We start from the raw sequence: 108,083 nt of genomic DNA, 5'->3' as shown, positions 1-108,083 counted from the left end.
TTTGTACACAGTAATAGCAATTCCACGTTTGAGAGTGGTTTACAGCTTTGCCACACTTGTGAACAACTGAGGCTAGATCAGCAGCCCTGCAGAGAAGTTGAGGCCGTGATAGTATTATTAATCCAAGCTCCCATATTATTACTCCTATTTTATTATCTCGCAGAGTTAAGCTCCCTCTATTACGGAAGACATATGTGGAGCGCTTTTTCTAGGGCATGTGCCGTGCCGAATGCTTTACAGGTGCAATCTCATTTAGTCCTTCCTGCATTCTTTCAAAAGAGGTGCTGCAACGTCCACAGTGTTACAGAGGAGAGAACGAAGTCCTTGAAAAAAGTAATTTGTCCAAGGCCCACCAGCTGAAGTGGCAGAGCTCGAGTTTGAACCTGGGTCTGTTTGCACCCCTATCGCTCAAGGCCTTTCCCAGAATGGGGGGCCATGGCAGAGCAGCCTGGGCCCCCTTCTCCCACTCTGGTCTCGGGAGCCACGGTGCTGGCCCCGGGAAAGGGGATGCGAGATGACGTCTTCCTCTAAGATTGCTGCCTTTTGTCCAAATGTGCTGGCCGGGAGCCAAGCTGGAAAGTCTCTGCTCATGGAAAGAAAGAGAACAGAAGCCAGCAAAAGAGGGTGGGAAAGGGTTTGAGGGGGAGGAAAGGAAGAGGAGGGCAGGGATTAGAGAGGGAGAGAGGAGGCGGGCAAGTGAGTTTGGGGCAGCCCAGCTGGAGCCAGAGACTGGCGACAGGAAGCAAACCAAACAGGGCCTTCAGGTGCCTCCCTTCAAGTGGCGCTTCCTGGTGTGAACATCCGGCCCTGGGAGGCACAGGCCCTGGGGCTCTCCAGGTGCTTAGGGCCCTGGACAGATCCCCCAGGGTGAGGGTAGGGGGCTACCTCCCCTCCTCCGTATTACTGTTAGGTGAGGTCAGGTTAATGGAACATCAGGGAAGCTTGAGGGCTGTCTCTGGAAGTGGAAGGGACGGCCAGGCAGTACCTTGGAGCCAGGGTGTTCCAGGTGGGCAGGGAAGGGATGGAGGGGAGGTAGGAGAGGGGATGGGTGCCGGGTACTCGGAATAAAATCCAGTCATAACAATGTACTGAGTAGCTACTCTGTACCCAGGAGGGGAAGGCCTGTACCCTGCCCCCAAGGCATTTATTTGGGTGCTAGGCACTGGACTCTCGAATCTGACAACCTGGACTCATCCAGCATCCATGTGGCCTTGGGAAAAGTTATTCCCTCCAGACTTCCGTTTCCACATCTGTAAAGGGGAGGCAGTGTTCAGGGTGGTGTGAAGATTCAATGCAAGAATCCATGTAGAATCTCACCTAGAGCATAGTAAATACTCAATAAATGTTAGCTTTTATTTATTATATAATTTATTATATATAGTTATTTAGTTATAAATAAATAATGAACAAATTCATTATTGCAGTTTGAAGCAGCAAACAAAGATGTAGAACCTTGAGTAAAACATATTTTTATTTTGATTTTTTTAAGGGTTTTATTTATTTATTTTCAAAGAGAGAGAGAGATAGGGCAAGCCCGAGGGGGTGGGGCTGGATCTCACAGCCCCGAGATCACCACCTGAGCCCAAATCAAGAGTCCGACGCTTAGCTTACTGAGTCACCCGGACACCCGGAGTAAGACGTATTTCAGCAACAGTTGAACCCAGCCATAGAAGAGAGAAGACAAGGTTATGCACATTTACTTAGATTATCAAATGTAAACAAGTTAATAATTGCTCTAGAAATTCAGAAGATTGAGGAACTTTAGTTTGGGGGGGTCAGAGTAGGTTTTATGGAAAAGTTAGGATTTAAACCAGATTTTGAGGGGTAGGTGGGAATATAATAGCAAGGAAAAGGGAGGGAACAACTGAGGGAAAGAATAGGAACAGAAGTGCAGGGCTGAAAAAATTCTAATTCCAAGTATTTGCCAATAGGGCATTCTAGCTATTCTCTTGCCCACAGTAGACACTTGGGCGAGGTATTTCCTTTACATACATTTCAGTTGCAAATGATGGCCAGGATGCTGCATCCAGATGGAAAGGCATCTGGATGTGACCTCACATAGCCCCCCTCTGGGTCTGTGTCTTGGTGGTTTTTTGGTAGGTCTCTCCTCTCTCTGCTTCACTGCCATTCTTTCCCTGTTTCTTTGGTTTCCTTCTGATTCTTTTTCTTTTTTTTTTTTTTTAAGATTTTTTATTTATTTATTTGTGAGGGACAGAGGGAGAGAGAGCGAGCGAGCACAGGCAGACAGAGAGGCAGGCAGAGGCAGAGGGAGAAGCAGGCTCCCCGCCGAGCAAGGAGCCCGATGCGGGACTCGATCCCAGGACCCCAGGATCATGACCTGAGCCGAAGGCAGCCGCCCAACCAACTGAGCCACCCAGGTGTCCCTCTGTCTCTACTTTTCTCTGTCTTAACCTCAATCTCCAGTTCATTTCCCTTAACCTGCTAACACAAAGTCTCTTTTCCTCCCTGGTATACGGCAGGGAAGCTCTGAACACTATATATTTTTGTTAATTTTTTTTTTTAAAAAGAAGAAAAATCATTCCCTGGGAGCCAGCAGCTAATATTACCTGGCATTTGTGGGGCAAATGTTTTTTTCTTTTGTGGCTTTTTAAAAGTCCCTCAGTGTCCTAATAACAAAGGACATTTCTCATTTCTAAAACAAAAACAAAAGCCAACCAAAACCCCAGCTGACCAAAAAGCAGACCAAGAAGAGAAGTGAACCACCTTCATCAAGAACACATAGACCCAGGTTCCCCTGGGACAGCTTTCTGTTGAAATGTGAGTGATCTGGGGAAAGGAAAAGAGTATGGAGCTGGTGAATGAGCCCTAGATGGGGCCATAGGAGCCCTTGGTCCTGCTCCTGCCTCTGCCACCACCCAGCCAGGAGACCAAAGCTAGGTGGCCACGATGCTCTCAGGCCACAGTGTCACTGTTTTTAGCCCCAACTTACTCCTGATCCATCCCCTTTCTGTGTTCAAATTTAGGAGCTTCTCCATGCCACGGGCTTTCTGGCATCATTATGTGTCTCTCCCACCCTTCCTTTTCTCTTTGAATTTCCTCACTAGGCTGGGGCCTCGAAAAGTACTGTCATTTACAGGCTGGGTTCCCAGTACTGACTGGGTCACGAGGGGAGAATTGCTGAGGCCAGGAGGAGGATGTGGAAGGCTGGGTCAGCCAGTGCAGGCGTCATTCCCAACAGGGTCCTGGGAGAAGGGGCTCAGCATTTCCTGAAGGGAAATGACTCCCATAAATAGACAAGAGAGATGGGAAAAGGATTCGTCCATTCCTTCCCTCCTGTCAACTCAGCTCTTCCTTTTGGTTACCAGACTATGTAAAACTGTTAGAAATATTTTTCCTTCAAACGTGTGCCTGCCAGTGTGTCCCTGCCAGATGTGATATCTGCTTTCTTGTATATATATTGTAGATCTAAAATAAGACCTGAAGAAGGCATCCATGCCTTTTATTTGTTCATTTACCCACAGTAACTTCTCATTAGTCCATTCCAGTATAAAGCTAGAATTTTTTCAGTGAGTTTTTTATTGGGAAGAAAGGAAGGAGAGTGTTCAGTTTCTGAGACCCTGTCTTATTTAAGGGTTCATCCAAGGGTTCAGCCCCTGTCCTCTAGTAATGCTTATAATATGCTCTTCGAGTCCTTGGAAGGGGTAGGTCTCCTGATTGCTTTCCTAAGAAGTTTCCAGCACCTCCAGTGTCATGAAGAGACTCAGGAAGGGAAAGGACTTCTTGAGAGCTGCTCTTCTGCTCCTGACCGGGAATGATCGCATCCCACCCGACCTACTGTGCCAAGCTGGAGGCCGGCCCAAGGAGGCTTTAGCTTCCTCAGTAGCTAAAGCTTGTTCTCAGCTTCAGTGATCTGGGTGCGGATTCATGTTTAAAACTCACACCCACAGGGGCGCCTGGGTGGCTCAGTCAGTTAAGCCTCTGCCTTCGGCTCAGGTGGTGATCTCCCCGGTCCTGGGATGGACCCCAGGGTCACGCTCCGTACTCAGCTAGGCGTCTGCTTTTCACTCTCCCTCTGTGCTCTCTCAATCTCAAAAATAAGTAAATAAAATCTTAAAAGAAAAAAGAAAAAACCTCACACATACAGTAGCTTTACGTTTTCGCTTTGGGAAGGTAGTTGAACAGAGACGAACACAGATTTCACACGGCACCATGCGTCGGGGGGATTCTTCTGGTTGCTTAAACCAAGGTATGAAGATGTCTCGTGGAACCTGCGGGCAGGATGGCAGCCTAGCCTCAAGAGAGGGGACTGATCCGGGCGCCTGGGTGTCTCAGTGGTTAAGCCTCTGCCTTCTGCTCAGGTCTTGATCTCAGGGTGCTGGGATCGGAGCCCTGCATCGGGCTCTCTGCTCAGCAGGGAGCCTGCCTCCCTCTCTCTCTCTCTGCCTGCTTCTCCGTCTACTTGTGATCTCTCTCTCCTTGTCAGATAGATAAATAAAATCTTAAAAAAAAGGGGGGGGACTGATCCAGGGGGTGCCAAGCCACCTCCGCCCGCCATCATTGCCTCTGACAGCACAGGTGTCTCGGCTCCCTACACCCGGAGCTGGCAAGTGGCGCTCCCTCGCAGCCTCGCGTTCCCGCCGTCCAGCCACGCAGGTCGGCGCCACGCCCTCAGACTGGAATCTGATTGGCGCAACTTGAGTCAGGCCGCCTCTAGAGCCAATCAGCGGTGGCTGGGGGGTGGGCTCATCAGTCAGACATGGCTGCCAGACGCCCTGGGACACTTTGGATGAGGGATGGGACAGTTTGTGGAAAAAGGGACCTGCCTGTGAGGTAGGCAAGCTCCACATAGCGCCAGCCATATCTACTACCCGTGTTATGTTTCTGTGACCGTTTTATGTTCCTTCGTTTTACCATTGTGCTCCTGAGTACCCTGGTTTCTTGGATTTGTTCTCTTAAGTACTCTGTCAGAAATACTGCTTGTGAAGGAAGTAATGACATTCTGGAGTAAGGGCTTTGGGGCCAGACGGATCTCTCTTAAAATCTCAGTGATGCTGTTATGACTTCCTATTCCGTACTCGGTGCATGGTACTGGATGCTTGGATTGAGCCTTCTTCCTCTGCCCACCCCCCTTCTTTTTGGGGGTGGGGTGGGTAATAGCTTTATTGAGGTACAATTCACGTACATCAAAATTCATCCATTTAAAGCATACAGTTTAATGGTTATTAGTATATTCACAGAATTGTACAACCACCACCACAGTGGTTTAGAACATTTTCCTCATGAAAGAAGAAACCCATACATATCCCTTAGTTATCATCCCCAACTCCCTCTCCTTTCCCCTCAGCCCTAAGCAACCACTCACCTACTGTCTGTCTCTGTAGCTTTCCCTGTTCTAGACATTTCAGATAAACGGACTCCTACAGTGGACGGGCTTTTGTGACTGGCTTCCATTCACTTAGCGTAATGTTTTCACGGTTCACGTTGTAACATGTATCAGGGCTTCGTGGCTTTTATGGCTGAAGAATATTCCATGGTGTGGGTATACCACATTTTGGTTGTCTGTTCATCAGTTGATGGCATTTGGATTATTTCCACTTTGTGGCCATTATGAATAATCCTGCTGTGAATATCAGTGTAGAATAACATATGTGGACATGTGTTTTCATTTGTCTTGGGCCATGCATTATTTCTAGAATTATGATTGTAAAGTGCTTAAATCAATGGCTGACAGATCACAGGATGTAACAGTGCTAATTTCTTTACCCTGACCTTCCCAAAGGTTATGAATGAAAGCTATTTCCTGCTTGCTGCCCTAAGACAAAAGTCGGGCTCCCCTAAAGAGCCTGACCCCTGTGGGTCAGACTCTGGGGTTACTGTCCCCTGGGTCTTGGCATCACCAAGAGGCATCACCTCTTGCGTCAGGTTGTGAGAGGTGGCAATACAGGCTGGTTCTGATGTAAGGTACTGAGAGAGCAGATAAGGAGGTTTGGGGGCCGAAATACAGAATTTGAAGTAGAGACTTACAAATTCCCTGTTCTGTCTCTCGCTCTTATTTTTTTTTTTAAAGATTTTATTTATTTATTTCCGAGAGAGCAAGAAAGAGCGAGCATGGTGGGAGGGGCAGAGGGAGAAGAGAATCTTCAACAGACTGCACACTGAGCAAGGAGCCTGACAAGGTGCTCAGTGCAGGGCTCGATCCCAGGACCCTGAGGCCATGACCTGAGCTGAAACCAAGAGTTGACACTTAACCGACTGTGCCACCTAGGGTTCCCCTGTTCTGTCTCTTAAACAATTGGGCAAGTCTCTGAGCCTTGATCTCACCTTCAAAATAAGGATAACAATAACACACCTGGAAATTAGTGGGAAGGAGGGGGGTCATATGTGTTTGAATGTGTGTATGGATATATGTATGTATGTGTATATATATCACACACATATAATGTGTTATAATGTGTGTATGGATATCAGGTGCTGCACAAATGTATTGTAAGCTCCAGGACTGTCCTAGGAAAAGAATCAGACTTATTTTTTTAAAAGATTTTATTTATTTTTCAGAGCATGCACATGCACACAAGCAGGGGGGAGTGGCAGGCAGAGGGAGAAGCAGGCTCCCCAAGGAGCGGGGAGCATGATGCATGACTCAGTCCCAGGCCTGAGATCATGACCTGAGCTGAAGGCAGACACTTAACCAACTGAGCCACCCAGGCATCCCAAGAATCAGACTTTTAAAGATTTTATTTATTTATTTGAGAGAGAGAGCATGAGAAGGGGAAGGGTCAAAGGGAGAAGCAGACTCCCTGCGAGCGGGGAGCCTAATGTGGGACTCGATCCTGGGACTCCAGGATCGTGACCTGAGCCGAAGGCAGTTGCTTAACCAACTGAGCCACGTAGGCGTCCCAAGAATCAGACTTTTAAAAACTTCACTGAAATCACAGCAGGTTCTGAGGGCAATTGGAACCCTTTGGGAGTTAGGGCAGGCAGTGGTCAGATCCTTCAGGGTCTCCTGTTAACCCCTCAAGGCTCCGCTCCCCTTGTGAAACCAGTTCTTGCCAGCAGCTGGTTTTCTGCCTCTGAAAAAGATGCAGGTCATCCTTAGTTCGCCAGAACTGCAGGCACATCACTTTTCTTTTCTTTCTTTCTTTCTTTTTTAAATAGGCTCCATGCCCAATGTGGGGCTTGAACTCACTATCCTGAGACCAAGAGTCATATGCTCTACAGACTGAGCCAGCCAGGCACCACAGGCACGTTAGAGTTGCAGAGTGATCTTACTTGAACAGCTTTGGGCTATTTGGTTATTCCAGCATCATTTACTAAAAAGTCCACTTTTGCCCTAGGGATTTAAGATGCCACATTTATCATATGCAAAGTCGCCCGTGCAAGAGAAGGCGCATGCGCACAAGCAGGTGGAGGGACAGAGGGAAAGGGAGAAGCAGATTCACTGCTGAGCAGGGAGCCCGATGCCGGGCTCGATCCTGGGACCCTGGGATCATGATCTGAGCCGAAGACAGATGCTTAACTGATGGAACCACTCAGGTGCCCCTGTCACATATAATTAAGTCCTGTGTGTAGTTGGGTCTAGGCCCTCTCTTTGTTCCACCAGTCTATTTATCTATTCTTGTGGCAGTACCACACTGTTTTATTTATTTATTTTTTAAAGATTTTATTTATTTATTTGTCAGAGAGAGTGAGGGAGAGAGAGTGAGCACAGGCAGACAGAATGGCAGGCAGAGGCAGAGGGAGAAGCAGGTTCCCTGACGAGCAAGGAGCCCGATGCGGGACTCGATCCCAGGACGCTGGGATCATGACCTGAGCCGAAGGCAGCTGCTTAACCAACTGAGCCACCCAGGCGTCCCCACACTGTTTTAATTATAGAGGCTTTATAGTATATTTTAAATATATAGTGGTGGCCCTCCCACCCCCGCTCCCCCACTCTTTTGTATTTTTCAGTGTTTTCCTAGCTCTTCTTCCATGTCTGGTATTCTGGTTTTAAAGTTTTCAGTGTCCTTCTGGGAGGTCGTGGTGGAGGATTGGGTTGGGTTGGGGGCTGAGTTGTCTTTTGGACCTGGCTGTGCTTACTTACTTCAGTAAACTGGTTTTGTAAGATTCTGTTTTCTTAAGACTCCTAGTGCCGGCATAGAACTTATTTTCCCTAAGCCTTCAAACCAGCATTTTAAAGCAGTCTTCCACTGAGAGAATGTTAAAACTTGGTAAATTTGTATAAAGAGTTTAGAAGGGTTTTCTGTAATATTCTGGCAACTGTACTGCAAACCTGCAATCATTTCCAAATAAAAAAAGCTGTAAGGTTGTTATGTTTACGGTAATATCTTGGTAAAGCTTTCAGAAAATCTACAGAGATTGTGTTCACAAAGTCGGCCTTGGCTCCCATGTTGCTTGAGCCCTGAAAGGAATCCAGCCACGCAGTTCAGTGTAAGCTCCTTACAGGATTGGCGCTGCTTTTCTTTCAGTGGTTTTGTACTTCTTTGAGTGTTTAGTTGTCCTGAGATTATGCAAACATCTATGCCTTTCACCCGTATACCCCAAAGGAAATTCAGCCCATCCTTCAAGCCCAGATCCACAACAGGATCTTGCTTTCATTGTTTTCTTTATCGTATTGTGTTTTGCATTGGGGGCACTCCTGTGCACCTTCCCCTCCCAGCTTTACTGAGATATAATTGACATATAACATTGTATAAGTTTAAAGTATAGAACACGATGATATGAAATACATATACATTGTGAAGGTTAGTTAACACATCTGTCACCTCACAAGGTCGACTTGTGTGTGTATGTAGTGAGAACATTTAAGAGCTACTCCCTTAGCAACTTTCAAGTGCATAACACAGTATTGTCTTGTGCATCTTCTTTCCTGTACAAGAATGAAAAGTCTCAGAGGGCAAATCAATGTCTTTATTTTATATTTCTCCCAGGCTTCACTCAGTTCCCTTTGCAAAGTAGACACAACTGTTAGTTGGAAGAATGAATTATATGATTATTTTCCTGTTAGCTGGAGGTTTCCGTATAATCACTCTTTAGACCCAGTGAAACATCTGTACTGGGAAGTGGGAGGCCAGAATTCAGATCCTGGTGGGCAACTAAGGGAAAGGAGATGATGAGAACAGAGTCACTTACCCTTCCCTTTCAGGAGATTCCGCTGCCACAGCGAAGCAGGTTGGGGACTGAGGGATTTAGGTGAGCCAACACACTGCAGGCACGGCTGTGGCTGCAAGGCAACCAAGGGCCTGCTGGGGGTGCCACAGGGCAGACCCAGACGCCCATAGAAACAGCTCGGTTTACATTTTCCCCACTCTTTGTAATGTTGATAGTAGTGCATGCTTAATATAGAAATTTTTGAAATGTGGGGAGTTTTGTTGTTGAAATATAGTTAAGTAGAGAGAATGGAAAAAAATCCTCCCAAGTTTCTTACCCACTGACAACTGCTGTTCATCGTTTGTTGTATTTACTTCCAGTCATTTTCTTACACAATTTTGAGTAGGAATAGATTCCTCCTTTTCTTTTTTTTTAACATTGTTTTATTCATATTTGATACAAGTTTTTGTATCCTGATTCCAGCATTTTTTCCATTTAATAATAGTCTTTTTTTCCCAGCTTGACTTTTTCATTTCTTTTCTTTTTTTTTTTAAAGATTTTATTTATTTATTTGACAGACAAAGATCACAAGTAGGCAGAGAGGCAGGCAGAGAGAGAGAGAGGGAAGCAGGCTCTCTGCCACCAAGCAGAGAGCCAGATGCAGGGCTTGATCCCAGGACCCTGAGATCATGACCTGAGCCGAAGGCGGAGGCTTTAACCCACTGAGCCACCCAGGCGCCACTCATTTATTTTCTTAAATAAGAGTTATTGAGATTTATTTCACATACAGTACAGTTCACTCATATAAAGGGTACGGTTTAATGGGTTTTAGTGTGTTTACAGACTTTTGCAATTGTCACCACGATCAATTTTAGGACTTTTTTTTTTTTTTAAGATTTTACTTATTTATTTGACAGAGAGACACAGCAAGAAAGGGAACACAATCAGGGGTAGTGGGAGAGGGAGAAGCAGGCTTCCTGCTGAGCAGGGAGCCCAATGCAGGGCTTCATATGGGGCTGGTATCTTGACCCAAGCCCAAGGCAGACACTTAATGACTAGCCACCCAGGCGCCCCAATTTTAGGACATTTTCACCATCTCAGAAAGAAACCCCATACCCATTAGCAATCACTCCCATTTTTCTTGCCCTGCCCACTGTCAGCCTAGGCAACCACTGGTCTCCTTTCTGTCCTTACAGAACTGTAGTCTCTTCAAGCACCATTTTATTTTTTTTTTAAGATTTATTTTTATTGGGGTGCCTGAGTGGCTCAGTGGGTTAAAGTATCTGCCCTTGGCTCGGGTCGTGATCTCAGGGTCCTGGGATCGAGCCCCACATCGGGCTCTCTGCTCGGTGGAGAGCCTGCTTCCCCCTCTCTCTCTCTGCCTGCCTCTCTGCTTACCTGTGATCTCTGTCAAATAAATGAATAAAATCTCAAAAAAAAAAAAGATTTATTTTTATTTATTTGAGAGAGTGCACATGCACATGCACCGGGAGCCCCTTTTTAAACATAATTTAACGTGCTCTATAATATTCCATCAAATAACTATCATAGTTTATGTTACCATTATATTGTTTGACATTTAAGTTATTTTTAAGTTTGCAATATTGTAAGTAATACCTGTAAACATTATGCATATATTTTTTTCATATTTAGAATTCCTTTTTTTCCCTTAAAACTAGATTTATTTACTTATTTGAGAGAGAGAGTGATAGCAAGAGAGATCACAGAGGGAGAGGGAGAAGCAGACTCCAGACTTCCATAGAAGTTAGAAATAAGAGGGGCGCCTGGGTGGCTCAGTGGGTTAAAAGTCTCTGCCTTCGGCTGGGGTCATGATCCCGGGGTCCTGCATCGGGCTCTCTACTCGGCAGGGAGCCTGCTTCCTTCTCTCTCTCTCTGCCTACTTATGCTCTCTGTCTGTCAAATAAATAAATAAAATCTTAAAAAAAAAAAAAAAAAGAAGTTAGAAATAAGAAATAGTTTCTGGCTGGCCCAGAGCGGAGAAAAGAAGAGCAAGTTTACATATTTGGGGTTGAAAGTAGTTAGAACCTGAGTCCTAGTTTGGTGATCTAAAATTAAAAAAAAAAAGAAAAAAAGTATACTTTTTTTTTTAATGAAGATAATACCACTGTAATGCATGTTTATTTATTTATTTTTTAATTAGGCCCTACGCCCAATGTGGGGCTTGAACTCACAAACCCCAGATCAAGAGTCACATGCTCCACCAACTGAGCCAGCCGGAGCCCCTGTATTTTTTTTACTTAAAAGAAAATATATTTACCAGAATTCGGATTCTTAAGCCATATTTTGGCAGTGTGAACATATTTCATAACTTTCATAACTCATACTTTGATGATTTGTGGCAAACTCATAGTAACTTTTTTCCAAAGAGGTGACAGCAGTAGTTATAAGCATTCACTCGGGAGGGCTGACAGAGCTAAAACCTTATACACATGTAGCTTCGTGCTTATAGGCAAGATGGCCACCTAATTGCACTTTTTCTCTTTTTTACCCTCTACAAAATGGACAACCTAGAGGCAACATATGGGAGTATTTCTGCATTGCAAGTGGGTGAAGGAAAAAGCCTGGTTTGCGAATACTGTTAAGCGAAAATGTGTTTCCATTTTATTAAGGTGGCCAGATACATCCCTGTACATAAGAATGTTCTGCAGGTGTGAAACCCGTGTTTAAGAAAGTGAGAAGAATAAAAATCTTCAACTGCCTCTGGCCTCAGGAGCACCACAGAGTGTGGGTCCAGCCCGCAGGGTCAGGCTGCTCTCGCCAGATTCCCAGTGGCTTCATTCGTCAGACAAACTGACAGGTGTAGGTCAGGAAAATACCGACCAAATTGTTAAAATATTATTGTCCGGTAACTGAGTTTTCATACCCAGAGAAAGTCTTAAAATTACTCAGATTATACTTCTGGTCCTAGGCCTCCTTTAGAATGAAAACAAACCTTGGTATTGAAGTCTGTGTAGGGACACAGCAGTTGAAGCATTTATCCTGGCTTGAGGGACAGGAGCAGCTCACTGTGTGCTGATAAGTCCTCGGTCAGATTTTAGAGGTTCTGGGAAATAGGAGCAGACAGACACCCTGGCCTTCCAAAGCAGAGGGCAGAGAAGAGTGTTTCTGTTCCCGACTGAGTACACAAAGGGCAGGAAAATAAATATGGTTTATGGGTTCTTAGACTGTAGCAGAAATTCCCTGGGGAGCGTAGAAATGCATATTCCTAGGCCCTCTGGCAGTCTGATTCACCGGGTCCAGGATGGGGCCAGGACTCCTTCCATTCAGCACTCCCTCCTGCTTTTTCTTTTTTTTTTTTAAATGACAGCTTTATTGAGATACAGTTCACATACCGTAAAATTCACCCTTTTTATTTATTCATTTATTTTTAAAAATATTTATTTATTTGAGAGAGAGAGACACAGCGAGAGAAGGAACACAAGCAGGGGCAGTGGGAGAGGAGGAAGCAGGCTTCCTGCTGAGCAGAGAGCCCTATGCAAGGCTGAGCCCAGGACTCTGGGATCATGACCTGAGCCCAGGGCAGACGCTTAACGACTGAGCCACCCAGGCACCCCAAAATTCACCCTTTTAAAGTGTACAGACATGTGGTCTTTAACATATTCACCAGTCCAGTTATCAGCACTACCTAATTTAGAACATTTTCATTACTATCCCCCCCAAAAACCCATACCTATTAACAGTCACTCCCCACACTACCTTCCCCAGCCCTGGCAAACCACTTATCTGCTTTTCTTTTTCTTTTCTTTTTTTTTTAATTAACATATAGTATATTATTAGTTTCAAAGGTAGAGTTCAGTGATTTCATCAGTTGCATTTAACACCCAGTGCTCATCACATCACATGCCCTCCTTAATGCCCATCACCCAGTTACCCCATCCCTCAACCCAACTAATCTGCTTTCTGTCTTTATTGTATTGCCTGTCCTAGACATTTCTTTTTTTTTTTTCTTTTTTTTAGATTTTTATTTGTTTATTTGACAGACAGAAATCACAAGTAGGCAGAGAGGCAGGCAGAGAGAGAGAGGGAGAAGCAGGCTTCCCGCTGAGCAGAGGCCCTGATGTGGGGTTCGATCCCAGGACCCTGGGATCATGACCTGAGCCAAAGGCAGAGGCTTTAATCCAGTGAGCCACCCAGGCGCCCCTGTCCTGGACATTTTGTATAAATGGCATCATATAACATGGGTGGTCTTTTGTCACTGTTCTTTTTTCACTTTGTATGGTGTTTTCAAGGTTCATCCATGCCATAGCATGTATGAGTCCTTCATTCCTTTTTATGGCCGAATAATATTCCATTATAAGGCTAAACCACGTGTTTATCCAGTCATCTGTTGATGGATATAGTAAATATAAGAAAATGATTCATGTTCATTCCTTCATTAGACCCTTCTTGAACGTTCATATTTGATGGGGGAAGCTTCTGGGCTCAGAAGTAGAACTTCTAGAAATAGGAAGAGTCTGATGATTGTTAGCAGAAAAATCATTTCCTTGGCGCTGCCATGGTCTTTGCCTGGTATGGAGCACTGGGGACCTGGTTTCTTGTCGTGGTGTGTGGTATTTTTGTGCAGGCATGGTTTAAGCATTTGGTTTGAGAGTGCAGGCTGCGATTCTGCCAAAATGGCCTCCTCGGCGTTGTTCTGAGGCGACGCGTAGCCTTTGGCTTCTCTTGTTCCTCACCCACTTCAGTCTTCTGTCTTTTTCCAAATGTGAAGAAATTGGTTTGCTTTTGGAAAATACTCCAAAATCAAAAAGTTAAAGCTATTTAGTTTGTTTTTAATTTTTTGAAGATTTTATTTATTCATTTGACACAGAGAGAGAGACAGCACAAGCAGTGGGGGAGGCAGAGGGAGAGGGAGAAGCAGGCTCCCAGCTGAGCAGGGAGACCAACATGGGGCTCCATCCCAGGACCCCGGCATCATGACCTGAGCCAAAGGCAGACACTTAACCATCTGAGCCACCCAGGTGCCCCTAGTGTTTTTTAAAAACTGTTTGCTTGAAGAAGATGAGAATGAAACCTCTAGAGGCTCAGAGTGAGCTTCCCTGAGCAGCTAGACACAGCCAGAGCTGCATGGCTGTGACGGTGTCGTTTTAATTCCTTCTCAACATAGTTTCTGAAAACAAACTTTCCATATATGCTTGCTGTGAAGAAGAATGCTCAGTTGAGAAAAATAACTATTTTTGTTCTACAGTAATTGTTGTGGTTCCTTCTCAATTTTGTGTTTGCTATTTATAAAATGATAAAAATAAGTTACTAGAATCATAAAAGCCAAACGACTTATAGCTTTATTTGCAACACAAGGAAAAACCATTTAAAATTGAATTGTAGGGGCGCCTGGGTGGCTCAGTCAGTTAAGCATCTGCCTTTAGCTCAGGTCATGAAGGATCGAGCCCCACATCGGGCTCCTTGCTCAGCAGAGAGCCTGCTTCTCACTCTCCCTCTGCCTGCTACTCCCCCAGCTTGTGCCCTCTCTCATTCTCTCTCTCTCAAATGAGCAAATCTTTAAGAAAAATTTTTAAAAACCATTTAAAAAAATAAATAATATTGAATTAATGCGCAGTCATTTGTGATGTAAATTGTATTTTTTCATTCAGTATATCAAGTATGACCATTTTATGTACAAATCAAGTGCATATAATGTATATTTACCTATATTCCAGAATTAGCATACTAACCTTAGAACAGTAAAGGGCACTGGAAAATTATAGTTGTGTGTGTTTTATTCCTTACTCCACCCCTCCTTCCCCTGCCCAAATTTTTTATTTTTGTTTTTACTGAAGATGTGTATAATGTATTTTTAATTGAGATATAACGCACATAAAATTTACCACTAAAAAGTGTACAATTTAGGGCACCTGGGTGGCTCAGTGGGTTAACGCCTCTGCCTTCAGCTCAGGTCATGATCCCAAGGTGTCAGGATCGAGCCCCACATCGGGCTCTGTGCTCAGTGGTGAGCCTGCTTCCCCTCTCTCACTCTGCCTGCCTCTCTGCCTACTTGTGATCTCTCTGTGTCAAATAAATAAGTAAAATCTTTAAAAAAAAAAAAAAGTGTACAATTTAGTGACTTGTAGTTATTTACTATATAGTGATAGTTGTACAGCTGTCTTTACTATCGAATTCCAGAACATTTCCATCATCTCCCAAAGAAACCTTTACTTATTGACAATCAATCCAGTTCCCCTTCCCTCTATGGACTTGCCCACCCTGGACATTTCCTATAAATAGATTCATGCAATATGTGGCTTTTTGTGTCCAGCTTTTTCACTTACTGTATTTTTTTTTTTAAGATTTTTATTTATTTATTTGACAGAGATCACAAGTAGGCAGAAAGGCAGGCAGAGAGAGAGGAGGAAGCAGGCTCCCTGCTGAGCAGAGAGCCCGATGCGGGGCTCGATCCCAGGACCCTGAGATCATGACCCGAGCCGAAGGCAGCGGCTTAACCCACTGAGCCACCCAGGCGCCCCACACTTACTGTATTTTCAAGGTTCATCCATATTGCGGCATGTAACAGTCCTTCACTTCTTTTTATGGCTAAGTAACATTCCCTTGTTTGTATATATCACATTTTGTTCACTTATCAGTGGATTGGCATTTCCAGATTTCACTTTTTATTTAAATCACTGTTTTTGTTTTAAGATTTGGGGAAACCAGTCTCTTCACCCACCAACCCCCATGGCTTATGCATGTCCAGATTGTTTTTCTCGCAGTGTCTAAAACAGTAATATCTGAACTTCTTTTTGTAGGTGACTTCGATAGCAACATTTCTGTAGCTCATGTATCACCTCCCTGTTGTACCATTAAAAACCCCACCAGAGGGGCGCCTGGGTGGCTCAGTGGATTAAGCCGCTGCCTTCGGCTCAGGTCATGATCTCAGGGTCCTGGGATCGAGTCCCGCATCGGGCTCTCTGCTCAGCAGGGTGCCTGCTTCCCTCTCTCTCTCTCTCTCTGCCTGCCTCTCCGTCTACTTGTGATCTCTCTCTGTCAAATAAATAAATAATATCTTAAAAAAAAAAAGAAAAAACCCACCAGAGGGACGCCTGGGTGGCTCAGTTGGTTAAGCCGCTGCCTTCGGCTCGTGTCGTGATCCCAGCGTCCTGGGATCGAGTCCCACATCGGGCTCCTTGCTCGGCAGGGAGCCTGCTTCTCCATCTGCCTCTGCTGCCACTCTGTCTGCCTGTTCTCTCTCTCTCTCTCCCCGGCAAATAAATAAATAAAATCTTTAAAAAACAAACAAACAAACAAAAAAACCCCACCAGAGTTAACAGGAAGAATGTTATAAATGTTGGTGAGAGCTCAGTGGCCCCCTATATAATTTATAATTTGATAAATGGATAATTCATCAATGCTCAGAATAAATAAAACATGAACAATGCTCTATTATAAGTAGCAATGCTCTGAGAGCCCCGGCCTAGGAATGCCAGTGGCTGTCTCACTGGGCTCCTGGTGGTGGACACCACACTGGCTTCCCCAGGCTGCTTCCCCAGATGGCAGCGGAGGAAGCAGAGCAGGCAGGCAGGCCTGGGCAGGATTCTGAAGGACCTGCTCCCCCCTCCTTTCTCTGGTGGCTCCTCTCTCCGCACTGCGGCACTGCGGGCTGCACCCTGTCGCTCCTTCAGGTCCCTCAGGCATTCCTGTAAGAACTATGCTCAGGAGAAGATCTGATATGTCATTTCCCCCTTCCTACCACCGGGAAAACACTTAATATCTGTTTTAAAATCTTGACACTCTCATGGGCAAAAACAAGACACTTGTTTTTCAATTAGTGACTTCACCTTTTAGTACTCCAAGTCCCTTAAAAAAAGAAAAAACGGTGTTTTCAGAGATCAGGCTGGAACTTTAAGCCTTTGTGGGTAAACGTAAAGGAATTATAAAATAACACAGGTTTTTAATCTGGTAATGTCAGGTTGGAACAGTTAAATTTTCTGTGGTCCTTTGAGACAGACCGGAAGCGCTTCGTCTCTCTAAAACCTGTATTCACGTACCTATCATCTAGCGTCAGAATTTTGTATGACATTTTAAATTTAATTAAAATTATTAATACTAATTAAGCCCATCTGGTGAATGAGAAGTTCTGTTTTTATGGAAAGCAGTGGAGTGGGAAAATGTGTTTTTATTAGTCATGCATTCATTATACCTCCTGGAAACCAGTCTGGATCACAAGGCCAAATTGCTCAGGAAGAAATAAAGAATGTCGGGTTGTGTAAAAATCGCCTGAGGCCTTTGATTGACTGTATTTAAATGCAGCTTCAGGCCAGTGCCCAGACAGTGGGTTTTGGTAGTTGGAGCGGTGCCCTGAAGTCTACCTGCTCCCCCGAGACCCCCCAGCAGACTTGAACAGATTCCCAGTGGAGCACACTTGGGGATATAGCTCCACCTTGCAATCCCAAATCTACAAAGTGATGTCAAAGTTACGGTGACATAAGTGCCAGAGTACTTCCAGTCAGCAGGTTAAGCTGGGCTTGTCACCTAACTAATGGCTTTGAAACATCACAGGTGAAAAGGGAAGGGTCGTAGTTTTGTGGGGGCAACATGTTCTGTCCGTCTGTGAGTTTAGAAATGCTGGGAGGCTGATCGCCAAGTGGCGGGCCCTTCTTTACTCTCTCAGTTCCAGCCCCTGAAGCCCACTTGAACTTGCTTCTCAGAATATGGCACCAGCTATTTCTCTAGAGACCGTGGTTTTAGTCCTCGAGGTCATTAGTACCCGATGGGAATCGAGTTCACTCCAGTACCATATTATTTAAGTGCTTCTTGTGACCCTCAACCTCAGACTCCATACACGGTTCTCTGTGCATGAGACACAACGGCTTTTGTCCCTTTTGGGAAAGCTCTGGTTTTCTGGGAAGTATAGGCAAATTGTTCTCTTTGGGGGAAAGCCAGATGCCAGGACCGAGTGACCCAAGCACAGTCCTGGGTGTTCTCCCTGAGGGCAGACACCATGTCTTACTCATCCTTGAGGCCGCCCTGCATCCTGCACAGTACCTGGCACGTGCTTGTGGTGCCCAGGAGAGGGGGACGCCTGCTAGAAAGAAGGGGGGTGGTTGGAGATAGTTGCTGCTTACGTGGGTTGAGACTTCATCCCTGCGGTTGTGCGTGTGGGTACAGAGTGCAGGCATGAGGGGGGCGGAGAGGGAGCAGCTACTGTCCTTGATATCCAACGGGCCGTCTGCCAGATGCATGACAAAAGGGCCGTGTCTTTCAGTCCAGCCAAATGGAGAGGCTCCAGAAGCTTTTTTTTTTTTTTTTTTTTTTTTTTTTTTTTTAATTGAAGTATAGTTGACCAGAAGCTTTGTGGAGCATTATGAGAGAGGCAATGAGTTCCTTCCTGTTCTGAAAGGCCCTTCAGCGCTCTCTTCCCTAACGGGAGGGGAGAGCTCTGGGCCTGACTTCTTTAAAGAGCTGGATTGCTTTCAGCACAGCCATACCCCAAAAGGTAGGATGCCACATGACTGGGTAAGGGGCAGCTGAGCTCTGGGAGCGGGCCTAAGCGCTGCCCCCCTCCCCAAACTCACACCTGCTTGAACCAGCCTGTTCCCTTCCTGGCTTTTCAGCTCCCCAGTCTCAACCCTCTTCCTTTTAATTTGTTACCCAGAGCTCGCTACCTTTTCTTTTTCTCTTCCTGCTCCTGGCCTCCCTCTCCTTGTTCCCGGGAGTTACACGCATGTCTTGAAGTCCAGCCCTTTGATTTCTTGCAGGAAGGGGATGCCCAGGCCAGGAATTTGGGCAGCTACCCTGTCACCTGGCAGGCAAACTCTCCTGGGAGAGGGGATGGGAATCTTGGAACTTGAGAGGGACTCAGGGGGGGAATTCCCTGGAGGGTCAGTGGAAAAGAGATGTGAATCTCCAGTATCTCAGTACTCCTTGAACCTCTAACCAAAGAGCCACCTTGTCCCCATCAGGAGGGACCGTCCATGCAGTGTTCATGCTCTGCAGAAGACTTGCGTTGCGCATCCTGTGGGTGTTCTCCGTTCTCGATGGGTCTCATCTTCCTAGCCATGTCCACCTGAGCAATGTCCGTTCGTCCTCATGTTGAGAGACAGAGTTCTGACGGGCCTTGCTATTGAAATCCTACCTTTTAATCAGCTACTTCACTGCATTGGAATGTCAGGCACTTGCGCGTCAGGAAACCACTACACCGGGGAGGCCGCTGCTTTAGCATCCACGTGGTCCTTATTTGTTAGGTGTGAGGTGCCCCGTGGGATTCCTGGGTTTGCCAGAGCCACCTGCTCTTCCTTAGACCAGACAGATGACCTAGTGGCTCTGTGTTTCCTTCCCTGGGCTTGCAGCGGCTGGGAGAGGGTCTTCGCACAGGGCTCCAAGGCCAAGGACGGAGGGTGTCCATGCATGCCCGAGGGCCAGCACAGGAGTACCTCTGTGGGGGGGGTTTTGGTTTAGGCAGGCGGTTCATTGTTTCAAGTAGAGTAATGACTCATGTCTTCTTTGGGGACTGTTAGTGCATCACAGGTTTAAGAGAGCCTGAAAAAGTGCCGGGTTGTGCTGGTATTTTATCTTTTGCTGTCACACACCCATGAACACACGTGGCACGTGCACGCGCACACACAGGATTGGCATGCATTCTGACTGAGAAGAGGTTGGTTGGTATGGGGTCTGCATCCAGGGGGATATCAGGATTCTGTGCCCTTGCCCTCTCTCCTGGGTCAGGGATTCTGAAGGGTGTGTTGCAGTCACACACACATACCCCACCCCTGGGTGGACTCTGTCAGGGATAAATAGTTTGGGGTGTGGGCCCTAGATTTGCTCTCGTGACTCATTGAGTATGCATCCCTGTTCCCCCAGGCGACTTGGAGCTCCTCTTGGTGCTGACATGATGACAGGGTGCAGGCCGGCCAAGGGCAGCCACAGCCAGACCGAAAACCTGAGCTACAAATTGGCTGACAAGTAAGAGCTTTTCTCCCCTGAGAGTGTAGAAGTTGGCCCAGAGTCTCTACTTCCTTCCTCTCTCTACTGCCTTTCCCTCCTCTCTAACCCCACTTCGTTGGACTAAGGACAGGCCTTTTCCGAGTCATTGCCATGTGCCTCCTGGAAATAGCCCCACATGCCGGAGAACCTGTGACCACAGTGGGCAGTGGAAGGTCTGACTAGCACCCAGTTGTTGAGAGGACGGGCCCATGGCAGCTTCACGCCCTCTCCCCATTCCAGCCCAGGATTTATTTTCCTAACGACTAGGATGCATAGGCCTTTTCATTATCCTTGAACCTTAGATCTTTACAGGTGCATCTATCCGCAAAGCCGGCTTTGCCCATCCTCTTTCAGCAGTGCTGTTTTCTCTCCACATGGAGCTCTTTCCTCTGACTCTCTGTCTCACACTCTGCGGTGGCCTTGGTCATCACAGCTCTGCACCGCAGTCCCCAGTCCCTTCTGGGGCCGTAGTGTCCTGGAAACAGGACCTCAGAAAATCCTTGGGTACAACAACCACATGGAGAGGGCCCTTTGCCTCTGGCTTCACTATCCTTGCCTCTTGCTTGAGCTTCATAATTCCATGTGGTCTTCTTCAAGCCGTCCTTCTTCCCTTTCAGTTTTCACATGGGCCTCCATGATTGTGAGGTCACCCCAGACATCTGGGATCTTAGACAATTGTAGCAACACTCCTTGCCATTTAGTACTGTCAGGAACTGGAGTGTGTGCTGTACTCCAGGGACATTAACGTATATTGACTCATCCACTCATTTGTCTTCTAAGTATTTATTGACTGTCTACTGCATACTAGATAAATTTAAAGATAAATTTGACCTCTGCACCAGTCAAGTTCCAGTCTAGAGAAGAGAGAGAGTTCTTATTTATTTATTTTGGTGGGGCGGGGTGCGGGGGAGAAAGAGGGAGGGAGGGAGAGAGAATCTTAAGCAGGCTCCATGCTCAGTGTGAAGCCTGGCACAGGGCTTGATCTCATGACCTTAGGTCATGACCTGAGCTGAAATCAAGAGTCAGACACTCAACCCACTGAGCCACCCAGGTGCCCCAAGAGTTCTTATTTTTTTTTTTTTTTAAAGATTTTTTATTTATTTATTTGACAGAGAGAGATCACAAGCAGGCAGAGAGGCAGGCAGAGAGAGAGGAGGAAGCAGGCCTCCTGCTGAGCAGAGAGCCCGATGCGGGGCTCGATCCCAGGACCCTGAGATCATGACCTGAGCCGTAGGCAGCGGCTTAACCCACTGAGCCACCCAGGCGCCCCAAGAGTTCTTATTTTTAATGAAAAAAAAATAGAGCCAAGATTCAAACCGAGGTCCCCACTGACTTGAAAGCCATGTTTATCTGTCGTCAGTATTTTTTAACAGCCCATGTGGCGCCTGGGTGGCCCAGTAGGTTAAGTGCCCGACCTTTGATTTCAGCTCAGGTCATGATCTCTTGGGTCGTGGGATTGAGCCCCACGTGGAGCTCAGCACTCAGTGGAGCGTCTGCTGGAGATTCTCCCTCTTCCTTTGCCCGCCTCCCACTCATGCCACTCTCTCTCTCTCTAAAATAAATAAATCTTTTAAAAAACCAGTACATATGATTTTTATGATTATTGTTTATATCATCCATTGTCATTAGGCATGAACTAATGTGAATTGTGTATTTATGTGTCTGCCTGTCATCTTGCTTCTAGCGCTGTGAGAGCCAGGGCTTTAACTTCTGCCTTTTGAACTTTCAGTAAAATATCAACAAACTGATTCTGTTTCTGCTTCTCACTAAAATCTGAATTCATGCTAATGTCCTCAGTGGTGACAGGACAATTGAAAAATGTGTTTCTCTTTTGTAAGCACTCTGTTGTGCATGCTAATTGTTTATTTAAATAAGGAATTCTGCTTTGATAGCCGTATTTAAAATATGAAAATGTGTTTGCATATTCACAAGTTTCTAATTTATGCTGTCAACCACAAATAGCAACACAATTTACGTGTTAATATCCCAATGGAGGGAGAAGTCTTCATGTAAATAATGATTAGTCTTTGGAACAGAAAGCTGAATAGTAACAGGATGCATGAAATTGCTAATTATTTGTCCCTCACTGTGACCCGTAACTAGAGTTTCAGAATTCCTATGTAGTCAGATCTATATATTCCAAAAATGTGCACCGTGAAGTTGGTCTGTGCGTCCTTGTTAATCTTGGCATGTCCAAGGTCAGTCTGCTTAGTTACGACCTTTGCTGGTGGAAGATTATTTTGCATTCAAAAACACAGATACTCCCGTTCTCATTAGACTAGCTTAAAAATGTTTTTTTTGGTTTCCTTTCAAAAGAGCTTTTAACATCTTCGTGGTACTGACGAATCTCCTAAAATCACATTTGGAGGCTTATCTTCCGACGTGTTTGTTCTAGGCCAAAACTTCCAGCGATGACGGAAATATTCTTTTGCTCTGTCCAATGTGGATGTCACATGTGGCTAATGAGTACCACGTTCTACTACTCTGCCGTTGTTCCAGGTGCTGAGAATTCAACAGTAGCCCAAACAGGCCAAAATTCAAAGTAATCCAACCAAATCAAGCCATGTTCACATGAAGAAACCAGTCTAGTAGGCTCACTATCTAGAGAAGGTCCAGTTCAGATGCAGCCAATAATTGTGGCTTTTCCTACTCAAGTCAGGACAGCTTAGGAAGCCCAGAATGAGCAAACATTTTATGATTTATGGCATTGTTCTGATTTTTAAATAGTCATCACAAAGGCCCATCCTCAATTGATTCCAGAAACAGAGGAAATCTGAACTACGTAAGCTTTTACCTCAGAAGATGTTCCCTGTTTTCATCAGGAAAACAAGCTGACAATAATGATAATGTTATACACTTACGACATGCTAAATGCTTCATGTGGCCTTCCTCTTTCAATGTTTTCAGCCACTCTGGTAGATACGTATTATCATTATTCCCATTTCACAGATGAGGACACTTAGGCTTAGAGAAGTGAAACAGCTTGTCCAAGGTCACACAGCTGGTCAGTGGTTAAATTAGGCTTTAAACTCAAGTCTACTGCATTCCAAAAATCCAGTAGATCATTTCATTTCATTCCACAATACTGTCTTCCTAAGAAGAACAGAGTGATTTCTTAAAGTGGTGGTTTCAACGTTTACTATTTAACAGCTAGCATATAGCATTTACATCTAAGTTCTAGCTAGTCTCTATGACTAAGAATCCATTACCCAATGTTTCTGTTTCTTGTTCAGGGTCAAGGTGGAAGGTCCAAAGGCTGGGGAAGACCCTCGAAGGCTGCCATTTAGGTCCCCCATTCCTTTGCCAGAGACTGATCAGGATTCACCCCCCAGAAGAAGCTCATTGGAAAGTCTCAGTAACCTGATGCTAGAGTCAAGAGTGAACTGTCTTCAGCAGAACATGTTCAGCTCAAATATGATCATCAGCAACCCAGCTTCAGGTCTCAGTGCTAAAGAAGCCAGCAAGGCGGGCAAGAGGCAGCTCAGCGGTGTTCAGAACCCCTGCCCTCCTGCCCAGGGAGGGGCCCTGCACAAGCCCCTCAGCATAAAGGACAAGATATCCAGATGGGAAGGGAAAAAGGAGTTGCCCACCCCTGTACCCTGCAGGAGAGCAGATGGGCAAGAGGACTACCTGATGTCCTGTGTGATGGGGAGGAGGAACAGTGATGGTGTGAGAGCGTGGGTCACAGAGGTACAGGATGGAACCAGGCCCGAGACAGAGAGCAAGGAGAATGAGAGGAATAAAGGGGTCATGAAAGTTGGGGGACAAGATGCAGAGCCAAGGCAAGACCTCAGCCAGCCAGCCAGGCAGTTGGCTCCCAGCTTGGGCAGAGGCCGAGAGCCCAGGCTGGGCAAACAGCGCTTTCCAAATGACAGCCTCTCCGTGCTGAGGCAGGTCAAGAAACTGGAGCAGGCTCTGAAGGATGGGTCGGCGGGGCTGGATCCCCAGTTACCCGGGACTTGTTATTCCCCACACTGCCTGCCGGACAAGGCTGAGGAGGGGCCCACCCTCCCTGAGAACCGTGGGGCCGGGCGTAGCTTGGAATTCAGGTCCCACCACTGGGACCTGGAGGCCAGGGACCCCACCCCTGAGGCCGCAGAGGAAAGGAAAGGCTTGTGCAGGAGGCCCTGCGACCAGAGCCTGGAGGGTGTGGACAGAGGCTCAGAGGGCTCCCCTGCAAAACCCTTCATCAACCCCCTGCCCAAGCCCCGGAGAACGTTTAAACACGATGGAGAAGGGGACAAGGACGGGAACCCAGGCATCAGCTTCCGGAAGGATAAAAGGCACCTGCCTCCTCTGCCTTCTCTACCTCCCCCGCCCCTGCCCTCCTCGCCCCCACCCTCCTCTGTGAACAGAAGACTGTGGACCGGGAGGCCGAAACCCAGTGCTGACCACAGGTAGGTGGCGGCCGACTGTCCGCTCAGTGCCTTCTGCATCACAGCCGCTCTCAGGTGGCGGCTTACTGGTTTTATTAAATGGGTGGGTCTTGTAGTTGGTCCAGACTGGTCATAGCTTGAGACAGTGTATTGATGAAACCTGCAGATGTGATAAGTGATGCCAGTGTTTTGTGTTCTCCATCCTCAAAATGAGTATTAGCTTGGGAAAATTACCCTTTGGATGTGACGAGTCCTTCTATTTCTGTCACTAACCAAGAGTTCAATGAAAACTCGTGGTAACTCTGGCAGTGGGCTAATTGGTGCTGACTCTCATCTGCCACTCCCATCCCCCACTCATACATGGTGTTTCCAGTCTCCGCTGGCTCCTTTCTTCATGCTTTTTCTTGGTGTGAGCTCTAGAAACACAGCCCAGGTTGGCCTCGGCCCTGTTGCCGTCTCTCTGTGTGACCTCGAACACCTTGTCTGACCTCCTGAAGCCTCCGTTTCCTCATTTATACATAAAGATGCACACCCTAAATCTTTTATAATGTCAGAATAGTACATGAAATAATAAAGTATGTGCATGCTTGAAGATCAGATCCGCGCATTGGAAACTGTTACTTTTCTGCTTTGAGAACTACTTTCTAGCCTATTTCTGGGATGTGCTAATTGGTTTGATACCCACTAAACTGGAAACCAGCCATAGAGGAAAACTCAGAGCCGTTGTCTCTGCTCTGGTCACCCATTCTGCACTTTCTGTTTTCCCCTTAACTCACTGCAGTTACTTCTGCCACTTACCCTGAAACTGCTCTTGACCCAAGGCCACCTGTGACCCCCATCTCACCAAATCCAGTTGCCTGTTCTCTGTTCTTTTCTTACAGGACATGTCTTGGCATTGGAGGAACAACTTCACCCCATTCACTGGGCTTCTAGATCCCCTGCTTTCCTGGGGGTCCTGCTTCACATGCTACTCCTTCTCAGTTCCATTTACCTCTCCCTGAGTGTCAGAATACAACGCCCAACACACCATCCTGGGTGAGAGCAGGCACTTCTCTCCTCTGTCTGCCTCATTCCCTAAATGAGCTCATTCATCGCATGGCGTTAAATGTCAGTTACATGCTTATAACCCCCACATGTATCCCCACAGCCCTGACTCCCTCTTCCAGCGAAGGTTTGCAGAGTCATCTCCGGCATGGCTGTCCCATTTGGCTGTATTCATAGTTTGGATTGAACGTGTCCAAACCTAAATTCCCAGTCCAGGCTACTCTAAGCATCTCCTCCCCAAATAACAGCCATCTTATTAAATGTCATTACCCTTCGTTACACTTTGGCCAAATCCTAGGAGTTGTTTGTGATTCCTCTCCTTTTCACAGAGCCCTGATCTAATTTACAGCAAGCTGTTGGAGACATGCCCTTGTACGTGACTACATCTGCTTCACTGCTACCCCCTTAGTTCTCTCGTGTCCACTTCCCACCCCAGTGTATTCCTCCATAGCAGCCAGAGCAGTCTTCTAGAATTACATTCAGTCATGTCACTGGCCTACTTTACATGATCTGTCAGGTAAGATTGTTTTGGCTGAAAAAAACAGAATTTCTTGGGGCGCCTGGGTGGCTCAGTGGGTTAAAGCCTCTGCCTTCGGCTCAGGTCATGATCCCAGGTTCCTGGGATCGAGCCCCGCATCAGGCACTCTGCTCAGCAGGGAGCCTGCTTCCTCCTCTCTCTCTCTCTCTGCCTGCCTCTCTGCCTACTTGTAATCTCTGCCTGTCAAATAAATAAATAAATAAATAATCTTAAAAAAAAAAAAAAAAGAATTTCTTAAGTTCTCTTCCAAGGGAAAAAGTTTGCATGTTCCAGATAGGTACGTAGGTAGGTAGGTAGGTAGATAGATAAATAGATGAAAGAAAGGAAGAAAGGAAAAGAAATTATGTCCTTTAAAAAAAAAGAAATCATGCCATATATATATATATATATATATATATATATATATACACACACACACACACACACTGTTTTTTACTTAGGATGTCATAGAGATCTTTCAACATTACCACTTTTTTTTTCACCTTCCTTTTTTATTTTATTTTATTATTTTTTAAAGTATTTTATTTATTTATTTGACACAGAGGGCACAAGCAGAGGGAGAAGCAGGCAGGGGGAGAGGGATTAGCAGGCTCCTCACTGAGCAAGGGAACCCGATGAGGGGCTCAATCCCAGGACCCCGGGATCGTGATGTGAGCTGAAGGCAGCCACTTAACTGACTGAGCATTCCAGGAGCCCCTTATTAATTAAAAAAAAATTTTTTTTTTTGCTTTTTAGAAAGAGGGAGAGTGAGCACAGGAGTGGGTAGGAGGGAGGGGGAGGGGCAGAGGGAGAGGGAGAATCCGAAGCAGGCTCCATGCCCAGCAAGATCTTACAACCCTGAGATAAGCTGAAACCAAGAGTGGGATGCTCAATTGACTATGCCACCCAGACATCCCTATGCTTCTTTTACTTAGGGTTTTTTTTATTTATTTATTTTTAAGATTTTATTTATTTGTTTGACAGACAAGAGATCACAAGCAGGCAGAGAGGCAGGCAGAGAGAGAGGGGGAGGCAGGCTTCCTGCAAGCAGGGAGCCCGATGCGGGGCTCCATCCCAGGACCCTGGGATCATGACCTGAGCTGAAGGCAGAGGCTTTAACCCACTGAGCCACCCAGGTGCCCCTTACTTAGGATTTTAGAAATTAGGATTGAATGTTAGATTTTTGTCAGGTTACTTTTCAATAGCTTTATATGGTCATACGTTTCCTGTCCTTTGACCTGTGAATAATGACTTTATATCCTAATATTAACCCATTCTTACATTTTGGGAATGCACTCTCATTTGGTCCTGGTTTGTTACTCTCTTAATATACTGTGGAATTCTGTTTCTAATACTTTATTTAAGATTTTGGTGTTAGTATTCCATAAATGTGACTGGTCTTTACATGGCTTTCATTGTACTGTCTTTACCAGGCTAGGGTATCAGTGGTACGTAAGATCTTTTGAAGAACTTAGAGGCTTCCTTGTTTATGTTCTGAGAAAGCTGTATCCGCCTCCAGTTCTTAATCCTTTCCCAAACTGGTGCCAAAACCCAAGTGCCTAAGTACTGGGGTGACCTTTCTGCTCATGACCCCAGTGTGTCATGACAGCAGCTCTTCTCTGCCCTTTCTGGACTGTTCCTCCAGGAAGGCCCCCTTTTTCAGGGACAGGTTGCTTCTGGGAAATCAGAATCTTACCTCTGTGTCATCTCTGGGCAGATAGATCAACCTAGTGAACAGTTATTCCCATTATCTTTTCTCTTGTAGCTACCATCTGCTCTTTGTGGTCTTCCAGCATTCTCTTTAAAACCAGCTAAAGTTACTTAGTTTCAGTCCAAAAATGAAATTTTTCTTGGCCAGTTTGAATATGGTTACATCAGCTGTGTTTTAAGAATTTTGGCTTTGGATTTTTTCCTTTTGTTTAAAATAGTACAGTGGAGGTGATTAGGGCATGATGTTCATTTTCTACTTAGAAAAATAAAGTGTACTTTTTATTGTGGTCCTATCTCTTAACAAAAAGAAGAGGCTCAACTCAAATTTGGCAGACTTACTGCCCTCTCTAAAACAGGAGAGCCAAGCCAGAGCTGAAGAAAGGAATGATTAAGGATTTTGAGGTTGGGAGGGTTTAGAATTACATGGCCAGGCTGCGCACTTCAGAGAATGCATTGGGCTCATTTTCATAGGCCGATGAGTACGCTTCTGCGGGAGCCAAACCAGTGGACTCAGATGCTCAGTTTCAGAAAATGTCTTCTTTCTTTTCCTTCTCTTCCCTTTTCTTCTCTGTTCTGTGTTCTCTCCCCTCCTCCTTTTGTCCCTTTCTTCTTTCTTCATTTCTCTAAAGCCCCAGGAAATTAAAAGCAAGGACTTGTGCCTCCCATCCTAAAATGGGAAATGAGAAACCCTTAAATGTCAAGAAATTCCAAAGATAAGGTCCCTACAGCAGCAGTCACTTGCTTGTGTATGTCCTGTGGCATGCGTTGAGTAACTGGCAGGAATGCCTTAAAGCCAACATTTAACAAGTTACTATTTTGTAATTATAAGCAGGATCCTGAATTCACATGTATCTGTATGCCCCAGATGTTTGAACTGGAATGCAGACTTTTAATTTCAATTTAATTTGATCCTATGACAGAGTTTTTAGATCTTTATGAAACCAAATAATGATGTTGACCAAAATTTCAGCTTTTCAACTAATTATTTTGGCATTGTATAGCTTCAGCCTTTTCTCGGAGCTTTAGCATATGACTTGCAGAACTTTTGGAGGACGTGAAACCTTGGTCATTATATGGCTGCCAAGTCACATGCCTGATGTTATTGATTCAATAATTTGCGTCTTCTGTAGGACTGACTGGGACCCCCAGAGTCGTCTGGCTGGACAGCAACCCTCAGCTATTACCCAGTTAGTGGCTAAGTTAACTTACCAGCCATACTGCAGTCTGTCCCTGATATTAGGAGTCTGGCCCAGTCAACATGACATCCATGAGGCAATTCTGACTGCCATGTCTAAAAACTGAGTGTTGGGGTGCTGGGGTGGCTCAGTTGCTTAAGTGCCTTTGCTCAGGTCATGATCCCAGGGTCCTGGGATTGAACTCCACATCGGGTTCCCTGCTCAGCTGGGAGTCTGCTGCTCCCTGTCCCTCTGCTGCCGCCCCTGCTTGGCTCGCTCTCTCTCTCTCTGTCTGCCAAATAAATAAATAAAATAAAGTAAACCAACACTGAGCATAATAGGGCACCTGGATGGCTCAGTCTGTGAAGTGTCCTACTCTTGGTTTCAGCTCAAGTCATGATCTCAGGGTTGGGCTCTGTGCTCAGCAGGGAGTCTGCTTGAGATTCTCTCTCCCTCTCCCTCTGCCCCTCCCACGTGCACTTGCACATGCACGCTCATGAATGCAGGGCTTTCTCTCTCTCCTAAATAAGTAAATAAATCTTAAAAAGAAAAGAAAACCCGAGTATTTAAAATCTTCAGAAGGGCAAATTGTTTGATTAAGACCTAGAGCAGAAGTTACCTGAAAGCACTGGAGAAGCTTGATTTTGCAAATTCATTTTTTTTTAAAATTTTTAAAGATTTTATTTATTTGACAGAGAGAGAGATATCACAAGTAGGCAGAGAGGCAGGCAGAACGAGAGGAGGAAGCAGGCTCCCTGCTGAGCAGAGAGTCCCTTTCGGGGCTCAATCCCAGGACCCTTCTGAGATCATGACCCGAGCCCAAGGCAGAGGCTTAACCCACTGAGCCACCCGGGTGCCCTAAATTCATTTATTTTAATGGTGGTTGCATTAGAAAACAAAGACACGAGAATAGAGAGGATGGTTGTTATTCTACATTAGAGCAGTGACTGTCATGTCTTATTTCGCACTAGAAGTGGAAATGGTTGGATGTTAGGCATAATGGGGGATAGAGATGTTTTTTTCTTCTGACGTTTCTGTTTTGGATTCAGGATAGAGATAAGCAGAAACCCAATGTGAGTAGCAGTTGCACTTGTTGGAGGGGGTCACCAATAAGAGTGTGGGCTGAGCTACCATAAGTCTTCTCCCACTTAGCCCCTCACTCTGATCACCTGGTGACATGAATGCTCCTCCCAATGGCCTGGTAGGACAGGGAAAGAGCTGCGTGTGGTTGCTGGGGACCGAGGTAAGAAGAGAGTGTGGCAGCGCAGGTGGCTGAGGCAATCAAAGCATGGTTTTTACAGTTCCCAGCCCAACCGAATGGTGTTTGAAGTGGTGCCTAGGTCCCAGGCTCTCCAAGCTCATTTAAGTCATAGCTGAGAATAATCCTGGGGAAGATGTGTTCCAAACAATTGACTAAAAATTAGCTCCAAGAATACAGCTGCCTTATTTTCTTTACCCCAATGGAGGGATAAACTATAAGCAGTAAGTTTGGCCATTAAAACCAGCTTTTAAAATAGTCACTCATTTATTCAACCAACAAATATTTATCATGCACCTCTGTGATATTAGCATATAGCAGTGAACAGAACAGACGGAGACCCTGGTCTCCCGGACCTCACAGACTAGTGGTCTTTAGACGTACACAGCTCTGCAGTTACGAACTATAACCGCACTCAGGGCTGCAGGAAGCTTGTGGAACTGTGGGAATGTTCAGTAGCGGTATCTCACCTGTCCTGGAAACAGGGCCGCACTGGGGTGGAAGCAGCCCTCCCCCAGAGGCCTGAGGTTCCCAGGCAAGAAGGAAGGTGGAGATGAGTGTTCAGGTGAGAAACAGATGAAGGTCCCAGAGCAAGAAAGATTTAGTGTGCCCGAGGCCCTGAAGGCAGGAGTGTGGCCAGAGGGTCAGGAAGGGTGTGAGCTGAGGCCCCCAGGTCTTCTGTAGCCGGCTCTGGAAGAGTCCCATAGACCAGGCAAGGATTTGGGTCTACCGCCTAAGACAAATGGGAAACATGTCAAAGTTTTTAAGAAGGAGAGAGTCCCAGCCTGATTTGCATTTGTGAAAAGCGGACTGGGAGGGGCACCAATGGGCCTAGTGGGTAGCAGTGGGTGGAAGGCAGAGCCTGGAGACGTTGGGGTTGGCCTGTGGTTTCACTGCAGTGGGGACTGAGGGAAGTAGGGGATACTGGGAATACCGCTGGTAACTCCAGCAAATTGGTTAAAATTGGTTAAAATCACTCCAACTAATTGGTTAGAAATGGGTGCTAATGGAGAAGGGGATTTGGACAGGACTCCCAGGTTTAAGGCATAAACATCTGGACAGATGGTGATAGCATAGCCTTTGCTGAGGAGCACTGGAGGAGGAGCTGGTCCTCACCCAGGAGGGAGAGTGGGAGGCTGAGTTCAATTTTGGATTTATTCATTTTGAGATTCCCGTGGGTCATTCAATGGGGGAGGAGCTTGTAAGACAGTATTTCATTTATAAAAAATGGAAAAGTCATGAATAACCTTCAAGATACTACTTGAAATCACAGTATTTGGCATTGGTTGTCAAAATTGGGATAATACCTAAGTTATAACTCTTGTCAGCAAACTTCAGTGAGCCCATTGGAGCATTCTAGCATTTCTAAAACTAAGAAGTACCACAATCACATGATAATTTGAGGGCCCGAGAAGCAAACTGAGGCTGAGAGGAGGTTACACCCCTTCACCAGGCTGTGGACTCCCCGAAGGCAGGGACTTCTTGCCTTTGCATCACCAGCTGTGGGCTCAGCTCAGACCCCAGAAGGTGCTTATTAAACATATGGACTGGATGTGGAACAAATATGGAAATGTTTAAAACAAGAGAGAAGCCAATTTGGATGTGGTTACTGTTAGCCTTTTGAAATTCCCTTTTGTGCAAGGTTAATATGTAAATAAAGGTATTAAAACCTTTTTGTGACTACACATTTCCTCCCATATTGACTTACATTCATACTCCGCCTAGTGCCTGCACTAAGAGCACCATCCACCACCAGACTTCCGGGTTCTGACCCTGACTCTACCACTTTTTCCCCATGTGACCTTGAGCAATTAATCTAACCTCTCTCCATCTCTTTATTCTCATGTATAAAGTATGGATAATAATAGTAATTTCTCACAAGGTTGTTGCAAAGTTCAAACGTGCTAATCTGAGTAAAGCCCTTAGTCACTACTCAGTAAATGTTGAGTGAATGATTCTGTGATCTCTTTGAACAGTTTGCATCTTCCTTACCAAATCTAGGTAGTGTGCGTGCTGGGGACTCTAGCTAACATGATCTGGTTAACTCAGCAGGGAAAACCCAGGAGTTGTGCCCCACTCCAGCCCAGTAACTTTGCTCTGCTCTGGCTCACAGACCACCACACCCCCATCCCCAAGCCACTGCCTGGCTAGTACCAGCCTGGGCGAGGCATCCCTGACTAAGGAGTGTTTGGGAGTTGGGGGCGGGGCACACTGGACGACACAGTCCCACCCTAGAGAAAACAACTCAGATCTGCTTCCCACTCACCTAGACCCCCATCTCCTGGAGCTCTGAAGCTCAGTCCTTCCTCTCCTGGCTGGACACCTCAAGGGGTGGGAGAAGGGGTGCATGGAAAGAGAGCCCTTCCTTCACAGCCTGAGCTCCTGTGAATAAGTCAGGCCCCCCAGGGCATAAGTGACAGTTTTCAGCCTCATGACCTGACTTAAAACCATAGGCACCGAGGCTGGAAGCTGGAAGCCTGGCCGTTCTTTGTGTTCCTGGGCCACGCCACAGGCTGAGCTCAGGATCAGAAGGAACAAGGGTGGAGTGGAGATAAGGGGTGATGAATTCGGATGTGGAGATACGAAGCTTAGAATCTAAAGAAAAACCTTGGGATACGCCCAAAGCCCAGAAAGAGGGAAAGGACCAGGAAGAGAGCTGCCCGTGAAGGCGCAGGAAGTTGTATGAGGGGAGAAGTAGCATGTGGGCAGCCTTGCACCCAGCTCCTCAAACCCTAGGGGCACCTGTGAGCCTGTGTTTGCAGTGCTTTGCTGAACAAAACATTTGTAAAATACAATAAAAAAGAATGACCAGAGAAGTGACATGAAAAAAGACAACACTGTGCAAGTTCCAGTTGTGTTTTAAAAATTTATTCTGTCAAATTGATTTAAAAGTGTCTCAACATGGGCATCTGGCAGTTACGGTCTGTAGAGCATGTGACTCTTGATCTTGGGGTCGTGAGTTCGAGCCTCATGTTGGTTATAGAAATTTAAAAAAAAAAATTTTTTTTTAAAAGTTTCTAAATGTTTACTCTCAATTTCTTTGCCTGTCTCATTAGAATACCAGCCCTGGCCCACAGAAAGGCTCCAGGAAGTGGGTAGGTTTTACCAGAAACTCACTAGTGAGCTTCAGGGGTCAGCTTCAGAAAAAGGATGCATACAGAGGCCAGGAAAGGAAGGAAAACCAGTGAGCTGGTTTTTAAAAGGAAGAAAAACCAGTGAGCTCCAGTAAAGGAATAGCCAGAGAGCTTCAGCTCTTCCCCTCCTCCTCCCAACCCCCAACCCATGCCAGTTTACAACTGTTGGCAAGGAAGGTGAGAAATCACAGACTATGAGGGTCATTGCTTCCAGGGAGAGTTTTTCTAGAGGAAACCTGTGTGTGTGTTTAAAGAGAGAAGGAAACTAGCCAAGAGGGAAAGATATAAAATGCAAGAATCCCAGGGGCGCCTGGATGCTCAGTCAATTGAGCGGCCAACCCTTGGTCTCAACTCAGGTATTGGTCTTAGGGTTGTGAGTTTGGGGCCCACGTTGTATGCGGAGCCTGCTTTAAAAAAAAATGAGAAAATAAAATAAAATGCAAGAAACCCCAAAGCGTGGAAGGCGGGCAAATGGCCCTTGCCTGGCTCCGCCCTCTCGTCGCCCAGCACTCACTCATGTCCTTGCGGTACAGGCTTGCCGAATGGCTGTGTGCCCCCTCCACAAATGCCCTGAGTTCCCTGCGGCCGCAGGATCCTCACAAGTGCCCTTTCCTCTTCTTGGAATACTCTTCCCCCAGCTGAGGTCTGTCTTCTGTTCTCCAGGTTTCAGCTTTAATGAGTAACTTTGTCAGCACGACCTTACCGGATGCGTCCCCAGCCTAAAATGAGGCCTCCTGACAGTCTCACTGTGCTTTTCTGTCACTGAGCTTAACACAGTTCACCATCCTGTTTCTTCGTGCATGCTCTGGCGAACTCCTGTCTTCCTCCTGTTCAGGGAAGGCGAGTGTGTTCAACGCAAATTCTTGACAGGTCTGCTGGAGATGGACTCCCGAGCCTGAGTGGGCAGTGTGGTTCTGCTCCAACTGGGGGGTGGTGGAGGGGCGGGGTGGGGGAAGGTTGTGGGTTACTTTGGAGAAGGATAGGGAGAGAGGAGAAAAAAGAGGAGATGGACTGAACCGGTGAGGCGGCCAAGGTCCTCTGTATTTCTTCTTATGGTCTACCTCATGGCCTCCCAAATGTTCAGTGAAGCTTCAGAAATCAAAGAAACTCAAGGTGAGAGGCTGAGGGGGCAGGGCGGGAGAAGGGGCTGGACTTTGCATTAGATCAGCCCCAGCAGGACAGGGACAGCTCCTGTGGATACAGGTGAGGGTGATAGCCAGAGAGTGAGCCCAGCCATGGACAGAGAAGCAGCCACACTTGCACCGATCTCTGAGGGGCAGGTGGGGAGGGGAGGTGTCTCAGCTGGCCTCTGAGTTTCATTCGGATAATAACCACTCAGTGAGAGAAGTGGGGAGGTGCCCAGACCTCTGGTCCACTCTGAACTGGCCTTCGCTGCTCCTTTCCAATCATGAGTGTGTGCTCTGTAAACATTGCAGAGTATTTAAAAAGTCCAGTAAAGTGAAAGTGAAGAGAAGCCACGAGCCATTTGTCCCTCCCGAGATAGTCGCTGTATATTTCACTTCCTTCCTTTCTTCTTCTTTTCTATGTATATGATTGCTTCCAAAGTTGGGACTGTGTGTGTGTGTGTGTGTGTGTGTGTGTGTGTGTGTACACACTTTGCTACCTTTACACAGCATAACAGCGTAAACATTCTTTCACACAAAAGCCACACTTCTTATTTAAGGATTTTCATACCTTCTTGCAAGGAACAGAGTTGATTTCAGTAAAAGAAATGTTTGCAGGAAGAAAATTGTTTGGTATATAATCTCTGGACCAGCCCAGTTTGATTCGAGTTCTTGTTTGCTTTTCTCCCATCTTGTACAAACCAGAAAGTCCTATGAGTTTGAAGACTTACTGCAGTCTTCCTCTGAGAACAGCAGGGTGGACTGGTACGCACAGACCAAGTTGGGGCTCACACGCACTTTATCTGAGGAGAACGTCTACGAAGACATTCTAGGTAAGAGGCCTACGTGCCTGTGCATGGGAATGAGTTTGTGAGAAAGGGGAGAGAGGAAATGGGGCTGAGTACTTGAAACACACACACACGTACACACGTACACAGGCACATGCACAGAGTCTTGAAGAAATACATGTACTCAGATAAATGAGCGAGCTGGAAGGGGTGAAAGAGAGGGACCCTCGAGGGACATGTGAGAGCACGGGGACTGGGAGGGGTGTGGAAAGGCTGCTCAGGAACCGCCACAGAGGTGGCAGGGTGCGGCGGGATGCGCTGGAGACATGGAGTCTCGGTGGCCATGACTGACTCTCGGCTCTGCTGTGTTAGCTGTATGCCGCTGAGCCGGGGCCTTAACTCCTCTGAACTTCAGATCTCTCATCTGTATACTAAAGATGACCACAGCTGCCTGGTCGGGTGGGGGGTGGGAGAAAATGGGAGGCAAAGTTCCTTTCCTCATGTGTCACAGATGCTCAGTGAAGTGTGGGGACTACCGAATGAAGGAAAACTCGGGCCACCACCCTCTCCCTGAATCTATAGGAGTGTGGCAGTAATAGGACATCAAAATTCAGACTAAGATTAATGTCTGTTATTAAAAATATATCTAATGTTGGCCTTAATTCTTTTTTTCTTTTTTTTTTTTAATTTTTATTTATTTGACAGATCACAAGTAGGCACAGAGGCAGGCAGAGAGAGAGAGGAGGAGGAGGCAGGCTCCCTGCTGAGCAGAGAGCCCGATGTGAGGCTCGATCCCAGAACCCTGGGATCATGACCTGAGCCAAAGGCAGAGGCTTTAACCACTGAGCCACCCAGGCGCCCCGGCCTTAATTCTTTTAAATTCTCAAGTGGAGCTCAGATTTGCAGAGTGTGTTTGCATTTGAATTAGTGAGTTAACTACTCCCCAGGGAACATCACAGTTTGACTGACGGGTGGGAGCTGGGCCCACTGTCTGCTTGTTGGGGCATGGGTAGTTGGGAAGAAAGGAGCTGGTAAGAAGGAGAAGCCTACATGTGGCCACAGGCAAGGGGCAGGTAGAGCAGATACACACACACATATGTGCATACAGTCACCAGTACCAGAAGAGAAGACTCCGTGGTGGGAGAAAACAGGAGACTAGAAGGGTGTGTGTATTTAGCCGAACTATGAATTTCCCCATGGACAATCGGAATTCTGGTGTCCAAGTTGTGGAGGTGGGTTGCTGCCAAAGCCGTAGGCTTCCCAGGTCCAAAGTGGTATGAGATCTGGTCTTCCATGTGTACCTGACAGGGCAGCTTTCAGTTACAGAGAACAGAAGACCCCGATGAAGTACCAAGGGCATTTGTTGGCTCATGTGACCCAAACTGGCCTGTTCTCCCTTGTTTCCTATCTCTCGGGTTAGCGCCATGCTCAGCAGCTTTCCCATCATCTCCATGACGGCTGCCATCAGCTGTGGAGAATCCATACCTTCCAGTTGGAAAGGAAGAACCCTTGTGCTGCACGAAAAACCTGAGGTTCACTCTGACTCTGATGAGACTGGTTTAGGTTCCTTGTTCACCTTCAGAGCCCAGGAATCTGTGCACTGATTGGCGTAAGCTTGGGATATGAGCCCTTCCCTGACCCGGACACTGAGGCAGGGACTGGCGATACTCCGATTGGCTAAAGCTCTGCAGCTCAGAATGGAGTTAACTCTGTGCACCTAAGACCTAAGACTGAGGACGTGGGAAGTTACCCCAGTGAAAATCTGGGTACAGGAGGAAGGGCGTGAGTGGGTAACAAGATATCAGACATCCCCACAAGGAGAGGCCAAGGTGTTGGGTAGATACCTGATAAGGCAAACTTACTTGATGTTCCCAGTTCCTGACTTGCTGCCTTTGACCATAGATCCGCCAATGAAGGAAAACCCTTATGAGGACGTTGAGTTACATGGTCGCTGCCTGGGAAAGAAATGTGTCTTGACCTTTCCTGGTTCTCCCACTTCCTCCATTCCTGACACATCGTCTAAGGTATGAGTCCCCAGGGGAGCAGTGCGGGGAGAGGGGTCCCCCCCCAGCACGATGGCCCTGAGCAGCCTGGAGTTCCGGATTATGCTGGAATGCCAGGCCACCCTCACTGTTAGGCTCCTGGATATGTGTATTGGCCACCTGCCTGCTCTTCTGCCTCTAGTTTTTCTGGAACCCCTCTGCTCAACCAAGCATCCTAAAATAGTATTGTAGCTTCTGGGTCAAGCTGAGTAAATATGACAGTACACCCATATTATACAACTATAAAGATTGTCCTGACCTAAAACAAAGTTTCTGGTGCAGAAACAGTACTTTTATAGCATGCTACCATTTGTGGGGTTTTAAATAGAAAAATATACATACATGTTTATGTACATAGAAGATTATCTCTATACAGAAACCTCAGAATGAGTAAGTGGGGACATCTGTGGAGCTGTCTGGGTGAATACCTGAAGGTCAAGGTAGAAACTGACATTTTTTACAGAATATCCTTTTGAGCCTTTTGGAATTTTGCACTATATACATATAGGTAATAAAATTCTATTCCGTATAACTCATTGCCTACAGGATTGAATTCATATTCCTTAGCTTGACATTAAATAATCTTTCATAATTGATCCCTGGGTACCCGTTACTACCTAATTTCCGACATACAAAAGCTCCCTTCCAGCAAGAGCCTATTAATTGCCCCTCTGACATTAGAGGCCCAGGACTGGCAAACGTTTCCCCCAAAGGACCAGAAGGTAAATATAGACTCTCTGTTGCAACTACCCAGTGCTGCCATTGTAGTGTAAAGCAGCAGTAGACAGTATCCAAACAAAAGAATGTGCCGTGTATAAAAAAAAAAACTTTATGGGGCACCTGGGTGGCTCAGTGGGTACCTTTGGCTCAGGTCATGATCTCAGGGTCCTGGGATTGAGCCCCTCATCGGGCTCTCTGCTCAGCAGGGAGCCTGCTCCCCCCCCACCCTGCCTGCCTCTCTGCCTACTTGTGATCTCTGTCAAATAAATAAATAAAATCTTTTAAAAAAATGAAAACAAAATTTTATAGACACCAAAATTTGAATTTTATGTAATTTTCACATCATGAAATCTAACTTATTTTCCAATCATTTAAAAATGTTTTAAAGATTCTATTTATTTATTTGAGAAAGAGAGAGTTGAGCTGGGGGGAGGGATAGAGGGAGAGGGACAAGCAAACTCCACACTGAGCAGGGTGCTCGACACGGGACTCGATCCCAGAACCCTGAGATCATGTCCTGAGCCAAAGGCTTAATCAACTGAGCCACCCAGGCACTCCACCAACCATTTAAAAATGTAAGAACTGGGGTACCTGGGTGGCTCAGCAGGTTGGGGCCTCTGCCTTCAGCTCAGGTCATGATTTCAGGGTCCTAGGATCGAATCCCCCCATCGGGCTCTCTGCTCGGCAGGGAGCCTGTATCCCCTTCTCTCTCTGCCTGCCTCTCTACCTACTTGTGATCTCTCTTTGTCAAATAAGTACAAATAAAATCTTAAAAAAAAAAATGTAAGAACTATTCTTAGGTCATGGCCTATATAAAAGCAGATGGAGGGCCTGATACGGCCCACGCATTGTATTTTGCCCACCTCTGTGCTAGGTCATTTCTTTTTTTTTTTTTTTTTAAAGATTTTATTTATTTATTTATTTGACAGAGAGAGAGAGAGAGATCACAAGCAGGCAGAGAGGCAGGCAGAGAGAGAGGAGGAAGCAGGCTCCCCGCCAAGCAGAGAGCCCGATGCGGGTCTCGATCCCAGGACCCTGGGATCATGACCTGAGCTGAAGGCAGAGGCTTTAACCCACTGAGCCACCCAGGCACCCTGCTAGGTCATTTCTATGTCTGCCCTTGGTTCTTGCCTTTCTCTCCCCATCCTTTAAGGCCCAGATCAATCATGCTTCCTTCAGGAAACTTCTAGGTCATTCCAGTCCCTGGAACTCCTTCCCCTCTTACTCAATGGGCTGAAGTGTTCATTTTATACCAAATTGTGTATACTGCATTAGGATATCTCTTTGATGATTTGAAATATGATTTAAGTTGTGTAATGTATCTTAAAAACATCTCCCCAGGGGTGCCTGGGTGGTTCAGTGGGTTAAGTGTCTGCCTTTGGCTTGGGTCATTATCCCGGGGTCCTGGGATCAAGGCCCGAGTCCGGGTCCCTGCTCTGTGGAGAGCCTGCTTCTCCCTCTTCCTCTGCCTGCCACTCTGCCTACTCGTGCTTTCTCTCTATCTCTCTGTCAAATAAATAAATAAAATCTTAAAAAAAAAAATCTCCCCAGCTACATTATAAATTCCTCAAGTTCCTCAGTAATATGTTTGTGTCCCCTATAAATAGTTGTTATACAATGTGTAGTTGTTCAAGAAATTAAGTAAAGGAAGGCCAAATCTAGGCTGCAAGTATCAGTTTAAATCCCATTGCAAAGATCTATTTCCAGCCCAAGAAAGGAAGCCATGTTCCTCTCTGGGCCCCAGGGGAGGACAGCATTTGCTAGCAAGTGGGGGGTCTGCACAGGAATCATGCCTTTTGTGTTCAGTGGTCACTCAGGGAGTCTGTCTGCCACTAGTCCTCCTGAAGAGAGTTGAAGGTAGAATCCATCATGAAGGGTAGATCTCACCTAACCAAACCAATTCCTGTCATTCTTGTGAAAGCTAGTTAACTGCACTTTTGCTCCTCCTACGGAAGAATGTTCTCATGGAAGAGTCCAGCCCAACAGATCATTAGAAGACAGTTCCTACTTGCCTCTGAAGTGTATTTTCATTGGCTATAGATGCCTTCAACATTCAGGAAGCCCTTCATTTCCCATAGTGGATAAGCTTGGCTTGACAGAGGAAGGGGGTCACAACTCGGTCTGCCCCTTCGTGTCCCACTTGGCTCTCCCCTGCCCTCCTCTCGTGCTGGGAAGGCACTGCTCACCTCTTGGAACAGTGAGCAACATCTGCCCACAGTAGCTGTGCAGTCTGAGCCGGGTGCTCCTCCCTAATGCCGGAGAATAAGGACCCAACAGCCCTTTTCTTCCCCTTCCTGCCAGGCTAGAGCAAACCCCGGTCCTCTGTCACCAGAACAGCTAAACACAGTAGGTAATCATGTCAGCAAGAGCTTGAGGTCCAGAAGCAGCTGTCCTGCAGAAGGACAGTCTGGGTGCCCAGGAAGCATGTCGGATTGCCACTGATACATGAAGGCTGCTTCCAGCTCTTCGCAAGTCATCAGCAGGACTCAGCGCCCATGCTCGTTCCTCTGCTCTCCCACATCTGGGTGTCCGATTGGTGCCCCCATTGTGGGGGACAGCTGCAGACTTCACCACTTCCTCCGTTTAGCTCATCAAATATTCATGGAGCATCTGCTGCATCTGGGCCGCATCTGGGACCTTAGAATTGGCAGAAGCTATCCCTCTGTGACCCCCTCCTCTATCAGCCTCTGAAGAGCCTATGACAGCTTTTAGGATTTTCATTTAATGAGATCGTGGCCAGTCCCAGTCCAGAGGTCAGGGTCAGCTGGACAGACAGGAGCAATTGTGCAGTTGGGGGCAGATGCTCATGGTTATCAATGCACAAGGCAAGCTCCTGAGATTAAGCCATTTTCTTTTCCTGCTGTGCGTTACCCACCATTCCCACATCTAGACTAGCACACTAAATGTGTTAGGAACTAATTTTTATAATAAAAGAAATCTAGGCTAGCGCCATTTTTTCTTAAGCAGGTTCCACGCCCAGTGTGGAGCCCAGCCTGGGGCTTGAACTCACAGCCCTGAGATCAAGACCTGAGCTGAGATCAAGAGTTGGACACTTAACCGACTGAGCCACCCAGGTGCCCAAGGCATTTTTTTTTCTTATGGACTGGCATGTAAGACATTAGGGAACAAAATGTACCATTAACTAGCATTCTCTGGTTGCCTGGAGAGCCTACCCACACCATCTCCCACCAAAAACTGTACATCACTTAACCATAACTATAGAGAGGCAGTATCTGGTCAAGCGTGTGAGTTCTAGAGTCTGACTGCCTGCATTCAAAACTTGCCTAGACTACTTGCTAGCTGTGTGACTTAGGGCAAATGTTCTCATCTACACGTGTCAGCTTTGTCATTGATAAAATAGGAACAATTAGGGATGCCCGGATACCTCAGTTGGTTAAGCAGTTGCCTTCGGCTCGGGTCATGATCTCAGGTTCATGGGATCCAGCCCCGCATTGGGCTCCCTGCTCAGTGGGAAGTCTGCTTCTACCTCTGCCTCTGGCCCTCCCCACCCCTGTTTGTGCTCTCTCTCTGATAGATAAGTACATAAAATCTTAAAAAAAAAAAAAAAAAAAAAAAAAAAAGAACAGTTATAGTACTCTCCTCTTAGGGGTCTTATGAAGATTAATCAAATTCATACTTGTAGAGGCACCTGAGTGGCTCAGTCGGTGAAGTATCTGCCTTCTGCTCAGGTCATGATCCTAGGTTCCTGGGATCCAGTCCCCACTTCAGGCTCCCTGCTAAGCAGGGAGCCTACTTCTCTCTCTCTTGCTCCCCCTGCTTGTGTTCCCTCTCTTACTGTGTCTCTCTCTGTCAAATAAATAAATAAAATCTTAAAAACTAATTCACACTTGTGAACCACTTAGTCTAGTGCCTGCAATATAAGTACTATTTATGTATGTTTGGTAAATAGAGAGAATTAGGCTTTTCAGTATTGTGTTCTTTTTAAAAATAACCTTATTTCATCTCATCACAACATTCTCATCACAAAAGTTTTTTAAGGGGCGCCTGAGTGGCTCAGTCATCTGTCTTCAGCTCAGGTCATAATCCTGGAGTCCCGGGATCTGGCCCCATGTCTGACTCTCTGCTCAGTCGGGAGTCTGCTTCTTCCTCTGACACCCCCTCTCTTGTGCTCACTCTCTTTGTCTAAAATAAACAAAATCTTTTTTTAAAAGTTTCTTTTAAATACTGAAAAGGATTTTCATCCAAATTTCATCCAAAATTAAGAATTTTTATTTTTTCTATAATTGTTAGTGTGCGTGTGTGTGTGTGTGTGTGTACATAAAAAAGACTTGGGATGAGGTATATATACTTTTATATTTTTGCTGGTCTTTTTTTTTTTTTTTTAATTTTATTTATTTGTCAGAGAGAGAGGGAGAGCGAGCACAGGCAGACAGAATGGCAGGCAGAGGCAGAGGGAGAAGCAGGCTCCCCGCCAAGCAAGGAGCCCGATGCGGGACTCGATCCCAAGACGCTGGGATCATGACCTGAGCCGAAGGCAGCTGCTTAACCAACTGAGCCACCCAGGCGCCCCTTGCTGGTCTTTTATATTTATCCTGAATATTTCCCCACATCATTAATTTCTTTTTTAAAATAATCTTTATTGCCTGTATGGTATCCTGTCATTTAAATGTAATGTCTTTCTTTACATTAGTATAATGTGTCAATTGTTGAAATATGTGTGTATGCCTTCCTATGTATTTCTATGTGTGTATATGGAAATATGTGTACCTGTGGGCGTATATGAACAAATGTGTATGCTTGTGAGAATGACACCGGGTACTTGGAGGAGGCCTTTAGGAAAGACAGTAGGAATGAGGTGGAGTTAGGTACGGAAGAGATGAGATATTTTGTATCTTCGTCTCTTTACATCACTGTCTCCTGAGGTCATAAGACGGGGACAGTGGAAGAAAGGAAGGAGTTAAACCACCATTCTCAGATGAGAACCCTGGCTCAAGTCCAGGTCAGCTCCCTCTAGGAAGGCACGCAGTTTCCCTCTCCTCCCCACCAGGAAGGCCCCTGGCCAGGGCCCATCACACTTGGTTCCCCAAAATAACTCATGAAGTTTCAACAGAGTTCTTGTCTGCTTTTCTTTCTTGGACACCACAGATCTTTTGCTGGGTCCATCGTGAATCCAGTGTTTATGAGATTAGGGAAACTCTGTGGGCCTCTGCAACAGAGTTAGGCCCCTTCCTAGAGGCTGTTCCAGAGAGACACAATGGAATGGGCGTATTATCACCAAGACATGTTGGTGTGAGGCTTTCTTATCAAAAGCTGGAATCTTCTCTGGGCCACAGCCTGACACAGTCATCCCTAGGGTCCTGCAGTGTCTTTCCTTTTAATACTATAGTTCGAGTTTGGCAAACTACTGCTGGGTGACTGGTTTAGTAAATCAAGTTTTCCTGGAACATGGCCACGCTCGTTCACATACATATTGTGTATGGCTGCTTTTGCACTGCAATGGCGGAGTTGGGTAGTTGAGACAAAGCCAAAAATATTTACTGTCTGGCCTTTAAGAAAAAACTTGCTGCCCCCTGCTAAGGACTAAGATTCACACCCTCGTTTTCAAAGGCCTTCCACAGACAATTCGATGTCATCATGGCTGTATCATCTCTTCCATCTGTTTCAATGCACTCGCTCTGAGTGTTGAGCACCCTCTCTGGTCTAACTTTTTTTTCTTTTAAGATTTTATTTATTTGTTTGTCAGAGAGAGAGCACAAGCCGGGGGAACAGCAGGCAGAAGGAGAAGCAGGCTCCCTCGCTGAGCAAGGAACCCGATGCAAGACTCGATCCCAGGAACCTGGGATCAGGACCCAAGCTGAAAGCAGATGCTTAACCAGCTGAGCCATCCAGGCGTCCCTCTGGGCTAATTTGCACTTCCTCACTTCTATGCCTCTTCTCAGATTGTGCTACTTGAGAATGCTCTACCCCAGAGCCCTGTAGATCCTCTGTTATCAGTTAAGTAGCAGCTGAAATTCCACCCCCTCACGAAAGCTCCCTGGACATTTGGAGGCTGATTCTGGGTGCTCTGGGGGGCACACCAGGGCCCCATTCCCTGGCAGTGTCACCACAGGGGGATACAGCCCACACAACCCCAGCCCCCAGGCAGGTCTCCGAACGCCAGGTCTCCGAACGCTCTTTACAGAGCTGTGTGCCATGTTTTGGTATCTTTCTGTTTTCTTTCTTCTCAGACCTTGTCATAGGTCAGATCTTTGAACAAATACTTACAACTTAAAAGTCTACTGAAAACAGATACCTGCTTTTTTGCTGACTAATTTTTTTTAAATTTTTTTTTTTTTTTTATTTGACAGAGAGAGATCACAAGTAGGCAGAGAGGCAGGCAGAGAGAGAGAGAGAGGGAAGCAGGCTCCCTGCCGAGCAGAGAGCCCGATGCGGGACTCGATCCCAGGACCCTGAGATCATGACCTGAGCCGAAGGCAGCGGCTTAACCCACTGAGCCACCCAGGTGCCCCATTGCTGACTAATTTGATAGGCAGTTCTAATGCAGTGAAAGAAATGGGGCCATTTGCTTGGATTTCACTACAGATGGAATTTGGTCTGTAAGAAAGCTTGTCATTCTTCCTTCTTTTTGTGCTGGTGTAATCATTAAGATGCCCACCGTGAGCAAACCATACTGGCTTTTTCTACTCAGGGCTTATGGTACTAAGCAATTGATTACACCCTGTAGACTCATGATTTAAACATTGGAGCAGGCCACTTAGGAAAGCTAGGAGTCTTTATTCCCAGAAATCTTTAGAAAAGGTTCTGGAGTTTGTGTTGTATACTATTCAGAACTATACAAGAATTGAGAAATCAATGGAACAGAATAAGACTATTCTATGAATTATTTAAGATATAATGAATGTGGCCTTGTAAACTGATAGTGAAAGACAAGAGTCCTTTATTAAATGGAATAGGGATAACTTAGCTTGGAGTAAAATCAGCTTAGACTAACATATAACAAAATAAATTACTGATGGATTAATGAATAAAATATGTTCAAAGTAGACTAAGAAAATCCAAAAGAGAATGGAATTAAGTATGTATTAAACTTCTAAAAAGATACAGATTTTCTAGAGAGGCAAGATTAAATCAATTGCGCAGAAAAGATAAACAGATTTTCATATATAAAAATTTTATATGATAAAAAAAAAACCCATGGGGAAAACACACTTGCAGTAAAACTGACAAATATTTCATATCTGTTCTAAATAAAGAGCTCATTCAAACTAATAAGAAAAACACTGGGTTCCCAAAAGATAAATAGGCAAAGAACATAAATAATATACTAAAGAGGGGTACCTGGGTGGCTCAGTCAGTTAAACGTCTGCCTTCAGGTCAGGTCATGATCCCAGGGTTCTGGGATTGAGCCCTGCATCAGGCTTCCTCTTGGGGAGCCTACTTCTCCCTCTCTCTTTGCCCCTCACCCTGCTTGTGCTTTCTCTCTCTTTCTCTCAAATAAAGAAATTAATTAAATACTTTAAAAAATAACATACTAAAGAAAAAAGCAGTTAGCATATTAAGGTTTGAAAAAATGTCCATGTTACATGAGAAAAACATATTTACTGCCTTTTGTGTATCAGGTATTTTGCTAGGTGCTTTATATACATTTTCATCACCTAGTTCATTAATTCATTTTTGAAAAAACACTTTGGGATGCCAGGGTAGCTCAGTCATTAAACGTCTGCCTTCGGCTTGGGTCATGATCCCGGGTCCTGGGATCGAGCCCTACATTGGGCTCCCTGCTCGGGGGAAAGCCTGCTTCTCCCTCTCCCACTCCCCTTGCTTGTGTTCCCTCTCTCTCTGTGTCTCTCTCTCAAATAAACAAATAAAATCTTAAAAAAGAAAAAAAAAGATACTTTGCAGTTATAATTATAGTATCATACAGTGTGTGTCCTGAAAGTACCTTTAGGAAACGGGTAGTCCAAGTAGTTTTTTGTTTTTTTTTTTAAGATTTTATTTATTTATTTGTCAGAGAGAGAGAGAGGGAGAGAGAGAGCATGAGCACAGGCAGACAGAGTGGCAGGCAGAGGCAGAAGGAGAAGCAGGCTCCCCTCGGAGCAAGGAGCCCGATGCGGGACTTGATCCCAGGACGCTGGATCATGACCTGAGCTGAAGGCAGCTGCTCAACCAACTGAGCCACTCAGGCGTCCCCCAAGTAGTTTTTAAATTTTATCTTACTGTTATTTATTTCCATGTTAACATATTCATATGGTTCAAAATTTAAGAATATGAAAAGTATATAGTGACAAATCTTCCTCTTGCCTCTGACCCTCCATTTCTCTCCCCGAGAACAACCACTGTTAGTTTCTTATGTATCCTTCAGAGCTAGTCTATGCATACAACAGCAGAATAGCTCCTTAGAACATACAAATATCAAAATGTTATACCAACAGTTCTACCCCTTGCTTTTTTTTTTTTTTAACATTTTTAAAAAATTTATTTGACAGAGAGAGAGAGACATCACAAGTAGGCAGAGAGGCAGGCAGAGGGGGAGGGGGAAGCAGGCTCCCCGCAGAGCGGAGAGCCTGATGCAGGGCTCAATCCTAGGACACTGAGATCACGACCTGAGCCGAAGGCAGAGGCTTAACCCACTGAGCCACCCAGGCGCCCCTGCTTTTCCTTTTTTAAGATTTATTTATTTATTTGACAGAGAGAGATCACAAGTAGACAGAGAGGCAGGCAGAGAGAGAGCGGGGGAAGCAGGCTCCCTGCTGGGCAGAGAGCCCGATGTGGGGCTTGATCCCAGGACCCTGAGACCATGAGCCGAGCCGAAGGCAGAGGTCTAACCCACTGAGCCACCCAGGCGCCCCATCCCTTGCTTTTTATGCTTAACAATATGCATCTGAGGGAACCTTCTCTATCAGTACATTAATTTTTTATGCCTGCATTTTACTCACTGCACCATGACTTATTTGACCAGCTTCTGCTGATGGACATTTAGGTTGTTTCCAGTATTTTGTGTTTCTAAACCATTTCACAGTAGACAGTATAGCTTGCCTCGTACAAAGTAACTTTGCACAAGTATGCATCAGTAGGGTCCATTCCTACAGGTGGAACTGCTAGGTGAAAAGGTATCTGTGTTTGTCATTTTTTGACACTGCTCCATTGCGCTCCATAGAACTGTACTAATTTCCAAGTCCACCAACGTTGTATGAAAGTGTGAAAGGGACTATTTCCCTCACTTTAATTATTCTAGTGAATTATCAAATTTATCTTTGCTGGGGCGCCTGGGTGGCTCAGTGGGTTAAGCCGCTGCCTTCAGCTCAGGTCATGATCCCAGGTCCTGGGTTCGAGCCCCACATCGGGCTCTCTGCTCAGCAGGGAGCCGGCTTCCTCCTCTCTCTCTGCCTGCCTCTCTGCTTACTTGTGATTTCTCTCTGTCAAATAAATAAATAAAATCTTAAAAAAAAAAATTTATCTTTGCTAATCTTAGAGTGAAAAATGTCTCTTTGATGGAGTTTTAATTTTCTCTTATGAGTGATGCTAAGAATCTTATATCAAAGCATCATTGTATTTCTTTCTTTTTTTTTTTTAATTTATTTGACAGACAGAGATAACAAGTAGGCAGAGAGGCAGGCAGAGAGAGAGGGGGAAGCAGGCTCCCTGCTGAGCAGAGAGCCCGATGCAGAGCTCGATCCCAAGACTCTGGGATCATGACCTGAGCCAAAGGCAGAGGCTTTAACCCACTGAGCCACCCAGGCGCCCCTATATTTCTTTTTCTATAAATTTTCCATTCCTGTTTTGTTTACCTGTTTGTCTTTTCATTACTTTGTAGTATGTTTTAGAAAAATAATTTCTATAAGTTTCAGGGTTTTGGGAAGGTTTTGTTCTTTATTTTCCTTTCCTTTTTTTTTTTTTAACCAGTTTTCTTTTTGCCTTTGACCTTAAAGTGGCTCATCTTTAGAAATGCACTTTCTCACTTCTCAGTCTCACTTCTCAATCACTAAGACACTGAGCCTTAGGGATTGAAACTTTGTACAAAAGGTACTCAGCTTATCAGCAGCAGGGTCAAAGCTGGGCTTAGGTTGTCTCCCTCCCAATACAGTGGGTCTTGGTTCTCAGAATGCCTGATTTGTACAGATAGGGGATTGAGTCAGTAAATTCCCCCTTGCCTAAAAAGAGAGACTGGATTGGGAGTGCCTGGGTGGCTCAGTTGGTTAAGTATCTGCTTTTGGTTCAACTTATGATCCCAGGGTCCTGGGATCAAGCCCCATACCACGCTCCCTGCTCAGTGGGGAGTCTGCTAGAGATCTCCCTCCCTCTGCCCCTCCGTTCATACTCATTCAAACATGCTCTCTCTCTCTCTCTCTCTCTCTCTCTCAGATAAATAAATAAATAAATAAATAAATAAATAAATAAATCTTAAAAAGAGAGCGAGAGAGACTGGATTGGATATGCATCCTTAATCAGAGACAAACTCATCATAACCCTGGGAAGAAGGACCAGCTGTCCCCGTTCCACCTCATAGTCTGTATCACCAGCACCCCCAGCTTTCTCCCACTTGGCCCTTTGCTTTACTCTTATTTTCTTTTCTTCTCTTTTCTCCTTTCCCCTTCTAGCAGTCATTGGCCAAACCGGCTTTTTTCCGGCAAAATTCAGAGAGGAGGAACTTCAAACTGCTGGACACCAGGAAGCTGAGTCGGGATGGATACGGGTCCCCTTCCAAAATCAGCCCCCCCTCCACTCCCAGCAGCCCTGATGACACTTTCTTTAACCTTGGAGACCTTCAGAATGGCAGGAAGAAGAAAAAGATACCCAAGGTAAGGCTTGCAGCAAGCTTCATGTGCAGATGCGCACTTTCCCTTCCCTGCAAGGTTGCGGAGGAGTGTGGGCACAGAACTCTGGCCCTCTTCTACCTGCTTCATCACAGACCAGGTAGACACTGTGAGCCCGCAGGGCTGGGCTATCCGGGCTATCTGCGGTCCTGTAGCCATCCCCTTAGCCATTCTTGTCCCAGCCTAACCTCTCATTATACTCGTGATCCCAGACCATGTTTCCAACACCCAGCCTCAAAAGGCCATTTCCTCCTCCTTCACGGTTTCAAAAAGTAGAGCTCCAGTCATCACACTCGAACTCACACTCTGCCCAACACTGGATGCAGAGGCCGTGCCATGTGGAGCCTGTGTTCTGAGGCAACACTTGTCAAAAGTACATCTTTCCTCGCTCTTTTCAACCTGAAAGGTAAAACGTGCCCAGGGAGATGTGGTTCCTCATGCGTCTGCTAGTGACTCTGTTCCCTTTTGCACTATTCCAGCCCTGCCGTGCTGGTCCCGGTGCAGTGGTAACTTTGGTACCAACTTCGTACGGGAACTTTTAGAACAGGGATTCTTCATTTCAGGGTATGTGGATGGATGGATTGGATTTAGGGATCACGAAACCCAGAAAACTGCATAAGACTTTGTATTGAGAGTTTTGGAGGATGGAGGGAGGCAAGAGGGAAAGATTGTAGGTTTCATCAGATTTCTCAAAGTGATGCATTGACCTGAAAATCATGGGACATTTGCAAGCTGGTTCCTCCTAACAGTTTGGTTAGTCAGTATTTTGAGCCATAATTTTACCCCTACCACAGCCGTCCCCAACTTTCTCATTCAAATGAAGTTAAGTCACCTTGCCCATCAGAGTACCTTCTGAAGAGTAAGGGCCGCGAGGGTCCTGTGGTTGAGAAAACACCTGTAACCTGCAGCCTGGTCAGAGGGGACTTGTAGTTGGAACAGGAGAGAAGCCATTTTCCTTTGTTTTGCTGATGATGGGCAGACAAAGGGACCAGGACGGGAGCCTACCCCTTCATGTTCTCCCCATTGACCTTGTCCTACCTAGGGCCCAGGGTATGGAGCAGGTTGCATATTGATTATTTGATGTTTGCTGAATGAGCTCCACTAACCCATGGACCCCAGTCCATGGATTCACTCCCATGCCTCCCCTTGGCTGCCCTCCAAGGTCACTGTCCTCTGCCATCATGGTAGCCACTCCCTTAACTCCTTCTGCTTGTTCTGGCATCATTATAGGTATCTATAAGGTCAAAATGCTACAGTTGTGGAATAATTAAAAGTGGCTATTCACATCCATACTGCCAACCTCACCATCATTTTAGCAAATTAAACAGGGATAATCAAATGAATTAGCTGTTGGGTTAAAAGAGCTTTAACACAACTCTAAGTTTGAGTACATGATTCTTTTTTTTTTTTCTTTTAAGATTCTATTTATTTTGTTGAGAGAGTGAGAGAGAGCACGTGGGGGTGGGGCACAGAGAGGGTGAATCTAAACCAGATGCCCTGCTGAGCGTGAAGCCCAACGTGGTGCTGGATCCCCCGACCCCGAGGTCATGACCTGAGCCAAAATCAAGAATCGACATGTAGGGACACCTGGGTGGCGCAGTCGGTTAGGCATCTGCCTTTAGCTCAGGTCATAATCCCAGGGTCTCGGAATCAAGTCCCACATAGGACTCCTTGCTCAGTGGGGAGCCTGCTTCTCCCTCTCACTCTGCCACTCCCCCTGCTTGTGCACAATCTGTCTCTTTTTCTCTCTCTCTGTCAAAATAAATAAAATCTTTAAAAAGAAAAAAGAAAAAAAAGAATTGGCACTTAACCTACTGAGCCATCCAGGCGCCCCCTAGTACAGAAACAACAAAACTTAACTCCTGTTAAAGTACAATTATGTGAGAGCATGTTTAAAGCTTTCCTCTCGGGGGAAAATTTTTTAAATAAAAAGGAACAAAGAGGGACGCGTGGGTAGCTCAGTCAGTTGGGCTGCACCTTCAGTTCAGGTCATGATCCCAACGTCTTGGGATGAGTCCCGCATTGGGCTCCTAGCTGGGAGGGGAGCCTGCTTCTCTCTCTGCCTCTGCCTGCTTGTACTCTCTCTCTCTCTCTCTCTGATAAGTGAATAAAATCTTTAAAAAAAAAAAAAAAGGAACAAAGATTTATTGAGTGGTGTATATATGGCTTCCACTTATTCCATGACCTGATTTAAGTGAGAGGAACGTTCTCTGTCACGTCATTTATACTACCCACATGGCACTCAGAAACTGTCTTGTACGATAGCTTCGAATGCATCCTGGTCCTTCCTGTAAGCTTGTAAACTCCCTGAGAATGGAGGCCATGTCCCATACATCTTTTTACCACCCCCCTCCAGCTTCTAGCAAAACCCCTTATACATAGGGGATGCTTAGTATTCATCCAACAAATTCACAATCAACAGATACTTGTTGAGTACCTACCACATGCTGGGCACTGTTCCAGCTCATACAGGAACTGTCATCAAGCAGCAAACAGAAGTGACCAAGATACCCACCTGTGAGGAACTCACGTTCCGGTGTTCACTGCATTTTAGTAAGTGGAAGGGTGTTACCTCCATCGTAGCGGTCTTCTTTCTGGTTCATTGGATATTGGGTGAGAGGAGGCCAAATGGGTTTAAAAATTCTCCTCCCAGAAGAACCACAATTTGACCTAGTAACTCATTTGTTTATTTATATATTTTTAAAGATTTTATTTATTTATTTGTCATAGAGAGAGAAGCGAGAGTGAGCACAGGCAGACAGAGTGGCAGGCAGAGGCAGAGGGAGAAGCAGGCTCGCTGCCAAGCAAGGAGCCCGATGTGGGACTCGATCCCAGGACGCCGGGATCATGACCTGAGCCGAAGGCAGCTGCTTAACCAACTGAGCCACCCAGGCGTCCCATGTTTATTTATATATTTTTAAATTGTGGTAAATAAATATATATAACATAAAAACTGCCATTTCAACCATTTTTAAGCATACAGTTCAGTAGCATTAGTGCTTTTACACTGTTATACAGCCCATCACCAGCATCCATCTCCAGAACTGCTCATCTCCCTAGACAGAAACTGTGCGTTCTGCCCTCCCCCCACCTCTGGCAACCACCATTCCACTTTCTGTCTCTATGAATGTGCCTGTTCCAGGTACCTCCTGTAAATGGAATCATACAGTATTTGTCCTTTTATGACTGACTTATTTTTCTTAGCAGAACATCCTCGGGTTTCATTTATGTTGGAGCATGTGTCCAAATTCCCTTCCTCTTGAAGGCTAAATGATATTCCACTGTGTGTATGTGCCACATTGCATTTACCCGTTCATCCCTTGATTGACATTGGGATGTTTTCATTTCCTGGCTGTTGTGAATAATACTATCATCTCACGTATGCATTGTCTTCTTCCATGGGGAATGGGGTTAGTGTCAATATTCCAGTGGTTAGGATGTGTGTAAAAAGAAAAAAGGGCCGGCTCAGTGGTATGAACTCCAAGGAACTGGCCAGTTCCTAAGATCAAACGTAAATAACGGCCACATCGCAGGGATTTGGTGGTGAAGGCATGTCATTCAGAATCAAGGCAAAGCCAGCACTGGGTTGGGGATGAGGAGTTCACAACGAGAACTGGCAGGGCCAGGGCTGGGCCAGCTGTCAGGACCCAGAGTACATGGGTGACCAAGGATATGGCAGGGCAGTGTCTTAGTCTGCAGAACTGGAGGGCGGGAGCCCAGGCCCACCACAAGGAGACCTGGAGGGTGAGCCACCTTCCTCCACTGGTGGTCCAGCGCTCTGGCCTGTGGCGAGGAGCTGGTGAGCTACTTCGGGCAGTGGGACAGAGAAGCAGAGGGTGGAGACAGGGATTGGCAGCAGCTAACCCACCGCACCCACCTGTGTGCCCATCGCCCAGTTCACTACAGCTCATCCTCTCTCCAGTTCTTCCATGGCCAAAAAGGATATAAACTTTTCAAGGCAGCTTTCAAACCCAGCTCCCCTTAAAATCACCTGTTGGGGGGCACCTGGCTGGCTCACTCGGAGGAGTGTATGGCTCTTGATCTCGGAGTCATGGCTACGGGCCTTCGAAGCCTCACGTTGGGTGTAGAGATTACTAAAGAAAATAAACTTTAATTAATTAATTTAATTAAAATCCCGAGTTGGTTTGTCTCGACTGGGAATGGGTAGACTTCCCTTTCTCGCAACCAGGTGGAGCCCAGGAAGCTTCCACTCTTGAAATTTGCAGGCGGTGCTGTGAAGCCTGGTGGGAAGTGCCGCAGGGCTTCCGTCGCCAGATGGGTCTGCTAGAGTCAGCCTGGAAAATGTGCTGCTGCGTGGTGGGGTCTGCTGCGCAGCCCGGGGAGATCATGAAAGGCCTCCCTGAGTGTGGATGAGCACTGCCCTGCCAGAGGGGGTGTGCTGGGTTTGCTGGGTGCAGGGCACGACCATGCAGCCCCAAGCTAGAACTCAAAATCTCCCATAATCCCTGCCCCCTTGCTGCCCAGTGCTGCTCAGACGGTCTTTGGCACTGTTCCGACAGAAGGGGCCCTGCCTGGGAGGTTTTTATTTTTGCTGTCTGGGTTTATGTTTTTTTTTTTCCCCCTGCGGGGAGCAAAGGCTGCTCCCAAACTGCAGAGACATCACGGCATCGAAGGGGGAGCGGCCATCCCACGATTAGCCAATGAAATCATCTCCTGTGTCTCAGCTGTATGTGTTAGTATATTTCGACATCACCCGTCCATACATCAGTGAGGCTGGCAGCCTCCTCCAGTGTTCTCAAAAGTCACGTTCCTGTCTGGTAGAAAAGAATAGTTGAAAGATGACAGTGGACCAGTGGGAAATGGCCCCTCCCTCCTTCTTTCCCCCGCCGTCCATGGTCCCAGAAGAGAATGAGCAGCAAAGAAACCCCAGCTGCACATGGAGAGGAAGCTGCTAACACTGGCTTTTCTTCTCCCGGTGTCCGGCAGCTGGTGTTGCGAATCAATGCCATTTATGAGGCCCGGAGAGGAAAGAAGCGTGTGAAGAGGCTGTCCCAGTCAACGGAGAGCAACTCAGGAAAAGGTAGAACCCCCGCCACCGCCCCAGCTCCCCCCACAATGTGAAAAGAGGCTCCCTGTTGTTTTGGGCTGGCTCACCAAACAGGAGACCAAGTCGGTGCGTTGTCAATACCTCCTGTTGCCCTGCAACAGCGAAGAGCTGGGAAGGAGCTCAGCCTGGTGGTGCATCCTCTGGTCCTGTTTCACTGTCTGTCCGTCAAGCCAGCCCAGCGCTGCAAGCTCTGAGCTCACCCTGGGAGCCGCCTTCTTTGCTTCGGGTACATAAAAGGAACCAGTATTAGCTGCTCTATTACTGGATATAAGTACCATCTGAACTAGAGCCACATTAATTTGGAAATTGCATTTAGTTGGACGAAGACATCCTTTATCTATTACATCTAAATCAACAGAAAGAAAATAGCCCCTCTGAAGTAGAAATCTTGGATATGGGTCATTTCATACAAAAAGTTTCCTGTATTAGAAAAACTTTCTTCCTGTTGCCATTTTTTATTTATTTGTTTTTCTGTCTAGTGACAGATGAGAACAGTGAGTCTGACAGTGACACGGAAGAGAAGCTGAAAGGTGAGAAGACCAGCTGCGGTGCAGGGCACAGGCAGGGGGCTGGGGAGCTACCGAGACGGCCCTTCCTGCTTAATGTGAGGGAGGGCACGGAGCACCCTTGCACGAGCTCGTAGGGCAAGGTGTGAATGTCTAAGGGGACAAGGGGACCTACAGGGTGCGTGGGGGCAGGTCAGTCCTGAGCAGGACCAGCATGGGCCTGTTCAGTCACTGAGCCTGTGGGTCCAGAGATGCAGGGGGGCTACAAATACAGTAGCCCTTCCCCGTGTCTTTCCGTTACAGGTGTTTTCCACACCTGGAAAGTATAGCACTGCTGGCCTGGAGTTCTAGATACCTGGGCTCTTGTCCTACTCCTGTGAAAACTGCTAAAAGAACAGGAGGAGATCACTTAAGATCTCAGGGCCTCTAGTTCCTCATCTGTCAAGTGAAGTCACTGAAGTAATTGTTCTCTGTAGATGTAAATTTGGTGACCTTGGTCTAGGCTTTAGTGAGTTTTCCACAACTTCTCAGACCACAGGGGGAAGCCCAAGGGAGCCATAGTCCAGGCCTGCTGAGTGAGGTGACGGGACCCGTCCGGTCAGCAGCCCTGCTTCACTCATGTCTCCCCCACAGCTGCTCTCTGGCCCACCTCTAGGATGAAGCAAGCCCTTTTCCATCACAGAGAACAACTGCAGGAGGGAAGGTGGCGGGAGCTCCCCAGTTAGTCATGGCTCTGCCGGGTCTGTCATGCAGATGATGACAAAATCCCCCCACTCTCAAAGCTCTGTGGTCTGGATTTTGTCACATCTCACAAACTGAAAGATGAAGGGAATGTGTGAGGGGAGACGTCAGTGTCCCCACCCCATCTGACAGAGGGCCACAAGGATGACTCAAGCTGCTGCCCCAAGTCCACCCAGCTAACCCATGGCAGAGCAGAGCCCCGCGTTCCAGGCTTCCGCACCCCCATTAGCCTGGCGGCCCCTCTGGTGTTGCTCCTCCCTGAAGTCTGGCAAGGACCCCAAACAAAGAGTTTCCTACTAATTTGTTAAATGTGGGAACACTTTTGGGGAATGGGAAGGGGTACTTTGGGCTGAGAACCACACAAGCTGTCACAGATCTGTGCAGTTCCACATTGGAAAGAGTCGCACCCAGGCGCTCACTGTCCTCTCCCCAGCTCACAGCCAGCGCCTGGTCAATGTGAAGTCCCGCCTGAAGCATGCTCCCAGATACCCCTCCCTGGACCGGGAGCTCACGGAGTACCAGCAGAGGCAGCTGTTCGAGTACTTTGTGGTCGTGTCCCTGCACAAGAAGCAGGCCGGGGCTGCGTATGTGCCAGAGCTCACCCAGCAGTTCCCGCTCAAGGTACAGGGCGGTCCACAGCCCTCATGCCATCTTGTTGGGACTCACGGTTTCCGGGAGGTGCGGGAGTCTGAGGAGCGCTCAGTGTCTACAGGCGTGGACCATGAGTCCTCAGTAGGGTATAGCAAATGAAAAAAGCTGCTGCTTGAGAATTTGGGAGGTCCCAGGAGGTGAGGAATTCAAAGACTCAAAGTACAGACAAAAACACTTACTCACTTCCTGTGGTGACTCTGCTGGCCATGCCATCCTCGTCATCCTCCCTGTCTCCTTGTCCAGCCACATCTCTTCCCGAGCTGTCCTAGAAGCCTCTTTCCCACCAGCCACACAGCTCTTCCCAGGGAGGGCTGTATTTGTGTCCATGCTGAACATCTGTACGCATACCATGTACCCCCCGGGTGTGTGCACGAGAGTCCTGTTCTGTTCTAACACGGTTCGTGGAGTGGCCCTCAGCAAAGCCTAAAATGGCATGACCAATAATGTAGAAATTATTTTTAGGCTTTGGCCTCAGGATTAAAGAGGCTCTATTCAGCCTAACCAGAATTTACCGAGACCTTATTACATTCAAGCTGTTTTCTGCTTGGCCGCATCATTACAGAAATGAGCAAAATGTGTTTGCTGTCCTCAAGAGGCTCACACTCTGACAGGAGGGCAAAAGATAAGCATACAAAGACTCATGAGGTAGAATGTGACACTGTATGTACAGTTCCTACAGTGAATGTGCTCAGAGGCAAGAAAAGGGGAGGAAGGACATGACATGGTCCCCTCAGGGGCCTCCCTTTGCTGCCCAGCCATGCATAATCCCAGTATCTACAGAGGCCTAGGTCTCCTCCTGTTCTGGGCCAGCGTCCTTCTGTCCTGCCCATGTGGTCTAGTGCAGCAATCAAGTCCCATCCTTGGAATTTAGGATGGAGGGTGTATAATTGAAGTAAGCCACGGGCATCAGCCCTCCTAACTGGCTGTATTCACTACCTTTAGCTGACCTCCAGGGGTGATCCCCTGAAAACCCTAATACTATAGGTATGCCCACATTTATTTACTTCAAAAATATGTTATTTTTAGGGGGGGGGAGAAAGAGAAGGGGGTGCAGAGGGAGAGGGAGAGAGAGAATCTCAAGCAGACTCTGCTGAAAGCAGAGCCCAAAGCAGGGCTCAATCTCGCAACCCTGAGATCATGATCTGAGCTGAAATCAAGAGTTGGACCATTAACTGACTGAGCCACCCAGGCGCCCCGCAGATACGCCCACATTTAGTTGAAGCCCACACGGAGCAAGCACCAAGGCATGAATGACTATTTTTTATCCTGTTTACTTCCCTCAGGGCCTAGCACAATGTTATACACATGGCAATATTTAATCAGTGTTTCAGAAACAAAGGCATTAATTCACGAATTAATGAATAAATCTCCATAATTATTAAATGCTTGTAGTTTCCAACCTGGAATCCCCAGGCTCTTAGACATCCACATTAAAACTTCTTTTGAGGGGCCCCTGGGTGGTTCAGTGGGTTAAAGCCTCTACCTTCGGCTCAGATCATGATCTCAGGGTCATGGGATCAAGACCCGCATCGGGCTCTCCGCTCAGTGGGGAGCCTGCTTCCCCCTCTCTCTCTGCCTGCCTCTCTGCCTACTTGTGATCTCTCTGTCAAGTAAATAAATAAAATCTTTAAAAAAAAAAAACTTCTTTTGAGCAGAAACTTGTATAGTCATTGTTGGGAAGGGGACCAATCTGGAAATGTATCAAGAAAAAGTCATCTATAATCCCACTCCTCATCGAACTTAGCATTTTATTATGTTTTCTCCCAGACTTTTCTCATAGCGTAGTTTTCTGACAAAACTGGTGTTACATATTGTCTAATTCTTGTATCACGTTTTGTAAATGTATCATTATTTAGAAACATATTTTTTATGTATTTATTTATTTGACGGACAGAGATCACAAGTAGGCAGAGAGGCAGCCAGAGAGAGGGCAGCAGGCTCCCTGCTGAGCAGAGAGCCCAATGCAGGGCTCGATCCCAGGACCCTGAGATCATGACCTAATTTGAAGGCAGAAGCCCAACCCACTGAGCCACCCAGGGGCCCGTAGAAACTTACTATTTTTTTAACAATTTTTTAAGGATTTTATTTATTTATTTGACAGAGAACACGAGTAGGCAGAGAGGTAGGCAGAAAGAGAGGGGGAAGCAGGTTCCCTGCTGAGCAGAGAGCCCGACGAGGGGCTTGATCCCAGAACCCTGGGATCATGACCTGAGCTGAAGGCAGAGGCTTTCCACTGAGCCACCCAGGCGCCCCGAAACTTATTTAATATAAATTCTAAAGCATTATTTTAAAAATTATATAAAGCTCTGTTATATGGGTATGCCCTAATCTGTTTAACCAGTCTCTTTCCGTTGGAAATGTATCTTGTTGCCAGTGTTTTTTAGATCCATATTTTGAATGTTTTGTGACCATTCTATAGATGCATTTTTGCGGGTTAGGCTATATTATATCTTCTTGCCTTTTCTCTATCAGAAGAAACTTTCCTCCCTCTTTCTCCTCCTTTCATGAGTTTTATCCCCCACTTCTGTGGTCACCTTGACCAAGACTTACTCTTCATATTTGCACACTAGAGATCATGCCTACCTTATTCCACTAAATGCTGGACACCGTGTAATTACCTTTATGAGAGTTCATGGAGACTGGGAAATTTTCTGGCTCTTTTGATTGCTTGTATTTGTGACAGACAGCTCCCTGTCTCACTTCCTGTAAATGAGTGTGTGTGCATTTGAGAGCATGTGTGTGCCCATATGGGTTGATAACTCCTATGTTGATGACAGCACATGTAGACACATGTGTGTACATATTTTTGTGTGTCGTGCATGTGATCAGAGAGGTGGGCCATGTAAAAAAGTGCTGTAACTTGCTTCCCTACAGGGCATTCTCTGCAGTTCTCTAGTGGTTTCCATTGTGGAGAAATTTCCCTGTTCTTTCCCTTTGTCTTCTTTATGGCTCTTCCCTCTGTGGTGATAAATGACCCCTTCCAACAACTACACTGGTATTTGCTCCCCTGGGAGACTGTCCAAGGGCAGTCAAAATTATTGTTTTGGCAACAGTCTGAGCTAGTGAATTATCAACTCAAAAACTGCTCCAGGACCAGTTGGAATCTTCTGGGTAATGGATGGGAGAGAGAACTCATTATATAGAAAAGAGATAGTGACTACTGATTCTGAAGGAGGGAAAACCAAAGGACAGTTACTGATTGGCTTAAAGTCTGTAAATGGTGGCTGTGTTTCATTCATTGATAGTTGTCTCAACCATCAATATTAGCAGCAGCTTTAATTATATTTGTTGTAGCCTAAGGGGAAGCATACTAGAATAGGTTTTAAAATTGAAAAAAAATTAGCCCAGTGCTTTATTCCTTTGGGCACTCTCTTTAGAGACCTCCCCTCTCTGACATTTGGTGTCCTGGAGAAGGCTTATAGATCCCCTGGGAGGCTATTCAGCAGTACTGCTGGTCTGCAGACTTCAGAAGCTGTCTGCAAAGCTGCTTTGAGGTGAAGGTCAATGGCAAGCCCTGAGAGACAAAATAAGAAATTGATGGAAAATATTACAGAAAAATTTTAGGTTAGACAGTAATTACAGTTTTCTAACCTGAGAAATTCAGGCTCCACTTACTTCAAATATTGGTACATCAAATTACTGAAGGTAACTTGAGCATAATTTGTTTTTAACTCTTTGTAAAGAAAAGTTAACAAGTATAAACCTGTCAAGAACAAACAACAGGGGCGCCTGGGTGGCTCACTGGGTTGGGGCCTCTGCCTTCGGCTCAGGTCATGGTCTCGGGGTCCTGGGATCGAGCCCCCCATTGGGCTCTCTGCTCAGCAGGGAGCCTGCTTCCCCCCGCCCCGCACCCTGCCTGCCTCTCTGCTTGCTTGTGATCTCTTTCTCTGTCAAATAAATAAATAAAATCTTAAAAAAAAAAAAAAAAAGAACAAACATCAACAGAGCCAGCAATTCTTCCCAACACATTAGAAGTACACATTTATTTTTTTTTAAGATTTTATTTATTTATTTGACAGACAGAGATCACAAGTAGGCAGAGAGAGAGAGATTGAGAGAGAAGATGAAGCAGGCTCCCTGCGGAGCAGACAGCCCGACGTGGGGCTTGATCCCAGGACCGAAGGCAGAGGCTTTAACCCACTGAGCCACTGAGGCGCCCCTACACATTTATTTTTAAAAACACTAATTACTGGGGTACCTGGGTGGTTCAGTGGGTCAAAGCCTCTGCCTTCGGCTTGGGTCATGATCCCGGGGTCCTGAGATCGAGCCCCACATCGGGCTCTCTGCTCAGCGGGGAACCTGCTTCCCCGTCTCTCTCTGCCTGCCTCTCTGCCTATTGGTGATCTCTGTCAAATAAATAAATAAGGTCTTTTTTTTTTTTAAGATTTTTATTTACTTATTTGACAGAGAGAGATCACAAGTAGGCAGAGAGGTAGGCAGAGAGAGAGAAAGGGAAGCAGGCTCCCTGCTGAGCAGAGAGCCCGATGCAGGGCTTGATCCCAGGACCCCGGGATCATGACCTGAGCCGAAGGCAGAGGCTTAACCCACTGAGCCACCCAGGCACCCCTGTTTGTTTGTTTTATTAATATATAATGTATTATTTGCTTCAGGGGTACAGGTCTGTGAATCATCAAATCATCAAAGCACTCACCATAGCACATACCCTCCCCAATGACCATAACCCAGCCACCCTATCCCTATCCCCCGCAATCCCCCAGCAACCCTCAGTTTGTTTTGTGAGATTGAGTCTTGTGGTTTGTCTCCCTCCCGATCCCATCTTGTTTCATTTTATTCCTCCCTGGGTTTGCTTTTTTTTTTAAGATTTTATTTATTTATTTGAGAGAGAGAGAGTGCAGGAGCATGAGCAGGGAGGGGGCAAAAGGAGAGGGAGAAGCAGGCTCCCTGCTGAGTAAAGGGCCCCATGCAGGGCTCAATCCTGGCACTTCAGGATTGAGTGCCCCTAGGGGGCACCTGGGTGGCTCAGTCAGTTGAACATCCGACCCTTGATTACAGCTCAGGTCCTGATCTCAGGGGTCATGGGATCAAGCCCTGCTTCAGGCTCCACAGTTAACAAAGGGTCTGTTTGTCCCTCTCCCTCTGCTCCTCCCCACTACTCTGTCTCTTTTAAAAAATTAATAAAAGTAAAAAAAAAACAAAACTTATCTCTAGCTAGATTCCACACCAGCTGTGTGACCATGGACAAATCACTTAACATGTCAGGGCTATTTCCTTATCTCTGAAATAAGAATGTGACAGTGGATGATGACTAGCTTCCTTTTGCTTCTGACAGTCAAGGACATTGAAATTAATTGTAGTTTACTGTAAAATGTAATTTAACTGGATGTATTCACTAAGAAGTGTTATAAAATGTCTTTGCCTGGATCGAGGAAGGGCAGCTTTGAGGGGCCCAGAGGTTGGAAGACCAGATTCAAGGCTCTGCCTTGCAAACTCGTAAATCTCCTGGTTGGAGGGGATTGTTTTGACACTTTTTCCTTATTGATTAAAATAGTCATAGTCCAGAGGCATCTCGATGGCTCAGTCATTAACCATCTGCCTTCAGCTCGGGTCGGGATCCCAGGGTCCTAGGATTGAGCCCTGCATGGGGCTCCTGTTCGGTGGGAGGCCTGCTTCTCCCTCTCCCACTCATCCTGCTTGTGTTCCCTCTCTCGCTGTGTCACTCTCTGCCAAATAAATAATAATAATAATTATTATTATAGCCCAGGGTCACCTGGGTGGCTCAGTTGGTTAAGGTTCCACCTTTAGCTCAAGTCATGATCCCAGAATCCTGGGATCCAGTCACACATCCCTGCTAAGCAGAGATCCTGCTTCTCCCTCTCTCTCTGCCACTCCCCCTGCTTGTGCTCTCCCACGCTCTCTCTCTCTCTGTGTCAAATAAGTAAATAAAATCTTTTAAAAAATAATGAAAAATAAAAAAGTTATAGTCCACAAAATATACAATATACAAAAAAATTACAAAATAAAATAATTACATTCCAGAATGTTAGACATCAAGAATATATTTTTACGATTCCATTTAATTATTTGACAGAGAGAAACACAGCGAGAGAGGGAACACAAGCAGGGGCAGTGGGAGAGGGAGAAACAGGCTTCCCACCCAGCAGGGATGTGGGGCTCGGAGCCAGAGGCAAACAGCCAACAACTGAGCCACCCAGGCACCCCAAGAATATTTATCTAAAACACACTATTTTGGGGACGCCTGGGTGGCTCAGTTGGTTAAGCTGCTGCCTTTGGCTCAGGTCATGATCCCAGGGTCCTGGGATCGAGTCCCGCATCAGGCTCCTTGCTCAGCGGGAAGCCTGCTTCTCTATCTGCCTCTGCCTGCCACTCAGCCTGCGTTTGCTCTCTCTCTCTCTCTCTGACAAATAAATAAAACACACGATTTTGTTTTCTCCTGACTTCTCCCAGAAGCCTAGAGTTGACAGTGTGGGAAGGCGGAACGTGTGGTTTTGCAAGCATCTGCCTCTCTCCCCCATGCTGGGCTTTATTCCCCAACCTTCTCTCACTCTTCTCCCTGCAGTTGGAAAGGTCTTTCAAGTTCATGAGAGAGGCTGAGGACCAGCTGAAGGCCATCCCTCAGTTCTGCTTCCCCGATGCCAAGGACTGGGCTCCCGTCCAGCAATTTACCAGGTAGGAGCCGGCTTCTCCTTTCCACACCCTCAAAAGCTAAGGCAAGAACCAGGGAGGGTGTCGGAGAGGACAGACGCCATAGATCAGTCTTGTTGCCACCCAGCCTGATGGGCCGCAGGCGAGAGATGGCCCCCACCTGTGTTTTAAAACATCCCTGAAGAGAAGAACTGACTTACTAGCTACGCAGATTCCCAGGCCTCTCACTCAGTGGGGGCATATGTTTGGTTCCTAAGCCTCTGTGAAGGGCAAAGTAATTCTTGGTCTAGGAGAAGCTAGAGGAGCATCGCCTAGCTCCCTTCCTTGTCCGTGCTCCGGAAACATTTAATAGCGGCCCATCCAGCTGTGAGATCCTGACGGTGTTCCTGCTTTAACCAGGTTCTTGTACCCGTATCATTTTATCAGATGTTCAGCGACTGACCAACCTCAGGGGCTGCTTATCCTGTGTTTGAGGCCCGGCAGTCTCTCAGGGCAGTCCGAGCCCCTCGGGGGGCTCAGAGGAGACAGTTCTCAGGGATGGTCACCCCAGAGGCAGTTCCAAGAGGGACACAGAACTCTCCATCTCTTTGGCTGCTCCTGCACTGAGTCACGTCCCTGGAGCAGCGGATGCCATCACACCCTTGAGCTCACAGAGGGCAGCAGTCCCAGTCGATGCTCCGTAGCGACGGGACAGCTCGGGTGCTGAACGCTAGGAGACCACATCCTCTCAGGGTGCAGGGACACTGTAGGTGTCCCTCCCCCCTCCTCTGAGGCCCAAGTCTTCAGCTTTGAAAAGAGGCTGAAGCATCCCAGGCAGACGGTGCAGTAAACTTCAGGGAGACGCTTCCCTTTGCCCCCAGGCTTTTTTGGAGCTTTTGGGGAGAGCTTCCCTCTTCCTGGCACAGATCCCCAAACTACAGATGCGCAAAGCTCCTGCACAGAGATGGACAGACAGGAGAGGGAGCAGCCCTTTCTGCCAGCCCCCTCCAGAATGTCCCCTGAGTGCTCTCTGCCAGGTGTCTTGTTTTGTTTGGCTATGTAATGCACTTTTGTTTCCCCGACCTCAGTGAAACCTTCTCATTTGTCTTAACTGGAGAAGATGGGAGCAGACGGTTCGGTTATTGCCGAAGACTACTGGTTAGTACAATACTGTTGGTCCGCCAGGGCTCTGGGCAGCGCTGGGTCTGGGGCTTCGCCGTGTGCCACAAGAGAAGAGGAAGGAAGCGTGATAGGTTCATCAGGAGAGTTAAAAGATTTGGGGGTTCATCGCAATCTTACTGGTAGGAAGGAACTAGAACTCCGTCTCCTTTAGAAAGAAAATACTTCCTCCGTTATTTTCCCTGTAGAAGAACTTTCTGTCCTTAAGCCAAATGTTCTTTCTAATAAAACGTGCTAGACAGACCCAGAGAGCTTCTAGTGCACACAATCATAATGGTTGCTAAGGACCAAAGAAGGATAGTTCTGTTGTTCATGCTATAGATCCTTCAAGAACGTCTTCTTCAGAACAGTCACCGGTAGGAGTCAGGATTGTAATCCAATGAAAGGATCATGCTAGCCCATTTTAGAGCTTGTCTTTTTGAGACCCATTCTTTTGAAAATCTTGAGTAAGAGCAAATCATTTTGCACTGAGTGTATTTGAATTTTCGAAATAAGCTGATATAATTTAGAGTCAAGATGATGCACAGCACATAGTAGGTATCCAGTAAATATTTGTTGAATGAATTAGTGAATAAAAAGCAGGGATAATAATTTAAAAAGTTAAGTGGGATAATAAGGTTTGGGGATGAAATTACTTTGACATATTGAGATTGATTTTCATTTAAATGGTTTGAAAATTACCCTAAAATGCAGTTTCCAAAAAGGATGTTCAGAAATAATTTCTAATTTGGAATTATCATTATAATAAACAACATTTGGTTTCAACATAGCTCCTTAAGAGGAACCACAGGGGTTGGGGTAAACAAGTTATGCCTCCTTTTTGGTTCCATAGGCCATATTGAGCACCTACTGTGCGCACAACACCCTTGATTTGGTCACTTCAGGAGAATATAAATGTATATACTCCATGACCAGAAGTGTTCCCCACTTATAAAATGGGGTTGGTAACTTCTTACCTAATGGGTTCTCAGAAGCGGCAGTGAGGAAACCTCTGCCCCCTGATAGGCACTTAAAAATGTTTGGGTTCTCTACTTTGAGATGGTAACACTCATGATTTCCTTGTTTCACTCCAAAAAGCCTGGTGGCAAAGGGAAGCGTCTCCCTGAAGTTTACTGCATCGTGAGCCGCCTGGGATGCTTCAGCCTCTTTTCAAAGGTGAGGACTTGGGTCTCAGAGGAGGGCGGAAGGGAAGGCAAGGCAGAGCCAGGGAGGACACAGGAAACACCTTGACTCCTGGTACTTGTGTAATCGTATCCCAGTATAGTTTCCTTCCCTCTTCCTCCCCCCTCACCTCCTGTGTTCTCCTATCATTAGTACCCGCAGTGAGAGCCGGTGAAGGTCAGGGCCCAGAGAAAGGGGGTGTGGGGAGAGTCGAAGTAATTGCAGAGGGTCTTCCCAGAATATTCCTTGTGCTTTACTTACTTCCAAGCATTGTCTTTTGTCATATTCGCTTTTTCATGACAAAAAGGCCGCTCTGATGGATGGATGTACAAGCATCTGTCTATGTGTGTGGTGTGGGGGAGATATTTGTTACTGTAGTAGGGCTCTAAATGGATCCAAAACTTACTCTCGTCCTCTTTCGGAGAAGAGAAGCCAATGTATCAAGACCTAGGATGGGCGCCTGGGTGGCTCAGTGGGTTAAGCCGCTGCCTTCGGCTCAGGTCATGATCTCAGGGTCCTGGGATCGAGTCCCGCGTCGGGCTCTCTGCTCGGCGGGGAGCCTGCTTCCCTTCCTCTCTCTCTGCCTGCCTCTCTGCCTACTTGTGATCTCTGTCTGTCAAATAAATAAATAAAATCTTTAAAAAAAAAAAAAGACCTAGGAATTGCCGGACTGTGCTGGCTCGTCCATCCCACTATTCTGTGTGGGTAGAGGGGAGCTAATTACTATTGTGTATGATGATAATCTCAAAACTAGGTACAATCCAACATTCATATCCTACATTAACCAGACACGAGTATCTAATCCATAAAATGATTTTAAATTCACCTTGTATTTTCAGTCTGAGCTTTGTTTTGGAGAATTGAAGTCCTATGTCTACTGTCCTCGGATGGCAGACGGCACTTCCTAAAAGCATTCCGAAATGTGTCTTCCTCCTGCCCACCCTCCGCTGATTCTCAGAGGAAGCCTGACCTATACTGATCTAGTGTAATCACTTGCCTTGGTAGAACTTGCACTTCTGTGCAAGTCTGTTAGAAATAAAGAATGGTATCAATGTATCTGTGTTCCTGCCTCTACTCCACTGGGGTGATAAGCCTTTTACATGGAAGTTGGTCACTTACAGGCTCTAGGACAGTTACGCATTTCTGCTCACCCCGGTCTCTCTCGGGGGGTTATTTAAACATGGAAATAAGGCTGTGTCACAGCCTTTGTTTTTGCACAAACGCTGTCGGAAGGTAGAAGTGAAACAGCTGAGTTAACCCAGCATCCAGTGGTGGCTTTGGAATTCACCTGAGCTCCATTGTTTGTCACGGACAGGGAATGACAAGCATGTGAACTTACTAACACCGTGTGATGCACAGTTCTGTGTTTTCATGGCATTTCTGTGACTAGGGATGTTGTGAGAGTGTGGTATGATGCCATGCCAAAGACCAAATAGCAAATACGCTGGCTAGAACCAGAAACAGAGCTTTGGCTAACTGATCTCTAAAACTTGAGCTATTCCCAGGTGAGGGACAAGGATGACTAAAATGACATAGTGTCCTTTGGTACAGAGAAAGGAATCAGGGTGCCTGGCTTGCTTAGTCCCTAAAGCATGTGACTCCTGATCTCAGGGTTGTGAGTTTAAGCCCCACATTGAAAAACAGAAACAAAGAACGAAGGGATGGAGAGAGGGAGGAAAGGAAGGAGGGAAGGAGGGAGGGAAGGGGAATCCTCTTCAAGAAGAACAGCTTTAGGAACGCCTGGGTGGCTCAGTTGGTTAAGCAGCTGCCTTCAGCTCAGGTCATGATCCCAGCATCCTGGGATTGAGTCCCACATCGGGCTCCTTGTTCTGTGGGGAGCCTGCTTCTCCCTCTGCCTCTGCCTGCCACTCTGCCTGTGCTCGCTCTCTCTCTCTCTTTCTGACAAATAAATAAATAAACAAATAAGAAGAACAGCTTTAGGGGCGCCTGGGTGGCTCAGTGGGTTAAAGCCTCTGCCTTCGGCTCGGGTCATGATCCCAGCGTCCTGGGATCGAGCCCCGTGTCGGGCTCTCTGCTCAGCAGGGAGCCTGCTTCCCTTCCTCTCTCTCTACCTGCCTCTCTGCCTATTTGTGATCTCTGTCTGTCAAATAAATAAATAAAATCTTTAAAAAAAAAAAGAAGAAGAAGAAGAACAGCTTTAGAATCCCTGAAGAAAAGTATCCCATTAAATATCACTACAGTCACACTGCGTAACAAACCACAGTGGCTTAAAGCACCAGTCATTTATTCTTAGAGACGCGCAGGTCATCTGGGGCTTGGCTTGGCTCTTTTCCACTGGGCTCACTCATGCCTTGTGGGTAGGCTGGGAGTTGGCTGATCCAGACTGCCCGATCTCTGCTGTCGGAGGCCACTCTAGAGTGGGGCTCGTCCACATGTCTGTCAGCCTCCTTAACAGTGAGCTGGCCCAGGCGTGCAGTTCTTGTGGCTGAGGCAGAGGCTCAGGATGGCAACCAGAAACACATGAGACAGGCCTCCTAAGGCCCAGGCTTAGAACTGGTGCAGTGTCACTTCTGCTTCAGCGTCCCTCATCCTTCTTTATTAGCCCCTAACCAGACTTTAAGACCTTTTTCCCTGAATTGCCTCCCCACCGCAATAAGACTCTTTCTAATTTTTTGTTATGTTATTTTTTATTGTGCTAAAATAAACATAGAAGTTACTATTTTAGCCATTTTTTTTAAAGATTTTATTTATTTATTTGAAAGAGAGGCAGTGAAAGAGAGCATGAGCGAGGAGAAGGTCAGAGGGAGAAGCAGACTCCCCGTGGAGCTGGGAGCCTGATGCGGGACTCGATCCCAGGACTCCGAGATCATGACCTGAGCCGAAAGCAGTTGTCCAACCAACTGAGCCACCCAGGCGTCCCTATTTTAGCCATTTTTAAAAGATTTTATTTTTAACTAATCTCTACACCCAACTTGGGGCTTGAACTCACAACCCTGAGATCAGGCGTCACATGCTGTACTGACTGAGCTGGCCAGGTGCCCCTACTGTAGCTGTTTTTAAGTGTACAGTTGATTAGCATTATGTTCATTCACATTGTGTGCAACTGTCACCGTCATCCATCTCCAGAATTGTTTGATATCCCTGAATCAAAACTCTGCACCCATTAAACACTAATTCCCCGTTCTCTTCTTTCCCTAGCCCTGGCAACCACCATTCTATGTTCTGTCTCTATGAAATCTCATTACTGCAGGATCTCATGTAAATGGAATCATATATTTATCCTTTTGTCACTGGCTCATATCACTTAGCATATGTCTTCAAGGTTCATCCGTATTGGAGCATATGTCAGAATTTCCTTCCCTTTTAAGGCTGAATAACAGTCTGTTATTTGTAGGTATCACATTTTCTATATCTATTTATCTGTAGATGGACATTTGTGTTACTTCTGCATTTTAGTTATCATGAGTCTTGCTGCTTTGAACATGGCCATTCAGATATCTGAGTCCCTGCTTTCAAATCTCTGAGCTATGTACCCATATATGTGGAATTACTGGATCACAGTAATTCTAGGTTGTTGGTTTGTTTTTTTTTATAGATTTTATTTATTTATTTGACAGACAGAGATCACAAGCAGGCAGAGAGGCAGGCAGAGAGAGAGAGGAGGAAGCAGGCTTCCCGCTGAGCAGAGAGCCCGACACAGGGCTCAATCCCAGGACCTTAGGATCACAACCCGAGCCTAAGGCAGAGGCCCCAATCCACTGAGCCACCCAGGCAACGCCTAATTCTAGGTTTTTTTGAGGAACTACCATACATAAAATCTTTTTAATTTTAATAATAAATTTCATTAAACCCATATATCCAAAATATCATTATTTCAACATATAATCAAATAGTCATTGATATTTTACATTCTTAATTTTGTATTCTGAAATCTACTGAAGATTTTACATTTATAACACACTTCAATTAAGACTAGCCGTATTTCGGGATGCCTGGGTGGCTTAGTTGGTTGGATGACTGCCTTCGGCTCAGGTCATAATCCCGGAGTCCGGGGATCGAGTCCCGCATCAGGCTCCCAGCTCCATGGGGAGTCTGCTTCTCCCTCTGACCTTCTCCTTGCTCATGCTCTCTCTCACTGTCTCTCTCTCAAATAAATAAATGAAATCTTAAAAAAAAAAAGACTAGCCGTATTTCAAGTGTTCAGTGGCTACACGTAATATTGTTATAAATGGTATTTTAATTTAAACTCTTTGATCTACAACTAGATTATGGAGGGTCTTGCATTTAGATTTTTTTTAGAAGATTTTATTTATTTATTTGACACTCAGAGATCACAAGTAGGCACAGAGGCAGGCAGAGAGAGTGGGGGGAAACAGGCTCCCTGCTGAGCAGAGATCCCGACTCTGGGCTCTATCCCAAGACCCTGAGATCATGACCTGAGCCAAAGGCAGAGGCTTAACCCACTGAGCCACATTTAGATTTTTTAAAATAATAGTTTTATTAAGATATAGTTTGCAAACCATGAAATTTGCCCATTTAAATTCTAGGATTCAAAAAAAATAAATAAGGGACGCCTGGGTGGCTTAGTCGGTTAAGCCACTGCCTTCAGCTCAGGTCATGATCCCAGAGTCCAGGGATCGAGTCCCGTATCAGGTTCCTTGTCCAGCAGGGAGCCTGCTTCTCTCTCTGCCTCTGCCTGCCACTCTGCCTGCTTGTGCTCTCTCTATGACAAATAAACAAATAAAATCTTAAAAAAAAAAAAACAAACTTTAAAAATAAATAAATAAATAAAATCTAGGATTCAGTGGCTTTTAGCATATCCACACAATTGTGTAATCATAACCCCATTTATAGGACATTTTTATTACCTCAGCAAGCAATGCCTGTTCCCATGAGAAGTCACTTCCCAACCCTCTTAACCATCCATCTGCTGTCTGTCTCTATGGATATACCTATTCTGGACATTTTATCCAAATGGAATCAAACAATAAGTGGCCTTTTGTGACTGGTGTCTTTGACTTAGCCTAATCTTTTCAGGGTTCATCCATGTTATAGCATGAATCAGTATCTCATTCCTTTTTATGGCTGATTATGGTCTACATTGGAATATCACATTTTGTTTATCCATTCATCATTTGATGGACATTTTGGTTACATCCTCCTTTTGACTATTAGGAATAATTCTGCTGTGAACATTTGCACTAGTTTTGGGTTTGGGGTTTTTTTTGTTTTGTTTTGTTTTTTCTTTTAAAGATTTTATTTATTTATTTGACAGACAGAGATCACAAGTAGGCAGAGAGGCAGGCAGAGATAGAGAGGGGGAAGCAGACTCCCCGCTGAGCAGAGAGCCAGATGCGGGACTCGATCCCAGGACCCTGGGATCATGACCTGATCCAAAGGCAGAGGCTTTAACCCACTGAGCCACCCAGGCGCCCCGAGGGTTGTTTTGTTTTGTTTTTTTTTTTTTTTTTTTAAGATTTTATTTATTTGTCAGAGAGAGAGGGAGAGAGAGCAAGCACAGGCAGACAGAATGGCAGGCAGAGGGAGAAGCAGGCTCCTGCTGAGCAAGGAGCCCGATACGGGACTCGATCCCAGGATGCCGGAATCATGACCCGAGCCGAAGGCAGCTGCCCAACCAACTGAGCCACCCAGGTGTCCCAGGTTGTTTTTTTTTTTAAGATTTTATTTATTTGTCAGAGAGAGCGAGCACAGCAGGGGGAGCAGCAGGCAAAGGGAGAAGCAGACTCTCTGCTGAGCGGGGAGCCCAGTGTGGGACTCGATCCCAAGACCCCAGGATCATGACCTGAGCTGAAGGCAGACACTTTATAGACTGAGCCACTCAGGCGTCCCATTTGGGGTTTTTTTTTTTTTAATCATTTATTTATCTGAGAGAGAGAGTGCACGTGCACATGGGGGTGGGACAGAGGGAGAGAGAGGGAGAATCTTAAGCATACTGTAGGCTGGTTGTGAGCTCGCCAACATGGGGCTCGAACTCACAACACTGAGATCCTGACCTGAGCTAAAACGAAGAGTCAGATGCTTAACTGACTGCGCCACCCAGGCGCCCCAATGTACTAGTTTTTGTGTGAACGTGTTTTCATTTCTGTTGGTTCAGAAGTGTAGTTGCTAAGTCATCTAGGAGCGTTATCTTTACCCTCTGAAGGTACTGCCAGACTGCTTAGCCAAGGGGCGTCACTAGTTCAGTCTTCCCCAGCAGTACACGAGGGTTCCAGTTTCTCCACTTTATCACCAACACTCGCTGTTGTCGATCTTTTGGTTACACACCCCCTCATGGGTGTGAAGTGGTTTCTCATTGTGGTTTGGGTTTGCTCTTCTCTAATGGGACCCTCAGAGAAATGGTAACTCCACAGATACACTGGAGATCTTTTTAGGTACTGTGGGCCTTTAAAGGGCTACAAACCATTATAATACCTAAGTTTTTTTCAGCACCCCCCCCAAGGACCAATTTTTATCCCCCTGGGGGCAATATTGCTCCCATTGATAATGCATGTATTGGCCCAGTAAGTTACCTGGCCAAATCCGAAGTCAAGGGGGTCAAGAAACTTTACCACTTCAGTGGGAAGAACTGCAAAGGTAACGGCAAAGGAGTGGGTGCACAGAGAGGAGATTTGGGGCAATAACATATAGGTTGAAAGACACTTTAAGTTTGGCCTGATGCAGACAGCAGGCCTTCCCCATAATGCGTCCGTCACGGTGGCAGGCCCATTTCACTGAGAGCAGAGGGATGCCTTGGTGCCCTGACATCAGGACAGCTAAGCTCTTTTGTGACCCTTGCAGATCTTGGATGAGGTAGAAAAACGGCGAGGCATCTCTCCTGCCCTGGTACAGCCCCTCATGAGGAGTGTCATGGAGGCCCCTTTCCCGGCACTGGGCAAAACCATCGTTGTCAAGAACTTCTTGCCAGGATCGGGAACTGAAGTAAGTCATCAGATTCCTACTGTCTGCTAGAGGAGACAAAGCTCCTCCAGCTGACCAAGGGGCCGGCTTCCAGTGGGCTGTCACATCAGTGAATGTGATTTCAGGCCTAGGAAAATCCACCCTAAGTCCTGTCCCTCCATTCCGGGATTCAGTCCTAGAGCTATGCCACGGCAGTACATGGTATTTCTTTGCCTGACCTTGGCCTTACAGGTTAGGGACCTGTATGAACATCCTTAGTTTCTCTTACTAGCCCGTTACACTCATAGGTTGTATTTGAAACTATATTTTTGGTCTCCATCACCTCCATAACTTATAATGTAAAACAGATTATCTTCTGGGAAGACGAGCTTATGTACTACTTTTTATTCACCTGTCTAGGACTTTGAGGTATGTCCCTTTTCTTGGCTGGGTTGGAATTTAATGCAGGACTTTATTTTCATCCTTCCCATTCCCTTTATATGGCTCTGTGGATATCACTAGGCAGATCCCACTCAGACTTGAGTCTGTAGTTCCAAAAGCCCTTGAAAAAGCTGGTCACCTCTGGAGACAGGGGAGGGATAAGGATAGGTCTGGAGTCTTCTGGAACAGCTCAGTTTCCCAGAACAGAGGGAAGTATTCTCCGTGTTGCTAGAAAACCCTATACTATCCCATAGCAGATGGTGGATTGGCCATAAGGATGTTAACATGAGTGAACCCCACTACGGGGACAGCACCGGGCAGATGCCATGCTCAGAGCAAAACACCAGTTTCTGCTCACTGTGAAGGAGACAGCTATTTAAAGAGAAAAACACACACATGAGTAGTGACTCGAGATGAATTCAGGAACATTTCAACAAATACAGAATGAGAAGATGTGCCCACCAAGCATACAAGCTGTAAATACATCATAAGGGATTGGCATGGGGTTGGGCTTACTGAGAAATGCCTTCCAGAGGAGGTGAGTCCTGAAGCTGCTGCTTGGCTCTGGTGGTCCTTCTGCGCGAGCCTGCGACTCCATTCCAGCAGTTAATGTTCCCTTGTGAGGCAGAGACACTTTGCCGTGGGACTCCAAGTCATAGGACATCAGCAGTCATGGATCTCCCAGGGAGGGGGATGGTAGAAACGTGTCATTGGCAGGCAAAGCCTCCAAGCATTTGGGGCCATGGGCCATCGATTCCGCCATCCTGTGTCCCCACCTTCCTCTGAACTTTCCTCACACTTGACTTTGCGACGGAATTCGTACCAAGTGTACCTGCTCCCTCAGTCTCCCAGGATCTTTCTTTTCCCGTCACTTTTGCCTTCCTCGTTTTCTTTCCCTTTTCCCCTGCGAATGGCTCAGCCCCGCAGAGGACCTCTGAGCCTGTGGCGTGACCCTGCCTCACGGCTGCTCCTGTTCCCTGGCAGGTGATTGAACTGTGCCGCCCGCTGGACTCCCGGCTCGAGCACGTGGACTTTGAGTCTCTCTTCTCCTCTCTCAGTGTCCGCCACCTGCTCTGTGTTTTTGCCTCCCTGCTTCTGGAAAGGAGGGTCATCTTCATCGCAGACAAGCTCAGGTACCAGTCTTGGTCACTTCCACTCAAGCGTCTGAAGGATAGTTGGTGGTGGACTCTTTGGGGTGTGGGGGCAGGTGACTACCCGGGACTGGGGAGGCAGCCCCTCTGAGGGAAGAGAGCAGACCAGTGGGCCTCGGGGATGGGAGGTGTATAAGGTGCACCCATCCTGTAAAACCAAGGAAGCCTGTGCTTCTGTGCGCTACTTCCCTGACCCTCGCCTACCTTGCATCGTCCCGCGGGGTGCTGGGTGCTCTGCTGTGTATAAAGGGCTGAGGACGGGAGTGCAGAGCTGTACTCAGGGTTTTCCGTCCGGGCGGGGCAGGGGACGCAGGAGTGAGCAGAGCCCCGGGGACTGTGCTGTCTAGGCTTACCAGAGCAGCGCGTCCTGGACACCGAGGAGGGCACTCATGCTTGGAGGAGGCCAGTTCTGGCTGAGTCCTGAGACTAAGAGCAAGTAGGAAGCACATTCCAGGCTAAAGGAGCTGTAGCTATCTAGACGAAGGCAAGGGGACAGGAGACCGAGCATGTCACCTTCAAAAATCTTATAAAGCAGTTCACTGCAGAGAGAGGAAGGCGAAGTGGGGGGCAAGGAGCCAAGGTTCAAGGAGGCCTGCAGGGCCGTGCGAAACACAGATGGCTCCCCAAGGCGGCCCTTCCTCTCCGTGTTAAAATAAATGACACAATCACACACACCAGCTCACTGCTTGGTAGGATGCCCTCCATGTCCTAAGGTACATGTTCAATGATTTGCAAAACCATGTCACAAATCAGAGAAAAGCCAGAGGAGAGGCAGATAGGAATTTGAGTGAATTCTGAACTTTAAAAAAAAAAAAAAAAAAAGAACTCCTGGCATTTTCATCACTCCAGAATACTGAATCAGAGCCGCCTTGGCTTTGGAACTGAGGGCACAGCAGCACAGGTGGTGACCACAACTCCAGTTAGGGCTGAGCCAACCAGGGAAAGCAGATGAGGCCAACCGAGGAGTCCATCTGGAAAGAGGAAATGCCAAAAACACAAAAATCGAAGAACTGTGGTTTGGAGAGGAAATATGACTCCCAAATCTGGAAAACAAAAGGGAGGAAGAAGAATGGAAAGAAGGTATGAATGTGGAGCTCATCAGGAACGTGGTAGGAAATGGAATCCAGTCCTCTCCTCCCACTCCAGCCCATCTGGTCATCTTGGTGACGCTCCTCTTTGGACAGCGGCCACTTGGCTACTCCCAGCCTGCTCCCACCCAGGTTTTGAGCGAGCTCTTCCCTGTTCCCGTCATGCTTCTTGCACTCTGGGTGCCCTGAGGTCCGCACAGGAAGCAGGCCGGCTCTCCGCCTGCAGCTGGTGCTGGGCGGGGGCAGCTCTCAAAGCTCGTGGGCACTGGGGAATTCAGGCGGGAGACTTCTAAGGTTGGGGCTCCGGAAGCGAGAGATGAATAATAACCCTTCCGTGACCAGGGTCGGATTTCATCGAGTAGCTGTCGGTATTCCCTGGAAGCCCCGTTCTGTCCCCCGGAAGTAGGATTCTCAGACTCCACTGTTGGGGAGGGGATGGGCTCTCAGGAAGGCCGAGGCAAGAAGGGAAGGCCAGCCAAGTGAGTGTGCTGCCTGCCCAGACTGGACGAGGGGCCACGCAGTCCCACGAGGACCTTGCTGCCGCATTGAAGATGGTAGGCTCCGGAAGGTGCCGCCGGAGAAAATGTCTGCGAAGATGGGCATGGCTGGAAGGGAGCGTGCCCTCCCCAGGCTTCCCTCGCCAACAAAGGAGAACACGAAGTATCACCTACTTTTCCTGTCAAAGTACAATGAGAGAGAAGGTGGGAACAGAACAGGTCAAAGTCAGATGCATCCCTGAAGGCCAGCAGAGGGGATGGGTCGTGCTTAGGGTACCAAGACTCCTGGAAGTGCTGTGACAAAGATGTCAGGAGGGGACTTGCCCACTTCTCACTCCTGCCTGGGCAGATTTCTGGGTTGACAGGCTGAAGGCCTTCCCCCTGAGCTGCCCTAACAAGAGCAGAAGGAGAGCGAAGGAAGGCCATCCCTGAGAATGGAGCCTGCCCCATGGCTGCCTCAGGGGTGGCTCTCCCAGCCCTTCCACCTGCTCTTCGGCAGCTTTACTTGGGGGACAAGTCCCTGATGTGGTCTGATCAGAGGAACCGTGGAGTGTCTTCTTGCCCACCTTCCACAATGCCTGGTATTCTGCCCTCGGAGACGGAGTCCCTTCGAACAGCAAACCCACATGAGAGGGCAGAGGGGTTAAAATGCCACCTGTGGCTGCTGCGCAGACAGGGTCCAGAGCCAGGCCACTGTGCAGTTAACTACCGTGTGTGTGTGTGTGTGTGTGTGTGTGTGTGTGTGTGTGTGTAAAACACCTGAATTTCCTTTGTAGACTCTTTAGGGCTTTCAGACTTGCACATCCGTCCCTCATCACACAGGGCCCAGGGCCCACGGGTGCTCCCAGGAAGATCGAGGAAGCCTCAGTGTCCTCAGCTGTGGGCCCTGGGCTTCCTCATTTATGAAATCAGGGCTTATCTGCACAGAGGCCCCTCGTCACTGCCACTTGTGCAACTCCCATGTCACATTGTCCTGAGGGGCAGTCAGCCCATGCTTTTCCTATTACAGATGGCTCAAGGTTTTCTCTCTCTTACCCAGTACATTATCTTTCCGTCTAATACCTGTTCCAGGCAGACCTGAAGAGGTGGACAAATAAATAAAGGCCCATAGAGCTGAGGCTGGAAAAGAAGGACTCAGGGCATGAGTGAGCCAGATGACAGTAGCAAGACGGCCACCGCAAGGAACACTGGAGTGTCGCCTCCGGGCCAGGCTCGCGGAAGGGGTTGACCTTCTTTCGGGCTCCTGACAACTCAGTCAGATAGCTTCTATTATTAGGAAGCTAAGAAGCGCACAGAGGTTAAGTCACTTTGCTCAAGCAAAGTTCAAGTGGTTAGTGGGAGGGCTGGGACGTAGGCAGCCTGGCTCCAGAGAAAATGAGAAGGAAGGAGGAGGAGCAGGCCTTGTGGTCTGGGGGTGGGGGTGAAGGGCGGCATCTGTGACCCCACCTACAGAAGTATATAAGGAAAGTCTTTTTTAAAACATGCCATTGAGACCCCCTGTGTGCTTGGCATCAGGCTAGAATTGTGTAGTGAAGAAGCTGAGACTTCTGTGCTTTCCTCCCCAGACCCTCCCTCTCTGTGGCCTTCAGCTGGGGCCCAGTGAGGCCAGTGGGACCGGGTGACCCCACAGTCTTTCCTTGCTCTGAAATTCTCTCACTCCACGGGCCAGAGTGCTTGGCGCCTCCTGGAACCGTGCTCCTTCGAGCCTTGCCCTCCCTCTGATCCTGGCCCAGAACCTCCTAAGGGCCCCATTCCTAACCCCACCTCCTCAGGTATCCTGTGTTTTCCAGAGTGTCCCAGGGGATGACCATGTCTTGTGCCCAGCTATGCAGTGTGGGAGAGGACTGTCTAATCCCTACAGGGCCCCTCTGGCTCAAATGCTCTGTGTGATGCTAAGAACATGCTGCTGAGGGCAAGTCAGCCCCCACACCCCACCTCTCCTCATGCTCCATAGGCTCGCTCCTCTCCGGCTTTATCTGGTTAGGTAGAAATCACTGGGCCGCCTGTCCCTGCCACTGAGGCCTCCCGTAGAGCAGTTCTGATCCCCAACACTTCAGAGCTGGTGTGACACCAGGTAGCCGCCTGTGCTCATTTAATGTTCCTCTTAACGTTTCTAGGTTAGAGTTAAATATGCACTGTGTTGTGGGTCCTCTCCAGGGTGCCCAGGCCTCTGCTCTAGACGGTGCTTAGAAGTCGGGGTGTCTCTGCCCCTCTTTTGCAGCTTACACTGTCTGCTTCTGGAGTCCTCAGTGCCGGGTCTCTCTGACCCTCCGCTGTGACCCTTTCCCTGACAGGCCACCTAAGCCAGGATAGGGAAGTCCGGCTCACCTGTGAGAAAGTGACCCAGCTGGGGCTCCTGGCTGACTCAGCGACTCTAGCATGAAACTCTTGATCTTAGGGTTGTAAGTTTGAGCTCCACCTTGGTGTAGAGATTACTTAAAAATAAAATCTTAAGAAAAAGAAAGAGAGGGAAGGAAGGAGGGAAGGAGGCATGGGGAGAGAGAGCTAATGATCAAAGTACAGAAAATCCACCAAAGAACATCCTGTCTGTGAAGTTGCTGAGTGAAAAGGCCAGAACCCATCTTCCCTCCTCCGGCCTGTTCTGCTCACCCGGTATCCCTTTAGGAGGAATCTGTCTTCACCCACTGCTGCCTGAGGTACGGGCAGAGAGAGCCGTAGGGAATTGAAGGAGTCTTTGGCCCCAAGCTAGGGCTTGGGGGACAGTGGCTGGTTGAAAGTTGTCTGACCTGGGTAAGTCTGTAAGGAGAGCCTTCCGCTTAAGCCCCCGTGGGGTCTCTCATCCTTATCACCACCGAGCACAGAACTCTACACACCACACACGATCCCATCTCCAGCCCTATTCAGCTAGAAGTGGAAGCAAGCCCCCTCATTCTTATGATTCCCCCTAATCTTTGCGAGACCGCAGAACAGCACATGAGAGCAGGACACCCCACGAGCTCAGTGAGTGTGTGGCATCCCGGGATGGATGTCAACCTGCATTTGGCCGGTCATCTTTCCGCCATCCCCTCCCCTCCCCACACACAACGTACTTACTCTTCATTGCTAGTGAGTCTGCCCACGGCAAGAGGAAGTAGCTGGGACTCGTGGCAAATACTGAATGAGTTATAAAAGAGTTTTAAGTCAAGCCAAAAATCTGTCAAATTTAGAATAACATTTTTGCTCCGTTTCATCTTCGGGGTGGACACTGTTTCTTAAGGCTCTGTCAAGCCCAAGTTTGACGGATGGAGAGGAGGGAATGTTGGTGTGATGGCTTGTTCTGTTGTCGTAGCAACCCAAATAAATACTTTCTTATTCCCCCCTTCTTCATTTCCCCAGTGATAAACATTTGTTTTTTAGTTTATTATAAATTTCAGTTCCCAACGTTTTGACTAATCTACAGACCAGGCTGGATAATAGAGCCAGAGCTGGACGTAAACAGATTTGTTCAAAAATTTGAGATGGGGCAAAGTTTTTAACAATCAAGAAATTTTCTTGTTATCTTTTTAGAGTACTGGAGACTGTAAGTCAAATGACTACTGGCTAATGACAAGCTAGGATTAGGTGGTCAAGTCTCGCTAAATAGCGGAGTTTGCACCTTGGCTTTGCCCCATGGGTAGCTGCACAGGTAAGCGGCTAGGTAGCTGTGCACCTTCATCCTTTTATGTGCTCCTTTTGGTTGTTTTTTCTTTTTGATCAGTTTCTTTAAGCCTAAATGGGGACCCCTGTCCTGTCTAGAATCGGTTATGCTCAGCAGTGTTTGCTGTCGCAGAAAAAGCTAGGGTTTGTGAGCTTGCCCGGGCCTCTGCAGCGTCAGTGGCTGCCAGTCTTAGAGATGCAGAAATTTCATTCAGCAAAAGCCTGTGAAAAATACAGCTTTAGGGGCGCCTGGGTGGCTCAGTGGGTTAAGCCTCTGCCTTCGGCTCAGGTCATGATCTCGGGGTCCCGGGATCGAGCCCCGCATCGGGCTCTCTGCTCAGCGGGGAGCCTGCTTCCCCCCCCCCTCTCTGCCTGCTTGTGATCTCTCTCTCTGTCAAATAAATAAATAAAATCTTTAAAAAAAAAAAGAAAGAAAAGAAAAATACAGCTTTAGTAACCTAGTGGCATCAGTCTGATGAAATATTAAGTATCAACTACCTATTTTTGTACGTGAACACCCAGAAGATAACATTTGGAGCGAAATTCAGTGACGAGCATGACCCCAGTTGTCTTCTACGTTGAACCCATCACTAGCGGAATCTTGGGCTGAAGACTTATTCTGGTTCTTCCATCAGTGGTCCAGATGCTCCCAGGCTCTGCTTGCCTGTGTTGTCACCCTTCTGTGGCGCTTACTGCAGGGACGCAAACCCTGTCCCCGACTTTTATCTGTTCGTCTGTCCGATGCGACGCTACCCCTGCTCTTCTGTCCCGTCTCCACTAATGAGCCCTAGGATTATTTCCCGATGACAAGCAGTGGTTCTTTTTCCTTTCCAGCTGTTTCCAGTGCCTGGTTTTCTCTCTTGCGTAGATTTGCAGTTTGTAAACATTAAAGCTGGAAGGAAGTTAGAAATTATCTAGTCCCCTTTACTTATTTTACAGATAAGGACGTTCAAGGCTTCTACCTGAGATCATACAGGGAGTAGCAAAGCCAGTTTTCTCGGGGCCCAGCCTATGTAATTTGTTTTTGTTTTAATTTGGCAACGTTACTTCCGGGTTTGAAAGTACAGTGTGGAAATGCGGCAGCCAGTGCTGGGGGTCGGCTGCCTCCCGCTGGGTTCCTAGGTACCAGCCCAGACTGAAGTGTGGCTTTCAGCTTCCTGGGAATGATCCACTGGGAGAGATACTTTGCTTGGGATACTAATGGACGCTGATGGGATCATTCTTCAAATTCCTGGGGAGTCTGTCTATCTCAGGAAACTCGTTGTTTACTTCTCTGGTAGCATTTTAGAGAAGGCTCTGTGTTCAGTTCTTACTGGTTCCTCGATGAATGGGAAGGTTGCTGAGCGTAGTAACTCCACACTCGGTGACAGGGGCTCGGTAGCAACCAGAACCAAAGTGTCTTCTCCAGGACAACTTAAGTACGCACAAGTGCATCCTGATGGCTCTAGACTAATGCTTCAGCCCTCACAGAGCACTGCTAAATAGCAAAGCATTCTGGGACCTGACCCTTCTCCCCTGTGCCCATCTTGAAGCCCTGTGGCCTGGCCAACCTCCCCCATGGGCATCACCTCCCTCCCCTGCTTTTGTACAAATCGACCACAGCTGCAGGCTGGTGTTGCTTTCCTCCACCCCCACGGTAACAAGAGCCAGCTGCGAGGGCTCTCTTCCTGGGACTTCCTCCAAAACATTGCCTCTCCTCCAACCAGCAGATGCTCAGCAAGTCTGTGCCGTGAGCTTGCTTGAAAAGTCATCCTCAACTTCACCCAAACCAAAGCCTGTTCTTTCCACAGTCCCAAGAGACCACCCATCCTAGCAGTGCCCCCCCCCGCCCCCGCCCCTGTGGAAGGCTCTTCTAGCCTTCATGAGCCTGGGACTGATTTCATTAGCACTTGCAGCTGAGACCGAGAAAAACACAAGCGACACTCAAAATAATCCCATCTTTTCTCCTCTGCCTTTTATTTTGGGGGAAGAGTTGTCACTGACTGTACTCTGCAAAATCTGACCTTTCCGTCTAGTGTTTCAAGAGAGAAAGGTTGGTTCCCCCCACCCCCGCCAGCATGCTGATGTGGGCTAGTGAGCAAGAGGAATGAGCCACTCCCCAAACCCTGCCCACCTGTTGTCAGGAGACCCCCCCCGCGCCCCCAGCTCCATCTGTGCCTGCCTGGAGGTGCTAATGACAGCCAGGTGCGGAAACATTGGGCTCCAGATGCAACAGCACATCAGACGATTTAAAAACAAACAAAAGCCACTTGTTAGGAGAGAGAGCAGCGGGCAGCACCTACCTACATAGTATCCGGCTGAGTTGTCGTCATTGGTCCCCATCAAAATTGAATGCAGCTGTCCTTCAGCTCCGTGCATTCCAGGAGCGTGAATGAATTTGATCTTGCTCTCCAGAACATTCATTCGCCCACTGTGTGTATCTGGCTAGCACTGGCATTGCTTATCATTTTTCCTGACCCATTCCAACTGCCTTCCTCGTCCAGCCGCAGCCAAACGTTGTGGGGGAGGGGGCAGCCGGCGCCGCAGGGCCCCTTAGGCTTCCCCTAGGAGCCACAGGATGCCCAAGCAGCCAGAGAACCCAGCAGTGGATTACACTTTCTCATTCCAGGGATGCGGCAGCAAGAAAGCAAAAGAGCAGAAGTTCTTTTCTTTAAGTTGGGAAAAAAAAAAAACACATTTGTTTTTCTACTGCAGTGATTGAGGAAACCACAAAGGCTTCTCACTGGGCCTCTTCGTGCCTCCGTTCCTCACTCTGTGTCTCTTCCCCTTCTCCAGGCGCTTCACTGCCCACCCTGCATGCGGAGGCCAGCCTCAGTCTAGGTCTCTTTAGCTCTTAAAATTCAGAGGAAGGGGCACCTGGCCAGTTCAGTCGGTAGAGCCTGCGACTCTTGATCTCAGCATTGTGAGTTCAAGCCCCATCTTGGGTGTAAAGATTACCCCACCCCACCCCACCCAAAAAAAAAAAAAAGAAAAGATTCAAAAGAAGACGAACTCCATCTCTGAGATGGCTCCAGGTTCTAAAATTCTGTGGTTCTGGGGCGCCTGGGTGGCTCAGTGGGTTAAAGCCGCCGCCTTCGGCTCAGGTCATGATCCCAGGGTCCTGGGATCGAGCCCCACATCGGGCTCTCTGCTCAGTGGGGAGCCTGCTTCCCTTCCTTTCTCTCTGCCTGCCTCTCTGCCTACTTGTGATCTGTCTGTCAAATAAATAAATAAAACCTTTAAAAAAAAAATAATAATAAAATAAAATTCTGTGGTTCTGTAACCTCCGTGGGGTCAAAAGTGCTTAAACCACAACTCTGAAAATGTGAAGGAACTCTTCAGTGCAAGCACCGCGGTTTTATTCTCTGCCGGCGAGCAGATGGAAGTGGAAAGCTTCAGAGCCAGCGGAGGTGGGCCCTGCGTGACCGCTGCCACGGCCACGGCCCACAGGAGCCATTCTTCCTCCAACGCACGTTCAGGGCTTGGACATGTTCAGGACAAATGGGCTGTCCAAAGAGATGGGTTCATACACAAGGCTTCTTTCAGAGGATTCTCACTGTCTCCTTTAAGGTCCATCTAGTCATTTGGGAATGAAAGCCAACATCCCAGGAAAACATGGAACGTACCAGAATTCCCGCTAGAACCATCACTATCTACCTGCCTCTAGCCTCCAGCCTCCAGTTCTCTGGTCCTGGTCGGCTGGAGACCCTTTTCACTCCAGGCCCTAACGAGCAATGCTATTCACGTTCAGACCCAACGCATACACCACACATGACACACAAATCATTATTTACGACCGGAACAGAATGCAGCCCTCTCTCTTCTAGTCTGTTCTTTTTGTTGTTTCTAAGGCTGATCACAGCCCACTAAAATTATTTCAGGACCCAATGATGGGCTGCAAACTGTAGCCTGAAAAGAAACCTGCTCTAGGCCCAGCTATCGTCATTTATATTTCAATATCCTGGTTTTCTGACTTGTGTCCTCATAACTGCAGTACGTGAGCAGATTAACTTTGCAGACTGGTCCCACGCTGACATAGGTTAGTCCTAAAATTTAAAAATTTTAGAACATGGGGCGCCTGGGTGGCTCAGCGGGTTAAGCCGCTGCCTTCGGCTCAGGTCATGATCTCAGGGTCCTGGGATCGAGCCCCGCATCGGGCTCTCTGCTCAGCAGAGAACCTGCTTCCTCCTTTCTCTCTGCCTGCCTCTCTGCTTGCTTGTGATCTCTCTCTGTCAAAAAAAATTAAATAAATAAAAATTAAAAAAAAAATTTTAGAACAAAGTAAATTCCACACGTTCAGTGATCAAGGAAGTTAAACACAAAGGGTGAGCAACTCACTAACAGTATTTTCATTCCTGAGTATCTGAGATAGAAAGGGATGCCTGAGGGAAAATGGTTCTCTGCTTTGAGAGAAGATTCTTTGAAAAGGCACCAACCTGCCCACTGAATTACTGCTGCTGTTCTCCCTGGGATAAGTCCTAACTTAAGTATTGTCTCGCTGTTACTCAGTAGGTATAAGAAAGGTATAGGTATCATAAAGAAGGTATTCGATGCCTTGTATACTTCCCTTTTGTGAGAAGATATTATGGGTATTATGATAAAATCTTGGGGGTAACATCTTTCTCATTTTGGGGGTGATCCCCTTGAAAGAAAAGACTAGGACCAAATAGTGCGACATGTGTGTGCCATGCTCCTAAGAAGCATGGCAGGACTCCACGGAGTGTTCAGAGAGTGATTATTTGCAAAGACACCAAACAGGAAGGTCAAGAGGCTCTTTCTGACAAATGAACAGATTCAGCATTGCTTTTGTTTGGTTCAGGGGGCCCCAGATGCAGGTGGATGGAAAGGGGCTAGTATATATTGTAAGGATATTCAGGGAGTGCCATATTCAGAGGACCTCCTTTAGCAGGTAAGTGATTTTTATCTTGGCTTTTTTTTTTAATTGTGATAAAATATACAGAACTTAAAGTTCACTATTACAATCATTTTTAAGTACACAATTCAGGGGCAGCATTAAGAACATTCACAGTGCTTGCAACCGTCAGCACTATCCATTTCCAGAACTTTTTCATCATCTCGAACTGAATGTCTGTCCACTCTAGGGAACAGCTCCCCGCTCTGCCTCCCCCAGCCCCTGGTCTCTCTGAATTTGCCTGTTCTAAGCCCCTCACTTGTAAGTGGAATAATCCAGTATTTGCCTTTTTCTGTCTGGCTTATTTCACTTGCTGGCCAGTATCTTTTAGTTCACTTCTTCTCTCTCTAAGGAAGCCAGAGCTAGGTGATTCTGTTAAAATGGGCTCAGGAGAGTTTTATGACAATGAGGTTGCAGGCCAACCTCAGTCTGTTCCATGTTGCAGATACTGCAGGGTTTTGGGTTTTGTTTTACAAACTGAGGGTTCGTGGCAACCCCGCGTCAGCCAAGTTCATCAGCACTGTTTTTCCACCAGCACTTGCTCCCGTCGTGGCTCGTGTCGCATTTTGGTAATGTCTCACAGTATTTTTCATTATTATATTATGGTCATCTGTGACTGGTGATTATGATTCACTGGAAGCTCAGATGATGGTTAGCATTTTTTTTAAGATTTTACTTATTTATGACAGATAGCAAGAGAGGGAACCCAGGCATGGGGAAGCTGGAGAGAGAGAAGCAAGCTCCCCGCTGAGCAGGCAGCCTGATATGGGGCTCAATCCCAGGACTCCCAGGGTGCTAGGATCGTGACCTGAGCCACCCAGGCACCCCGATGGTTAGCATTTTTTAGCAATAAACTACTTTTAAATTAAGGCACATACACTGTTTTTTTAGGTATAACACTATTGCACATTTGCTTCCAGTATAGTATAAACATAATTTTGGGGGCACCTGGGTGGCTCAGTTGGTTAAGTGTCTGCCTTCCCTCAGGTCATGATCCCAGGGTCCTGGGATTGAGCCCTGAATCGGGCTCCCTGATTGGTGGGAAGCCTGCTTCTCCCTCTCCCACTCCCCCTGCTTATGTTCCCTCTCTCGCTATGTCTCTGTCAAACAAATAAATAAAATCTTTAAGAAAACACATAATTTGGGGCGCCTGGGTGGCTCAGTGGGTTAAGCCGCTGCCTTCGGCTCGGGTCATGATCTCGGGGTCCTGGGATCGAGTCCCGCATCGGGCTCTCTGCTCCCCGGGGAGCCTGCTTCCCTCTCTCTCTCTCTGCCTGCCTCTCTGTCTACTTGTGATCTCTCTCTGTCAAATAAATAAATAAAATCTTTAAAAAAAAAAAAAAGAAAGAAAACACATAATTTTTATATGCACTGGGAAACAAAAAAACTCAGCTGATTGCCTTTATTGAGATATTTGCTTGATTGTGGTGGCCTGGCACAGAACTCCAAAGTAGGCCTGTATAGGTGCCTGATGTCAATGGGAATCCGGTAAGGGAGTGTTCACCTATCGAGAACTCGGCTTCCTTGCAACTGTGCCTAACAGAGCAAAGCTGAGAACTGGGGCAGACATTCAGAAGGTGACCTAACAGAGAAAATGCTCATTACAGGGTCTGTGCCCCAAGGAGGATGCAGTGCATTCCTGGGAAAAACCACAGGCCCTCACTTTTATTCTTACAATAGATATTTCTAACAAGCCTCTGAAGTTCAAATCCCATGGCATTTTAGAAATAGCATACTAGAATGAGAGCCGAGAGGGTCCACCCTCAGCGGACTCACCAGCCACAAGAAACTGCAGGGAAGGAAAGAAATCTGGCTCTTGCTCAATTTGGGAGGCTGCCCGGCATCCTCTCTGCGGCAGGGTGGGGCTGATGTTCCAGATGACAGTCCGGGGTAATCCCCACCCCCCATTTGTCCCCGCAGGAGGTCAGTCTCTGCGCACAGAACACTGGGGACTGTGATCAGTCAGGGCTTGCTGATAAAGGCTGTAGCATGATCATGATTCTTTAAGGGAGACTCTCAGTCCTGTGATTTTTTTTACATTCTGAATTCTGGGTAAGCGGTAACTGTACCCGAGTTTGAGGTCCACAGCAGCGCCTGGGAGCTCACTGCTGCTGCACGAATGCCGGTGGCCGGCGCTACCCTGTTTCACTCGATTGCACCTCGGTGTTCGGCTTGACTGAGCCCGTGTGTGGAAGAGAACAAAGAGAAGGCTAGTTTAGACTATAAAATCATCTTCAATAAGAGAAATTCGTGAGCATTCATGAGCATCCATGAGAAAAGAGGCTTTCACTGATTAGGAAGGGTTTGGGGAAGAGAGATGGAAGTGAATGGTTGGGTCAAGACCATAGAGAATGTAGTTCTCAGGTGAAGGCCCCCTGGGGAAAGGTAGCTGAGGCATTGAATTCATCCTCCTAGCTGTCTCAAAGCCTCAGCCAGGCCCCACGTGCCCGGTTGGTCTGTTAGGACTGTGGTACACGCTGTACCTGATATGTGCGTGCTGCCTTTTCTGACCAACCTGTCTTCGGGATGGAGGGTGTGCATTTCTCTCCAGCCTCCTCCATGGAGGCTGCCCCCACCCCATGAGCCTGAGCACGCCCAGTCCAGAGCTTTCCCTGAAGCTGCCCCTTCTCCCCTTCTCTCCGCCACAGCACACTGTCCAAGTGCTGCCACGCCATGGTGGCCGTCATCTACCCCTTCACCTGGCAGCACACCTACATCCCTGTGCTGCCGCCCGCCATGATCGACATCGTGTGCTCGCCGACCCCCTTCCTCATCGGCCTGCTCACCAGCTCGCTGCCGCTGCTCCGGGAGCTGCCACTGGAAGAGGTGAGCACTGGGGATGTCCCTGTTCCCTCCCCGTGGGGGCCAGAGGGCAGAGGGGAGGGGCTGGCTAAGGTATTGCAAGAGAGCACTGTCAGGGGGTGGGGGGGGCCCACAGTTTTATTAGCTACACCCCCCCATGTCTGCCTCAGTAGACCCTCAGGGACTGAAAACTCAGTTTTCTTTAAATGAATGCACTGGCCTGAAGGGCAGCAACCTACAACTTAGCCAGATGTTGAAACACTGGATCCAGAAGTAGCCGTCTACCCTATCCTTCCCTCCCTCCCTCTCCCCAGCACAGAGGAAGAAAGCACAGGGCAGCTAACAAGAGCTGGAGTTTATATCTGGACTAATAACAAAGCTGACAAACACTGTGCTCCTACACACAGGTCCTTTATCACATCAGTTTAAAAAGACAACCACCAAAATGTTTTTAAGGATCCACTTCTGGGTTTTCACGTTTGCCCTCAAGTAGGGAAAGTCCTCCTGGCATTCTGGTGGGTCTTTAGCCCCAGGCCCTTCCTCTAAATAATCTCTGTCTCATTTATGGATTGCTCCCCTCAGTCAGCGAGGGAACCGAGAGAACCATAGGTGCCTAAATGATGTCACTAACTTCTGAACCCCCAGGGGAACGCCTGTCGCTGAAATTCATCCCAGGCCCCCAGATGTGGCTCCTCTGGTTGCCCAGGGAGGCCTAAAGTCCCATGAGTAATCACCAGCACACACAGGTCTTTGAGCATAGGTTTCTGAACCACACAGTTTGTCTGGGTACCCTGTGATCCCTGAACAGTTCGACCCCAAACGTGCTTCAGAAGGAAGGAGAGACCCCTCTCAGCTCCTGGGTAGGGTCTCTGGGATGTATTAGAGCCTGTGTTGCCAGCTGTTGGCAAAAACGTGGTGGCCTTCCAGACCCATGCTCTCCCTCCATCATAGCCAGTGGCCCACGCTGGCTGGGGTCATGCAGGCAGAGACCCAGCATTTTCCTGACCATGTGCCCTAGGCAACGTGCGTGTCCCACCCTACACGGCCCTGGGCCTCAGCCCCGCTCTGAGGAGGGAAGGGGAGGGTGCTTATCCGAGAACCTTTGATGAAAGCCCAGTACTTGCAACCTGACTTACTCTCCTGGTGGATCCACTCCTCCGGATCTCTCTCTTCCTGTCCCATTAAGAGAAATGACAAGGCCGAATGGGTAGCCGGGAGGAGAGAGAGCCCTGGGAGTGGGGAGTGCAGACTTGATGGAATGGGAACAGCAGGGTTCCTCCAGCATCTTTCGCCCACATCAGTAACCCACACACTACAAGTCTGCCCCAGAGGCTCTACCTCAGCCCGTCTCCGAACAGGGCAGGGAATCCAGTCTGTGGCATACACATGTCCCAGCCTGTGGCTTCAGTGTTGAAAGCATGCAGTTCTGGAAAGCCCTTCCCCATCCCCTTCCCCCTCTACATCATTTGTGGCTATAGTGGCAACGTCAGGAAACCACAAATGGGCCACTCCACCCCCCCACCCCAGCTGCCTGTCTGGATGCCAAGAAGGAGGAAGGCTAAGAGTGTCACTACACCCCGGCGACAGTAATCATCCCTTTTCCTCATCTTGCAGGTCCTTGTGGTCGACCTCGTCAACAATCGGTTCCTCAGACAGGTGAGTAAGAAGGCCAGCTTCAGCCCACTGCTCTGTTGCATCTCTGCTGCTGGGCACAAGGCTTTCCAGGTCTGGAAAGGCTCTTTGGTGGGCCTGGGATTGTAAAGCAGGCCGGCGGGCTTGGGCGATCCCTGGCCAGGGCTGGACTGGAAATACACAGAGGTCAGGGCCAAAAGAGCAAGGGTTTGGCAAAGCACTGAGTCCTGTGTGTCTTATCACAGAATGGTTTTCTAACATTTAGAAGGTCTGTATAGGTTGTTAACTACAGACACTTGTTCTTTTCAAAATGTTTTCAAGCAATAACTGTTTAAGTCCATGATATAATATTAAGTGGAAGAAATCAGGACACAAGATTATATACAATATATATTGTCCCAGGGGCGCCTGGGTGGCTCAGTGGGTTAAGCCGCTGCCTTCGGCTCAGGTCATGATCTCAGGGGTCCTGGGATCGAGCCCCGCATCGGGCTCTCTGCTCGGCAGGGAGCCTGCTTCCTCCTCTCTCTCTACCTGCCTCTCTGCCTGCTTGTGATCTCTCTCTGTCAAATAAATAAATAAAATCTTTAAAAAAAAAATATATATATATATATTGTCCTGATCTCTTTTTTTTGGGGGGGGGGTTAAAGATTTTATTTATTTATTGGACAGAGAGAGCGAGAGCATAAACAGGGGGAACAGTAGAAGGAGAGGGAGAAGTAGGCTCCCCATGAAGCAGGGAGCCTAATGCAGGGCTTGATCCCAGGACCCTGGGATCATGACCTGAGCCAAAGACAGATGTTTAACCATCTGAACCACCCAAGTGCCTTTTTTTTTTTCCTTTAATGAAAAGGAGAGAAAAAGAGAAAGAAACACAGTTGGCCATTAAACAACACAGGTTAGAGGTGCCCACTCCCTGCGCAGTTAAAAATCTGTATATATGGGTGGCTCAGTTGGTTAAGTGACTGCCTTTGACTCAGGTCATGATCCTGGAGTCCTAGGATCCATTGAGTCCCGAATCCGGCTCCCTGCTCAGCAGGGAATCTGCTGTTCCCTCTGCCTCTGCTGCCACTAGAACTGCTTGTGCACTTTCTCTCTCTCGGTCAAATAAACAAAATCTTTAAAGAAAAAATTAAATTAAAATAAATGAGTTGACACTTTTTTTTTTAAGATTTTTTGTTTATTTGACAGAGAGATCACAAGTAGGCAGAGAGGCAGGCGGGTGGGGAGGGGGGAGAAGGCTCCCTGCTGAGCAGAGAGCCCGATGCGATGCCGCCGAGCCGATGCCGAGCCGATCCCAGGACCCTGAGATCATGACCTGAGCTGAAGGCAGAGGCTTAACCCATTGAGCCACCCATGCACTATCCCCTCAGATAATCAATTATCTTTTTTGTGTGTGTGCTGATAGCATTTGAGAGCTACTCTTTTAACAACTTTCAGATATACAGTAGATTATAGTTAACTATAGTCACCATGCTATGCATTAGATCCCCAGAACTATTGAGCTTATAACCTGAACTTTGTACCTTGGACCCGCTTGCCCATTTCCCCCACCCCCTGGCTCCTGGCAACCACCATTCTACTCTAATTGTGTGGCTCCAGCTTTTTTTAGATTTCACATATAAGTGCGAACATGCAGTTTTTGTCTTTCTCTGACTTATTTCACTAAGCCTGGTGCTCTCAAGGTCCATCCCTGTGGTCACAAAAGGCAGGATTTCCTTCTTTTTTATAACTAATATTCCATTATATGCGTGTATCTGTGTATATACATTCCATTGTGTACACACACACACACACGCACACACACGCACACACAATCTTATTTTCTTTATTCGTTCGCCCACGAGTGAACACTTAGGTTGTTTACATGTCTTGGCCTTTGCGAATAGTACTGCGATGTTCATGGGGTACAGATGGGATTTCAGGGGCGCCTGGGTGGCTCAGATGGTCAGGTGTCCAACTCTTTTTTTTTTTTTTTAAGATTTTATTTATTTGACAGACAGATCACAAGTAGGCAGAGAGGCAGGCAGAGAGAGAGGAGGAAGCAGGCTCCCTGCTGAGCAGAGAGCCCAATGCGGGGCTCGATCCCAGGACCCCGGGATCATGACCTGAGCCGAAAGCAGAGGCTTTAACCCACTGAGCCACCCAGGTGCCCCAGGTGTCCAACTCTTGATTTCGGCTCAGGTCCTGATCTCAGGGTCATGAGACAAAGCCCTGCGTCAGGCTCTGTGCTGGGCATGGAGCCTGCTTCAGATTCTCTCTCTCCCTCTGCCTCTGCCCCACTCACGCATACGCTCTCTTTCTCTAATTAAAAAAAAAAAAAAAAAAAAGATGGTGATTTCATTTCCTTCAGATACACACCCAGAAGTGGGAGTACTGAGTCATGGTAGTTCTATTTGTAAGTGTTTGAGGACCTTCGTGCTGTTTGCCACAGCACAGCGCTGATTCACGTTCCCACCCACAGTACGTCTAGTGCTGACCATTTCTTTCATGGGCAGAAGCTTTTTAGTGTGACGGAATCCTTGCTCATTTTTGCCCTTGTTGCTGGTAGCTTTTGGTGTCCTGTCCAAACAGCATTGCCAAGACCAGTGTCAAGGAGCTTTTTCCCTGTTTATTTCTAGTACCTTTAGTTTCGGATCTTATCTTTAATCTTTAATTTAAACCTTTAATTCATTTCCTGTTCATTTTTTTGAGTGGTGTAAGATAGGGGTCTGGGGTCATGTCTTTGCATGAATTTCCTGGAACCGTTCATTGAAAAGACCCATCATTTCCACCGTTGAATTCCTAGCTCCCTTGTCAGATATTAGCTGACCGTGTATGCATGGGTTGATTTCTGGGCTCTTGATTCTGTTCCTTTAGTCTGTGTGTCTGTTTTCATGGCACTACCAGACTGTTTTGATTGCTATAGTTTTGTTAATAAAGCTTGAAATCAGGAATTGTGAGGCCTCCAGCTTTGTTCTTTCTCAGGATTGCTTTGGCTTTTCAGTGTCTTTTGTGGTTCCATGTGAATTTTAGGATTGTTCTTTCTATTTCTATAAAAAGTGCCATTACAGGGGTATCTGGGTGGCTCAGTGGGTTGAGCTTTGGCTCAGGTCATGAGCTCAGGGTCCTGGAGCCTGCTTCTCAGTCTCCCTCTGCTGCTCCCCCTGCTTGTGCTCGCTCACTCTTTCTCTCTCTCTCTCTGACAAATAAATAAAATCTTAAAAAAAAAAATGCCATTACAGTTTTGGTGGGGATTGCACTGAATCTATAGATGGCTTTGGGTAAAATAGACATTTTAACAGTTAATTTTTCCAATCCATGAACACAGACTATCTTTCCCTTTATTTATAGCTTTTTCAAATTCTTTCATCAGTGTCTTCTGTATTCCTTTAACTTATTTTTTTTTTAAAGATTTTATTTATTTATTTGACAGAGAGAGATCACAAGTAGATGGAGAGGCAGGCAGAGAGAGAGAGAGAGAGAGGGAAGCAGGATCTCTGCCAAGCAGAGAACCCGATGCGGGACTCGATCCCAGGACCCTGAGATCATGACCCGAGCCGAAAGCAGCGGCTTAACCCACTGAGCCACCCAGGCACCCTTCTGTATCCCTTTTAATCTTCACGATGAGGTAGATATTGATTGGTACCCATTTTACAAGTGGGGAAACTGAGGCTCATATTGGTTGTAAAAAGTGGAATCAAGAAGGGCGCCTGGCTGGCTCAGTCTGAAGAGTATGCGATTCTCAATCTCGGGGTTGGGAGTTTGAGCCTCCTGTGGGGTATATATAAATAAATAGAACTTTAAAAAGAAACAAACATGGAATCACAATTCAAACCTCAGATCTCTGTCTCCAAATCATGTTTCTTCCACTAACCCCAAAACTATGCCGGGTGAGCTGCAGGCTGGGACCTGGTTCTCATCCCCAAAGGCCTTGGGACACTGGCCCACCTGCTCTCTCTGCTTTACAGATGGATGATGAGGATTCCATCCTCCCCAGGAAGCTTCAGGTGGCCCTGGAGCACATTCTGGAGCAGAGGAACGACCTGGCGAGTGACCAGGATGATGGGCCCCCGGACTGCAAGTACGGTGAGAGTTCAGCCGCCTCGTCTCCCCCTTCCATCACTAGCATCCGGCAGCCAGTGGGCCGCTGACCAGCCCTTCCACGTGGCCTTGAGTTAAGTAGGAAAACTGGCCAGAGGGGCGTGCAAGGAGAGAAACCAGGGGCGTAACCCCTTGATCTGGATCTCATGTTGACAATGAGTCGTGAGAAAAATGTTCCCATCTCCCCCATTTCAGCCCTAAAATACCGGATTAAAGGGGAGGAAAAAATGACTTTACCACCCTAGATAACATCTGTCTTGGAGAATGATGATCTGCTCTAGTCCTTACCTGTGTCCCTGGGACTGTCTCAGGCTCTGCCTCTGCCCCCACCCTCACTGGCTCCCGCCCTTCCCCACTTTTCTTAGGCCCCGAGTCCAGCCCCTTGAACGAGGTGGTGTCCGAAGCCTTTGTCCGCTTCTTCGTGGAGATCGTGGGCCACTACTCCCTGTTCCTGACTGCGGGCGAGCGCGAAGAGAGGACCCTGCAGCGAGAGGCCTTCCGCAAAGCCGTCTCCTCCAAGAGCCTCCGCCGCTTCCTGGAGGTTTTCATGGAGACCCAGACCTTTCGGGGCTTCATCCAGGAGCGGGAGCTGCGCCGGCAGGATGCCAAAGGTGAGGAGGTACCTTCCGAGTCGGGGGCCGAGCCAGCTAGAGACGCCCAGGCCGCAGAGGCAGGGAGCAGGGAGGAAGGTCATGGGGCCTGGGTCAGGTGGGAGCAGCGGCGCAGCCTGCCCGGAGGAGGCTCCGTCCCGCTGCCTCAGAGCTGGTCACCCTGCCCCAGTGTCCCGCCTGTCTTCTCTGGCCATCTCCTTCCCCGCTCCCAGCCTCTCCCGGAACCACATTCCAGGTTCTGGTGGCAGGTTCTCCTTCTGTTCCATTTTGCCAACTCGATGAAACTCTCGAGAGCGTGCTCTCCTGTCCCTCGCTGGCCCCTCCTCTCCTTTTCCTCAGGCCTCTCCTCCCTTCTGCCCTTCTCTCCTGCCCATCTCCGCGGGGTGTGGCACCAGCCAGCAGGGGCAGAGAGGATGGCCGTGCCCCCACTTGGTGTGAGCGCGCCTCTTCGCACCTCTTCGCTTTCAGCAGCACAGGAGGTAGCACAGCAAAGACTCCTCAGCCTGGGGAGCTGGCGGGTCCTCTCGCCATGAGCCTGCCCACCTGCACTCACTCTCCTCCCTTTTCCTGTCCCCTCTGGCTGGACTTCATCCCCCTTCCAGGGCTGAGGAGGGGGAGTATGTGAGGGAGGATCGAATCACCCCCCTCTGTTTCTTGGATCATCTTAAGTCCTTCTGGGAATCAGAAAGCTAGAAATGTTGGTGAAGACTGTCACTGATGGGAATCAGACCTGGGTGGGGGAGACAGCCATCAAGGAGAAGCCAGTGCAGTGAACAGCGAAGGCAGCGAGGGTCCCAGGACAGCCTCCGGCCTCAGGCCCCCCTGTCCTCGGGTGCTGTGATGGCCGAGCCTGGGTGAAGGAACCAAAGCCCCCCATTCCTGCAGCTCTTTGCAAAGACGAGACAGGGGCTGGCCACACCTGAGGTATTCTGAGGAGCGGGATCTGAAGAGACAAAAGGAAATTGATTAGAGTCTGAGTCACCCTCCTGATGACAGGCTTCCTTGAAGTAGAAGCTCTGCTTACCAGAATATCTGCTTACAGATCACTATTTGGTAGAAAGGTTGAGACACAAAAGCTTAAAAGTAGCGTGGGAGGCGTCTGGAGGTCCAGGGAAGATCCGTGAAAAAGGAAGGCAATGCCGGAGCCTCACTCCTGGGGCTAGAGGAGAAGGCGCCTGCAGGGTGCCCTGTCCTGTCTTCCTGAGCCCACAGATGGCAGACAGGTTCCCAGGAAGCTCTCCCCTCTTAGGGGAGAATATGAGGGAAAGGGAGACAACAGGAGTCCTGAAAGCCAAGGCTGTCTGGTCCATCTTTGAAACCGAGTGCCTGGCACAGTATAGACACTTGGAAGGTGTTTGTTGAATAAAATAGCATTTCATGTAGGAGCTAGCTTTAGAGCCTTCCAGAACAGTTACTGCACAAGGCTGGGCAATTATAAGGCCAATAAAACCCCTTCTACAGCTCAGGATTCAGAGCCTGTGTAGAGGAGCAGCTCATCTCAGAAGCAAGGTTTCCTTTTTATGGTGGTAAGGAAATGGCTCTGTTTAGAAGAGAGGGAGTGAGAAGGAACTAAAATGGCTGGGATTTCTCTTGCCAACAGGTTTGTTTGAAGTCCGAGCCCAAGAGTACCTGGAAACACTCCCCAGTGGAGAACACAGTGGTGTCAATAAGTTCCTGAAGGGACTCGGTAAGGCCCAGTGGTCTCTGCCCCCATCACCAGCCTCTGGTCCCCCCAGTCCTGGCAGGTTCCCTCCACAGGGGCCAGATAATGCAGAGCTCACTGCTCTGTGGCCTTGCAGGCTCCTGCTCTGAGCTGGCCCCAGGGGAACCCTCCTTGCCTCACTGACCCCTGGGCAGTCCTTCTCTCCCGCACTCTTCAGTCTTCTGGGGGATCGAGCTTAGGAAGCAGGACATGTTCCATTCGGTGCTTCCCTGTGTCACCTGTTCTGGAGCAAATGCTCCTCCACAGCTCTGACATTCTTCCTTTCAAAGCTCCCCATGTCCGGGGACGATCCCCTGCATTGGGGAGGTTGCGTGAGGAGAGGCTCCAGAGGTGGCATGGGAGGCAACAGTCGTTCCCCCCCCGCTCCCCCCGCCGCTGGGTCTGGCATGGAAAGGGCAAAGTTTCACTTTTGTCTGCCTGGTGACATATTCTCATTTTCTTTTTTTTTTTAGGCAATAAAATGAAGTTTCTCCACAAGAAATAACCTTCAGCTCAGCTTCAAGGGAAAACTTCGTCCTAGTTGCATCCACATTTTTAAAAAACAGTTCCTGGTGGCCTTTCTGAAACGCTGGGTCCTGGGTGTCACAGGTGCGGAACAAAGGCCGGGATGGCTTCTGGCTACCCCAGGGCCTCCCCAGGACCCAGGGCCCAGCAGGTGCTGCTCCTTCAGAACAGCCCTGGAAAGGAGACCTGAGACCAGGCATGGCACAACATTCAGCTGGATGGTTTGCGTTGCTGGGTTTGGGATTTTTTATATTTTTACTCTTAGGTATTAAAAGAAAGAAAAGTGTTTGGGTTTTCTTTTTATTATGCCAGGGCTAAGAAAACTCTGGTGCCTTGTGCCGTGGTGCCCTGGTTCATACTGCCTGGCAGCTGGGCTCTGAGGCCAAGAGGAGACGAGGAAGAGGAGGGCAGGAGCAGTGACCAGGGACGGGGAAGCAAGGTGCCCCTCTGGGTAGGGCCGGGGACAGACGCAGGTGTTAGAGGAGGGCAGTGGCAGCCCTACAACCCTCGTGCTCACAGGTGTTGGGGCACGAGTCCTCTTGAGGAATTGGTGCGCGTGTGGAATGGGGCCCTATCCAGCCTGAAGGAAGAGGAGAACGGCAGAGGCGGTTGGCTTCCTGGGCTGAGCTGCACTTCCAGGCCGGCCAGGGACGCCACCTGGTGGCCGAGGCCGATTGTCGTGCTACCCACTCCTCTCCAGGCCCGAACAGACCGGACACTTCCAGTTGGCCTTTTTCCTCGTCAAAGCCATAGAACCATCCACTGCCCGAGCAGTCCATGACTTTTAGAGGGACACACAAAAGAGATCTCCTCATATGATCTGTTAATAAAATATTCTTGGGGTCCTTAAAACATGTAAGCTGCGGCTTTGACCCTATTCCCGTTTATATTGTAGGGAATGTTTCCCCTCTAGTTGTAGGGACCGAGATCTGCATAAACGGAGGGGCTTCTGGTGTTGTCGTTTACAAGACGGGTGATCAGAACTTTGGGGCTAGCTTCGTCAGCCTCATGTGCCCGCTAGGCGGCTTGCCCTCTCGGGACCAGAAGCAGAGAGGTGGGAGTAGAGGCTGCACCCCAAGTCCTGTCCTGCAAGGGCACAGTGAGGATGCAGGAAGAGAGAGTGAGCAGCACTGGCAAGTTCTCCAGCAGGCCACAGGGCCACCACTGTGGCCGACCAACCCACTGCTTGTGGACCCCCTCTGGATGGCACCAGAGGTCCCGACAAAAACATACTAAAGGGATGTGCACTGACCTTGGCAATGGCCCAAGGAGTTGTGCCACTTGGCACAGGTTCTCACCTTTAGGGAGCTGGGAGCAAGGGGTCTTCTAAGGAAAAAAAAAAAAAAAGAACAAGAGGAAAACGAAGAAATGGTTGCTCTCTGTCATTCTACATTAGAGGTTCTTAGCTGGAGTCTTGGATGACCCCCTTCCACCTGGAAGTTACAGCCAAGATTTGGTGTGTCCGTTTGGTTTTTAGGAGAGAGGATCCGCAGTTTATATCAGATTATCAAAGGGGTGCAAGGTCGGAACCAGGCTATGCAGCACAGTTAGCCTGGGTAGGTATGTGTGGTTGGCATTGAGAGGGGAGACCGAAAGGGAATTGAGTGTTGGGGGCTCAGGAATTTGTACCTAATAAGCTCCTCGGATTAGTTAATTTTATGAATACCAGTTTTCTGCCCAAGATGATCACTTTTAATATTTTGGAATATACCTTCTTTTCTAACTTATTCCATATTGTTTACCACCTCCAAGTGAATAAATATGCATCTTTGTCAACATTTCTAATGACTGTGTAACACTCTATTTTATAGATGTATTAGAAGTTAGTTTACCAGTCCTTTTATGCATGCAGGCTATTTCCAGTTTTTAATAAGTTTGAGAAAAGCATCTTTGTATAAGTATCTTAGTACATTGCCTTGTTTTCATTTTCTTTTTTGCTTGAAGTACAATACACATACAGAAAAGTTCTCAGATCATGAGTGTACAGCGTAACAGACTTTTGAAAATGACCACATCCGCGTAAGCGGCACACGTGCAAGAAAAGACCATCATCCGACCCTGGAGAGCCCTCCGACCCATCTTCCCAGCATCCCTCCCATCCGGCCCTGCTTATATTTAAATTAAATCAACTGAAAAGTTGTCAACAACTTGCAAAGTGGTAAATTAGGCTGGGGAGGGTCAGAGGCAAGAGAAACAAAGCCGAGTTGTAATCTAAGCTCACAGTTTAGGGCAGATCGTGGATGGATAACACGGTTTGGGTTCGGAAACAAAGTGTGGCTGTAAGGCCTGGGTGGGCTAAACCAGATCACCGTCACCCAGCCTCTGTGTCTTTCCACTCACTTAGCATCTGTCCAAGAACCCAGTCCTCTAATGTCAATAAAAGGCATACATTTTCCACGGAGAATGTGCATGTGTTTAGAAGCACGCCATTGTCGGGTTTCAGTTCCCAGTGAACCATGAGACCCTTTTTCCCCAGGCAGAGCTGGTGCTGGAGAACCCTGCTGCCTCCTTGATTCTGGGCACTTGCCTCCCCCCTCCCTTTTTCTTATATTGGGGTGAAATTCACAGAACATACAATCAGTCATTTTAAAATAAACAATTCAGTTGCATTTAGTACACTTGCAATGTTAGCAACAACCAGAAAAACATTTTCATCACCCCAAAAGAAAATCTTGTACACATTAAGTAGTTACTCCCAGCGCCCCACCCCGCCGCCAGCCCCTGGCAACCGAGCACTCTTCTTGCGGTCTCTATGGGTTTATGGGATCACAGACACAAATCCCCTTTTGTGTCTGGTTGCTTTGACCAAGAACAATGTTTTCGGGGTACATCCACGCTGTAGCCCTGTTATAACAGTGCTTCCTGTTTATGGCTGAACGATATGCAGGGCACGGTTGGACCACGTTTTGTTTATCCATTCTTCCGTCAGTGACACTCAGTTTATGGTTTATTTCCACCTTTCGACCACTGAGAACAGCACTGCTGCAAACACGTGGATGTGGATTTATTTACGTCCCCGTTTTCTGTTTCTTTGAGTAGATGCACCTAGGAGGGGAATTGCTGGGTCATGTAGAAATGTCTACGTCTCGGGCACCAGGGTGGCTCAGTGGGTTAAGCCGCTGCCTTCGGCTCGGGTCATGATCTCAGGGTCCTGGGATCGAGGCCCGAATCGGGCTCTCTGCTCAGCAGGGAGCCTGCTTCTCTCTCTCTCTCTCTCTCTCTGCCTGCCTCTCTGTCTACTTGTGATCTCTCTCTGTCAAATAAATAAATAAAATCTTTAAAAAAAAAAAAAGAAAGAAAGAAATGTCTACGTCTCAATTTGGAAGGACCATCTGACTGATTTCCACAGCGGCCGCACCATTTTTCATTCCCATCCACGATGCATGAGGGCACCCGGCACCCCACCTCTCAGAGCTCCCTTCCTTTCTTCAGACAGTTTCCAGCTTTCTCAGTTCTGTCCATTGCCTGCCAGCCACACCTCTCAGAGAGGACCCCAATCTTCTCGGGGGTGATCGGCACCTCCTGCGTCAAGTTTGATGGGTTACTAGGTTGAAATAGGGATTCCTGGGGTTCACCCTAACCTGCCTGGGGCTAAAGCCCCTGAGCCCTTCATTGGCCAGGAGTTCCCCAAAGGTGCTCAGACATTTACAGGGCTTAGGTGACTCACTTCTTCAGGTGACTGATCTCCCTTATAAGCAAATTCTCCCTTACATTTTTCACTAACAGAGTCATGTTAGGGCCAAGTTATGGAAATAAGACTTCTTTGCGTATGTCCTGAGTTAGGCATTACCTAAGAGCCCCTGAAATGCTCTGCAAAATAAAAACAAATGAAATGGGTATAAGCTTGCACGGGGCCACCCACACTCATCTGAGAGATCAAACCTGGTGAATTTGGGTTTCTAAAAAAGTCCCATTATTCAAGTTACCTTGCAGAGGCTTGAAAGCAAACCCAAGGCAATACATGCTAGGTGCCCCCAAAATTCCGAGGGGAGTTGCTGTGGGGATGAGCTCAGAGGAGGGCAAGGGGTGGTGGTTGGGCTTCACCAGGAGTCCGTGTGAGCTGAGTTCAGAGCCCGACTCGGGTGGGCAGGAGGGGCTAAAACAGGCAGCGGAGGAGAGGGAGATCCTGGCCTGAGCAAAGGAGGAGAGGGAGATCCTGGCCTGAGCAGAGGCAGGCGAGAGGGGTCATTGGACCGCGGGCACCTGGGGAGGCCAATTAACTTCACTCCCGGCCTGTCCAGTGACCACACCTCGCCCTCACCCAGATCTTGGGTGGGGCGCAGCTGCCAACCTCTGACTTCTTTTCGGTTACAAGTCACTCAGGCCTGGTGCCAGCTTCCGGGGGCAATGGGCCAAAAAGCAAAACAGTCTCACCTTTGGCCAACCCCAGGCTCCTCAGCTGCCCTCTTCCTCTCCTCTGCCTGCAGCCATCACCCACCTCTACCGTCTTGCTAGAAGCACCCGGTCCAGTCCTGCACCTGAACCTCACCTCGGGCTGTTGCTCCTACAACAGTTAATTCCCTCACCCGCCTGTGCGGAATGTGGACTGTCCAATCCAGAGAACTCCAGATTCATGTGGACTGAGCCGTCACTCCCTCGGGCAGACGTGGAAGGGCTGATCCTGGGGAGCGGGTGTGGGAGGGCCCCGGGGGGCGTGGCAGTGGACAAGCCCCTGAGCGGACCAGAGCCCCAAGCACCTGGAGTTTAGCCCGGGTTCTGGGGGTAGAGGTTGCTCTTCCGCCCTCACTGCCTCGGTTTATCTGGCCTGGGCTTGGGGAAAGCCCTGAGCAGGACAGACACCCTGTACCGGAGCCGAGCGGGGGCCACCCGCCGGGGCGACTCCCGGTGAGGTGGCGCAGGGCCCTTCCCAGCAGTGTGGGGTCCACTGGCCCCAGGTTCTTGGCTCCGGCCAGCCAGGGGTCCCCTCCCTCCAGCCTAGCCAAGCCCCTCTGAGTCAGGTGCTAAGGAGGCTGAGTGAAGCTGAGAGCCTCTGGAGATGGGACATCTGCCTTCTGGGGGAACAACAGGGGCTCGGGCTACACCCAGCGGGACTGTCAGCATCCTGCACTTATAGACGCGACAAAATATGGTGCTTAAAAAAAACAAAATCCAGGGGCTCTGCCTTCAGCTCAGGTCATGATCCCAGGGTCCTGGGATCGAGCCGCACATCGGGCTCTCTGCTTAGCAGGGAGCCTGCCTCCTCCTCTCTCTCTGCCTGCCTCTCTGCCTACTTGTGATCTCTGACTGTCAAATAAATAAATAAAATCTTTAAAAAATAAAAATTAAAAAAAAAAATCCAGGGGCACCTAGGTGGCTCAGGCAGTTAAGCGTCTGCCTGAGGTCATGATCCTGGGGTCCTGAGATGGAGCCTCGCCTTGGGCTCCCGCTGCTCCCTCTCCCACTGCCCCTCCCCTCCCTCACCCCCTCCCACCCTTTGCTTGTGCTCCCTCTCCTCTTTCAAATAAATAATTTTTTTTAAGATTTTATTTATTTATTTGACAGAGAGAAATCACAAGTAAGCAGAGAGGCAGGCAGAGAGAGAGGAGGAAGCAGGCTCCCCACTGAGCAGAAAGCCCGATGTGGGGCTCGAACCCAGGACCTGGGATCATGACCTGAGCCGAAGGCAGCGGCTTAACCCACTGAGCCACCCAGGCGCCCCCAAATAAATAATTTTTTAAAAAGATTTTATTTGACAGACACAGCGAGAGAGGAAACACAAGCAGGGGGAGAGAGAGAGGGAGAAACAGGCTTCCTGACCTGAGCGGAAGGTAGACGCTTTAACCTGAGCCAACCAGGCGCCCCTAAATAAAATCTTTAAAAAATATATCTAGGTAACAAACAAAAACCAAAGCCAGGGGACGGCTGTACAGTGTGCATACACTTCATGCCGCTAAGCTGTGTAATGGTTAAAATGCTACATTTTACGCTGTGTCCCTGTTAAACCCTGCAGGACACACACGCTGCAAGAATGTTACAGTGCATTTCTATTCGGCTTCGGTTACTTAACTCTGGCCACACACCCGCCACCTTAACATTAACTTCCGCTACGCAACTGCTTCCAAAGGAAGCCGGAGAGCGCGGTTCTCCCGGCACCGAGTCGAAGAAGGAATCTGGACAAAGAAGAATGAGTCAAGGGACAGAAGTTTATTGAGTGAAGATACGGAAACAACTCCCCACAGCGAGAGGGGTCCCGACCGGGTCGCCAACAAGGACCTTTAGGGCTGGTCTTTCACAGAAAACTAACCAGGGAACTTAAATCCTTTTAACATTTCTATTGATATCCCCACTGAGCGGGGACTAGTGATAACACCTTCAATGGCTTACTTCCTTTTTAGGGTCTGGTTAATCTTTGTTGGTCGCAGGTGATTATCATAAAAAAGACACACCCACACCCTTGCCCCCCAGGTAGTGTTGGGGGCACGGTGCTGCAGTCCTGAATGTTCTCCCTGACTTGCCATCCCCTCCCTGGTTGGACCTGCCTACTCCCCACCCAGGTTCCCTACCACCCAAACCCTCGGAGGCAACAGAGCGTGCCCTGGGCCCCCCACTCCTACACGCATGTGTGCACGCACACACACGTGTGCACACGCACGGGAGACCTTCAGGGGAACATCGAAACCTCTCCACTTTCAACAGCGTGTGGATAAAGAACAGAGTGTCCCCAAACTGCTGCTCTTCCCCCGGTGGCCTCGCTGGTCAAAAGAGGTGAGATCTCTGTGACCGTGGACTTGGGGCCTGTCCATGGACCGTGGACGGTCACAGCAACCCCAGGGACTAACCACCACCACGAATGGGCACCGCACTGCCCTCACAGTTGTTCAACACCAGGCTTGTTAGAGCAGCCTGCATCCCGGAGGCCGAGAGCACCCTCCCAAGCGGCCCTCCACTCCCCACCCGTGAGGCTACTGCGTGCTCTGGACACACAGGCGTCTCCCTCATTCATCCTCTTCCCAGGGACACATCCAGGGGCTGCATCAGACACCTCCCGGAATCTTGGCATTGCTTACGGCCCCTGAACCCTGGAACAGCTCGAACGTTCTGTCCTGGGCTGTACCCTCCACTCCTTTGCAGGCTCCCCACGTCCCCAGCCCCTCCCCGTCCCCACACTGGGCCGTGACTGCCAGTGTCACACCAGTGGGCCGTGGACAATGCCCTCCACAGAGGAGACCGGGATGGCCCATCAGCCGCATTCTTCTGAAAGAGGCACGAGAAGGACATTTTGGGTGTTTGCACCATTTTGAAAAGGCAAGACCAGGACCCAGGGCAGGAGAGAGGCTCCCTACCATGTTTGAAGATCTGCAGACCCGAGGGTAGGAAGGACAAGGGACTTAAGGAAGGAGCACAGACTCGGCCTTTCTTCCTTTTTTAGTTTTTTGAAAGCTGAAATAACAGGGATTTGCTCTGCAAAGTATCCCCGAATGATGGCGCACGTGGGTGGCTCAGTCGGTTGAGGATCCGACGCTTGGTTTCAGCTCCCATCATGATCTCAGGGTCCTGGGATCGAGTCCCGTGTGGGGGCTGCTTGTCCCTCTCCCTCTGCCCTTCCCCCTGCTCCCTAGCTCTGAGATAAACTCTTAAAAAAAAAAAAAGTATCCCTGAATCACCTTGTTATCTGGTGCTGGTGGTTTTCCATATGGAGAAAGAAGAAAATTGGCCCCCCACTTCAGCCCACGCGTACAAATTAATTCCAGGTATCTTACAAAGTGTGCCAAGTCTGAGTCACGGATTCTGGAAACTGTGTGGGTTTGAATTCTGGCTTCCCCTCACTAGCTGTGGGCCTCGGAGAGACTTACTTGAATGTCTCAGTTTCCTCATCCAAAGGTTTGAATAGGGCTTTTATGTAATATTAAATAAATAGGGCTTTTATGAGGTTTAAATTAGTTAATATTTTTAAGGTTTAGGACTTGGTATGTCCCATCTAACAGCTTGTTAAAATAAACCAGAATGTAAAAACCTAGATCTAACATTTCAGAAGCCAATGGGAGAAAGTCTCTCTGACCTCAAGGGGGATGAGCTCTCTGACAAGACACAGAGCAGTCCCACTATAAAGCAAAACACTGGGGCGCCTGGTTGGCTCAGCCGTTAAGTGTCTGTCTTCGGCAAGGGTCGTGATCCCAGGGTCCTGGGATTGAGCCCCACATCGGGCTCCCTCTCCCTCTGCCGCCCCCCACCCCAGTTTGTGCTCTCTCTCTGTCAAATAAATAAAGAAAAACTTAAAAATAAATAAATAGGGGCGCCTGGGTGGCTCAGTGGGTTAAAGCCTCTGCCTTCAGCTAGGGTCATGATCCCAGGGTCCTGGGATCAAGCCTCACATCGGGCTCTCTGCTCAGCAGGGAGCCTGCTTCCTCCTCTCTCTCTGCCTGCCTCTCTGCCTACTTGTGATCTCTGTCTGTCAAATAAATAAATAAAATCTTAAAATAAATAAATAAATAAAAACAAAGCAAAACACTGATAAATCTGAATATGGTAAAATAAGGACTTCGCACAGGTAGAAGGGCACAGAGGGGTCTTGGTTCTCTTTCTATACACATCCAACAAAAAGCAAAAGAAAATGAATCTATGCTAATAAAAATTCAGGAGGGGCTCAGGCTGACTCAGTCGGTAGAGCATGTGACTCTTGATCTTGGGGTCGTGAGTTCAAGCCCCACTTGGGCCTAGAACTTACTTTAAAAAAATACTTTTCTTTTTTAAGATTTTATTTATTTATTTGACAGAGAGAGAGAGAGAGAGAGATGCAGAGAGGCAGGCAGAGAGGGAGGGGGAAGCAGGTTCCCCGGTGAGCAGAGAGCCCGATTCGGGGCTGGATCCCAGGACCCTGAGATCATGACCTGAGCCAAAGGCAGAGGCTTAACCCACTGAGCCACCCAGGCGCCCCAAGACTTTTTTTTTTAATCTGTTGACTCTCAATTGCCTTCAGCTCAAAATACCTCTATACCAAAGTGGCATATTTTAGGGCGGCCTATGCTGACCCCCTTCAGTTTAGACTGGGCACGTTGGTTCTACACACTCCGTTTGCTCACACACACAATCACAAAGAGGAAAGAAAACGTCACCCTCTTCCCTGTGTGTGGCGTGCCAAGCCCAGCAAATCGGTATCTCACGGCAAACTGACAATGTCCTGGCCTCACGGAGGGGAGGGACAATTTATTTCAGCCACTGCTCCAGATTCCCACTTGCTTTCATAGGGGGCAGGGAGGGGGGCTCCAGCATCAAACGGGAGTGAATATGGGGGTGAATGGGGCCTGCAGCCTCCTTGCCCAGCTGTGCTTCCAAGTTACGAGGAACTTGGGACACACGTCCTCACCTCCTGCTCTTCTGTTTCCCACCTGTAACATAGAATAGGTCCCCCCCCCGTCCCCGACCCCAGACTTGACTGATTCCTGGAGCACCTGGGGCCTCCCCCCACTGAGGAAATGTGGCCTCCAAACCGGCTCAGGGCAGAATCCCAGAACCATCAGCTGATGGTGCCCCTGGGCAGACTGGAGAAGGAAGGAGGAGCTGGTACCCTTGGCTGGACAGGTGGTGGGGGAAGAGGGAGGAGACAAAGAGGGAGCTACAGCCCTGAGTCTCCCAGGGGGCTAACAGCTGAGCTGATCTGGAAGTCAGGACATGCCCCAGCTCGTCCTAGCAGCTATTTATAGCTCGTGCCCCTCCTTATTTGGAAGCCGACTGCAGCACTGTTCTCTCTCCCAGGGGTGTCTGCCTTCCTGAGGAGCACACCAGGCCCCTCTGGCGGCTCTGGCCCACGCAGGGCTTTACAGAGAACCGGCACATGGCCACCTGTGCCTTAGTATTCCAAATGCTCCCAAATCCATTCATATTCAAACATTTTTGGGGGCTCCTGGCTGCCTCAGTTGGTGTCGCATGCTACTCTGTTTTTTTGTTTTGTTTGTTTTTTTAAGGTTTTGTTTTTTATTTATTTATTTTTTAATGGGGCATCCAGGTGGCTCAGTCCCTTAAGCACCTGCCATTGGTTCAGGTCATGATCCCAGGGTCCTGGGATTGAGCCCCGCATCCGGCTCCCCGCTGGGCGGGAAGAAGCCTGCTTCTCCCATTCCTTCTGCCTCTCCCCCACTGCTAGTGCTCTGTCTCCGCTTCCTCTCTCTCTCTCTCTCTATCTAATAAATAAATAAATAAACAATAAGCAAACAAATAAATAAATAAACAAGTAAGCAAATAAAATCTTTTTAAAAATTTGTAAAAATTTGGGGCGCCTAGGTGGCTCAGTGGGTTAAGCCACTGCCTTCGGCTCAGGTCATGATCTCAGGATCCTGGGATCGAGTCCCGCATCGGGCTGTCTGCTCCGCGGGGAGCCTGCTTCTTCCTCTCTCTCTGCCTACTTGTGATCTCTGTCTGTCAAATAAATAAATAAAATCTTTAAAAAAAAATTTGTAAAAATTTGTAAAAATTTATTTGAGAGAGAGTGAACGTGACTAGGTGGAGAGGTGGAGGGAGGGAGAGAAGCTACTCTCCACTGAGCAGGGACCCTGATGTGGGGCTCGAATCCAGAACCCTGGGATCTTTTTTTTTTTTTTTAAGATTTATTTATTTACTTATTTGGCAGACAGAGATCACAAGCAGGCAGAGAGGCAGGCAGAGAGAGGAGGAACCAGGCTCCCCGTGGAGCAGAGAGCCCGATGTGGGGTTCCATCCCAGGACCCCGGGATCAGGACCCAAGCCAAAGGCAGAGGCTTTAAGCCACTGAGCCACCCAGGTGTCCCAGGACCCTGGGATCTTGACCTGAGCCGAAGGCAGGTGCTTAATGACTGAGCTACCCAGGCATCCCACATGTGACTCTTGATCGCAGGAGTGTAAGTTTGAACCCCATGTTGGGTGTAGAGATCACTTAAAAAGAAAATCTTTAAAAAATTTTGTTTTAACTGCATTAAAATATATATAAACATAAAATGTACCATCTCAACCATTTCTAAGTGTGTCGTTAGCGGTGTTAAGTATATTCACTTTATTGTGTAACATCGCCACCACCGTCCATCTCGAGAACCTTTTCCCCACCCCCAGCTCAAACTTTGCAGCCATTAAATATGATTCCTCATTCCCCCCCACCCCCCACCCCCGACCCAGACTCTATTCTACTTTCTGCCTCTATGCCTCCCGCTAGTCTAGGTACCTCTCAGGAGTTGAACCGTGCGGTATCTGCCCTTAGCATAATATCCTTAAGGTTCATCCGTGTTGGAGCCTAGAATTCCATTCCATTTTAAGCCTAAATAATATTCATTCCAGTATATGTTATGCCGCGTTTTGTTTGTCCATTCACCTGTCAACGGAACATTGGGGTCACCCCAGGCATTTGTATCTTTCAGGTGCAGTGATGGAACAGAATCCCCCCACCAGGTGAAATCAGCCAGCTTTCTTCTACTTAAAGCCTGGAGCTTCTCATTGATTTAGGGGAGGACCTGGCAAGCAAGCAAGAAGACTTCACAACGGATTGCATTTCAGAGATGATTGTCTCTGAAAGCCCTACTAGGTGATACAGTGTTTCAGAGAGGCTGTGTGGGTTGTGGTCAGAGGATGGGCCGCAGGGGTGATAGATAGAGTCAGAGCTGGGACTGGGTATACAGACATTATCACAAACTTTTTAAAATCTCTCATTTGTTCAAAAAACCCACTTGTCTTTCCTAAAGAAGCCTACTGGTTTTTCCCATAATGGCATTTTCTCCCCCTTGCCTTTACCCTACTAAGTTAGATATATAAGCCTTTAAGTTTAACCATTTAAGAGACAGTTACTTTTTTTTTTAAAGTTTATTTATTTTTTTGGGGTGCCTGGGTGGCTCAGTGGATTAAAGCCTCTGCCTTCGGCTCGGGTCATGATCCCAGGGTCCTGGGATGGAGCCCCGCATGGGGCTCTCTGCTCAGCGGGGAGCCTGCTTCCTCCTCTCTCTCTGTCTGCCTCTCTGCCTACTTGTGATCTCTGTCTGTCAAATAAATAAAATCTTTTAAAAAAAAGTTTATTTATTTATTTTTAATAATCGCTACACTCAAAGTGGGGCTCGAATTTACAACCCCACAATCAGGGGTCGCATGCTCTTCCTACTGAACCAGCCAGGTGCCCCAGGAGCCAGCTACTTTTTTTGTTGGCTCCCCTTATGCTCTTTTCTCCTATTCCTGGCTTTTGTCAAGTTAATTCATAAGCCCCAGTGACTGAACCTGACAGGGTAGAGGTCAAGGTTTTTCTTCCTCTATAATAATGACCAAATGCAGAATTCATTACTGTAGTCCTTCAGATCAAAGCTCCCTAATAAGCATGAAGCCAGGAGCAGCAGCAGACAGAAAACTGAATAGATGCTCTGCACCTGTGACTATCCAAGGGTGAAAAGGGGGTCTCTGTTGCCTTGTAGAGAGCAAGATGGAGTCACTCATGTCAAGCAGTGCCTCCTGCCAAGTAATGACATAATGACTCAGGAAGGCAGCCAAAGCCTGAGAGTAGTTATCGTTAGAACCAGAACGTACTGGTGGCATCCAGAACTGATAACCAGCAGACCGGAGGGAGCCTGGAAGGGTTGAGAACTGATAACCACGATGGCCAGAAGCAGCCCACAAGGCTAAATCACGTGGCTTTAGAATATAGGTGGGGTTTGGTGGGGTGAGGTCTGGAGGGAACGATCTAGAAAGAATTCTTGAGACTCTGTGGTGCAAACTGGTGGCTTATTAAAGCCCTGGGACTGGACCCAGGGGCAGGAAAGAGCTGCAGGCCTGGGGTTGTGAGGTGCGGCTGACTATACGCTTGGGCGCCTGGGCCTTGGGGTAAGGGGAAGGGAGGTTTCAAAAAGGTTTTTTTGTATGTTAAAGAAGACTCAAGGGATACCTGAGGCCTTGCCATTGTCAAGTTAAGATGGTTTTTCCTTCCTGTAAGGGATGAACCGTGAGATAGTTGGGAGCTTCCTGGAGGAGCATTACAAGGCTGCCTGCTTCCAGGACCTGCCAGTGGGCTGCCGATCTTAAGGACATTGAATTGTATCTACATTCCCTTCTGGAAACTAGGCCATTGATAGAAATGCTTTGTTCCTGTAAATTGCGGAGGCTTTTGTGAAGGGAGGGAGACTCCTGCCCTGCGGGACTGTGCTCTTTGGAAGTTAACGATTTGTTTTTCCTTTAGGGCAGCCAGGAGGGCCCGAGGAATGTCACACCAATACCCTGGGGGGCGGGTTGTGGGGTGTAAGCTTCTGCCGGTCCTCAGCGAGCCTTCAGCTCCCTTGTCCTACGGACTGAACAAATGCCTTTAAAAAGGGAGGATTTCTCCTGCAAACTGTCACTCTCTGCAGATGCTGACTGTTCCCATCTGGCCACATTAAAGAGGCGGCTGCCACCAGAGGCTCTGGGTGATCAATCTCTAAACACCACAGTGATCTCGCACTGTGTGACCACAGTAAGCTCACCTGGGCCATACAGGGTCCTCACCTCCGCTGCCACTCACAGACCAACTTCAAGTTTGGTTTGTTGACTTCTTACCCCTCAGTGTCTTTGTACTGTAGTCTGTGAGAGGTGTGCGGGAAGCCAGGTTGTGCCGTGAAATGCCGCTGAGTTTGGAAATCCTGAACCCACTTCACAATCAGGCTAACCTTGCTTTCTGACTGAATAAAGCTGACTTGGTGGAAGGAC

The 108,083-nt window shown here is 47.8% G+C and overlaps 1 protein-coding gene across 1 annotated transcript; it reads left to right on the top strand.

The window, feature by feature from the left end:
* Positions 1-2,759: 2,759 nt before the first annotated feature.
* On the top strand, positions 2,760-95,686 carry DENND2A (DENN domain containing 2A). Its single transcript, XM_047694464.1, has 20 exons — positions 2,760-2,778; positions 19,858-19,959; positions 23,214-24,377; positions 35,024-35,151; positions 37,009-37,130; positions 48,428-48,628; positions 53,591-53,684; positions 54,191-54,241; positions 55,392-55,579; positions 62,148-62,257; positions 63,301-63,370; positions 64,469-64,546; positions 71,312-71,452; positions 72,836-72,984; positions 85,763-85,940; positions 87,531-87,572; positions 91,496-91,613; positions 91,994-92,239; positions 93,840-93,926; positions 94,415-95,686. Coding segments are annotated over exons 1-20 (3,303 nt in total). The 5' UTR covers positions 2,760-2,776; the 3' UTR covers positions 94,447-95,686.
* The last annotated feature ends 12,397 nt before the right edge of the window (positions 95,687-108,083 follow it).

This window comes from Lutra lutra, chromosome 11, assembly GCF_902655055.1.
Source record: "Lutra lutra chromosome 11, mLutLut1.2, whole genome shotgun sequence".
In the NCBI taxonomy this organism is placed as follows: Eukaryota; Metazoa; Chordata; class Mammalia; order Carnivora; family Mustelidae; genus Lutra; species Lutra lutra.
Note: the sequence above shows the minus strand (reverse complement) of the source record. Positions and strands in the feature narration are given on the sequence as shown.

Coding starts and splice junctions, on each gene's coding strand:
- DENND2A (XM_047694464.1), top strand. Junction 54,242..55,391: donor CACGGAAGAGAAGCTGAAAG/GTGAGAAGACCA, acceptor TCCTCTCCCCAG/CTCACAGCCAGCGCCTGGTC. Junction 71,453..72,835: donor TGCCAGGATCGGGAACTGAA/GTAAGTCATCAG, acceptor GTTCCCTGGCAG/GTGATTGAACTGTGCCGCCC.